The following is a 144,179-nucleotide window of genomic DNA, read 5'->3' as shown; positions in this document are numbered from 1 at the left end:
TATTGACTGTTTGGCTCCGAAGCGCCCTCTCCGATTGCATGGAGCCCGGACAGCCCCGTGGTTTTCCACGGATCTGAGGGCAATGAAACAATTGTTGAGACGGCTAGAGCGCCGGTGTCGGATAACTCATTCTGAATCTGACCGGACACAGGTTAGAGCTCAACGTTGAGCCTACCAAGTGGCGATATTGCATCTGCAGAAAACAGCAGCAGGAGACTTTTTCAGGTGGTTCACAATTTAGCGGAACCACCTGCGACATCGGGGCCCAGTACGGGCCACATGATCTCCGGCAATGATTTTGCAAAGTTTTTTGAAGATAAAATCGCTCAGATTCGGGAAGAAGTAGACTCCACCGTGGGAGCAGGGCCAGGGCGGGAGAGTGCTAGAGTCCTGTCTAGTCAAGTTGTGTGGGATCAATTCCAATCTGTTACCTCCGAGGATGTGGACAGGCTGCTTGGATGAGTGAAGAACCTGTCTCCTTGATCCTTGCCCATCCTGGCTTATAAAAGCTAGCCGGGAAGGGCTGGGCGATGGGCTTCGTGGGGTGGTGAATGCTTCCCTCCATGAGGGAGCCTTCCCAGACCTGCTGAAAGAGGCGGTTATTAAACCGCTTCTTAAAAAAACATCTTTAGATGCGGCCACAATGGCCAGTTATCGCCCAGTCTCAAATCTTCCATTCTTGGGCAAGGTGATTGAGCGAGTGGTTGCTGAACAACTCCAGGCACGCCTGGAAGAAGCGGACCATTTGAATCCCTTCCAGTTGGGATTCAGGGCTCATCATGGGACTGAAACTGCCTTGGTCGCACTGGTTGATGATCTCCGGCGGGCTAGGGACAAAGGTGAGAGCTGTTTCCTAGTTCTGCTGGATCTCTCAGCGGCGTTTGATACCATCGACCATACCATCCTTCTGGACCGTCTTGAGGGCTGGGAGCTGGGGGCACTGTCATACAGTGGTTCCGCTCCTTCCTCCTGGGCCGTGTTCAGAAAGTGGTGGGGGGGGGATGAGTGTTCAGACCCCTGGGCTCTTACTTGTGGGGTGCCTCAGGGTTCTGTCCTCTCCCCCATGCTTTTCAACATTTACATGCAGCCGCTGGGAGGGATCATCAGGAGGTTTGGGCTGGGTGTTCATCACTATGCGGATGATACCCAGCTCTACCTCTCTTTTAAATCAGAACCAGTGAAGGCGGTGAAGGTCCTGTGTGAGTGTCTGGAAGCGGTTGGAGGATGGATGGTGGCTAACAGATTGAGGTTGAATCCTGACAAGACAGAAGTACTGTTTTTGGGGGACAGGAGGCGGGCAGGTGTGGAAGACTCCCTGGTCCTGAATGAGGTAACTGTGCCCCTGAAGGACCAGGTGCGCAGCCTGGGAGTCATTTTGGACTCACAGCTGTCCATGGAGGCACAGGTCAAATCTGTATCCAGGGCAGCTGTTTACCAGCTCCATCTGGTACGTAGGCTGAGACCCTATCTGCCTGCAGACTCTTCTCGCCAGAGTGGTGCATGCTCTGGTTATCTCCCGCTTGGACTACTGCAATGCACTCTACGTGGGGCTACCTTTGAAGGTGACCCGGAAACTACAACTAATCCAGAATGCGGCAGCTAGACTGGTGACTGGGAGCGGCCGCCGAGACCATATAACACCGGTCTTGAAAGACCTACATTGGCTCCCAGTACGTTTCCGAGCACAATTCAAAGTGTTGGTGCTGACCTTTAAAGGCCTAAACGGCCTCGGTCCAGTATATCTGAAGGAGCGTCTCCACCCCCATCGTTCTACCCGGACACTGAGGTCCAGCTCCGAGGGCTTTCTGGCGGTTCCCTCACTGCGAGAGGCCAAGTTACAGGGAACCAGGCAGAGGACCTTCTTGGTAGTGGTGCCCTCCCTGTGGAACGCCCTCCCATCAGATGTCAAAGCGATAAACAACTACCTGACATTCAGAAGACATCTGAAGGCAGTCCTGTTCAGGGAAGTTTTTAATATGTGACATTTTAGTGTATTTTTCATCTTTGTTGGAAGCCGCCCAGAGTGGCTGGGGAAACCCAGCCAGATGGGCGGGGTATAAATAATAAATTATTATTATTATATTATTATAAATAAAGCTCATTGGATGGCATGTTATGGAAAAAATGTATTTCAAAAGAACAATTTGTAGGAACTCGCAAACATATTGAGTTTTTATTGGCTTTGGTTAAACAGTGAGGCAACAGAAGAAAAGAGGCTTTATGAATACTGGTGTATATATTAAACATGTTTAATATCTGTAACAAATAATCCCTCTCAAAGAGACTAAAAATCTCATCCGATCAAACTTTCAAAATGCATTTTTACATTGTTAACTGGACTTCCCCACATCTCCCTCACCCTGCGTTCTTTACAATAAACATGTCAGCAAATTATTACCTTATTTCGTGTCTTATTTGTATCTTATTTGTATCTTATTTGTATCTTATTTGGATCGCTTTTTCTTTTTCTTTTTTCTTTTTTCTGTAAATTGAAAATGTAATAAAAATTTTAATAAAAAAATAAAAAATAAAAATCTCATCCGATCAAAAAGGATCTTAAAGACTTGCATTAAAATTCAGTTTTAACAGATGTGGCTAGACCTCACTGTGGACAAAACCTTGAACATTTGATATAGTGTTGTTGTTTAGTCGTCTTAGTCGTGTTCGACTCTCCGTGACCCCATGAATCAGAGCATGCCTTGGAAACTCTCACTTTCTTCTCAAAGCTTCTCCTTTTTTTATGTCCATGGAGTTTTCTTGGCAAAATGCTGGAGTGGTTTGCCAGTTCCTTCTCCAGGTTTGATATAGTACATACCCACAATTTATGGTTCTAGACATGAAAGAGACATGAAAGCATGATGTATATTTTAGTCAGGCTATTGGTTCATCTAGCACACTGCTGGGAGATGATTTCTTCAGAAATCTTGGCTGTGTACACACCATATATTCAGGCAGTGCTTTTTTTCTTAAAAAATTATAAATGTTTAGGGGTACTGTTATTTTCCTACTGATATGGAAACATTGCCCCTCAATGAGGCCCAACTTAGATTCACAAAATGTTTAGGGGTATGCACTCCCCATGCCCCCTGGAAAAAACCACTGTATTCAGGGCACATTCAAAGCACATGGACTCCCCAGTGAATCCTGAGAGCTGAAGTTTACCCTTTACAGAGCTACAGTACCCAACATACCTCACAAACTACAGTTATTAGGGTTCTTTAGTCATGCACTTTACAAGTATGGTGTATACGTAGCTACTGTCTTGCAACATTTAATGGAAATGGCCTGCATCTGAATGTGGGGCTTTGAATACCAAATGAAGCCATATTTCATTAGGACTTGCCTTCCTTGTGATTGGCCAAGCATATAAGCAACAAAAGGCCACCACATATCTCCTAGAATCATAGGTGATCATCTGGAGCAACCCCCTACAATGCAGGAATATGCAGCCTGTCCCTTACGGGGATCGAACCTGCAACCTTGCCATTAGCAGCACCATGCTCTAACCAACTGAGCTATCCAGAATGGGATAGATACAGTCTATGGGAGTGTGTATTCTTTCCCTTTGAACTATTCCATTCTCTCGAGAAAGAGCTCCCTGCTAGCTTCTCACCCAGGAAAAGTGGTGTGGAACAATAGTCATTGGACAGAACAACAATACAGTGCTACTTTTATAAAAACAAACATTAACCTGGGTCTGAGGAAGCCCTGTTTCTTGCCAAGAGCTTCAGCCACACATTATAAAGCAGCAAATCCAGCTTTCCTGGCCACTGCACATTTGACAGGGTGCAGTAGCCAATTCTGGTTCTGGTTCATGAACCTCTTGTGTATATGACATCTGTGTTTCCAAGCACATTTATTCTTAATTTGTGCTTTGCATACTTAGGTGCACACCTAAAAAGTGTAATGTGTGCAGCAGCCATCAGTTGCCAAAGAATAACTTGCCAGTACAGCCCAGAGCTGCTTTACACATTAGTTTTTCCACATAGAAAATAAAAAAGCGAAATATGTGCTTTCCCACAAAATGTGAGGCTTTCCCACAACATGAGTTGTTTTCCAGGCAATGCCAACTGGGCAGCTGTGGGCAACAGCAGGGAACAAGGCAGGAAGCGAACAGGCCGTCCAGCATCATGCTGCCGAATGGGCCAAATCATTCGGTGTGGAGTTTGAAAGACATATTCTGTTGCTCCAACTTAAGCCGTGAAGAGAGGAAAGGCTTGGAAGATGGGGGAGAGAGACCAACTAACATTGCAATTCTGTCCCACCAGGCAAACCACTTCTGAACCATGGTTAGAAGGGACCACAGGTTCCTCATATTCCAGTTAACCAGTATCCCACAAAGTGCTTCCTTCCTTCACATATAATAATAATAATTTATTATTTATACCCTGCCCATCTGGCTGGGTTTCCCCAGCCACTCTGGGCGGCTTCCAACAAAACACTAAAATACAATAACCTATTAAACATTAAAAGCTTTCCTAAACAGGGCTGCCTTTAGATGTCTTCTAAAAGTTAGGTAGTTATTTTTCTCTTTGACATCTGGTGAGAGGGCGTTCCACAGGGTGGGTGCCACTACCGAGAAGGCCCTCTGCCTGGTTCCCTGTAACTTGGCCTCTCGCAGTGAGGGAACCGCCAGAAGGCCCTCGGAGCTGGACCTCAGTGTCCGGGCAGAATGATGGGGGAGGAGACGCTCCTTCAGATATACTGGACCGAGGCCGTTTAGGGCTTTAAAGGTCAGCACCAACACTTTGAATTGTGCTCGGAAACGTACTGGGAGCCAGTGTAGGTCTTTGAAGACCGGTGTTATATGGTCTCGGCGGCCGCTCCCAGTCACCAGTCTAGCTGCCGCATTCTGGATTAGTTGTAGTTTCCAGGTCACCCATTTCTTTTCCATCCCTGTTTATAAGTCCTCTTGAAAAACCTGATTCCTTACTTAGTAGTCTAGGATTTGTGGTCAGGATGAAGGCAGCCTCTCCCTCATTCTGCATTCAGTCCAACCCTCTTGCTCTCCATCACCCTCACTTTCGTACTCTTCCTCCTTTTCTACTTAATTGTCCTGTCATGTCTTTTTCCTGTTCACTGTGCATCACAGTGGCTAATGGCTAGTGGCAAAGCATTGTTTCTTATTAACGAAGCAACAGATTAATTACGGTACGCCAATTCAACAACTCTTTTGAAATCCTACACCAAATCTCTTGGTGTGTCAGTTGTGGCACAAAGTAGTAACACAGCACAGAAACGTGAGGTAAAGTATATTGAAATTTGTCATGGAGGAGTTCAGCTTTTTCTAGCCAGGAAAGGGTGGGAAAAATGGTTTCTCCATTCTTACACTTCAGTAACGCTGAACCAAGGATGGTTTTCAGCTCTAGTGAAACTCACATCTGTGAAAAGAAATTATTTGAGCTCTCACTTCGGTTGATTTGCTCAAAAACCTGATGAAGGCTCTGTGGGAGAAAACTCTACAAAGAAAGTAACATATTGTTATGCTTATCCCATGTTTTAGAGTGGTGAGAAGTTCCAGGAGTATGACGATTACTTAGCTTTGGTTTCCCTCAGAAGGAAATTACTGGAGCCTCACAGAGTTTTGTGACACAGGCGATTCTAAAGCCACGCTGGGGTTACATTCCAGGGATAGCACCTAAAGGGTGTTAAATGGTGGGTGGGATTGCCAAAGTCTTTTTTCACAGACACAAACCCTCTTTCCACTCCTCTTTTTCGGCCAACTGCGTAAAGCTGAATGCACACAAGTTAAAGGTGTGTAAGTTGCGAGTTACTAGTATTTGAGTTTACTTACCGTACATATACACAAATTATGCATAGGTGAAGGCACATTCCAACAGGGTAATCCACTGTACTACATCAGATCTTGGAGATAGATAGGTAGGTAGGGATAGATAGATAGATAGATAGATAGATAGATAGATAGATAGATAGATGATAGATAGATAGATAGATAGAGATAGATAGATAGATAGATAGATAGATAGATGATAGATAGATATAGATAGAGAAATAAATAAATAAATAAATGGGAGACAGATACCCTTGATGCTGTTAGCTGACAGTCTCTCCCCCCCCCATCAGCAAGTCCAATCTGTTTTGCTTTTAATCCCCAAACTATTGATTCTCTTCACATACAGACCTAGATTACACCACCTCCTGCCCATTTCAGACATTACAGAACAGTCTTATGTCAAGAAGCAATTAGCTTCCATGGATGGAGGCTGAAGATCCCTGGTTATTAAGACTCCTTTGTCAAGTCCAAGATGCTAAGCAGGTATCTATTTAGGGCAACTGTTTGCAGAGTTCAATTTATATTTAGATGAGTATATTCAAACAAACAGACTAGGAAAACTGATATTTGATGAACTGAATGGAAAATGAAACAAAACTGGTACAGGTCACTATATAACATTTGTAAAAATATGTAGAGTTGCTAGGGAACACTGTTCACTAAAGGGTACATGGCATTATGTACCTCCCCTCTCCACAGCATCTGATTCACCTGCCATTTTTCTCCATGATACTGTAACTGCTTCACTTCTCCTTCACCAGCTCTGGAATAACTGCTTTGCATTTTCACCAACTCATCCGCTGCCCCTGGTGGCGTATTCCATTGGTGTATCTGGTGTTGCACCAGTGTAGCAGTAGGGCTTCTGCCATATCCTAAAGCCCCGGGGTGGAAACCTGTGGTCTGCCGGATGATGCTGAACTACAACTCCCATCATCCCTACTGATTGACCATGCTGGCTGGATGCTGATGTGAGTTGGAGTCCAACATCCATCTGAATCTCCATCCCTACTAGATTTCTTCCCCTGATGTATCTCAACTCTAAGACTGTGCCTTAAGTTGGTGAATTTTATTAATGGTAATAACAAGTCACATTCCCAAATAAACAAACCTCCAAAGTTCCTCGGATTCTCTAATACGATTACGCAATCCAATTATACTTGTTTCATTAGTGGGAGCGATGACATTTGCTGCCACTTCCCCCCATATTATAAAGCTGTTAATAATTAATTATTTGTCTATTCCTACACAATTTGTATGACTCATATATAGCACTAAATGTTAACAAAAATAAAAGAGCAAGGGGGAAAAACCCATTATTGTTTAGTTAAAAAATGCCTGCCTTGTATGAAAAGGATTGTAATGGTTTCTTTTAAAAACAAATGAGAAAATGCTTGACCATATGTCAACATGTGATTTGAACTTCCACATATGAACCCTGTTGAAAGGAACTACAAATAGTCTAGAGCAGTGTTTCTCAAACTTGGGTCCCTAGCTGCTGTTGGACTATATCTCCCATCATCCCTAACTAGCAGGACCAGTAGTCAGGGATGATGGGAGTTGTAGTCTAACAACAGCTGGGGAACAGAGGGTCACGTAAGCTGCTCTATATGTTGGTCTGAATTAGTGCTGAAAGGAATACTTCTTTCCAAGTTTACAGGGGCAATTTCAAGACTTAATTTCCCCTTTGATAAGGATTTACATTCAGATGAGCTACTTGTGAACAAATAATATGAGTGTTAAGTTGTGAGTGAACATATCAGACGACACAGCGATTCTTCAAACAGCTTTCGTTTATTCACAGGCCAGAACAGAACTGAACTGAAGGGTTCAGCCAGCCTGCTTATATAGAGCTCCACTAGAACGCAACAGTAACCATTTTCTGTAACTATCCAATCACTGAACATCACTTTCAATCCCTTATTTGCATATGTGGAGCTGAGTGAAAAATCTACAGTATCCCCCTGCTGGCCCAGGGTGAGAACTTCAGTACATAACAATGAGGTACAACTGAAGTTTGCTCCGAATCATAATTTTAACCACTTTTTTTTTAAACCAACCCACTCCTAGAGTAGCTTATATTTATATCCTTTTATAAATCTGAAAGCTTGCTGTAATAGACAAGGAACTATATTATGACAAATTAGATGGATGGCCCATTTTGCACAATAGATTCATCCCCACCACCACTTTGGCAAGCACTAGTTCACAACTGTTGAAATCCTTGTGGGTTTCCCCTGCACGTTGCTATGTACTGCTCATTTCATAAGAGATGCTCTAGAGGTAAGCATTAATTTAGATGCGACATCATTCTGTCTCGCTGACTCTGAAAGGACCAGTCTTGCATTACATGCCTTTAATTTTAATGGCAACAAAACGCTGCACAGGAAAGCACTGCGGTTAAATAAAATACTCTGACGAATCATTTTCAAAGTGAAATTAATAAACAGAGGCCCATCAGGGAAAGATCAGAGACACTTGTCAAGAATAAATTATAAGGGGGTGTGGTCAGCAAGCTAGAAGATGGCTGCATGAATCCATAGCTCCCCCTCACAGTACCAGAAAGCATTATTTATGACAGTCTCAAAGTTAGCAATCTTTAAATGCACGTGGACTGTCATTCTGCCCTGCCAAATCCCCACACATGATCCAGTTCTGCGGGGACTTGGAAGCATTTTTCCGCCGTTTACGCCTGAAGGAGTATTTTCAACACACACAACAACAAGACAAAGCAGAACAAGCAACAACTTCACAACACAACACCTCTCAACCCACTGGAGAACAACGACCACCCTCCCAACAGAACACTGACCACCAACTACCACCGAAAAAGTGTTACACAAAAAGGGACTCCACATGGACCCCTCCTGATGGACGCAATACCACACTGGACTTGTACATTGACTGCTTCCGCCACAGAATCCAAACAGATGTGACCAGAAAACACCATCGCTTACAACAAAATCTAAACCATGCTGAAAGGAGAGCCATAGATAATCTCAGAAACAACCCAGACATTATAATTAAAGAAGCGGACAAAGGTGGAGCTGTCGTCATCATGAACAAAACTGACTACATTCAGGAGGCTCACAGACAACTTTCCAATACCGCCTTTTACATAAAATTGGACTCAGACCCCACACAAGAATACAAAAAAGAACTGAACAAGATTGTTAAGGAGCTACCCCCACACATCCAAGAACAGATCCTCACTAACACACCAACAGAACCTCGACCAGGAACTTTCTATCTTCTACCTAAAATACACAAACCAGGAAATCCAGGACGCCCCATCATTTCAGGTATTGGCACTATTACAGTGGGTGTCTCCGGTTATATGGACTCTGTTCTGAAACCATATGCCATCAGTGCTCCCAGCTATGTACGTGACACCACAGACTTTCTGAGGAAAATACAATCTTTAAATAATCTTCCCAACAATACTATACTAGCTACTATGGATGTGGAATCTCTGTATACCAACATCCCACACAACGATGGTTTACAAGCTATAAGGAACACCATTTCAGATAAAACCACAGCGGACCTTGCCACCAAACTCTGCCAATTTGTCCTTACCCACAACAACTTCAAATTCGGTGATGACCTGTTCCTTCAGATCAGCGGCACAGCAATGGGCACCCGCATGGCCCCACAGTATGCCAACATCTTCATGGCAGATTTAGAACAACATTTCCTAAACTCCTACCCACTCAAACCTCTCTTGTACCTGCGATACATTGACGATATTTTTATCATCTGGACACATGGTCAACAGACCCTGAACACCTTCCACCAGAAATTCAATGATTTTCACCCCACAATCAACCTAACAATGAATCAATCTATGCAAGAAATACATTTTTTGGACACTACTATAAAAATACAGGATGGGCACATAGACACCACCTTATACCATAAACCAACTGACCGACAAACATATCTACATGCCTCTAGCTACCATCCCAAACATACCAAACAGTCCATTGTATATAGCCAGGCACTACGTTACAGCCGCATCTGTTCCAATTCTACAGACAGAGACTCTCACCTAAGAGATCTACAGCAAACCTTTTTAGAACTAAAATACCCAACAGATGAAGTTAGACAACAGATCAACAGAGCCAGACTGATACCCAGAGAGAACTTGCTACAAGACAGACCCAAAAAAGAAAATAACAGAACACCTCTAGTCATCACATACAGCTCCCAAGTTAAAACAGTACAACGCATCATCAGAGATCTACAACCTCTCCTGGACAATGACAGTTCTCTTTCTCAAGCTCTGGGAGGAAGACCTTTCATTGCCTACAGACAGCCACCCAGTCTTAAACAACTCCTAACCCACAATAATACTACAACCAGACCTAACACGGACACTGGCACCAGAGCCTGCAATAAACCCAGATGCCAACTTTGCTGCCACATACACCCGGACAACACCATTACTGGCCCCAACAACATCACACATACCATCTCGGGACTATTTAATTGCTCATCGTCTAACATTGTGTATGCCATAAAATGCCAACAGTGTCCTTCAGCTCTCTATATTGGACAAACAGGCCAGACCTTACGCCAAAGAATAAACGGACATAAATTGGACATCAGGAATCACAAGACAGAGAAACCAGTAGGAGAACACTTCAATCTCCCAGGACATTCTATACAAGATCTCAAAGTAGCTGTTTTACTACAAAGGAATTTCAGAAATAGACTGGAAAGAGAAGCTGCTGAATTACAACTTATCACCAAACTTAAAACCATGGAGAAACCTGGTCTGAACAAAGACCTTGGATTCTTATCTCATTATACATGACAAAGCCATTTTTACCTTTTCACCCCTTGCTTTTTCCTGTAAGACCTATTGCAGTCGTTAAGAGTCGTCAACGGGCTCATCACAGCTATCTGCCAATCACCCATTCCCACCACCCTTCTGAGTAATACCCCTCCCCACCTTCTCACTATATAGAAGGGTCTGGAAACTTCTGTTTCAGTGTATCTGAAGAAGTGTGCATGCACACGAAAGCTCATACCAAGAACTGACTTAGTTGGTCTTTAAGGTGCTACTGGAAGGAATTTGTTTTGTTTTGACTATGGCAGACCAACACGGCTACCTATCTGTAACTTTAAATGCATTGTTATCAAAGGGGAAAGTTGGCTGCTGCTCCTCACCTTAAAATGAGCTATTTAACTTCAATTTTTTGCTCAAGGGACAGGGGAAATAGTGAGGCTTTTGTACTGTCAGCAAAAAATGCCTCATCCAACATGGTGCCAGGTTCTGCTACACAATCAGACAAATCGCTGGAGGGGAAAATGAATTTAAAGGAGGAGTTTGTGGTGCAACAAACACCCTTCAGTATTCTCTTATATCTGGGGTACCAGAGTCTGTTAATGCATATTAGAAAGTAATAAATAGTAGTATTAAGATAATAACTGGAGTATTGAAGGGAGGATTCTAGCCAGTGGAAAAAGGCAGGCTAAGCTTCCTTTCCAAGCCAGGGATAGTGGCCGTTAACATGACAAAAGGTGTTGATGGGCCCTTTGGAACACTATGGAGGTGGTGCAAGGGAGCTGAATGAGAAAGGAGGAATCTGCAAGGCCGTGCCATGAAGCTGTCTCCTCAGGGCGGCAGACAGTGGACACCTGGGAGGGGCGGCAAATCCAGCCTCTGAGGAGTGTGCCACTCACCACTGCCTTGGGTTGTTAGCCTCCTCCGTATACCTGCATGCCCACGTGCCTGTCGGACTTGCGTTCGACCGAGCTACTCCTCCAGTCGAGTCCTCCGACGTGATTAATGACCTGTGCCTTTGATGAGGCTCCAGGCACGTTCCCTCATTACGCAGAGTATACAGCAGCAGCAGAAGACGAGAAATATGAGCTACATGCTAAGAGTTTTATTTCTAACTACGCAGACAGAAAAGAAATAAAACATCCTCTCTCTGTGAGAGCAGAGAGCCAACTGTACAAAGAAACAGGAAACCAGTAATATCAACATCTATCTCCCGTCTCCTGTGAGACTTCCAACAGTCTGGAGACTCTGGAATGTAAACAGAGTCTTGTGACTCCAAGCACTGCACAGTGGCAACAAACAGAAACCTAACAGTGCCAACTTGCCCCTGCCTGCCTGCCACCCCTCCTACCTGCCTGCTACTTCCATTTGCTTCTCTCTGGCCTCCAAATACTCCCTGGGCCACCTCCAGGCATCTCAGTGGTGCCTGCAGCTGGGGAGGAGACAGGAGGCTGCAGAGGAGTTGGGGGGGATTTTCAGTTTTGCCTCCAGTGGCAAAACCCACTGCGCTCACTCCGCTGGAAAATCACCTCCTTCTCCTTTATGTCCATCGCATCAAAGAGCTTCCCATCAGCAGGTGGACGCAATTGTATGTCATGCATCCCAACATGATGATGCTTTTACTGAGAGCTGTTCCACATTGAAAATGTGTATTTCCTACAACCTACAGAGGCAATCCTTTTAAAGAGAGAAAGAGAAAAGGCAAGAAGAGGAAAAGGTGTCGGCGTTTTCTCCTTAAGCACACACTTTGCAAATGTCAGCCTTGTTTTGTATAGGGAAGCCACCTTCTGTTCTTGTCCTCATTTGCCTCCTTACAACGTGTGCCTCTTTTTATTGTGCACATTCGTTATTCTTTTTATTATGTGCTGGAGATTATTATGCTTTAATTGCCTTTGAGTGGCGCAGGGTTCTGCGATCTCTTTGATGGAAGATGCTATATAAATAAAATTGAATTAGATTGGATTAAGCTTCCTCTCAAGAACTGAGCCTCCCAGAAGTGTATGTTTTGAATTGCCTTCAGTCAAGTTGGGGGACGACGACCCAAAAACCGAAAACAAAAAATGGTTTGTCTGCAGAAGTGAAATTTCATGTCACAATTCCCCACGTAGTCTTTGGAATTCACTCTCTTTCTGTGTAAAATATAATAGTTTTGAGGAAGAGGCAGGTGTCATGTCTTTCTGACAATACTACCCCCACAATATTAACTGCATTCACCCTCCTTCCTAAGCAAAACTCATGTGATAAGTATGCGCAGAACAGCAAATCCATAACAGTGTTTAGTCTGGTACAACAGTTTCTCTATTTAATCCCTTAGGGCCTAGTGAATGAAAAACCCAGGCGGAAAAAAACTTATTTAACTCAACTCATTGCTTCCTTTATGTTTCTTTCATTTCTCCCCACTATAAACATTCACTTTCCTCCCAATGAAATTAATTCAGATGAAGGGCTCAAAGCATGGATTTCAGAAATTGGTAAATATTCTCCTATCAACTTTAATCAACATGGACGCATTAGGTCCTGTGTTGCAGCACCAGCACATGCTCTGCATGTATAAGGGCTCGAGCTGAGTCCCTGGCAGTGCATATCTGATTAAAGAATCTCATTTAGCCAGACCAGGAAAGAACTTTGGCTTTGGAGAACTTCTGCCCATCAAAGTGGACCACACTCGTTTAGATGAGCCAAGGGCCGGAGTCAGAAGGGATGTTAACACATCACACTGAATGTTGATGAATGCACATCCAGACTGTCGGAAGGACCTGTCTACGTGTCAGTGCAACCCATGCTGTTTGTTATTCTTATTATGAAGAGCAGGAGAAAACATTGCAAAACCAACAGAGGGTGTATCAGCTGAACCATCAGTTTTCTTCTTCACCCTCACAGTGGAGCATGCTCAGTAGCTCTATGGGAGTTTGGAGGAGGCCTAGATGTTTGTTTTAAGCTTCTTTTCCATTATTCTGATCTACCACCAGCAGAACCGGCCAACCAGTGATGCAGGGGGAGGCAGCTACCTTGGGCAGCACCCGAGAGAAGTGGCACCAAGGAGGAAGAGGAAGGTGTTGCCCCACTTCAACATGGTGGGGTCACCTTACCTGTTGTGTAAAGTCATGGTGGCAGCAGTGTCTCCTCCTCCTCCTCCTCCTCCTCCTCCTCCTCCTCCTCCTCTTCTTCTTTTTCTTCTTCTTCCTCGGTGAATAGGTTTGCTGCTCTTATATGCTATGTATGAGAGCAGCAAGCCTATCTACTGAGGACATGGGGAGCAGCAAGCCTGAGGCTCTGCACCCAATACGACAGAACCAGTCACGCTCCCCTAAATCCACCTCTGTATTTTCCATGTATTACCCTGGTTCTGAGTGTTCCTTTTGTGTGTTTGTTTGCTTCAGGAACCTTCATGTGCCAGGTTTATAAGAGATAAGTCCCAAGACTGGTGTGTGATTTCTTTGGTTTTGCCAGGAGGAAGAATAAAATTCTTAACTGTAAGATAATCTGTGCACTGTGGAAACGGTGGCTTGAATGGCTTTTGTGTAAAAGCCATGGAGGGAAAAGAGCCTTCAACCTTAAGCTAAGAAGATTGATTTGCCACTGGAGTGCCAATAAATCTGTTACAGTGGAGAGCTTCTGGAATAGAATGTGCAAAACAATAACACTTGCTCTTTTGTCCCCTTTAATTGGTTTGTTCAGCACGTTGAATTCAAAGTGTTCATTCTTTTAATAGCTTTTAGTTTATTTATCAGATGTAATTTAAATAGTTCCTTCCGTTTGGAGCCTGCAATGATTGCATATTCTAGGCCTTTCTCCCATCCAGTTCTTTCTCTCTTTTAACGTATATTTCAGTTAAGGTTTCAGGTTATATTTTAGTGATTGGGATTTAACTTATATATTTTTAACTGCTGTTATATCAGTATTGTCCCTGTTATACCCAATTGCAAATTCAAATGTATCCCTATCGTGTTTTATGACTTTCCTGATATTGTATGTGAGCTGGAACTGGTCTGTGACCGAAATAATGAATGCAGTTAAGGTTGTCATCTCCCCCCCCCCCCCTGCATGGGTTCCAGGGACATAGGGCAGACAGAAGCTGCATCCTCTAACCAAGAGTTGCATTTCTGCTTGCCCAGCTTTAAGGTGCAAGAACCTGTCCACTTAAAAATGGTCCTGCTTAATCTTCCTGTAAATCAACAACAAATCCCCACACACCAATTGCACTTTCATTTGTTAGCTGTGACTGAAAGAACAGAGAGATAGCCACAGATGTGGAATAACAGGGTTGCTGGATTTCGTTTCGTTTTTACCTAGGACAGCTCACAGTTACATATTCTAGGAATCTTCCACTTATTATCTATAGACTAGACAACAAAATAAATCAATAGCCAAACAATCACTCAAACAATGGTCCCAGACACACACCCAGATGTGGTGTGTCTATCTATCTCTATCTATCATCCATCTATCTATCTATCTATCTATCTATCTATCTATCTATCTATCTATCTATCTATCTATCTATCATCTATCTATCTATCTATCATCTATCTATCTATCTATCTATCTATCATCTATCTATCTATCTATCTATCTATCTATCTATCTATCATGTATCATCTATCTATCATCTCTGTCTATCTATCTATCATCTATCTATCTATCTATCTATCTATCTATATCTATCTATCTATCATCTATCTATCTATCTATCTATCATCTATCTATCTATCTATCTATCTATCTATCTATCTATCTATCTATCTATCTATCATCATCATCATCATCTATCTATCATCTATCTATCTATCATCTATCTATCTATCTATCTATCTATCTATCTATCTATCTATCTATCTATCATCTATCTATCTATCTAATCTACTGTATTTTTCGTCCCATAGGACGCTCCGTCCCATAGGACGCACCTAGTTTTTTTTTTTGGGGGGGGAAATAAAGGAATTCCCCCCCTTTCTTTCCCCCCCAAAACCAGGTCGGGGAAACCGAACCAGGTCGGGGAACAGCGGGATGGCGGTGCTGCGCCTCCTTGCTGTCCCCTGAGCTTGTGGGGCTGGCCAATGTCTGTCCGGCGCGCGGGGCGCTCTGCTTCAGGGCCCCCCTCGCGCCGGGCGGCAGGCTGCTATCCGCCGTGTGGGGAGCCCTGCGGGGAACTCCCGCAGGGCTCCAACACGCTGCGGATGTCTGCCCGGCGGGCGGGGCGCTCTGCTTCAGAGCGTGTCTCACGCCGGGCGGCAGGCTGCTATACGCAGCGTGGGGAACCCTGCAGGGACCTCCCACAGGGCTCCAATATGCTATGGATGTCTGCCCAGCGCGAGGGGCGCTCTGCTTCAGGGCGCCTCTCGCGCAGGGCGGCAGGCTGCTATCCGCAGTGTAGGGAGCCCTGCGGGAGCTCCTGCAGGGCTCCCTAGGTTGCAGATGTCTTCCCGAAGCATGGGGCACTCTGCCCTGGAGTGCAGGCAGCTCTGCACAACTCTCGGGAGCCCAGCGCGGCTTCTCGCCGGGCTCCCGAGGGTTGCGCAGAGCTTCCTGAAGCCTGGAGAACGAGAGGGGTCAGTGCGCACCGACTCCTCTCGCTCTCCAGGCTTCAGCGAAAGTCTGTATTTGCCCCATAGGACACACACACATTTCCCCTTCATTTTTGGAGGGGGAAAAGTGCATCCTATAGGGCAAAAAATATGGTATGTCACTACTGCCCGTCCGCTGGGAGTATTTCTAAGGGTGAAGCCAGTGGGGTGGGGTGTGTGATGCCCTATGAACTACGTCAAATCGGGCTATCCCCCAAGTGGTCCCCGTTGGAGTAGTGTGGTCCTAGCCCCCGTCTGGGTATCAGACAGAAGCTGGCATGGCAAGAAAGAGGTCAAAGGTCCCTGCAGGCTGGTCATCTATCCTTGCCCTGGGTGCGGTGTCAAGTGCCGCTACTGGTCAGTTGGCACCACGCCCTGGGGAACGCCCCCTAAATTCCTGCACCACTGGCCAATATGGCAGCAGGAGGACAATCCTGCCTTCAGTACGCTGGTTCACAGGGGAGGCCAGGGTCCTGCCTCCAGAGCCGCCTGCCCAAGGAGGGCAAATGGACATACAGTGGTACCTCTGGATGCGAATAGGATCCATTCTGGATGCGAATAGGATCCATTCTGGAGCCCCGTGTTCCCCGTGTTCCATTACTTCTGGGTCGCTGTGGAGCGCAACCCAAAAATGCTCAACCCGAAGCTACTTCAGCCTGAGGTATGACTATACACACCAACAAGGAGAACCCTTGCCAAACAAACAAATACTCCACACTGCAACAATATGTAGCTAAAATGGTCCAGTGTGAAGTTTGCAGAAGTGCATACATTCTTTGAGGGGTGAGGGACTATAAGGGTTCAGAACCTTTCTTCCTAAGTGGCCTGTGGGCACTGAGCATGCTCAGTGGGCATGGAATGCTGACTGAAGCGGTGTGTGTGTGTGTGCGTGCGTGTGATAGACAGCAAAGGAGGAAGAGTAATGGTGTGGCACATCAGAAATTCTGAGCAATAGCACTCCATGCTGCATGATTGCTCTGCAGTTCTCACTTAGAATCTCATATTTCCCCACCCAGAAGTTCTTCACCTGTGGTGCCAGTTATTATTTGCTGATCCTGCAGTGTTTCACTGTTGGTAAATAGTGACTCTGTAAGTGAACGGCTACAGTAAAGCTATTTTCTGCGCTATTTGGTTTAGCTGTGTAGGTAATGAATTACCCAGGAAATGCAACAGGCCCTGCGAGGTGAGGCTCTTGCATCGTGAACCTAAAGCATCAGTGCTGCAAATGTATGGCAGTTTTAAGCAGAATTTTTCTGCACCACTTTCATGGTTTTGTGGTTCAGTCTGAATGCTGTTGTAACATAATTTCCCCTCGATTTTAATTTATTTATGGTGTGCAGTAGTAGTGTTGGAGGATTATGAGGCAGATTATATTAAACTCTCATAGAGTCTTATGAGGTCGATTATATTAAAGTTCTAACAGAAAAAAAAGCAATTATCTTTCCACCTTAAAAAAATATCATTTTAATTAGATGGAATCAGTAAAGCAGACAGTAGTGATGAATTGTATTGAGTTCTAATCATTGTGGTTTTGTGTAGAAGAGGGAAAAAGATAGTGAAGAGAAGGAAACTTTTAAAGCACTGGGAGAGGGAGCCAAGAGGAGACTGTACCACCTTAAGTCTGTAAATAGAAGAATGACACGAAGCACTTCTTAGAAACTGCAAAATGTACCACCCAGAATAATTCTGCTGCACAGATATATGGCCCTAACACTGATTATTGTGATAATACAGTACTGTAACTGTTGCTGCACTGGTTTCCAAGAAAGTAAATAGGATTCAAAAAACCTGATTCTTTTGGTAGCGCAGGGGTGCTTTCAGATGACCGGTGCACTGAGCATTCATCTGGATTTGTTTACAAGAAGATTAAACAACCATCAGTTATCTAATGAGCCTTCATATTGATTTGTTTGTGGGGAGGTGACTGTTATGTACTGAAGTTCTCACCCTGGGCCAGCAGGGGGATACTGTAGATAGCTATGCAAATAAGGGATCGAAAGTGACGTTCAGTGATTGGATAGTTTTAGAAAATTGCTACAGTTACGTTGTACTGGAGCTCTATATAAGCAGGCTGACTCAACCCTTCAGTTCAGTTCTGTTCTGGCCTCTGAATAAACAAGAGCTGTTTGAAGAATCGCTGTGTCTTCTGATATGTTCACCCACAACTTAACAGTGACAGTTTACATCAAAGCAAGTGTCCTCCAACACTTCCCAGTGCATTTCCACAATACTTTCCTTATTGCAAAAAGTCTGATCTTTTAGGAAGTGAGTTTGTTGCACAAGACCTAAAGATCAACTTTAGTTGTGTCAACTGAATTTGCTGGTATGGTCAAACCTCAGTTCCCAAACTCCTCCGTTATCGTACGTTTTGGCTCCCAAACGCTGAAAACCCAGAAGTAACTGTCCTGATTTTTGGAAGCCGAATGTGCTATGCAGTTTCTGTTTTGAGTTTCCCTATTGTCTTGAGTCTTCCGCTTTCAGTTTTTGGTTGTCAAACATTTCGGAAGTTGAATGGTCTTCTGGTATGGATTACGTTCGACAACCGAGGTTTGACTGCATGTGATTGAATCTCACCCGAAAGTAGCAACTGTCTTGAAAGTGCCTCAGCTTAGTATTGGTAAGTCAAGCGAGCTCTGGGGTTGCTGATAGGTTTGCCAGCATTTTAAGTTGCACCACTTCTGTGCTTTTAACAGTAATTTGGCATGAAGAAATTAAGCAGATGGTTTTTAAAGAAACAAACTGGTGCAAGTATGTACCCCTGTTTAATTTCTGCGTGCCAGACTGATGCAAAACTAGAAAAAAAGATAAAGAATAATAGGAAAAAAGTGACATAGATTGTTTATTGTTTCTAAGAACACGGTGGGGGGTTGCTTCCTAAAAATGCAAGGCATAATCATGCTGAACTATTTGAGATGATACAAAACATCTCTTTTTAGCTGCAGCAAGGATCTGCTCTGCTGTACTCTGCCTCTGTAGGCTCTTCCTCTCCTTCTTAGGCTTTGCAGAAATACTTAGAATTCAGATGAACAACTGTTTAGATCTTGCCTTTTTGCTGAGTTTATAATCCTTCCAGTTTCATTAACTCTGGCAAATGAAATCCATGTAATTTAATACTTTCAGATAGATAGGGGGGAAAAAAACTTGTGAGGAGATGGTTGATAGAATAATATAGGACGGACACCAGCAATGCTATGGAAATTCTTGGAGGCTGAACTATTGCTTTCCATAGCATGAATAAGATGGAAATAACACGGAAATCTTCATAAACAGAAACCAAGAGAATGCTGGGAAAGAACCCTGACCTATAATTCGCCAAAGGGTTGACCCTTGCACATTATATTTTATTTTATTTCAGCTTCTATCTGCCACCTTTACACCAACAAAGGACCATCAGAGCAGCTTATGGCCCATAACTAAAATATTGTATGGCACAATGAAATAATAGGGCAAACAATTTTAAGTAAACAGTCAAGCCAGCCAACTATGTCAGATAATCTTCAGGCAGAAGCTCAGAAAACATAAAAACTGATTTTAAGAGGAGTGCTTTCACAGTTTTTCCAAAGGCTGAGAGAGGGGGAAACAGACAGGATTCCTGGGAGAGACCACTCCAGAGCCTAGATGCCACCACTGAAAAGACCCTGTCCCACATATTACCATTTTAGCATCCAACAGAGGAGGGCCACAGAACAGAGTGTTTCTGCGTGATCTAAACAGGCAGACAGGATCACACAGGAGCAAACAATCCTTTAAGGAAGGATAGGGGCTAAATGCAACCCTCCAGACCTCTCTGTCTGTCCCAGGCCATAATACCTTCTAAGTCACACCCCCACCTCCAAGGCCATGCCCATCACTGTTCCCCAGCCCTGCTTTAAGACAGTTGTTCTCATCTAAGAAATATGATCAGTCTTGCCCCACTTCGTTAAGCAGAGAGAAGTTCAAGGGTACATAAATTATCTGGATTTGGTTAGAAGGTCACTGAAGATGTAGTTGGGTTTTTTTTTGTAATATTTGAGTTTATTTACAAATATACAGGTGGAGCACAGGTGGAGGCGGAAAACTAAAACACCAACAGCAAATTCCAGCTCCCCATATTAGAGCTGCCCAATAGATCCTTTCCAGAACTCAGAAATATCTGAAGAAGTGTGCATGCACACGAAAGCTCATACCAAGAACTAACTTAGTTGGTCTTTAAGGTGCTACTGGAAGGAATTTTTTTATTTTGTTCAGAAATCTCTTGCTCACTCTTCTTGATTCTAGGTGCATTTTCTACAGATTATTTTCACATGGAGTTCTAAATTATATCATACTTTGCTTGGGGAAGCAGATGAAGAAGGGAATAGGAGTTTGGATTTGATATCCCGCTTTATCACTACCCGAAGGAGTCTCAAAGTGGCTAACAATCTCCTTTCCCTTCCTCCCCCACAACAAACACTCTGTGAGGTGAGTGGGGCTGAGAGACTTCAGAGAAGTGTGACTAGCCCAAGGTCACCCAGCAGCTGCATGTGGAGGAGTGGGGATGTGAACCCAGTTCACCAGATTACGAGTCTACTGCTCCTAACTACTACACCACACTGGAAGGGGAGAGGATCTTCTCCAATTAACTTTTCCTGTTCCAAACATTTCAGAGTCATCCTATACTAAGATACCACCTTGTTCCATGTCTCCCCCATTGAGGGTCAACACTCAAATATCCCAGACTCTTAACATTTCTTTGTTAGGTCCAAGACTCTGGGCAGGTATTGTTTGCTCATGGCAAAGCCACAAGCCTTAGGCCCATTTGTGGGAGTCTGATAGCAAAACCCACAGAAATATAAGCTATCGGAACATAGAAAAGGAGTGAATTAATTGGGGTCATTTGTGCTACATGAGTAGTATGTAGAAAAGGAACAGTTCAATGGAATGGGATTAGATTTGTTTTTAAGTGGCAGAAATAATGAGAGGCATTGCTTTGTGCAATGTAAATATATTAAGGCTAAATTATTCCAATAAAAACCACAGTCCCATTGCTTACAATGTATGCATGCAATTATTAAGCACTGTAAACCTGACTATAAGAGCTTTGCTTAGCCAAGCTGAGGGTACACAGAAATAAAGCCAAGCCAGTAAAACACCCAATTAAATCCAAGAAGCAGAGATGCAATATGTTTCAATATAATCTCCTTTCTCTGAGACCACCAACAAAGAATGATGACATAAACACTTTAGCAATGAATTTTAAATCCTAAACGGCATAATAACTTTTTGGTTTTTAAAAACTCATACATCTTATGCGACCAATAAAGTATGAATAAATATATCCTCTATTTCCATTCCACCACCATTGCATGACAGATCTTTTCATTTCTTCGTGGCTCAGGTTGGAGCTAGAAATTTGATTCAGTTCACATTTAAAGGTGAACCGACTGAACTTGCACTTTCTGAAACAATACGTGAATTGAAAGCCAGCCATGTTTAAATTCACACGTCTCTCAATTTTGCAAAGCAGTTATGCAACCAAGTGATATGTGCAGAAATGCATCTACTGGGGTAAAATGTGCACAGAAAGGCATTTGTCTGTGAAAATACATGCACAAATGCATTAGATTAGGGGAAGCTACTTTGCAAAAATGTTTATAATTGTAAAAACTGCATATGGCAACATGTCTATTAGGAGAAAATCACAGTAAACTGATGAATTTTTAGGACGCTGATTTTTTTTTTAAAATGAGAAACGGAAGTTGTCAGATTCACCCATTGCCAGTTAAGTAATTCTTGGCTAGGGAACTGCTGAGGTGAGGGCTTGTGGGACATGCTTTCTTCCCTTTCTTTGCCTCTACTGGGAAGATGACAATAGGAACAATGGAGAGAGCATGTCTGTTTCTATAGCCTTTTGTAGTTGTAGTTGAATATCTGGAAGGTACCACATTGGTTACCCCTGTTATAAGAGTTGCACAATGTTCAGTAAAGTTTGTGATTCACTCTGCTTGTGCAGTGTCAGTTTCCAAAGGAGAGCAAGTTCCTCTAACTGTAAGACTTGTAAAATTTTAGCAGGTGTAGTTTTGATCATCCTTAAGTGACTAGCCGCACACTGCAAAATAATGATAACATTAATTGGGGCAAGCAGTGGGTTAGTTTCTACTGGTAGATCTTCCAGTGATTTCCAGCAGATCAGCAAGAGTTTCTCATTCCAAATTGCTTAACTGTAACAAAATTTGTGGTTTTCTTTTTTAAAATTAGACTACTAAATGGAAGGGGGGAAAACCTGACAGGAAACCAGACTGAATTTGTGGATGAAAGGACTGCGAGCACTGAAAATAGATTCCTGAGCTGAACATTTGTTCAGAGGTACTGGGTTACTTGATTCCATGTGTACATGTGCCTACTGAGCCACTATCTATACTCGCTTCAGTTGGTGGATATTAGAGTTCGGGGGGGGGGGGGGGAAATGACCCAGAAACAAAGTAGACCCCAGGGCCTAAATGATGCTGTTGAACTTCCAGCCAGCCTTAGCTAACATGGCCAATGATCAAGGATGGTGGGAGTTGTGGTTCAGCAGCAACCTGAGGGCCACAGATTGTTGTCACCTCTGCCTACACCTGCAGTACAGAACAGGGCCTGGCAGCTAAATGTCTTTCCCCTACAAAGCAGCCCAGGCATTTTTCTTCCCTTGTGCTAGCAGTTCATTAAGTGCTCCCTTCAGAATTTCTCTGCGCCGTCTGAGTTGTTATGCTGAGCCTTGAGAGGCGAGCACTTTGCAGGCGCTGAGTCCCCTCTTCTTAGCTCTCCCAGCAGCACCTTGCAGATTGCAGAGCTGAACCTTAATTGAAAAGTAATCAACCATGACAGCCTGATGATTGCTTTAAAGACCCAAAAGCTGCGAGGCGCCAGGACATCTTCCAAGTTAGTGGTAGCTGACAGCATCGTGTCACTGACAACTCCTCGCAGAACTGGGTTTTATTTCTTTGTTGGACTTTGGGATACTTTTTCTTTTTTAAAATTGAAATACTTAGTTTGAATGTTAAAGATGTGCCATTTCTATCTGTGGACAGTGAAAGTCGAACTGAACTTGAACAAGAGTTCAGATTTGAGTTTGTTTTTGAATGGAAAAGGGTAAAGGGAAAAAGCAAAGGCTGAGGAATCGATGGCCTTTCAGGTGTTGGCTGGGGCTGGTGGCAGCTGTAGGGCCACAGACTCTCCACCCTGGGCTTATTATAAAGGGGAAACATCTTATTTAAGGGTTCCCAGATCAGAATAAATTCTGCAATGGCTAATGGCAACTTTTAGTGGTAGCTAAAAGCAGTGTGCCTGTAGCATGCAGGAGGTGCAGTTTCAAGGCACCATTAGAGAAGATTCAGAGCTATGAATTATATAATCTTTCACTTCAAGGGTGTCTGTAGCATCGAGGAGTGCAGTTGTAGGGTTAGTGCACTACATTGTAACCAAACCTCAGTTAAACTCACTTAATAAGCACTGAAGAACACGGGGTCTGAATAGGGACATTCTCTGCCAAAAAGAATTAGAGAGAGAATGCCGACCGCTAAGCAAATCCACCCAGCACATTTTAAAGAGAAAAACGACAGCATTTTTGTCAGATGTTGTTAATGGCTTTAATCTAAGCTTGCTTCAAAAAGGGAGTTAGAGACTGCACAGGGAGAAACCACGGGGCTTGTTTCTGCATCAAGGCTTTAAGAGGCACATGGCATGGAGCAGGAGAGGAAATGATTAGCACTGGTGGGATATTGGGTGTTAAGAGCACCTGGCTAACTGAGGCTAAAATGCAAAGCTTTTGCAAGAATGACAATCGTAATGGGAGGAATTTAGCATAGTCCTTACCATGTCCACACAAGAATTTCTGTTTGCCTGATGGGACAATCTGCCCTCTTCTCCCACTATGTGCTGTTCTGGGTGTTTGCCCCCCCACACCCGGAGCAAATTTGGTGTGGGGAGCAGGTTGCACTAGTACAGGGATCAGCAAACTTTTTCAGCAGGGGGCCGGTCCACTGTCCCTTAGACCTTGGGGGGGGGCAGACTATATTTTGAAAAAAATATATGAATGAATTCCTATGCCCCACAAATAACCCAGAGATGCATTTTAAATAAAAGCAGACATTCAACTCATGTAAAAACACCAGGCAGGCCCCACAAATAACCCAGAGATGCATTTTAAATAAAAGGACACATTCTACTCATGTAAAAACACGCTGATTCCCACACCATCTGCGGGCCGGATTTAGAAGGTGATTGGGCTGGATCCGGGGCCTTAGTTTGCCTACCTGGTAGATGCACTGGTAGATGTCCTTGCGTAGGCTTCTGGTGGTGGAACATGTTAGTTAAGTTTGGCCCAGGGTCTCAGTACACGCTGCATGGGTCCACCAAGCATCTAGATAGACATTCATTCTGTGGAACTGAGTTCCCGCTCCCTTTGTCTGGGATGTGGGTTGCTAATTTTTAAATGGCCAGTGGACCACTCCAAAACAAGCACAATGTCATGCACCTTCACACCTATGACACTTTTGCACATATGCTCAGTGCAGACTCAGACATGTTTTTCTTGGGGAGAATGATAACTCATCACTACAGCCTGTCCACTAAGCCAGGTCATATGGAGATCGCCTGCCATCTTTACTCTGTGTTTGATTCCCTGATCTACTTACCTGCTGGCACATTTGCTACGCTGAAGAAAGGCAGGTAGCTAGCTACAGTTTGCCCTGATCAGTACCCACCCACTTGGCTCTTCCTGTGACCGTTAATAAGTGCCCAGATGTCCCATGGAATGCGTAATAATTTTCATACGTGTTTGTGACAGTGCTAAATGTTTCCATCTCATCTGTTTCTAACAATATCTGCTTTCTTATTTTTTATGTGATCCCTGCCTCTTTTTTTGGTATCTTTTTAAAAGTAAAAGGTATTCAAAATAACAGATGGCTTCCCCCAAAATACTTGTATTCCACCCCCACCCACCCCTGTATTCACATGAGTTATATTAGGACTAGAGAACATATTTAGATACCATCTGGAGATATTAAAATCTATGGTACCTTCTGCACGTTGTCTTCATAATTATGGTTTAAACTGATGGTTAGTTCACTAACCAAGAGGATTCCTAGAAGAATCCTTTTAAGCAGATATTCTATATTTGGCATGTGAATCAATAATTCTGAATATAGCATGACTTACATCTAGGGTTAGCTTTGCAAAAAAGAAAGTTTTTTTATTTAAACCTCTTTGTAAATGACAGAGGGCCAAAGAAGAAAGCTGAAGTCAATTGTGTTTCCTATTTAAATGCCTTAGCTTGGAACATCTGAGATGGTTCCATCTCCAATAACTCTCTTTTCCTCTTAAAATTACTCCCGTACATATGCTAGACATGTTCCTTTGTTGCATAGTGATTTTAATTAACATTCAACAGAATAATGCTTTTCAATTAAAACGATGGGCCTCAAAAATCAGAACATCTGTGCTATCCCATTAAAAACACATTCTTCATAACCACACTTAATTATCCCAATTTGCTTTGTTCATAACCTTAGTATTTTTAGGGGTCATGCACAGTGCAGCCAGGTTTAACAAATGGCTGAAACTAGAAGACAAGGGCTAATGAACAGCATGCCAACAATTCAGATGCTGACTTCTCCAAGCTAGTTTGCTCAGGGCAGTTCAACAGACAAAATGCAGCAAAACTGTGCCTATTTAAACTTGAGGATGTTGACTGAACCTCTGTTTTTCCTAATTCTCCATGGATTCTGCTTTGATCAAGAAAGATCATGAGCTGCCATTGATATGAAGGGGATAGATAGATTCTGTGATATCAGCATGCATACAACTTCTATCTGCATTATGAATCTAGTGTAGCTTTACCACAGACTGCCTTAGGTGAATAAAGGCCTAGACATTTTGTCCTAGAAATGGGATAGTTCATGTAAATGATGCCATCTCCTAAACTGTGGGGGAAATGAAGTGATCAATTAAGGGGGAAGAACCAAACAAAACTCCAAAGCAAGATAATTTATTTACCCCAAGGCCACATCATATAAAACATAATGCTAATCCTTGCGTAGGTATGTTACCAGACACCTTCCTTGAAATCCATTCCTTCAATAGCTATTATACAAGGCACCCATGATATGAACCTTAATTTGAATTTCCTTAATCTTTTTCCTTCACAAGATGGCTACTGAGAGGCAATGGATTACTCCATGTTTGCTTTATGGCTCCATTAGCGCATCCTTGGAATCATCCTGTACCAGTAGCAGAAAGATCAGGATACAGAACTAGAGAGATTTATTAGGATGGTTTATTTATATTCTTGCTAATATAAGTCTCTCCAATCTCAAATACATGAAAATGCATAGAAATTAAATTTAACAATACTTTGTGTGGAGGAGTGGGGGGGGGGGTATGGACTATCCCAAAGAGTCTCATTTTCTTCTTTCAAGGTCATGGACATTTTAGATTACTTTTCCAGGGCCATGCAGTTCCCTAAAGCTCCGATTTGTCTTCCATTACAGCAGCTCACCTCCGCACATACTGTAACTAATCCCATCTCTTGTGCAATCTAGTCTGGGTTGCTCAGACTTGAGGTCTTTGAAGAATGGGAAAAGAGCAAGAAATGGAGAGCTTATTTCAGCTTTACTTAGGTCTGAATGCATAAGCTCTTTATTATAAACTTAGGAAAACAAGAAATTTGACTTACCTACCAATCCACCGTGAATTCCCTTAAGCAAACACTTGGGAAAGAGAGATGGTTACTCTAGTCTTAAGTCTACGCCTATAGTTGATCTCCAAAGATTACAGTTTTAAAACTGCATCTCATTAAACATGCCTACCCAAGGAATGCAATTGTCTAAAGAATTCATTTCTGCCTTTGTGAAGGCTGCACTATGCAAAGTGATCCCTATTAAAATAAATAGGAACCAATTGGCATAAACCCCAAATTTCCACCTTAATTGACAGGGCTGAAGTAGGGGAGCACAGCAAAGCCCTTTCTTTTTGGTATGCTAGATAGAGTCTATAAACAGAAAAAAAACAGCCTGAAAAACACTTTTCTCTGGCGCAGGATAATATTTAGTAAGAGCAAAAAGTGTTGAAATGATGGATGAAAACTTTTCAAAAGGACTTGACATGGAGAAGCTGATGAAGGAACACCCAGAATTATGCAGTGAAGTCCTCACGAATGAAAAACCAAAGGAAGCTCAGAACCCATTAGCATAATACCTTTTACGTGTTCCGAGAAGATATGTATTTTGGAGGGCTTCATTGATTGAAGAAATAAATGCATTCCTGGTGCTCTTGACTGCCTTGTTTATGCAGGTGATCGACGTCCTTAGAGCCAAGTGCTTTGCACCACCTTGGCATGAAAACAAGTTGCTTATATCTGATGAAGCATAAAGTATGTGCTTCATGTGCTTCTGTGAACTCTGATTTGCCAAAAGTTAGATTTTTCTCAACTCTCTAATGTCAGGAGAGAAATAAGTTAAGGAACCCAGAAAGTGGTAAAACTTTTGAAAGTGTTTTAACTGCTTTTGCGTGTTATGCTGGGAGATCTGTGCAACTGCCTTGTTTGTCTGCTCTGAATGGGGAAAGGTGCTGGAGTGTTTTAATTCTCTCCCTACATTTGGTGGTAGGGTGCAAGTTAAAATGATAGAATAAAAACATGTTTTAAAAAATTCCAAGCCACTGAGAACAGAAACCACGGAGCCCCCTCCCCTTATAAAATATAAAGCAATAAAACAGCACTCAAACCATCTATAAACCTTCCGTGATGCTTTGGCAAATTAGAAGGCTGGCACCAAAAGAAAATCAGAGTTGGTGCCAGAAGAGCTTCTCTTGGGAAGCTCTTCCATATTTGAGTCACAGCTGAGAAGGCCCCCTCTCTCTGGTCACTATGTATGTTTCTTTGAATACAGTGGAAGAAAGGTAGGCCATAACGGAAAAGACTGCACATTTGGTGCAAGGAGGCTGAAGGCACATGGATCCATGTGTGGTGGAACTGTAAAAAGATCAGACCGTTTTGGGAAATGATTTATAACGAGCTTAAGAATATGTTTAAATGCTCTTTCCCTAAAAAGCCTGAAGCCTCCCTGCTAGGAATTATGGATAAGCAAATTCCAAAAAAGTTCAGGAGAGTCTTTATGTACGCTACAGTTGCTGCCAGAATTTTAATTGCAAAAGGTTGGAAGGGAGAAGACACCCCATCCAAATCAGACTGGCAAAATAAATTAAGAGAGTACGCTGAACTGGAGAGACTATCAGCAAGGTTGCAAGACGTTACAGATGAAAATTTATCAGACAGTGGGACATATATAGAATTTATGTAAAAGAACATTGTCAAAATAGCAATCTGTTGGCAGGTTTCAGTTGAACTTCTGTGTGTAAATAGGATAATTTTACAAAATTTAAAGTAAGTTAAATAACATGGAGAAAATAAAGTTAAGTGCTTACAATCTGGGAACACAATGGGAAGAAAGGAGGTCATGTTAAATTTAATTACAAAATTATGTACGAAACAAGCATCAGTTAAGGAATGAATGATTGTTTATTTTTATCTTGTCTTTAACATCTATTGATTATTTCTGTTATAAAGTTTTCAACCAATAAAACATTCAAAAAAAAGAGAAAAAGAAAAGACTACACATTTGGAAAGGCCTTTGGTTGCACCTCAGTTGCTACATGCTGGACTACACAGATCTTAAGCCTGTTGAGTTCTGTTTGAATAATAAGCCCCAGGAAAGGTTTTGATTGGGATAAAAAAAGAAGCCAGGCTTTACCATAATTAATGCGAATCAGGTTCTCTCTTAATTGGGATTCTAAACCTGTTTGCTTCTTGCAGTTCCTTTAATCTGGGATTTTGAAAGATTCCAACTCTATTAGAAGTTATACTTTCCTCTAAGTTTAGTCTAAAACACTAGCCCATCCTCTCCTTCCAGTAATATAGGAATTGAAGCCAAGAGGTACAGATGCTGTCTATCAATTTCCCCCTAAGAAAGGAACCTCATGGAGTTGTTGCAAATTCAGGTTCTCAGATTGATCCTTCTTATTTTTCTTTTGAAGAAATAAGCTCAGTACATCTAGAGCAAAGCAAGCACTGAAGCTACATACATAACAATGAGTACTCCAGTTAACAATTGGACATTTATGAATATTTAAACAAAACTTGTAAGTAGCTAATTTTGTTTATGGTTCCTTTGGTAACTGGCTAATGGGAATTGAGAGCTTCTCTTATCGGCAAGTGGCATGTTTCACAGGCCTGCCTCTAGATGACTCCACAACTGGATGCTAGATATAAGAACTTCCAGTCCTTGGCAAACCTCACAAATGGCATGAATTAATCTTCAAGCTCCATTGTGCCTTTTGGTGCTCTTTACATATCATGAAAATTAATCAGGATACCTAAGTTTTCTCTGTGTCAAATGGAAAACAATCACAATGGTTCAACAACTTGGTTGGCAATGGAACAGATTTGCTAAGCAAAAGTGAACTCACTCAGCAAAGAGTACCCTGAAGAGTCCTCACACATGGGTCAAAGCTTTAAAATAGTCTGAGTCAAGTGCTGCCACCAGATTTCAAGGTGAAACTGGCTTTTTGGAGCACATTAAAGCTGTGAACCTGAATACCTTGAAGATTGTCTGCTCCTGTGCATCCTTCTATGTAGTCCATTCAACCCCTGATAGGGAATGTCTTCCACCTACCTTCCCTATGTCCTAGTGTCATATCCTCATTTCCTTAACCCCCCAATTTCCTGGTTCAGATGTCTCAGAAAGCTATAAGAAACCATGACATCTTTACTGAAACTGAACATGCAAGGTCAACAGGAGTGATGAGGGAGTATATGGGCACACAGCTTGTTCTTGCTCTGCTGGACCAAGTCCATGATCTCTGCACTGGGTCTGTATCTACAGGACCATACTAGTATGAAAAGCACTGTAGGGTCAGACTAAAAGCCTATCTAGTCCAGTAACCTGCTTTCTGCATTGGTCAACCAGATACCCAAGGGAAGCCCACAAGGAAGACACAAAGGCAGTAGCCTTTCCTGCTCTTATTTCTCAGTGATGCCTTGGACATAGCATACATCAATACCCTTATCCTGCATGAAATTTTCTACCTCATTTTAAAAGCCATTCCATTTTAAGGTTCGTAGCTATCATCACATTCTGAGTGGCAACTCTATACTTTAACTATGGACTGTGTGAAGAAGGACTTCCTTCTGAGCGTCCTGCATCTCCCATCACTTCGCTTCACCACATGACCCTGTCTACTGGCCAGTTCTCTGGGCACTTGAGGCTTGTAGGGAAAGCAGGTAGTGTGAAGGCTTATTCACACTTCCTCTTGTCCTTCTGCTTTCCCCCAGGGAAAACTGCTCTTTAGTGCTTGATTGGAGCAAACAGCAACTCGGGTTTCCCCCAGATTGCCATTTGTTCTGATCTGTTGCTGAAGAGCAGGTTTTCCCTTGGAAAGGAGCAGGGCAAGGGGAAAACAGCTTGGACCCATGTCTAGAAAACACAGGAAAACTGCTTGGACCCCATGCTTTCTAGGTATGGCACAAGTGGAAGTGTGGATGAGCCTACAGCACCTTGGACAGTTCCAAGACTCCTTGGTAAGGTCAAGAGAAGTTTTCTCTGCAGGTACCTAGAACCAGCTGAGACCATATGTCGTCTGCCCAGCCTGAAGTGTGCTGGGCTCTGCTTCCCTGGCTGGCTGGTTGAAGGGCCCCAGCCTTATGTTCGCTTTTGTGAGGCTGGAGAGATGAAGGTACTGCAGGCGCTCACCTTCTAAGTCCAAGGATGATGGCAGGGCTGTGCCTTACAGCCGAAAGGGCCCTGATAGCTCTTCCCCACCAAGGACGTAGTCTGAGCCACATTCTCATCTAAGTTCTCCACTGCACATTGCAAGGTCCCTGGGTCATGAAAGGTACAAAAAACAATTTCTCTTATAGGAGTACAGCTTCTTTTTATAGCATGAGCCAAGCCTCATGACCTTTATTTAGACCATGACAAATCCTGTAAAATTTATTAATGAGTTCCAGTTCTGCAGCTTCTTTTTACACCTGACACTTAAGAAAAAGAAAAGCATGCTTAAATTCACAGAGGTAATGTGAAAAAAGGCTGAAATGTTATGATTCTGATTTATATTTTGGAACGTATTACTACTTATTGAAATTTAATAAGGTAAACTTGCTATGAGATTCCATTAAAAAACAACAACCCTGTGGACCTCCATATTTTGTGGTGGTGCAGCATTTCATTCCAGTCCACACCACAGAGTATGGATCAGCACATAAGTGACCCTTACAGGTTCTTAATCTTGCATTTGGTAATGACAGGCACTGTAGAACTAGGCAATATAAGATGTGGCGCTGCTGCCTGATTCCAAAGAAGCAGAAGACCCCCTTTGCACTTTGTAATGTTTTAAATGGCTTGAGACACCAAGGGTTGCATTTATTTTTAAACCCTGCCACATCAGTTGCTTTTGTGTGTTTTAGCCACAGGCCACAATGAAATTCAAAATACAAAGTGTTGTGATCAATTTAAATGTGAGACCAATGTTAAAATAATGGATAATGAGAAACTGCAGCAACAAGACATCAAAATCCAATTTACAATCTGCAACAGGGGCATAATAAAAACTTTTGTGACATTTAGCTGATGCTATAGCAAAATTGGCTACTTCCTGTGTAATCACTTTATCACTATCTGTCAGGATGCAATCTAGTTTATGAACATTACGCCAATGGACTTGACTGATCAGTAACCAACATTGAAAATACCCCCTTAAAAAGAAGAGAAAAGAAAGGGGGGAAGTAGGGTAATAGTATATATAATGACAGATGTATTCTAGTTAGTACATCTTTTCTGCAAACACATTAGCAGAGTTTAAAAGGATGTTATGACAACACCCATCCAGAATAGCTGATGGCATCTTTCTGCACCCTAAGTAAATAATTTCTTTAAGAAAATTTAGGGATACTCAAAAGGTGCAATATTTCAAACCCCTGATTAAATTTAATCATAGCATTCCAGAATTATCACCAACAACAGAGTAGCTTGAAGGGCTCCTTCTCCCATATTCTCTTCTTAAATGCTTTATTTGGGACATCTGGTCTGACTCCACAGGATCTTCAATAAAAAACAATATATGTCATCAGGAATTGACCAGCCTGGCCTGATGGAACCGCAGCTGAAGGGGGCTTGACTGAATTCTTTGATAATATCCTTTATGTAAAAATTAAAGAAAGCAGGAATTCCTTCAGATAAGACACAGATTGATGTTTGTATATAATGGGTGGGATTCACCTAATGAACCACATCAGCAGTAACCCTGTGTGAGGGATTCTTCTTGTGTGACTGACTTCCTTCTCCTGCAACCCCCCCCCCCAATTGGCTGGGGGCAGTTGAGAGAGCCCCAAGAACAGCAAACAGAGGATGGGGGTTTGTTCCCATCTATCAGGCTGAAATGCTTCTGAAGATGGAACATTTAACATAAAGTGACCCCCTAACTATAATCGATATCAGCCCAATTATAATCAGTATTGGCCCAAATGCTAACTGAACTAATCAGTCTGTAAATATGGGTTTTGATGGGTGTCACTGTGCTAGACTTCCTCTTAGATGCAGCTCCTTAAAATAAGTATGCCAAGCAACTAGGCCAATAGATAAAGATAGGAACCACAGTGTTAATTCCTTAAGTGCTTCATAGGAAGCACCCAAGATTGCAGTAATATTTTTTCCCTCATGTAACAGTTATGCATTGTTAAAAAGTAAAATGATTTCTCTCCTTCCCATGAACTCAGCCTCCAGTGTAAATCATTTCTAGAGATTCGCAGGAGCAAATGTTACAGTTAGAATTCTTAGGTGCCTAAGGACAGACCATCGCTTTCCAAAGGTCTTTTGCATTCTACTTTCACCTAGTTCCTCTGCTTTATAATTGGTATATATGCCAATAGATTGTCTCCACAATGTGGTGAATAATTTGTCTTGAAAACATACCTACCATTCATTAAAAATCTTTGTTACTCGGATAGACTTGTAGGTGTTCTCTCTATGGGATTTCCTTTAAATGCATTTAACGTGGCTGAAAATCAGGCTGTTTGATTACCTTTTAAAATAATGAATCATTACAGTGCCATTAGAGAACCATACTTCCTATCTGTCATGGTCATGAGAAAGTTATAATGTCAGCTGTGAGAGTGGATAAGATCATTCTAACCAGTTCCAAAAAAATTAATGCAGTTTGCACTTCTAATTACTTTCCTCAAAATACTCCACTATTTTGAATCTAATTGCAGAAATTAATATCCATGGCTAATAGGCTTGAATAAAAATAGGGCATTAATCATCTTTGGTATAAGATCAGCAAAGGGAGTGGAAATATTCCAGAATTAATATTCCTCAACTGCTTATACAGTTAAATGGTGTGTGTGTGTGTGTGTGTGTGTGTGGTATGGTAAAGCTAAATGAATATCTAAATTAGGGATTTTCTTTTACCACAAGGACATGAAAATCTTGTTTATTTTCCCCATTCTAAGATGGGCAAATGTTTTCAATCCTGGGAAATCTTGTCTTTCTTATCTGTATTACTCAGTGCCTGTAAGCACAGTGCCTTTGGAAGTTGTGGGTTAGACTGGTGGTTGCATTCTACACAAATCTTGCACTGAAAGCAGAATTGCATCTGTCCAGGGCTCATTCCAGAACCCTTTTATGTACACACACAGCCAGCTCCTCTGCACACATGCTTTCATATGAATTTCAGCTGAGTGGATACCTTTCTACCTGAAAAGGTGTGTGGGTCTCCTCCAGGGAAGCTTTAACAGGCAGGAAAGCTGTATTGGAACTTCTGTGCCCATGAGAAACTACTAGATCAGGGCCACGTTTTTTGCTAACACATGCCAAGTGGTTTTTGAGAACACATCTCAAAAAGTCTCAGTCGATTAATGAAATATGATCAGTCACACAGATGAGGAGCCTTTGTCATGAATTGAGACATGATAGATGGCCAGTCACTTAAGAGGAAATTCACTTGTCATTTGTTTCCTTTCCTTTTTCTTTGGTAGTCCATTGTTGTAAATGGCTTGCTGTACAGGAACAGGTTTCAGTTCACCTTCAGCCGAATCTCTGACTCTTTTCCATAAGTGAAGCACACCTAGAGATTTTTCCAATCCTACGTGGGTGGCACTGTGGTCTAAACCACAGAGCCTAGGGCTTGCCGATCAGAAGGTTGGCGGTTCGAATCCCTGTGACAGGGTGAGCTCCCATTGCTGTGTCCCTGCTCCTGCCAACCTAGCAGTTTGAAAGCACGTCAGAGTGCAAGTAGATAAATAGGTACCGCTCCGGTGGGAAGGTAAACGGCGTTTCCGTGTGCTGCTCTGGTTTGCCAGAAGTGGCTTAGTCATGCTGACCACATGACCCGGAAGCTGTCTGTGGACAAATGCCGGCTCCCTCGGCTTATAGAGCGAGATGAGCACCACAACCCCAGAGTCGTTTGCGACTGGACTGGTCAAGGGTACTTTTACCTTTACTTTTTTATCTCTTTATATATTAGTTCCCACCTAGAATTTTTCTGGGAAGTTTTTCTGCAGAACCCCCTTTCAGATTTATTTATTGCATGGATATCCCTTCTTTATTCCAAGAAGTTCAAGGCAGCATATTCAGTATTTTCAATTTTATTCTCACAACAACCTTGTGAGATATGTTAGACTGTGAGATAGCAATTGTCACACCATGAACCTCATGGCAGTGGAAATTTGAACCCGGGTCTCTCCACTCACAGCCCAACACTCTAAACCTATGTTAACAGCACCACACTAAGACACAAATTTTGTCTGAATGGCTTCCATTAATTTGGATTGGGACCTACCTGATAAATTACTCAAGAAAACTTTTTTCACCTTCAACAAATGATACTCGTAAATAGTAAATATTAATATCCCACAATTTTACTGCCATTTCTTGTTACGTGCCAAAGCCCCATGACCCGCAGTTCCCTAGTGGATGATAAAGACACAGACCCGAGTATTCAGGTTTATGTGTTCAAATAGGCCACAATTTCATTGGTTGCACATGTGAGCAGTTGAGCTTAGGCATTGAGTGAAGCCAGGCTACATCTTGACTCATGCCCATTTTCAGGGAGTCCATCCTAGGGTGAGCCCTATGACTTACATTAATAGGGCACCCTGAGTGGTCCCTGTTGGGGTCATGGCATGGCCCTAGCCCACATCCCCAGATCTCTTCAACAGGATCCCTTTAATGAGGAGGGACAGGCTACAACTTCCCCTCCATCCAAAGGCTTACCTAGTGCCTAACCTCACAAAGTTGTGATGATTGCTACAAGGTAGGTGAAAACCAAATGGCTGGTGCCGTGGAAAAAGGGTGTAAGATGAAGGATCCGCGGCTGCGCTGTGGTTTAAGATTTCCACAGCCACACCTCCCACCAGTGCTGATTGGACAGCAGGGCCACTGCTGGGCAGGGCTCTGCCCAGCACCAGTGACATGGCCTGGACAATGATGAGGGGGGCGTCAATCTCTGCTCCCCGCCGGATCACTGCAGGGCCCCCAATGCCTGGCCGCAGCGCCACCCACCCGAATAGGTGAGCGGACTTAGTGTATTAATAGCCGTCTGTTGTATTCTTAGATGAATAAGAGGACACCATTAATGATGGATTCTAACTATTACTAATTCTTGAAGTGGAAAGCAGTCCCTAATAATCTGCAAGGAAAATGGATTAACATTTCCGTTCATACTTCATTAAACACTTGTTAGCATCGGAAATCAAATGGCTATTCCAGGCTCTATATTTAAGCAGTCAAGATTTGTCAAACATGCTTGATTGCCAGAGAGACCCTTTAGGAAACATATTTCATGCTGTCAAAGTCTACAGTACAGTTTTCCTCCTCGCTCTACCATCAGTGGCATCTGAGGAAGGAAGCTGGGATTCTTACTACTGTCACATCATTGCTCTCCTCTATCAAAGGGGCTGGAAATCTGAAACATCAGCAGTCTGTCCACAGGATTGTTATTGCCAGCTTGAAATAAAAATACAAATTAAGACAAGGGCACAGGCTTGCTGCACTTGAAGCTTGGCTGGAAATCAGATTATCCCTTTCCTACTCAGCTTTCACTTTTGCACCAATAAAATGAACAAATACAGAGTTACCATTTACTGTTTAAGCAAGCAATCTGTGAAGCAGATGGATGCTTAAGCACAGCTAACAGGGCACTTCTGTCTCGCTGACATAACTCCAACATGTCAAGTACTTTAGCAGAGGCATTTGAAGGGAAAATGTTGAACAACAATATGATCCCAACTAGAAATGTTGGCAGTGGAGACAACTACTTCATTGCATGTGCAGCTTGGTTTTAGCCACTTATATTATAGAAAGAGAGTCAACCTTATTGAAAGTTCTCCCCTCTTTCATTTGTACATGCCGTTTTCTCTCTCCTTTTAAAATTTTGAAAGAAAGGAAGTCCCCTTGGCAGTTTCACTTTGTTTGCTCTTCCATTGCCATAATGTTCTTCCATCGCGACTTTTCATAAGACTCTGGAAGGCTGAAGCATACCCTCCAACATTTATCCGATGAAAATAGTGATATCTCATTCCATAATGATAATTTTACAATTGATACCCCACACATCTTACTGGGTTGCCCCAGCCTCTCTGGGCAGCTTCCAACACGTATAAAAACACAATAAATCATTGAACATTTTAAAAAACTTCCCTATACAGGAATGCCTTCAGTTGGCTTGGGGTTGGATAACTCCATACCCACCAACATTTCTCCAATGAAAATAGGGACATCCTGAGGAAAAGTGGGACTTTCTGGGATCAAATCAGAAAGTGGGACAGCTTCTCTAAATCAGGGACGTCCCTGGAAAATAGGGACACTTGGGGGGTTTGCAAAAGGATGAGAAGTGTTGATCTACACTGTCCGTTTGCCACCAATGGTGCCAACTGAATGTCTTTGGGAAGCTAACAACCAGAGCAGGACTGCTTGATGTTTTGCTAAGCATATTATATGAGTCTTGCACCAACTGCCCTGGTTTCCAATACTGCAGACTTTGACAGCATGCAGAGTGTTTCCCAAAGGGTCTCTTTACGTGGACTGCTGGTGGCATGCTGTATGTATGAATATGTGGATGGTGACTACAGACACCACTGGCAGGGAGCCACTTCTCACTATATTCCCCCTGAGCACCCAGAGCAGGCTTCCTCAACCTTGGCCCTCCAGAAGTTTTGAGACTACAATTCCCATTGTCCCTGACCACTGCTCCTGCTAGCTAGGGATTGTGGGAGTTGTAGGCCAAAAACATCTGGAGGGCCGAGGTTGAGGAAGCCTGATCCAGAGGGTTGTCAAAATCATGCTGTCAGAGCTGCCTCTAGGTCCCAGCTCACAGAGGACCAACGCTAGGCTGTCTTAATGTACAAAAGTCCTTATTGAAGTTCAGTTTCCATTTCAAAGCCACAGCGTGCAGCCCTACGTCTTAAACACTAGATCGGCGAAGTCCCGTCTGAGTCTCCTCCCCTCTGACACCAGTTTAAGATCCTAGCCCTGCTCCACCTTTTCCGCTGCTCTCTCCTCCTCTGGGTCCTCCTGCCCGCTGGGGCATTGCCCTTTCTGGACTCTTCCGACGCTGAGTCGCTTAGCTCCTCCCCCTGCCTCCGGCGGGCTTTAGGACCCGGTTCCCAATCCTCATTCTCTGCTGTCCCGCGCTCCTGTACATTTGAACTTGCCTCTCGCACCAACCCAGTGACCTTTCTCCTAACCGTTACACTACTTCTGTCACTGCTTCCCTCTTCCGGGATACTGGCCGGATCTGACCTCCCCTCCGTTGTCTGACTCTCCGATGGAGGCGTGGTCAGCTCTGCCTCGTCTTCTCTCCCTGGTGGGGAATGCACTGCCCCCGATACTTGGGACTCTTCCCCCCCACTCTGCTCTGGTGGGGAAGCTGGTCCTGATTTCCAACTACTGCTCTGGGAGTCCCTGCTGCCCCCTTGCTCCTGGGGCGTTCCCCTTGGGAACCCCCTACCCCTGGCCACTGGCGCCCCCTTCTGTGAATCTTCCGATTCACTGGAGAGGCTCATGGAATCCCTCGGGCCACTGTCCCCTCCTACGCTCCCCTCGGATTCCTCCCCCTCGCTCTCCATTTCCTCCCCCTCCTGTGCCTCTGCTCCTGAGCCCCTGACACATGCTTACTCTGTAAACCTGCTTACTCAGTGCTAGTCGAGATGAGCCTGTGTCTGGAACATACTGGGCATCTCAATATACAATATAAATTAATTCCACAAGTTTAATGAGCTCACCCCCAGTACACAGTGTTACATCAGTTTTTAGCCAAGGTGGCACTTTCTGATGATATTGAACTACAACACCCATCATTCCCGGACCATTGGCAATGCTGGCTGGGGCTGATGAGAGTTGTAGTCCAGCATCATATGGAGGCTACTGTGTTGCTACCCAACTCTAGCTCAGAATTATCTATGCCCTTATAAACAACAAATGCTTCCAATGCCATTAAAGTGTATCCTGCTGCTTAAAACCAGAGTAATTGCTTGGTAAGGTGGCAGGGAGTAGGGTGAACAGAGCAGAGAAGGAGCCTGGCTTAGATAGCTGTTGCTTACAATGTTTATACAGGCTGTGCAAAGCAGTTTGAGGAAAGCACTTTCCCTTAGAAGGTGCTTTTAATTGCCCTCATCTATTTCGTACAGTCACTGTTGCTGGATTTAACTGTTCCCCCTCACATGGGTAAAGAAGGGAATGGTAGTAGGAGGTGACGGGCTTCAAGTAGAACTGAATGATCAATGATAATTAATTACCAAGCTTCTCAGCCATTATTGTAAGGTTTCAAAGATAACCTTCCCCCCTCCCTTTTTTTGGGATGCCTAATAGGATATTGTGCTTGGCAAGAGATTAGTTAGAGCAGAGTCAAATTTAATTGCCTTAATAAGCCACTTAGTCATTTGCCTCAGACAATGGGAAAGACAAGATCATAATTAAGGCCTCCATCCCTTAGTAACATAAATGGGCTCCATCTTAGCAAAGGAAAAGGTTGAAAGGAGCAGTCTATTGTAATATCATTGCATAAAAGGAATATGTTATTCATGTCTTAGACTGCTCTATTATTGATTTTTGATAGCTGACAGGAGAGGAGGAAGTGGGTGGATGGGTTGGGAGGTGAGGGAATAGAAATCTACTTTTGCTCTAGAAGTCAACCTCTCACTGCGGTGGGAAAAAAATCCAAAGTACAGTAGGTAATATGCCATCAAATGGCAATAGGATGACACACTTCCTCAGATAGTTGTAGTAATAACGGAAGAAGGTACTTATGTGTCTATTTGCAGTCTATGGATAGATCTCTACATATATAGATATGTAATAAGGATGTCATCACACAGCCTACACTGGAGGATTTGTAGTGCTGCATCACAATAATGGATTGCATGAAGGCAAGTTGCACAGCAGCGGTGGCCAGGCATGGGAGCTAGAAGGGAAGGACACTGAGAACAGAAAGAAGTGGGAGAGGTTTGAATAGATTGGGAAAGGAAGGTTGCTTGGGTGTTTTTGTGTTGTTGGTTTTTAATACAGTCATACCTCGGGTTGCATACGCTTTGAGTTGAGCGTGTTCGAGTTGCGCTCTGTAGCAACCTGGAAGTAACGGAGCACGTTACTTCTGGGTTTCACTGCTTGGGCATGTGCAGACGGTCAAAATGATGTCACACGCATGCGCAGAAGCGACGAAAAGCGACGTGTGTGTGCGTAGACGTGCCATCGCTAGTTATGTTTGCTTCTAAATGCGAATAGGGCTCTGGAATGGATCCTGTTCGTACCTAGAGGTACCACTGTATAGGTTTTAACAAGGAGAAATATCAGTAATGGGTACAAAACAGAAGTTAACACCAAAAAGCTTACACAACAGAGCCTCTCTCCTTCTTGCTGTTGTGTAAGCTTTTTGGTGTTACTGTAGCTTCTGTGTTGTACCCATTATTGCTATTTCTCCTTGTTAAAACCTATCTTTAAAACAACAACAACAGCAACCTTCCTTTCCCAATCTATTCAAACATCTCCCACTTCTTTCTGTTCTCAGTGTCCTTCCCTTCTAGCTCACTTCTAGCTCACTTTCCTCCTCGGTGTTCCTCTGTTCGCGCTACTAAAGCCTTTGCCATGGTTTAAAATTGCCATTTCCCTCTCAATGTTGCCCTCTACTTGCTCTACTCAAACATATTGCTGGAGACCCTGGTTTGAGAACCTTCCCCACATTTGAAACCCACCAGGCAAACTGCATGCATCTTCTGTGCACAAATAGGAGTATGTGGCATACCATTGTCCATGGCCAAGGGATCGTGCTTGGCTTAGGGAACTGCAACTTCTGCTGCTGGCTGACTATATGAAGTAAAGCTCACTTACTTCAACATTTGAATGGCACGAGACAGATACCCACCCCTTTTGCATGTCTTCAGACTGCTTATAGGTTTTCTTGCCATCAATTTGTATATAAATTTGGCTAAACAAAATAAAAACACATGTTTATTTTGTGGGGTAGTGAGAGCTTATCTGAATCATCTAAGGTCAGAAATTTCAAATCCAATCTATTACGGGCTATATTTATTTATAGGCTCACCAGGGGGAAATAATCCCGGCAATTAGAAAGGGAAGAAAGATGACAGATTTGCCTGCTTCCAGTAGTCAAACCTAATTTCCACTCTCACTCATTAAGCAAGCAAATCTCTTACACAAATAGATTATTAAGTGCTAGGTCCACATTAGAGGTAAGCATTTATTTTGGATTAGAGATTTACCAGTTCCAGCACACTAGATGGCTCTTTAGTTTCAGTGAAAGAGTCCTCTAAAAGGCAAGTTTTCCAAATCTACTCCATCCTCCTTGCTCCTCCAAGCAGAGTTTGATTTGAGTTCCATAGAAAAGGGTAAGGAAAACTCTCCCCAATTCCAAGCGTAGAATCAGCATTTGGAATAGAGAAGAAATGTGATCTTGCCTCTTCAATCCCAACCGGGTCAACCTGCTTCAGGTAACACCACTAGGATGGGTAGGGGAAGATGAAGGAAGGCAAGGATGAGGAGCCTCATGGCTGGGACCAAACGTGGTCCTCTCGGCCTCTCTGTTTGGCTGTCAGAACTCCCCAAGACAACACCCTTCCATCGCCACACACCATTTTCCTGTCCTCACTTTTGCTCCATGCTCTCCTTAAATGTCTATGAGGGGCTGGCAAGTGTGTTTGGACTGTGATCATTCCTCTTCCTTACTCTGATGGAGAGATGTGTGTGAATCTAGGAAACAATGAGTTTTGCCTGGGTGGAATGTATCCTACTGTAGAAACAGTAGCTTTACGCCTGTTGCTCCACCCACCTTTTCTGCTGGTGTCACCTGCCACTGACATGCAACCCTCACAAGGTTGCCCATGAAAGAAGGTGGTTCTCAGTCTGAAAAAAAGTGCTCCACTCATGAAAGGAGGAACGGGTGGTCACTGCTGCAGCAAGGGACAGGTGGGCATCTAGGGCTTTAATTTGAGCAGCAAAATGGCGTCTCCACCTCCACCTTCAGAGAACCTAGTTCTTGATGATCTGGAGTTGTGGTGGTAAGTGTTATAAGCATGCGTATTCCTGTCAGCCCTGAACTTCAACATAGGCAGTTTAAAAATGTGAATTTTCTGTTGTGATTATCTGGCTTGGCCAGGTGAGCAAGGTATATTCAATAGCGAGGGGATGGAAGGGGCAACTGAGCTGGATTGAGACTACAGCATGAGGAGGGGGCATTAAGCCTTTGACCCCACCAAGTTCCCACTCAGAACTGGCATCAATCAGAGTTCTCCTCCCATTGCAAATAGCAAGCATGGTTCCGAGCCTGATTGTGGTGGCAGCTGGGACAAAGGCTTAAAGCCCTTTTCAGTCCATGCTATTGTGCAAATGTGGCTCTTCTCACTAGGCTTTTTAGGTTGATGAGTTTTTAAAGAACACGTTGCATGCCTAGCTGAATCACATGTATCAGCTGAGAGCATTCTCACCTTGAATCTACTGTATCACTGCATCATGGGTGCAAAGATACTTTCAGGGCTTTGTCCCAGGTTGTGGAAAATACTCCTTCTGGAAACATGCCAAAGCTGGAGCTTCCTCCAGAAACACCAGAGGGCTTTCCTACTGACTATAACAATGCTACTATGAAGCCTTTATTGCAGGAGGCCAAGCACAGGCATGTGAGTTGTGGAGGTACAGCAGGAGGGGGCAGGAAGGGAGGGGTTGTGGGCTCACAAGGAGGATTTCATAATCAAGAGGATTTGAAGGAGCGTCTGCAATATTTCTGACTGGCTGGTATGAAACAGTACAGTGGTACCTCCAGTTACGAACTTAATTCGTTCCAGAGGTACGTTCTTATCCCGAAACCGTTCTTAACCTGAGGTGTGCTTTCGCTAATGGGGCCTCCCACTGCTGCTGCGCTGCCGGCGTGCAACTTTTGCTTGCATCTCGGGGCAAAGTTCGCTACTAGGAGACCTACTTCCAGGTTAGCGGCGCTCGTTACCCAAAGCGTTTGTAAGGAGGATGGTACTTAACCTGAGTTTCCACTGTATTTTGGAGAGGGGATTCTTTGGATTTGCATCATTTTTTGGGGACCTGGTAGAATTTTGCTTGTTGTATTAGAATAAGGTAAAGGTAAAGGACCCCTGGACAGTTAAATCCAGTCAAGGATGACTATGGGGTGTGGTGCTCAGTTCATGTGGCCAGCTTTCCAGTTCATTTGGCCAGCATGACTAAACCGCTTCTGGCACACCGGAACATTGTGATGGAAGCCAGAGCACACAGAAACACGGTTTACCTTCCTTCAACAGTGGTACCTATTGGTCTACTCACTGCTAGGTTGGCAGAAGCTGGGACTGAGCAACAGGAGCTCACTCCATCACACGGATTCAAACCGCTGACCTTCCGATCGGCAAGCCCAAGAGGCTCAGCCATTTAGACCACAGCGTCACCCATATCCCCTTATGTATTAGAGCATACTTGGCCAAGTATATAGTAGAACAGAAACGTATTTGAATAAAGAAATAGACATGAAATGAGTGTTTGCTGTACTTTGCAATGCTGTTTGACGGCTCCTTTTAGTAATCTGTAACATGATACTTAGGAGCTTTGCAAAGATGTGAAGTACAATAGAGAAAAGCCGTAAATGCATTGCAAATAGAGTTGGTTGTTATGGAGAGATTGTTTGTAAACAGCAGAGTCTGAGAATCTGATGACCTTTTCACAATAAACCTAAGAGCTACCAACATATAATCGATAGAAGGAGCTGTCAAACATCTATTGCATCCTGTCGGTCTCACCCTCTCACATATGTTGTTTTTTGAGTGGTGGTAGCAGATACCCTAAAGGCAATCACACAAACGTTGCTTGTCTGAACTAAGCATTTCTCAAATGAACATCAGACAGCAGCATACCTCTATGCACTGCCACCACCGCCCATCTCTTTAAAGGTGATATAAAGCCAGAATAAAATAACTGTAGACATTACATAAAATCTTGGTGTGACCCTGAAAGTCCTCCCCACAGAAAACAGGAAAATTGGGTATACGTAGCGTGATGCTTAAGTTCATGGGGAAAACCAACTGGAATCACTCCAGGGTTCAATTAACTATTAGGCTAAGGAACCCAAGGTGTTCAGATAGCTTCCTATTAGGAAAGTGTGTTCTCATCCCTTTCCCAGAATATGCTTCAATATAATGGTCATGAGTCCTTAATCCAGGCTGGATCAAAGTAGCTGAGAATGTTCTGCTGCCCAATACTTGAGTCAAAGGTAAAGTTCCCAGTGTGTGGATGTGTATATTTATCCCAACTCACTTAACTATTAACTAATGTCTTAAATTCTTTTTCTGTAGCATGAATTTCTCAAGTGTCTTAGTTCATGCTGCCACAAAATTTAGTACACGAGTCCTTTTTTATTCTAAGGAACCCTCTAGTCTGATATATTATTGTGGGTTTTATTCTGCAACATGTTCTTAACAGAGCAATAGTGCATTAGTGGTTGATTTATTCCGCTTTTTTATTGTTCTGCGATACATCCCTTGTTATGTACTGAAGTTCTCACCCTGGGCCAGCAGGGGGATACTGTAGATAGTTATGCAAATGAAGGATCGAAAGTGACGTTCAGTGATTGGATAGTTTTAGAAAGTTGCTACAGTTACGTTGTTCTAGAGCTCTATAGAAGCAGGCTGACTGAGCTCTTCAGTTCATTTCTGTTCCAGCTTACAAATAAAGAGCTGCTTTGGAAGAATTGCTGTGTCATCAGATATGTTCACTCACAACTTAACACCCCTGATGCCACCACATTATTGCTGTCCAGAGGTAACAAAAGCAGGACAACAATAAACCAGAATGTTTGTAGTATAAAAAGTTGCAGGATTTTAGGAGGATAAGCACTGACTGGAAACGAAGTAGAGTTACGACTCCAACACTTTTGCAGGCCCAAGGGATCTCATATACGTCCATATGCTGAAGATACGGCCCAAGACGACCTTGCTGTCTCTGCTTCCATAGGTAGGATGTGTTTTGTTTCAAGGATAGCACCGTTGCTGCTTTTCACATTTACCAGCGTTTAAGAACTTTGTACTGGCCACCTGACCCGGAAGCTGTACGCCGGCTCCCTCGGCCAATAAAGCGAGATGAGCACCGCAACCCCAGAGTCGGCCACGACTGGACCTAATGGTCAGGGGTCCCTCTACCTTTTACTGTTAGTGTTGGAAGTATAATATTCTGTGCATCCTGTGTTTCTTCTTGACAGGATGTGGCTTCTCTAATTTAAGCCAAGTGAGCTCCCAGCTTTAGCAAATCTATTACAAACTTCTGCTTTGTGTGCAAAAACCTACTGCTATTTGCGGGAACGCGTTTCTTGAGTGCAGAAAAATATTTGTAAGCCAATTTGGTCGAGAGCATACAAAGTTGGGCTTGATTCTAAATATCTGCTTTCGAATTCCAACTCTGTGTTGGACTCATTTCGTGACCTTGGGCACTGCTGGAGAACTGTGGCCAAGGATGAGGGGAAACTGGAAATTTGGCTCAAAGGAGGTTCTTTTAGAGAGAGAGAGAGAGAGAGAGATAATTTATTTTGTATTGGCCATAGTCCATAACAAATATAACTGTATAATATATGGATTCACACTGTAGATGAAAATGGCAGCAATGCAAAAATGAAAACAGCACCATTAATTAAATGTTGGCAAGAAACTGATGATCAGCACATATCTAATCTGCAGTTGAATTTTTGAGTTTCCAGGAAATTTTCATGGCTTCTGCCTTTCACTGGCACTAAACTGACCAATGAATTGGAACAGAGTATGTCTTGAATTAAGTTTCAGCTGAAAGCATCACCAAATACTTTGAAAATTCAAAAAGTGCATGTTCCATAGAGAGGCATATTGCTTAGTTAGATACTAACTAAAATATACAAGATGATCTCACAAATACACAACTTGGATTCAGGCATGCTCTCTATTTTGAATCTGTTTCAGAAAAGAAAAGAAGATGTTTTAAGGCTAACTTTTCAGAAACATTTTCAAGAACTTTAGAAATCAAAGTGGAGCATGACTGTGTTTTGAATTAACTATGAGTCCCTAACAGAAATTCCTAATTGAAATCCCTACTTCAGAAATGGGGAATCAATTATAAATGGATCTTGAATCCTATCAAGAGACATAAGAGAGACGTTAGAACATTTGGGCATTTGGGCCTTTTTAGTTTAGAAAAACGGTTAGGAGGATGATAGAGGTGTAGAAAATTATGCAGAATGTGTGTGGTGGTGGTGGTGGTGGGAAATGGGATAGAGAGAATTCCCACCTCCTTAAGACCCAGGATTGTCCAATGAAGCTGAATGCTGGAAGATTCAGGACAGGCAAATGGATGGACTTCTGCACTCAGCACATAGCTAGAATTCATTATCACAAGATAATGGCCATCATTTTGGACAGCTTTAAGACAGGAGCAGAGAGCAGGATAAGCTTCCTAGTCATGATAGCAACATTACCTCCAGGATCAGAGGCGTAGTGGAATGCTTTGATATGACCCAGCAGGGCTCCGCTTGTGTTTTTTCAATTTTCAGGTAAAGGAGTGGATAATTACTTGAATACTGTGTGTATAATTAGCTGATCAATTATCTATCTGATTGCATTTGACTTTAAAAGAAGTGGTAACTTTCAGCTAGCCACCTCTTCAGTTTCCTGTGTAGAAAACAAATTGGTCACTGTGTCTTTCTATGAAATAAAGCAGAAAACTAATCTATTTCATACCCTGCAAGTGACCCTGTTTTCTCACATGAGAGGAGGACGACAACCATTCTGGGTGCCTTGATCTTATGAGATTTCACGCTGAGGACTTGCACTCCAAAAAGAACGTTTTCAGAGCAACAATCTTGCACAGTGCCCCAAAACACATGTTTTAGGGCATTGTGTGAGCACAGCCTCCCAAAAGCCCCACTTTTGGACTCCATGATCTTGTGCAGGTCATGTGACTCGTGTGGGAGCATGGATGGGAATTTGCAAATTTCCGTTTTGGGACTCAAGATGTTGGAGGGTATGCTATTTACTTATCTGCATTTCTGTGCAAAAGAGGAGAGGGAAGGATCAGTAGTGAGTTTTGCTCCTTTCCCCTGTATTCTCCTTTTGGTGTTAAAAATTGGCTCCCGCCCAACCCCATGCTATAGCCACATGGGGGAATGCATGTTCAAGAAATAACTTAATGGGACTACCAGAGAGAAGCTTGCAACCATTTGGCTCCCTTGTCTTTTCTGCTCCCATGAGGCTAAGCCAGGCATCCCCAACCTTCGGCCCTCCAGATGTTTTGGACTACAAATCCCATCATCCCTGACCACTGGTCCTGTTAGCTAGGGATCATGGGAGTTGTAGGCCAAAACATCTGGAAGGCTGCAGGTTGGGGATGCCTGGGCTAAGTCAAGGTTCAACAATGTGCCATTTGAACCTGTGCTGAGGCTACAGCTCGTGGTTAGCAGGGAGCTGAGGAGAACCTTGGTCCAGATGACATGCTAAGTCAAAATCTTGGCTTAGCTCACTTTGGTGTGCAAGTAAAAGAGATTGGCAAGGAGCAAAATGGCTGCCAGCTTCTCTCTGGGAACTGGCACATTTGCATAGTCGCAGTTTGGCTTGCCATGACATGCGTGAATGGTTGCTTGCTCATGGAAGTTCCAAAATGGTATTAAGTGATAATTCAGGGAGTTGTGTTATTTTGGAACATGTAAGGAATCAATTTGAGTTGACTTTCTCACATAGAAAAATGAGCTGAAAATGGTTATGTTAATCAATCTTGAAGTGCTCTATTTTGGGTTAAATTAAAAGGAACATTTTCCTTAATTCATTTCCAGCTCTTCTTCATAGGACTGATTTTCACATTATCAATTAATTTTTAAAAAATAACAATTCATTTTTTAAATTGTTTTAGATCTTATTGTTTGAAAATGTTTTCAGATGTTTAAAACATGTTATTTATTTATCTATCATCCATATCTATCTATCTACCTATCTATCTATCATCTATCTATATTAAATTGTATTGTTTAACTGCTTGGTTTGCCACTGGAAAGGTGGATAGAATTTTTAATAATAATAATAATAATAATAATAATAATAATAATAATAATAATAAATAATAATAATAATCTGCTCTGTGTTTAGCATTTCCTCCCCACAATGAAACCCACAGGGTGGAATTCAATGTAGCAATAAGGTGCAAGGATTTTTGCTTATGCAACAGAATTTCTCCTTCTCTTCCCCCTGTGAATTCAAATCTGTGGTGTGGCTGCCCCTCTCACACTGCCCTAAATCCACATCTGCAGGGGGTCCCCAAACCCTCTGGAGTAGATTTGGGGCAGGTGTGGGGCCCACATGAGGAAAGGGAAATCTCATCGCACTGGTGGAAATTTTTGTGCTGATGGGATGTGGTAGTTGTGAGGGTTGGTTGGGTGTGTGTGTGCTGCATTCATTGATTTTGCTGTGGACACATTGACTTGGACCCCATCTACATGACATATATAGAACATATCATAGCACTTTAAATAGCTCTGGCTCAAGGAATCCTGGGAACTGTTCTGAGAGTTGTTAGGAGACCCCTATTCCCCTCACATAGCTACAATTCCCAGTGTGGTTTAACAACCAGTCCCTCTTCCCAGGGAACTCTAGGAACTGTAGCTCTGTGAGGGGTATAGCGGTCTCTTAAGAACTCTCAGCATCCCTAACAAACCACAGCTCCCAGGATTCTTTGGAGGAAGCCATGACTGTTTGGTATGATACTGCTTAAAGTGTCTAGTGCAAATAGGGCCTTGGATCCTGAGCAGATGAGGGAGAATTTGCTGATTCCTCCTTCACCCTACGGTGCCAGCTTCAGTCTCTTCCTCAGTATCCACCAACCCTCCTGAGGAGATTTGGGGGAGGGGACAGTAAACTGCAAGAGGAAGGTGGGATACTGCTCCCCTCCCTTTCCATCAAATGGATCATCCAATGAATCATTATAGTTTTCATGACAAAGGCCCACAGATTTGATTCAGAACCTCAGTAACGTGTGAAGCAGCTGATAAATAAGGGCCTCTTAATGAAGGAATGAGATTGGAAAATTCCTTTAGAAAATATTGTCCATGCACATCCTCAACTCTTACATTTTCTATGCTCCTTTCCTCCATTCCTTCTTGGGCATGATTGTTAATGGCCCACAACAAACACAGGGAAATGAGATATTTGCAAACCCTTGTGAAAATATTTATTTTCTTGAGGAAAGGACATATAAAAGGCAAGCAATAATTTTATGTATATTAAAGCTGAAATAATGACAGGTAAAACAGATAGCTCTATTGAAATAGGGAAGAAAAAACTTTTATGGTAGCTTTTGAGGACAGAATGATTATATTCTTTCCAAGAGTACCAATAGCAGTGGAAAAAGCCCATTTAGCACATTGTGTTTCAACATATTTATATCACATATCTTTCCCCTGCCTTCCATTTACCTGTTCATTCTCACATAGCTTTCATCTTCCCTTTGTTGAAGAGCTCATTTAGCTGTCTTTTTAGAGAAATAATGCTTTTTGCTTCAATAAGCCCGCTTTAGTTTGGTCCACATTTTTCTACCCTGTTAGAAAACATTTTGCTTTAGTGCTGCCATTTCTCCTGCTTTCTGTTTACGTTACAATAACTGTTGGGGTTTTTGTATTAATTGGACCCGAATGAAAATTCAGAGTGGAGGGGAGCGAATTGTAGGAAGTGCGGCATTTCCTCTGAGATTCATTGGGATGTCATAAAGTATGTTAACAGCTTAAACGATGAGTTTGAAATGAGTTTTTGAGATGACAGCTTCCCCTGCTACATTTTCCTACTTGAAATATAGAGATGTGGTCAGAAAATAGCCACACTGGACCATTTTTGCACGGTTGATAAAGTGAGATGTGAATAGGAGATTGTCAGGCTGCAGACTTCCTACAACTTTCTCAACAGATACACACTCTCCCATCTGGCTGCTTGGACCCCCATCGTTCTGCCTGGACACTGAGGTCCAGCGCCGAGGGCCTTCTGGCGGTTCCCTCACTGTGAGAAGCCAAGTTACAGGGAACCAGGCAGAGGGACTTCTTGATAGTGGCACCTGCCCTGTGGAACGCCCTCCCACCAGATGTCAAAGAGATAAACAACTACCAGACTTTTAGAAGACATCTGAAGGCAGCCCTGTTTAGGGAAGCGTTTAATGTTTAACAGGCCACTGTATTTTAATATTTTGTTGGAAGTTGCCCAGAGTGGCTGGGGAAACCCAGCCAGATGGGTGGGGTAGAAATAATAATAATAATAATAATAATAATAATAATAATAATAATACAGTTGCTAGTTCATCTGCTTTTCTATATATTTTTCTTAAGGCAGCCTGTAAACTAGGGCACAAAATCCTGGCTTCACAAATGTTAGATGTGACAGGATTTGGATGACGACAGGAGACATTCTAGCATTATTCTTATTCTTATTAAATTTAAATACTGCCCTTCCTTCAAAAAAATCTCAGGGCATACAAGATAAAAATACAGTCGTACCTTGGAAGTTGAACGGAATCCATTTCGGAAGTCCGTTCGACTTCCAAAACATTCAAAAACCAAAGCGCGGCTTCTGATTGGCAGCCACTTGGAAGCCACGGAAGCCCTGTCGGACGTTTGGGTTCCAAAAGAACACTAAAAAACCAGAACACTCATTTCTGGGTTTCGATTGTTCTGGAGCTGATTTGTTCAGGAGCCAAGGTGTTCGAGATCCAAGGTACAGGATAAAAGCACAAAACAAATAGTTATAACAAAAGCAAAACAAAACAATATGAAAACTGTGAGGGTATGTGGGATTTGAAGAAGGGTCTGACAATTGTTTTCTCTCCAGGTGAGAGAAGGGGAAGTGATTGAGAGAGGTGACTCAATTATGAGCTGGGAGGGAAAGCTGCTACAAGTGAAAGGTGCAGCCACCGTCCAATGCATGCAAGTGAATTGTGGTGAGTTTCTTCAGGAACAGTGATTTCCCCTCCCCCATTTTGTATTTTACCATTTTATTTTTATGCTGGGCATTACTCTCTCTCTTGTTAAATTAGGTGAGTGCCTTTGTATTGTTGGTGTCATAGGACTGTTTTAATTAATGTGGTAGAGATTTATTTTCCGTTTTTATTGACAAAATTATTTTTATTTGCTCTGAATATATATTTTGAATTGTTATGTTGGGGGATTATTGATTTCTTTTTGTTTTTATTTTTATTATGTATTATGAAGAGAAGTATACAAATTCAATAAATAGATAAATAATGATATGTTGTGAGCCACTTTGGGCATAATTGTGGGAAAGCGACATGCAAATAAACAGATGTTTATGAAAGTGGAGTTAGGTGAGATCTACACCTTTAAAAATCAGTAAGCACTTTGCTGCCATATTGGTAGATTCACTCTCTGTTTCCTAGGATATCAATCTCACAGTAAACAGCTTCACTAATTGCAATGAGACTTCAAGTCAGTGGGTTTGGGTGCAGGGTATTAGATTGTGATCCTACCCTCACTGAAGCTAGAAGGCACGTCGATCCATGTTTATCCGTTTTTGACAATTGGCAGTGGAATATTAAACTGGAGAGGTGCTGTTGGATTTTAGATATCCACAGCACTAATGTATAACAGTGCATGCCCTAGACTACTTCCTAAGCCATCGTTGTAATTAACAGGATGGTACAGTACAGTGGTTCACTAATGAGATACAATTAGAAAAGCCAATTCCTACTCTCCTTGATATTGTCCCTGCAGTGTGATGTGTAAACAGGAGATGCTAGCGTTGCACCACTCAGGGCCCATTGTGCCATATGTCAGGATATATTTTCAATACTTACATATGTAATACATACCTATTATGCAGCACCGTTGAGGAAGCAGCCTCATTATACTTGACAGACTGTGGCTTCCATACCAACTGGGGAGTCCTATCTTCTGGGCTTTCAAAAGGCCCAGATCACAGCATGCACTTAAGGATACAATAACTTTTCTGGATCTGACAAGCAGCCCATCATCGACACCAGCTCTGCCTTCAACACTGGCCAGCAAGAGAGACTCACAATCAGGGACTACTGGAGAAAGCCAGACCTACCATATGGTTCCATTCTTAGCTGTTATGGCTCTTAGCTTTTAGAGAGTTATCCTCCAGGGGCTTGATATATCCTTGTTAAAAGAACAAAACAAAAATGAATTGAGCCAGTAGACATTACAATATGCTGCAGTAATGAGGTTCCATATTTCAGCCCATGTCTAGCTAACCAGATCTCATCCCTTGTATACTTCAGTGTGTCCCCATGAAATCAATTCTACTTTTGTATCCAACATTTGCATTCAACGTCTACTTAGAGGTTTTCACATATAATAGTCAGAGCGTATCCATACCTGTTCTGAAAATGCAAACATCAAACAGGTATAAGGAATTCAGCTCAAAAAGGTATACTCCACCCCCATTTCCCTACCTCCAGGCCTATTCAGATAAAGCAAAAGTAGCAGACATGGTGCCCTTCACATGTTGTTGGACGACAACTCCCATCATTCCTGGCCATTGGCCAAGCTGGCTAGGGCTGATGGAAATTGTAGACCACAGCCCTGAGTAACCCTGGCAGAAGGGGATAGTGTTCCCTGGGCTCATGGACCCTAAGTTAGCCTAACCAGGCTAAGAAAGAGGACTCTGCCAGGCGACAGCTGGATCATTGGTGTTCAAGGCATGGCTGACTGCATCTTTCATCTTCTCTCTGTTTGCTATATAGGTTGACAGGCAACAGGGAGATGTCATCTGAATACTCATGCCAGTTGGCTCCATGAAACTTCTAGGGAAGTAGTCCTGAAATCTCTTGCCCCTCATATCTCCACCACCTCTTCCCTCCCTCTCCCTGAACCTTTCCCTCTCTCCCCATTAAGCTGATGGAGAAGAGGATGGGATTGAAGGGGAGGGTATGGCAGGATAAATAAATCTGAAGGGTGTGAATGGGCACCAGGTGACATTATAATTGAAGGTTCACTCCCCTAGATGCCAGCTGTAGTCCAGGGTGAGGGTGGGTGAAGGAGATAATAAGCAGGAAGAGATATGAGAACAGGAAGCAGTTGGAGGAACGAGAAGGGCATAGCAAATGACACTTTCATAGAAGCAATGGAAGCTGCCTTAATGTGAGATAGGCTATTGGTGCATCTAGCCAAGTATTGTCTATGTTGAGTGGCAGCAGATGTTTCCAGGGTTCAGAGAGAGTTCTTTTTGCAGTCCTACCTGAAGATGCTTGGAATTTTACCTGTGGTCTTCGCTCTGCCTCTGAGCTATGGGCCTTCCATCTATGTACTGCACCACGCCTCTGCCACACGTTGTGTGAATCCCTGCTTGTTGTCATTCATTGGTAGGGAACACATTATTGTGACCAGTTAAGGTAGTTGTTGGCTCTTTTTTTGCCTTTAAATGAGAAAACAATAATGCCACATTGGAATATATTTTACTGACCTTCGTAGGATCTGAGCAGAGGCATCTTGTTGGTGTTTTGTGTGTATGTGTTTTTTTAAAAAAGGAAAAGAGGAATTCCTATTGTTTTCAATCTAGTTTTCTTAACATTTTCATGCACTGCTTGTAATACACTATTTGTTATGAATAAGCCCTAGGCCTAGCTAGCCGGTTAGAGATTTCTGTATAATATCTGATTGCTCGGTGTTTTTGTGTGATTTATTAGCACTCTTGTTTACATTTCCATATGTTCTCCTGGCAGCAATTCATCAAACTGTAGAAGTCTTGGAAAGCAAAGTCCCCAAAGTCTCTATTACAGTCTCGGAGTGTTATACATCATTGCCCAATGTTAGATTTGAATAACAGACTAATAGTCCCCCCCCATTCACATGCTAAGACTTAGGACAAGACTATGCAAGAGTCAAAAATTGGGGAGAAGGCCCAATAAAGAATGTCATTATCATAGTCAAAAAGTTGACGCATGCAAAGAAAACATGAAGTACAGCCCTGCCAGCACACATCCACTTCAGACTGTAAGTGGGGAATGCCCAGAGTTGAATAAAATAAAATAAATCTCTGCACACAAGTTTTGGGGACAAGGCAAGGCTTGACTTTTCTTCTGGCATGCTATGCAAAGGATGTCTTTTTTTGAGATAGAGAATTAGTAGCAGTCAAACTGCTTGCCCTCTCTCCCCAACACACTACACAGCAGTTCTGAAGAGAAGAGCCTGCACAGCATGTCTAGGGCTGCCCATGTGATTTTGAACCATGGGAGCAGTAGTGTTTCCATGGGTTTTCTCTTCATAATCTCCTCCAGCCCATCACTTGACTGCTTTTGAAACAGGGCCGATAGAAGGGTGGTGCTTCAGAAGCAGCTTGGTGTTTAAGAAGGGGGCCCAATGGAAAGACAGCAAGTATGTGGTCACATACTGGAAGGGGCCCAGCTAAGCAGTGGAGCAACTGCTTTGCATGCTGAAGTTCTCAGGTTCAGTCCTCAGCATTCTCCAGGCACGGCTGGAGAAGACTCCCTATCTGAAGCCCTGGAGACATATTGCCAGTCACTGTTGAAAATATTGAGCTAGACCATGGGAAAGCAAACTAAGGCCCGGGGGGCTGGATCAGGCCCAATTGCCTTCTAAATCTGGCCCGCGGACAGTCCGTGAATCAGCGTGTTTTTACATGAGTAGAATGTGTCCTTTTATTTAAAATGCATATCTGGGTTATTTGTGGGGCATAGGAATTTGTTAACCCCCCCATATAGTCCAGCCCCCCACAAGGTCTGAGGGACAGTGGCCCAGCCCCCTGCTGAAAAAGTTTGCTGACCCCTGAGCTAGATGAACCAATAGTCTGACTCATTTGTAACACACCTTCCTCTATTCCAACTTGTTTCTGTAGGTCATTTACGATCTTCTCTTTACTTTTGTTCCTGAACTAATGGCCCACTGTCTTAATGGGCCTGAATGCTTCTTCCTTTCCTTGTGTCTAATTTGTTTTCTTGCCATCGGCTCAAGCATTTCTGTCCTTGCTCATTTATACAGGTTTCCCCTTCCTTCACGTTTTATTTATTTTCCAGATAGCTGCTCAGAGATGGTAATCGTGCTTCCCATCTCAAGACAATGAAGTGCCAAAGACATGCATGGCACTCTATGAAACTCTGACAACTGTACTCATTTTTTAACATAACGTAAAAATAATATAACCCCAAGGGCTTTTTAAGTGGCCAGAATAAATGAAGCACCATCACAGAAACAATAGCATCCAGGGACAGCCTCTCATCTAACTTGTAGACTAACAACAGGAACAACTAAAAATCCAAGGCTACTTTTCAAAACTTGTTTTACCTGAGACACTAACACAGACATGTGGCTGGAATGCAAAAACAGCTCAGTGACTGGAATGAGAAGACATTTGCATCTCTTTTCTTGTGGCTCTGCAGTCTGATCCTAACTTCTGTATTTTGCTAAAAAGAAATCAAGCTCCTCTTGTTGAAAACACCAGTGGCAAGTGCTTGCAAAGTCCCAACAGAGTCATAGCTGCATGCTCAGCCCCCTACTTGAGTATTCTATCCTCAAAGCATTCCAATTTTCCAGAGACAGTGTTGGAATTATGAATCCCATCCTGGCTTCTGATTTGATCCTGGAATGTCCCTGTTTCCCCTGCCAATGCTGCTGAGCTCAGAGAGGAGAATAGGCTGGCACATGTCCCAAGTGGTGGCAGCTGCAGCTGCTGCTGCTGTGAGGGAGCATCCAATTGCCTCTCCATGATTGTCGCTGCCAGTCTCCTCCCTTGGGCAGCCCATAACAGCTGCTGGAGAGCAGGTTAGGAAGAGGAGACTGTGGCTGCAGAGGCCCAGCCCCGGGTGATGCACCAGGTCTGAGGGTCAGACAGAGGGCAGGGCTGCCCTGAGCAGGAAGAAAGGAGGAGGGAAAAGGACTGCTAGGGGTCCTGATTGGGGAAAAAAATGCTTTGTGCAGCTGTGTCTAATCTTACCACTTTCTAAAATGTATTCATTGCTGTGTGTTTTCCTTTTTGTAAATCTACCGAATAATAAAATAAACTTGGGATTAAGGGGTTTCCCCAGGATGTTGGTGGGCTGGTGCTTTGTCCTGATGGTGTTGTAGTGCTGACACTCACTCTTCTTCTGATGATGATGATAATAATAATAATAATAATAATAATAATAATAATAATAATAATAAGAAGAAGATATTTATACCCTGCCCTCCCCAACCAAGACGAGGCTCAGGGCGGCTAACACCAGGTATAAAAACAATTGATTAAAATAGAACTTAAAAACAAGAATAAAATACAACATTAAAATGCAGCCTCATTTCAGCAGAAACTCAAATCAAAAACTTTTTGGGGATGAAAACGTCAAATCTTCACTAAGGCCAACTATCCAGACTGGTCCTACATGGGCCAGAAAAAAGCCTGGGAAGTCCCCAAATAGGAGTTCCAACACAGAAGGAGAAAGGAAAAAGGAAAGAGGGGAGGGGGATCAAGTTGATAGGAAATGCTCTGTGGGTGCACTGCTGGTGCGGCAGGTCTCACATGGTGGTGTGTGAAATGAGAAACAAGAGGGTGCCAAGGAATCATGGCTCGCAGCTAGTTTCTGCCTGCCACCTGGGGGGTCTTCCATTCAGCACTCCACTCCTTCATTACCATTTGGAAATTCAACTCTTGGGGGAGTTGCTTCTTGTGAAAAGCCTGCATACCTGATCAGCCATCAGAGATGTACATATCTCTTATGCTGCGTGGACATGCTGCCTGTCTGACGAGTGAGGAATTTTGTCGCAAATACATCAATGCAATCTTGTTTGGTAAGGCGAGTTGCCTGTTCCTTAGAGACTGAAGAGAACAAACTTTTAAAGATTAAGGCTACAGTAGCTTTTGCTGCGGGAACGGAAATCAATTGGTATTTTGCCATACCAGAATGGTTTGACATAATTATGGCATTATTAACGGGTGTGATAACATGAGAATTGTCAATTGTTGGGAGGGAATTGTCAATTGCTGTTATTTGTTAACTTTAGGGCATTCGTGCTGCAGAGAGATGGAGCCCACAATATCATCATGCTTTCAAACAGATGTTATAAAATAATGCTGGCCCCTGGTGCAATTCTATGCATGGCTACTCAGAAGTAAGCCCTACTGAATTCATCAGGATTTACTCCCAGGTAAATAAGTGTAGGAGTGCTATCACGCCTTCCTTCCTTCCTTGGATCAATTTTTCATTTCATAAAAATGAACTTACAATGCAATTCAATGAATTAACAGCACAGCAGACCTCTAAAGCCCTGCCAGTGTTTTGATGAAACAAAGCCATACATGTCTGTAGTTCCAATGCAGCAAGTGAAGCAATGCCAAATAGAATAAATAATATTTAAGATTTTTAAAACCCCTAATTTTAACCCTCCTGAATGAAATACAACTGCTGAAATGAAAATAAGTTTAGAGTTAAAAATTACGGAATTAAGCAAGATGTTAAAAGGCTGCTGCAGAAACTCCCCCTCCCCCATTAATATGCTTGTGTGAATTCTCCAAAGGCTGCCGATAATGACCATTTTGCTTATTTGGAGCTGACTTATGAGTCCCAAGGCATGTTATTTTAAAACTTTAATATAGGTTCCCTTGACAGCACATAATAGAGAGAGGCCTTCTGCATCAGTGCCCTGAAACAATTGGGAACTCCTTCCATACATCAAATACAAATGAAGTCTGTTGCAGATGCGATTTATACACACACTGTGAGGAATAGGAAAGCACACTTCTCCTGAGTCAGCAGAGTTCTGCTTCAGTGGTCAGACAAGAATTTTTTTGGGTGCTATCTGGTAATCTGTTCTAACTGAACTGTGAAGATAAGAGACAAATTAGTTAGCAGATGAGATTTTTCTTAACAACAATAGCCATTCATACCCCGTAACTCGATGGAATCAAATTAAGTCCATATGAGTGTGAGTCCACCTGCATACAAAGTAAGGTAGGAAGAACTTGCAGGGAAAAAAAGCTTTAAAGCTGAATAACATGGAACTGAAATACTTTTTCTTGGAAGTATATATCACAATTCTTACATGTTCACTATTATTATGCTTCCCCATGGAAGCATTTGTGGGACTAATGAAGACTGCCCTGGGAGATGGAAATGCCCTTACACTGGTTTCTGATTGCTGCCTGTGTGTGTGTGTGTGTGTGTGTGTGTCCATTTATCCTTTTGCGTAGCAATGTTGGCATGAGATGGCATGCACCTGATTGTATGATGGAGCAGGTCAAATGGCCCCTGTCCCTGGTATTCAGTGTGGCCCTGAATGCCACGTGGTGGTGGAAGGAAACAAAAGGATCAAGCTCTCATGGTTGTGAGTACTCAGAGGCACCTGGCTGGCTGCTGATGGAGACTGGGCTCAGTGGACCACAGGGTGATCCAACAAGGCAATCCTTGCCTTTTTAATACTTGAATAATTTCTTTATTTTTTTAAAAATGTGCACCTTGCTTTTCCTTTCAACAAAGGAGTTGCCCAAGGTGGCTTGCAAATATCAGAGCAAGCATAAAGCAGTAGTGATCTCACCATTAAAAGACAAAGCTAAAAAGAGCAGCAGAGAAAACCAGAATGACAGTAGATGGAGAATGGAAAATATCTTCGGAATTTTCTGTAAGTCGCTGGTATGATCATGTTTGGAAATTAGCCTTGATGGAAAAATTAACCCACAATGTCAGATTAGCTAAGGGTCAGGCTAAACCTGATGCACTTGCAAATGTATGGTTTCCATTTATCACATTTATCGTCTGTCGGTCCCAAATCACCAGGCTTACATGCAGATTTCTGGGTATTGGTTGGTTGGCATCTGCCTCAATACACGAATGTGGTTCCATTTCTGTTTCCATCTCTTGTTTCTGTCTTCCCTGTGTATGTACGAGTTTATTTCTTTTGTTGTTATCATTACTCTTTATTGTAGCCTTTAGATATCACAAAACTCAGCCTAATACATTTTTAAGAAAGGAAGATGAAGAAGCAAGAACACAAAAGGCCAGTCATAAGAATCAATATAGTAAAGGAACAACAAAATTACAATCTTATTTAAGAAGGAATGTTTTCAATCGCTAGTGGAATAGAAATAAAGAAGAAGATAAATTAGCTCTCTTGGGGTAGGAGTCCCAGAAACATACATGCAGTTTGCCATCCTTTTCTGTATTTCAGTTCAGGCCTTGGTTGTGTGTTGGGAATCTCTTCAGGGTTCCACACAGTGTTCTCGTGGAGCCCTATCTGCTGATGCTGGGGATTAATCTGGGATCATCTGAGCTACAACGATATACAATGGTACCTCGGTTTTTGAACGTCTCCATTGATGAACCGAAACCGTATGCCGTAAACTCGGAAGTAAATACTTTGGTTTTCAAACATGCCTTGGAAGTCGAATGGCTTCCACTGAGTGTATATGTCATTTTTCTCTATTTTGTTTATTAAATTTGCAGACCACCCTTTGCGCCTCAGTTTTTGAACGTTTTGGAACTTGAATGGTCTTCCGGAATGGATTACGTTCAAAAACCTAGGTACCACTGTTCCCAGCCAATGAATGGGCCTGTAGCTTGCTGGTGAAACCATTGTTTCTGGGCTTTCCACCATTCTACACCCTGCCCTACACTCTATGCTACAGCTGATCTTGCCTGGAACAAGGCCCTTCAGCAGGAGTCCAGCTAGGGGAGTGCTGCTGATGACATCAAGAAGCTTCTATAGTTAAAAAGAGGTGCTGGAACTCACCAAGAATGCCTCCCTTGTTCTCTTAGAATGGCAATGGCACCCACCTGAAAGGTGCTGGAACTGAGTTCTGGCAAGTTCCAGCTGAAAAAAGCCCTGAATAGGATCATTCATAAAAAATAATAAGATGTACTGAAAAGATGATGCAGTTTTAGGTGACGTCAGTACTGCCTGAAATCACAAAGGACCTACCAGAGATTCTCTAGTATATTTTCTGTCAGTATTGGTAGTGCTTTAGCCCATTTGATTTTCAGTGACTCAATAAATGAGTCACCCACCACTTCCTTTGCAAGTTAGTTATACTACAAGCAGAGAAAGAGTGTTCTCTTTGGGCAATATCACTTTTTCATTTAAATTTATTCCCCCATTCTCAAGCCTTACCCACATACTCTGTGAATGGCATTTGTTTCCTTTCACAGCAGGAGTGGAAATTATGGAATACTGACAGAGGACTCTTTTCCATTTTATGGAGTATGTGTTCCTGGGCAAGAGATAGATCACTGTAATGCGCTATATGTGGGGCTACCTTTGTGCCTGGTTCAGAAGCTGCAGCTATTGCAAATGCTAGGGTGCTTCTTGAGACATCTGTCTTTACACATATTATGCCAGTGTTGACAGATCTGCCTGGTGACCTTTTAGCTGCTGAACCAAGTTCAATATTTTGTTATTTTCATTTAAAGCTTCATTGTAAGGGGCTGGACTGAGGAGGAATGGTGGGGGCTGCTCCCCTTTCTCCTGAACCTTCCCAAGAACAGGAGGACAGTATAGATTTAGAATAGTGGTTTGCAGAAGGACATAGTTCAGAGGCTGCAGAGGGGAGAAGCTGGGAAATATTTGAAGAGGAACAGCAGGAAGAAGTTGTTCCAGGGGAGAGACAGCTGACAGACAGTGTTCTTGGAATGCATTCCTGCCCCCCCTCTCCCAGGACCAGGTGTGCATTAAGGGTAGAGCTCAGAGGAAGAAAGCTTAGATTAGCCAACGCAGGGGTGACATAGAATAGGGGAGACATAGGGGGGTGGGACTTGACTTGGAGCAATGCCATTATTTAGGGAAGACTGCATTCCTTCTGTTGCTCTGTGAATTATTGAATAAATTGCTTGGTAAGAACTGTGGGTTAAACCACAGAGCCTAGGACTTGCCAATCAGAAGGTCAGCAGTTTGAATCCCCGTGACGGGGTGAGCTTCTGTTGCTCGGTCCCTGCTCCTGCCAACCTAGCAGTTCAAAAGCATGAAGTGCAAGTAGATAAATAGGTACCGCTCCAGCGGGAAGGTAAATGGCGTTTCCGTGTGCTGCTCTGGTTCGCCAGAAGCGGCTTAGTCATGCTGGCCACATGACCCGGAAGCTGTACGCCGGCTCCCTCGGCCAATAAAGCGAGATGAATGCTGCAACCCCAGAGTCGGCCACGACTGGACCTAATGGTCAGGGGTCCCTTTACCTTTACCTTTAAGAACTTTTATCATTGCTCTGCTTCTTGGCTGCCACTATGGGAGGGACCTGATTCTCCGAAGCCTGACATCTCTACAGCTTGGGGCCAGGGCACATAGCACACAGCCTACTCTGGTATAGACCAAGCTGGTCTTTAATATCTTCTGAGGAGACCCTGCTGGTCCTTCCATGACCACTGGAATGCCATCTTGTGATGACACAAAAGTGGGTCTTCTCAACGATAGCACCCACCTTCTGGGATCCCTTCCTTTGGGTAATTTGTGATGTGGAGACAGTCATGGCCTTTAAACAGCTGTTAAAAACAGCTTTCTGGCTCTTTAAGTGTGTACACAGCCCAGTTTTATTTATATTGCTGTTTTGGTTTTTAACCTGTTTTTAGGAAATGTTACTGAATGCTGCTGTATTTTTATTGGAGTTTTTTTTAAATGTAAGCTTCTTAGAGATTTTTAAAAATGATATTAAGTGGTTTATCTGAAAGTAAATAAATAAATCTGAACACCCAGAACAGATTTCTAATGAATTTTGTACTTGAATAGTACAAAAAAGTTAAATGCAAGCTCAGAAGTTTTTTTTTTCCCTTTGGAAAATAGCAAGCTGCCTTCTACTGAGTCAGAGTATTGGTTTCTGTAGCTTACCATTGGATACATGGAGTAGCAGTGGCTCCCCAGGGTCTTCCTCAGCAACACTTGGCGGTGTCAGGAATTGAACCTGCTACCTTTCAGAGACACGGGTGGCACTGTGGTCTAAACCACTGAGCCTCTTGGGCTTGCCAATCAGAAGGTTGGCTGTTCGAATCCCCGTGACGGGGTGAGCTCCCATTGCTCTGTCCCAGCTCCTGCCAACCTAGCAGTTCAAAAGCACGCCAAAAAAGTGCAAGTAGATAAATAGGTACCGCTCCGGAGGGAAGGTAAACGGCATTTCCGTGTGCTGCTCTGGTTTCGCCAGAAGCGACTTAGTCATGCTGGCCACTTGACCTGGAAAAACTGCAGACAAATGTTGGCTCCCTTGGCCTGTAAAGCGAGATGAGCGCCACAACCCCAGAGTCGTCCATGACTGGACTTAACTGTCAAGGATCCTTGACCTTTACCTTTTTAAAACCTTTCATGCAAAGCAAAGACTTTGCCACTGAGCTGCAGCCATTCCATCACCTGCTGACCAAAAAACCCCATTGTATTGTCTCAAAAAGTGCAAATTTAGTAAGTTCACCTTCAAATGCAAATGGAATGGAGTCTCTCCCTTATCTGTATGTCCAGCTCCAAAAAAATAGCTTAGCTAGAAGAAAGCGATTTGTTTTCAGTTAACTCAAATAACTGCTAATCACCAAATAAGTTTTCCTTAGGTGCTTACACATCATATTTTTTTATGATTGTAATTTGTTCCACCAAAGGGCAATCTGCCTTTGTTAATTTGTGACATTCATTTAATTCCAATAGTTTGGAATGGTAGTTTCTGAAGCGCAATATTGAACTACATGCATCATCATTCACTCTTCTTTATGTGAGCACGAGTGGCTGTAAACATCTGGTTCAAACTGTACTGAAATGCTGTCATTTTGATTTGATTAAAACCTCAAAATTATTAGCTGAGGACAATGCAGCGTGCATAGGCTTGCATTTTCTGGATTGTTGGCCAAATCACTTCAGTTGCTATGAAAAATATACCGCTGAGAGATGGCGGGGGAAATATTGGAAAGAAGAGGGTTAATAGATTCAGAGGTTGCCTTGGTAGTCCTGGCAAAGTTGCTAAGTACCACCACTAATTTACCAGCAGTAAATTATCTGCTGATGGTTCTCAGTCTTGTTGTTGGCATTCATCTGACTCAAGAGACAATGGTGTGTGTATGTGTGTGTGTGGGGGGGGGGGATGAAGTCAAACTCCTGTGACCTCCCCAGGGTGAAATCCTTGGCAGTGTGTATAGAGGCCCTGGGTTCTCAAGATGACAAGATGCCCTGTCAGCCTTGCTGATGTGGTCCAAAGGAAAGCAGAGCAATATGTTTGGACCCAGCTTGGCTGCAGGAGTTGCCAGAAGATGTACAAGTCATCTTAGGGAATCTGCTCCAGATTTGTGTAGGGTTGACAACAGTGGTTCTCAATAGCTGGCTCATAATGACTAGGGAGATGAGTACCATTTAAGCAAAATGGCATGTCTTTGTGTTCCCCTTCCTCTGTTTAGTCAGGTGAAGGTGTCCAGGTATTTGTCAGAAGAGCAGATTACAGTTTGGAATGAGACAGAATGCTGTCTGATATGAGAAGAGCAGATTTTGGCTATCTGTTGGAGTGTTCAACCTATTTGGTCATCTTCACCTATGCTCAACCCATATATTTGTAAATAAATGTAGATATTACATAATGCCAATAAGTGGGCAGTGACCTCCTCCCAAAGGAAACCAAACATGACTTGCACTGTGCCCCTGGAACTTCTCAGCACTCAAAGAAATGGGATGCACACAACAATATTAAGCTTTGCTGCTGACTTTTTGGCCAAGAGAATTACAGTAATCTGGAACAGAATACTTTAAATTCCCTCCAGTTAGGCAATTTCTGTTAGATATGTCACAGCCCTCCCCTGCAAAGTACAGTTTTTTAAAGTACATAAAACTGTCCCAATCAATCAAGTTTTATTGAGAGAGGTCTGCTTACCCCCTTTTAGGGGTGCGGTGGTATTTAGGGATGGCCAGCACCTCCCTGCTGCTGCAGGACTGCTTGTCAGGGTCTATTCCTTGCCAAAGTGAGAACTTTGGCTCACGCTCCCAGCTTTAAATTCTGCTCCATGTCAGCCTGCTGAATTGGCCAATGGCAGGCTGGAGCAGAGGGCTGGGCTCTCCGGGGGGCAGGCCTGAGGGAACAACCAGGCTTCCCTTGTGTCCTCTCCCGGGGGATTTAAATCAGCTCGCGCCAGTCCCCATCATCCAGCTCTTCTCCATCAAGGAGAGAAGCACATTTTCCATCAAGAGAGAAGCATATTTCCCCATGAGGATTGTGTTTCTGAATATGATCCAAAAGCCACCTTCCTCCCCCCCCCCAATACCTTACATCCCAAATCCACAGCTTGTCCTTGTGGAAAACTTTGCTGGATCGGATCTCTGTGTGCACCTTGGCAGCCATCCATCTGAATGAACGTTTGGATCTATGCTTCCACTTTAAAGGACTTGCTCCAACAGATCCCACTATCTGCTGATGTGCATGAAGATCTGAGATCAGAACCATTGTGGAATAGTTCTGTCTGTAAAGCAAGAGACTGTTAATCTCAGGGTTGTGTGTGTGACAGCAGTGGGAATACAGTTAAAAGGAAAAATTTCAGGATAAAGTTTCAAAACAGGAAAAAGTGGCATTTATTGGCAATAACATAGTCAATGTCCAGAAACTCCCTGCTGGTGGGAGGGGACAGGGAGGCAATTTCCCCATTTCTTCCTCATCTTGATACATTTTATGATGCACAAGAGGATACCCTAATCTTCTGGATCAGATTGACTGGAGGCTGCAGGAGGAAGGAGGAATTGACAAAAATGGGCTTCCCAACCAGTTTCTTAAGCACAACTTGCTGAGTGTGTTCTGGATCCGACCCATAAACTCTACACTAACCCTTTTCAATCATTCCAGTTAAAATAGCCAATAGTTCAATAAGGCCATTTGTTTCTAAAATACAGCAGGTAGTTAAATCTCTAATTTGTTTTCTTCGCCATAAGCTTCTGCATTCCATGAATTAACTTGGCGTCAGCAAACATTTTAATGGTGTCATAATAAAGGAACAGGGTTATAACTATCCTTACTAATAGAAAATCATCCGCTGTATCATTTGCAAACCCAGAGCTGTTTGATAATGTGTTTATACCTAATTAAGATACAGTGGCTCGTGCACCAGAAACGTAACTATTCCAGCATACGCTGTAAGAGATAATGAGACTATTCCCTGTCAATTGTTTCAGTTAACTGCCACATTGTTAATGAATGCCATTGTGTGTACACGTTGGTCCCATATGTGTCTTGCCATTGTCCAATCATTTTTGACGTACCTCTTTGCAAGTACTGCTCTGGCAAGGTCAGTAATGAGGTGGTACATCATCCTAACTAGCCACAAATGACTAATTAACGGAAGGACTCCGATAATTCAATCACTGTCCACTTCATGCATCTAATGAAGAAGATTCTTCCCACACACAAGCTTATGCCCTAATAAGCCAGCTAGGGTCACCTAGATGAGACGTTCTTCCTGTTGTTTGGCCTGCTGTGGTGGCAGTTTGGGCTGTGTAGCACAGCACAGGGATTGGATATAGCTCAGTGGTAGACAATATGTTTGCTTGCAGGAAAAAAAATTCACATTCAACCCCCAGGATTTCCGGGGAGGCTTGAGAGGATCCCTATCTGAAATCCCAGAGGACTGTGACCATTCAGTGTGCACAACACTGAGCTGGAGGTACCAATGGTCTGAGTCTTGGATAATACAGCTTCCTATGTTCCTAAACAAGGAGCCTGTGTGGCTGAGTAGGGGAGCTAGACTGGGCTTTTGGGGAGGAGGCTTCTAATCCTTTGTCCTGGATCTACTGTTCATAAATGGGAGGAAAACTCCTGCTAGCTATTTGTTCAAACACCAACCATTTAAGCCAAAACAATATGAATAAGGACAGGTCTAGTTTGCCCTTAAGGGACGTGGGTGGCACTGAAGGGACGCGGGTGGCGCTGTGGGTTAAACCACAGAGCCTAGGACTTGCCGATCAGAAGGTTGGCGGTTTGAATCCCCGTGACGGGGTGAGCTCCCATTGCTCGGTCCCTGCTCCTGCCAACCTAGCAGTTCGAAAGCACGTCAAAGTGCAAGTAGATAAATAGGTACTGCTCCAGCGGGAAGGTAAACGGCGTTTCCGAGCACTGCTCTGGTTCGCCAGAAGCGGCTTAGGTATGCTGGCCACATGACCCAGAAGCTGTACGCTGTTTCCCTCAGCCAATAAAGCGAGATCAGCACCACAACCCCAGAGTCGGCCACGACTGGACCTAATGGTCAGGGGTCCCTTTACCTTTTTTAGTTTGCCCTTAGACAGCAGGGATGTGAAACCTATGGCCCACTAGCCTTGTTGGTCTACAACTCCCATCATTGAGCTGGACTCCAGCAACATTTGGAAGGCCAGACATTCCCCATCCCTGCTCTAATGTGATGTGGCACCTCTTAAACTGGGGCACCTCTTAATCTACGAGGCAGGCAGCCACATGCAGTTGGTGGGATCTGTGTGCTGTTCAGAGGCACTAGAGTAGGCGACGGCAGGAATGTATTTTTAAAATAATTTTATTTATAAATTTTTGACAAATAAACAATTTAATGACATTTCAAATTTAGCAACCCATCATTCCACTCACCACTTCCCCTCCCTCCCTCCATTCTTCCCTCAAAATCTCAATTTATGCTGCATATTATAGTTACTCTATACCTTTTCAAGGAAAAGACAGCAGGAATGCCTTATCCAAGGGCACCATTTATTCTTCTGTGCAACCCCTGGTGAACTGAAGCTTCCCAACAACTGGCATCTGTCTAACCAACCTCTGGGTTGTGAAGGTGTGGGAGGTAATGGGGTAACTTTATGGAATCCTCCTTGAACTCTTTGGGGGAAGACATGGGGCAAATGCGATTGAACCATCTTGCCAGTAGGCTGCGATAGCCTTTTGGGCTGTTTTCTTTTGACAACATCCTTCTTTGTCTCTACCAATTCTCTTCTACTATCTCTGAGGAAACAATGGGGATGCCTAGGTTTTTTTGCATGACTTTCTGACCCTAGGGGAAATTAAATGTCTGTGGGTTGCATCCAATACAGGGTAGGCACATTGAAATAATGAATTTAAGTTAGTAATAGCCATTAATTTCAGTGGGCCTACTCTGAGCATGACATGGAGAGCCAGTGTAGTGTAGTGGTTCAACTGTTGGACTAGGACCTGAGGACCAGGGTTCCAATTCCCACTTATTCATAAGGCTCAGTGGGTGACTTTGGGACAGTCACTACATCTCAGTCTAATCTACCTCACAGGATTGTTGTAGGGATTAAATAAGGAGGAGGACAATTGTGCCTCGAACTCCTTGTAGAGAAAGGTGGGATATAAATGCTGTAAATCAATCAATAGTTGGATAACAACCAGTGTCTACTTTATTTGGCTTAGACATGTCTTGGATATAGATTTTTTCTGAGTGCTTTTAATACTCAACAAATGCTTATTTTCCATTCCATTGTTGAAACCTCAGTGACATGAAAGGAAGATGAATCTTTTTCACTGAGTGCCTCAGAAACAGCAACCCCGGGGTGCGCATCAAACTGTTTTTACATCAATACCAGCCTTTTTCTTCAAGCATTTTATTCAGACTCTTATTGAGTTTGTTTTTGCTTAACCTATAGGGGCTTGCTGAGTACACAAATAATTTAACTGTACCAGCCCACAAATGCAGTCATCTCCCCTAGTATGTCTGCTAAGTGAGAAGGAACATATGGAGCCTGAGAAGTTTTAAGACACAACAAATGTTATTAATTAATATTCTTTGAAGTATTCCAAGGTGTTTCTGTCTTCCCAACAAAGAAGATTTTGCCCCTGTTTGGATTAAGCAGGCATCTTTGTTTTAGATATCTTACATATATAAAACTCTCAAACTCTAGCTTGGCTTGCCAACAAACAAAGGAGAAGTGAAAAAGTGGGGTCTTCTAAGGACAGTTTCAAGATGTTTAACTAGACACCCAAATGATTTATAACAGTGATTAGCAGATCACACTGCTGTAGGCCAAGCAAGCTTATCCTAGCAAGTGAGATCTCTCAGCATTGTCACCCAGGAGGGACTTGCCTGTATTTCCATGCCAGGAGATGCTTTATTGATTACAGGAGGTTTTTGGGTGTCTTTTTTTAATATAAAAAATGTACATCTCAGCTTGTAAAGAGTGATGGGTTGAATGTGTATTTGGAATTACATGTATTACATAGTCACGTATCATTTTAATCTTAACCAGCTTTACAGCTGTTGTGAAATAAGTCTACTCATCATAAAATAAGAATTGGCTAGAGTTTTCTATTGAGTGTACACCTAAGCAACAAACCACAGGTAAAACTGGCTGTCTGGTAGGATTTCCTGATATTTGATATGAAAGTCTCCTTTAGGAGAGAGGGTGGGATGCCAAATTTAATTAAATAATAATGATTATTATCCTTATTGAAAAGCAGCTGAAGGAAGCTCTAAACTGGATCTAAGCCGAGGGAAGCTGAGTGTTTAATAGTTTCTCCCTCATCACATACAGAAAACTGCTGTTAGTCTCACATTGCAGTGGGTAATACCAATAATAATAATAATAATAATAATAATAATAATAATAATAATACAGGTATATTTTGTGTTTTCCTGTTCCATTTGTGAATCGATGAAAGGTTAAATATGCAAAAGTGCTAGGAATGTGTCCTCCAAATTTTGTTCAGTACAGTTGCCATGATTGAAACAGACAGACAACTTAATTTGCTTTTCTTCAAAAACATAAATATAACTACATTGTAAGGTTTATCTGATTAAACCATCAGCCTGCCTCTGGTCTGCTAATAAGAGTTAAATAATAAAAAAGGTGCTTTATAAACGAGAGTGGCCTTCCTGATGTTGTTGGACTCCAAGGCCCATTAACCTTAATCAGCACAGCCAATGGTCAGGGTGGAAGAACTGCATTGAAAATTCAGAGAGGTGTGAATTTTGTGTATTGTTTTGGAAAGTAAGAATTAGTTATATTGACCATTAACTGCAAACTGAATTGAATTCTCCCATCCTTACTGGAAACTGCAGTTAAGGGTGCTGGGAACTATAGCTCTGTGAGGGATAAACTACAGTTATGTGCTTTAAAGGTATGATGTGTCTCACATTTGGTAGGTATACTAGCCATTGTGAAAAGAATGCAAGTAAAAACTATTCATTTGCATTAACCAGATGAAGCTGTCTATTACTTTAGCTGTATGAAACTGAGATACCAGATTAGTATGGGATGCAAGCTGTGGAAGAGTCTGGGATTACTTTCTCAGAAGTTGAACTAAGGGGTTATGTTTCACAGCTAAAACAAAAACAGATCACTTGCGTGCTCTTCAGCTGCTCCTTTGAAGCAATGAGAATTTGGTCAACAGAACAGATTCATTGCTCATTTGCAGCCCAGTGGGCTGCCATATCCAACAGAGAGTGTATTTCTGCTGCAGTCCTTCTTCTGGATGACAGATACAAGAAAGGGAGAAAAAGTACCTCTTCTAATGAGTTGATTGAGGTAGCCTGGACTGACATATCAGGGCCAAGCGAAGACATGAAGTTGCACACCTCCCCCCTCCCCCCAATGGTTTGTTTCTTTTTCTAACGAAAAGTTCAAGACATAATCTTTACACAAAGGATAGGGAGTAAACCACTTTGCTGAGAACAAACTCTAACACACTTTAAGCCAGAAATTTTTGCAACTGGTCTGGTCTCTAGAGCTCCCCAATTTTGTGTAAAACCTGGACTGGATCTTCTCCAGACTCTAGTAAAGTGGAGCAGATAAAAAACAGATCAGATTCCCTAACATTACAAGATGCAACCTCAGTGCCTGTGAGCATGAGTGCATTAATGGTGGTGGTGAAGAGGGCTGCTTAACCCTGACTCAAAATCTCTTTCCCAGCTTCTCTCCAATTCACAAGGGCAAAGATATATCCATCCATCAGCACATCTTTTCCCCTGCTTGGAGAAAAGTACTGTGTGTGTGTGTGTGCATGCGTGCATGAGAGAGACAGAGACAGAGCAAGCAGACAGCCCTGGAATACTTATGTCCAGAAGGGTATTTCTAGGAAGTCCTATTTCTATAAACCTATAATAAAGGTCAGAGGAAACAAATGTCTTCTAACATTTCTTGGAAAAAAGAATGCATTGTGATGGGAAACTTATTATCAAATGGAGTTTCTGAATTAACCAGTTTGATTAATTTTAATTATTTGCCTTCAGGGACTTTTATTTCACTAGGAACGATAATGAGCAATTAGCGTCTGATGAGATGAGTGTGTGGCTTCCTCAGCATTTTGCATTTAGCAGTGCTTTCGCTTCCATTCCTTCCCCCCATTCTAAAATTGCAGGCCCAGCGGATTCAAAGACATTTGATCATAGCTCCAAAGAATGGGAGATTTGGGAGAAACTCAAAACTTTTCTGTAAAATGTTGCCAGGCCCAAGAGGGCCATAATGGTCACTATTAATATTCAGCATCCTCTGGGCCTTCCTGAATCTTTAATCTCACTCCACTGTAAATTGGTCTGGGCAATGCTGGAAAGCATTTTTTAAATACCCCCCTGACTTTCACACAGCCAGAAAAACTAGTCATACGGTCAGATTTCTCATACAATATAGAATGTAATGCATCCTTAAGTCACCAATAACTATTGAAATATTGCAGAGCAAAGCGGGAGATGATGTGTGGCACTGCAACTCGCTTGCAGCCTAAACAAACGCAGCTGAAGAAAGGAAAGATCTAAAATGTGTGGGCTGAAATAGAAGAAAAGAGACCCTTGGATTCCTGACAGATAAAAGAACACACATAGCTGTGTATGGGAAACTGAAGTTTTAGTGGGAAAACCCTGTGTAAGTGGATGGTGAAGGAGATGCAGAATCAATGGCTCTCCAGATATTGTTGGATTCAGCTCCCATCAACCCCAGCCAACATGGCCAATGGTCAGGAATGATAGGAGTTGTAGTCCAGTAATACCTGGAGGGCTACAGGTTTACCCACCCCTACTGTATGATGAAAGTTGAGACAAAGCTATCATGGGCATTGGCAGCCATGTTTGCAGGAGGAGGGGTCAAAATAAAACACTGAAAGAGGGAACAAAGCCAAGATCTGTCAGCATGAGAGAGTTTGGTTTGGACAGACCTTGGGCTTTTCCAGCTGAGCTGAGGCTTGGCCAGGCCAACAGGGCAGCTGAGTCAGAAATATGAACAGTGTAATTTCCACAACCCAGCTCAGCTGGGGCTCTGTCAGCTCAGCCAGAGTAATTTCAGCCAGCACAATTTATATTGGTGTAAATCCCCTCAAAGGGGCATGGCGTAAGCAGGAGTTGAGGACATGGAGAGACATAACCTCTTTCAAACCTTGTTCATCTTAAGTAACGTGTCTTAGGCCCAGGCCCACATGCACATGCCAGCTCAGCCAGCAGTTGCCCCTCCCAAAAGCTCATGAACAGAGTTCTGAATAGGGTTTACAACGGTGTACATTATACCAGCATAAGTTACACTGGCTTCCTTTAGCTGGGGTTGCTCTGCTAAGAGTATGAGCTGTGTGCTCTGAGTAACCTTTCTCTCTTAATTCTGCAAAGCAGTACCGAAACAGGCCGACGTTTTGTACATATATTTCCTGATATGAAAGCTTGTTTCCCTTTCCACCAAAGGAAGGCATAGAAAGGCTATTAGGGAGGTGGGAGGTGGGAGGGAGGAGGGAGGAGGGAGGGAGGCATCCATTGCCAGCATGTATTCCAGGCAGAGAGGAGCAATTTCTCAGGGCTGAATAGATTTTGCTGAGATTCAGTACAACATGATGGATGTGCATCAAAACTTTTGTCAATGTGCGTACGCGGAGATGCTGGGGAAATTGTGTGAGAATTGGAGAAAGTGAGCGGCAGGAGCAGCTCACAGTGGGCCACCAGCAACGGCTGTTAATGAAGGGAACTCATGTTGGCACAACTCTGTCTATCACAACTGTAGCTGTAGAAGAAACTTTGGAAGAAAACACGGAATTGAAAATACTTTTTTTGTTTTTTGGGGGGGAACTTCAAAAATGTTTTCTCTCTGGCTTCTAAGACAGAAATCTGAAGACAAAAATAAATGGCTGACATTGTTTTGCGGCATAGACACACCTCCATCAAAACTAAATCTGGAGGATGACCTCAGATTGATACATAGACTACTGAACCCACAAAGAACCTATCAATTTCAGGCCCGCCATGTGTCCCAATTTTCCAGGAACAGTCCCGGGTTTACAGAAGCCATCCAGGTTTCTGATTTGACCCCAGAATGTCCCCGTTTTCCTTAGGCTGTTCCTATTTTCATCAGATAAATGTTGGAGGGTATGCAATTTCATGCAGCAGTTAACATGGAAAACCAGCTAGATCCTACATGTTTACTCAAAGGTCTCATTAACCTCATTGCATTTCACACTGCAATATTATGCATCTTCAATCAGAAGTAAATCCTATTGAATTCAATGGGGCTTATGCCTAAGTAACTGTGCATAGGATTTAAGCCTTATTCTCTAGTAAGCATGCTTAGGATTACGATCACTTGCAGCCAATATTTCAAAAATATGTTTTTCTGTTGATAGTTTTTTTAAAAAACAAAAAAGTACAGCCATAAATGGAAATTAGTATTTTTTTAGTTCAAATATGAGATGTGGTTGCTATATTTTGAATATCCTCTCAGCTATTCCTATTGGTCGGATATCATTAACCACCACTGACCTATTACAATCCAGGAAGTATACATCGGTATTACTTTCTCTGATAGATAAGGTTGTACATGAGATCTGCAATAAGCTCGTGATAATACTATTGGTACCAGTGTCTATGTGGATCAGGATTTATATCTCTTTGTCACATACCCATACTATATTCAATAATACGGAAATATGTATCTTCCTGAGACTGACATAGAAGCTAGCACAAGCCTATCAGAAAAGGCTTACAGGAGGCTGAAGTGAGATTTTCCATTAAGCACACAAGATCCTATTGTTTGTGTGTAAAACTTGGGTATCAAAGGGAACTCAAATCAAGAGATGGCTTACTAGAAATATACAGATGTAGAATTGTGCCACATGTTACGAATGCTTTGCGAGGTGAAAACTGGAGAAGTCATGTACTTTAAATGTGCTATGGAAGTGTTTTAAAGGCATGGTGTAGAACCAATAGAACCAATGTGAATTTTCTAGCATCCATTTACCACCGACCTGTTGCCTTCAGAGAATAATTACCCATTTTAATCCACACATCTCTGCTTTCCAAATTCTTCAGTGAATCTCGTTTTCATCAACTGCCTGCTAAGATTGCCACAAAACCTTGAGTGGGTTGAGCAGCTGGCAGTGACAGTGTTTAGTGATGAACTTCATAATAATATGAACGGTCAGGAATACGTATGTGTTCATTTATGTGTCAGACTCTGGCACATGCAGCCCCCAGAAGAGCACCCTGCTAATTTGGAAAGTTGAAATTGTCAGTGGGGGAAAACAACAACACATTTGAATATGCCAAATTGTAAAAAGTGTGGCACCTTGCATATTAACTATCTGGGAAGCTGAGGAGGTCTGATAGGGAAAAAAATCTGGCGTTTTCATTCAGTTTTCCCAATCAGTTGAAGAAGAGAAGGAATCTCAGCTTCCTCCAAACACAACTTGACACACTGTAAAAAATCATCACATGCAGTTTCAGTCCTTTGGGTCATTGAACCATTGATTATTCTACAGCAATTCATTAAGCAACAACACCACATTCTTAAACCCCTTGCATTCTTTGCTTTCATTTTTTCCCCCTCAGTGGGGGGAAAAACTTTTAAAATTAGTTTGCTTTCCATGGCTGATTCCATGGAATATTGATTAGCAAAACTTAAACCTCAAACCTAAACATTTCTCCCGCGTCTCTATTTGAAATGCTTTCTTAAGCTCCTTAAAGCATAGGCTTAATATAATGGGTTGAGGCAGCTTTCCGCCGGGCCAGTAGCAATCGTCTGTTGATGCAGCAAACGTTAGTATTGTAGTATTGTAAATCCAGCAAATGGGAGAACGTTAACAACTTTCAGCTCAGGGCTTTTCCAGATGACTTGTTTATTGAACATTCATCTTGATTTGTTTGCAGGGAGGCTAGATGACGTTGGCTATTTAACGAGTGTTTGCTCGGATGTGCTTGCTGGGAGGTTAGATAATGTTGCATCAAAAAAAGGTGGTGTCCCACACTTTCCAGTGCGTTTCCACCTCATTTTTCTTATCACAAAAAGCCCATTTGTGTTGTACAAGGCTTTCCAGTCAACTATAATTGTGCCACCTGAATTTGCCGGTATGAGACTGAATCCCACCTGAAAATAAGCAGCTGTCTGGAAGCACCCTCATTGTTTGGGATCCATACTAGCTCTTCCATAAACATATAGACCCCTTCCATTTGAAGAAGGGCTGGAGATCCAGTAGAAGCTGGTGCTCATGGAAGGGAGACAGGAGGCAGCTTTTGCTGATTCCCACTTTCTCCTGCAGTGACCCCCTGTTACCTCCCAGGCCGTTCCAAGGGTTTCACAACCTTACAAAGCAGATTGTCAGGCAGCTGGAGGGGAAAGGTGGAACCAGCAAGTATCACATTTCCTCCCTTCCATTAGTGAGAGGTTGCATAGAATCTCACTCATAGAATCTCTGGAGTACAACCTGTTATACTGGGGTGGGGAATCTCACAAATACGCCCCTCCAATCTTCTTTATCTTGAGCCTCTCTGCAAGCCACACTCATCACCGGCTGTGCTCTGTGCCTTCCTTTAATTTCCCCCCATGTCTTGGATGTGATCTTGAACTGTAATAATGCCTCCTGCCTGCCTGAGTGTGCATACAAACTTAGGCAAGCTAGGCATAAAACTTTATTGTCTCTCCCCAACAAGAACAGATCAGGAATGGGAAACTCCCGACTCCACCTGGATCCAACTATGCTAGTTAATGACTAAACAAGTCAGGAGAGGGTCTGTAACTCAGTGGAAAACCACAGGCTTTCCATGGAAAAGGTCCTCTGTTTACTCCCTAGCACCCTCTAAGTAGGAATGGGAAAATACTCTTGTCAGGAACCCTGGAGAGCACTGCTAGTCAGTGCTGACCATGGACCAGTGTTGACAATGGACCAGTATTCCTAAGCTATATAGCGATGCCATCCACACAACAGAGTGAGACTATTGGTGCGAAGGGGTTAAAAACCTTGCAAGAATGCCCAATGCTCCTTGATTATGTATAATAAGAACAAACATGTCCATGCAGCAATCATCAAAAGAACAGTCTTATCTGATCCAAATTCCACCCCCACCCCGTGTTGGTGGCAACTCTTAACATTAATCTAAGAAAATTCACGGCACATCAAAAACAATTGGTGTGCGATGTGAATGTAAAATTCAAGGGAGTACCTTTCATCTTGTTTGCTGCATGTACTGATGCTCTTTGTTTTTCAGCTAAGGAGCTGTGAGTAGTTAAATTATACATACAAAAGAGAAACGGCACAAATCCCACCTCAGCCTCATTATTCTCCTCTCATTCTAGAGGCTATGAACCCTGTACAAAGTTATTTTGGTTCAATGGCTGCTCCCACTCCCTACCTCATGTACTAGGAGAGAATACCAACACCACTCAGTTCCTGATCATTTCACTTTTCCTTGGCACTCAGATAAGTTTTCCCCCTCCAAGTTTTCCTTGTCTCATTCTTTTGCTTATGGCATCTGTAGACTAGCAAAACAATATTTAATATCTACAGTCCTTAGCTTCCTGCTTCTCTCCTCACCTGCCTCCCTGAACTTTGAATTTGACTTCAATTACAAAGACCATCTATTTTATATACCAAGTAGGAAGCAGAGACTGCAGAAGTGCTACAGTTAGGAAGGGGCCTCCTCATAAACATCTTGGGAGTATGGAACATGTGGGAATAACCCATCTCCTACAATTTATGTTTAAATATACTAACAGTCACTGCTACTTCAAAGTCACTGATACATGAGATTTTTTTTAAAAAATAGAAACATAATGAGCAACAAATGTAAAAACATTTTGATCCTTGAAGGTATGTAATCAGAAACTGCATTATTGTCGCATTATTGTATTAGCCACTCTGCTTCCATCTTGGATGTAAGATCTTTGCTACTTAAAGAGGAAGGTGAGCGATTTCGTTAAGTGAATAGCAAGAAATCGAGGAGGGGGGGGGCACTTGAAAGACTCAACAGGATTTTCAAAGCCTGCTTATGCAGCACGAGTCAGAAGGAAGAGCTGGAGAGAATGTACTGCGGGAGGCGGAATCGCCTTACTTTCCACAGTGGCAAGAATGAAAGGAGCAAAGCAGAGATGACACAGGAGTAAAAGCAACAACCAAACAAAGCAAAGACAACATTTAATGCTTGCTTGCTTGCTTGTTTGTTTGCCATGAATTTGAAGAGATGGAAATAGGACCTAGAAACATAATGGATGTTCACAGAAAAGCAGTGTGGCATTGTAGTTACAGCAGGAGTAGCCAGGAGCAGTGGCATGGCATGGGACTGGGACTAGTGAGCAGATCCCACTCCTGCCCCCACCCCTTGTTACAAGTTCATCCAGCACCTGAGGGAAACATTTGAATAGGGCTCATGTAACTGGCACATTTGGGCACATATCTGCATATGATGTGTGGTAAAAAAATTTGTTTACCACATGGTAGTTTGATTATCTGTGTGCTATTACAAAGAGGTCATAAGAACTGTTACTAGCAACTGGCACATTGTTTTTGACAGTGGAGCTTGAACATAGCCATCATAGCTAGTAGCCTTGTCATCCATGAGAGGTCAAAGGAAGATTTTCAAGCTTTGGGCTTCAAGGAGGTGTGTTCATTTGTGCTATTTTCCATTGATTAAGTTATTGTTCTCTGGTTTTTTGGTGGAGGCCGGCAAGAAAAAGAGCACCCCACACCCAAATATGTAGTGAATAATATATCCACTGGATGGTCCTGGTTTTTATCAGTAATCTTCAGCCTCTTTTTCTGTAGCAAACGTTCATTTCCAAGACCACTTGCAGAAAAGTAATAGCACGCATGGAACAAAACCTCAGCAAACCTGGGTATAATTGACAATATATATGGGGCTGGCACTCATTCTTAGCCCCTCTCAGCACTGGAGTAGAGAGCAATCATGCCCATGGCCTCCAATTCCGTCACTTGGGTCGCTCTGAATTCACTTTCTAAACTTTATTTCACCTGCAAAAGGAACAGGAAATATTGCATGTATAACGGCAGCGTTGGGCTGTAATTGATTTTTGTGCCAGACAGACTCTTGAGTGCAGTAGTTATATGACTAGCAACAAGAAAAAGGACAAGGGCAGAAATATAAAAGCATGCAAGCCATAACCATTAAAAAGAAATCAATTTCCCATTGACTGCATAAGGATATGGCTTTGCCCCAAGCCCCTTGTTTTTCAACATTTGTAGCACCAGAGGTGGAGAAGTTAGTTAGTCCCCCAAGGTCAAGTGCTTTTTCTTTCTTTTCTGAATTAATCCGGCCTCATTGCCACCCGGAGGTCTGTGACTGTGGATTCGAATCGACATTTGACTGATGGACCTGCACTGAGAGAGAGTGCCTCTCCGCACAGCCACAAAGGGAGGCCAAAGCGCATGGAAGTATAACTCATCTCTGTAAAGGGATCATGGGAATGCATTCTCTTGCTCAGCTCATAGCATCCTTCTTCAGCATGAGGGTCCCATTTGCTTCTGGGAAATCTTCTCTGGTGGGCAGAGCCAAAGGCCAAAGTGAGCAGAGCGATCAGTGTGAATTTGTCTTTGTACAGTAAGCTTGTTTCTTCACACTTGCAGGTGAGATGAGAGGTGTGATGCAGCAGCAAAAAAAGCTAACACTATCCTAGGCTGCATTAACAGAAGTATAGTGTCCAGATCAAGGAAAGGAACAGTACTACTCTATTTAGCCTTGGTCAGACCACACCTGGAATACTGTGTCCAATTCTGGGCACCACAATTTAAGAAGGTTGTTGACAAGTGCAGAGGAGGGCAACCAAGATGATCAAGGGTCTGGAAACTAAGCCTAATGAGGAATGATTGAAGGAGCTCGGTATGTTTAGCCTGAAAAAGAGGAGACTGAGAGTTGATATGATAGCCGTCTTCTAATAGCTAGCCTGGAAAAGAGAAGACTGACAGGTGATGTGATAGTCTTCTTCTAATGTCACACGGAAGAGGGAACAGTCTTGTTTTCTTCTGCTCTAGAAGGTAGGATTCAAGCCACTGGCTTCAAGTTAGAAGAAAGGAGATTCCGACTAAACATACAGAAAAAAATTCTGGCAATAAGAGCTGTTGTCTCTCAGGCTGTTGTGGGTTCTCCTTCCTTGGAGGTTTTTAAGCAGAGGTTAGATAGCTATCTTTCATGGATGCTTTAGCTAAGATTCCTGCATTGCAGGAAGAAGGAGGAGGAGGAGGAGGAGGAGGAGGAGAAGAAGAAAAAGAAGAATAGTAGTAGTAGTAGTTTGGTTTTGATATCCCGCTTTATCACTACCCGAAGGAGTCTCAAAGCGGCTAACATTCTCCTTTCCCTTCCTCCCCCACCACAAACACACTGTGAGGTGAGTGGTGCTGAGAGACTTCAAGACGTGGACGGAAGTGAAAAAGGATTTAGAAATATGGTCAAATTTGAAGTTATCATTGCTAGGCCGAATTGCTGCGATAAAGATGAATGTATTGCCAAGGATGTTGTTTTTGTTTCAAACACTGCAAATTGTGGACAAAATGGATTGTTTCAAGAAGTGGCAGAGAGATATTTCTAGATTTGTCTGGCAGGGCAAGAAGCCTCGAATAAAATTGAAGATACTAACTGATGCTAAAGAAAGAGGTGGATTTGCCCTGCCAGACCTTAAGCTTTATTATGAATCAGCTGCATTTTGTTGGCTGAAAGAATGGCTGCTTCTTGAAAACACGGACATTTTGGACTTAGAAGGTTTTAATAATGTCTTTGGATGGCATGCATACTTGTGGTATGATAAGGTCAAAGCACATAAAGCGTTTAAAAACCATATTGTCAGGAAAGCACTGTTTAATGTCTGGATAAGATATAAGGACTTGCTTGAAAATAAAACTCCAAGGTGGTTGTCACCAATGGAAGCAAAGGCTCAGAAAAAGCTCAATATGGAGGCCAATTGGCCAAAATATTGGGAAATTTTGGAACAAGAAGGAGACAGATTAAAACTGCAGAGTTTTGAAAAACTAAAAAACAAAGTGTGAGATTGGCTTCATTATTATCAAATAATGGAGGCTTATAATTTGGATAAGAAAATTGGTTTTCAGGTGGAAAAATCAAAATTGGAAATAGAACTGTTCCTTCTTGAGGAAGAAGGAGAGACAGACAAATTATAGGAAAATAATTAAATTTTATTTAAATTAAGACATCATGGCGTTAAAAATCTGGAATTGGAATATCAATGGGATGAATGAAAAAAAGAAGAGGAATAAAATCGAACAGTTCTTAAAAAAGAAAAACTTAGATATCATCTGCTTACAAGAGACACACGTAGCCAGAAGACATAAAAAAATATTAATCAACAAAAGATTGGTAAATGAATTTGTATCTTCAGATAAGGAGAAAAAAAGAGGAGTGGTTATATATATTAGAAACCAAATTGAAGCTCAACAAATTTTCAAGGATGAAGAGGGAAGGATAATAGCGGTTCGAATCAACTGGCAAGGAGAAAATCTGATAATAGTCGGGATCTACGCACCGAATGGAAATAAGACTGAATTCTACAAAGTTTTAGAAGGAAAACTATTTGAATATATAGACCAGAAAATCATCTTAATGGGTGACTTGAATGGAGTGATCTCATTAGAAATGGACAGACTTAGGGAAGGAACAAGTAAAGAAGGGAAATTACAAAAATCTTTTTTTTAATGATAAAAAGTTGCAATTTGATAGACATTTGGCGCTTCAAGCACCCATTAGACAAACAATTTACGTATTATTCCGAACCGAATCAGTCAATGTCAAGGATAGATCAGATTTGGATCTCGAGTGAACTGACACCAAGAACCCAACAGATAGAAATCCAACCGAAAGTAATTTCTGATCACAACCCAATAGAATTTGAATTAAGAAGCCTCGAAGAAAGAACTTTCAGATGGAGAATGAAAGATTATCTCTTAGACGACCAGAAAATAGTTGAAAAAGCGCAAAAGAAGCTAACAGAATATTTTGTAGACAATTGTAACAAAGGTACAAAGGCTAAAGTTGTGTGGGATGCCAGCAAGGCAGTAATGAGAGGATTCTTCATTCAGCAAAATTCAATCAAAAATAAAAACAGAGAAAAAGGTAAAAAAGAAATTTTGAAGCAAATAATGGATAATGAACAAAAATTAATTAAGAAACCAAATAATTTGAAGATAAAAGAAAAGATCAAAGCTTTACAAGCACAGTTTGCTATCATAATAAATAGAGAAGTAGAATGGAATATAAAGAAACTGAGACAAAGAAATTTTGAATTTGCGAATAAATCAGGAAAATGGCTTGCATGGCAAATAAAAAAAAGGAAGGAACAGAACACAATAAATAAGATTACAGTAGAAGGAGAAGAGGTAACCAATCCGAAGGAAATTAGAAAGGGGTTCTTGGATTATTATAGAAGACTATACAAAAATAGAGAAAGAAATAACTTGAGGAAAATAGAGAGATATCTGAAAGATAAAAAGGTGCAAAAGATCCCGACTGGAAAAAAAGAGCAACTGAATACCCCAATTGAAATAGAGGAGATAAAAGAGGCGATTAAAGAATTAAAAAGGGGAAAAGCTCCAGGGCCGGATGGATTCACCGCTTGCTATTATAAAGAAATGGAACCTACTTTGATAATGCCATTGAAGGAAGTGATGAACAACATCTTAAGAGAAGGAGAAATTCCGGAAACATGGAAGGAGGCATATATTACATTTATTCCAAAACAGGATTCAGATTTAACCCAAGTCAAAAATTATAGGCCGATCTCACTCCTAAATTCAGATTACAAGATATTCGCTGCGATTCTTGCAAAGAGGATGAAAAAGATTCTATTAGAAATTATACATAAAGACCAGGCGGGCTTCCTTCCAAGCAGACAGATGAAAGACAATATAAGAAATATAATTAATATGATGGAATATCTGTCTGTTAGGATTGATAAACAAGCCACAATGATGTTTGTCGATGCCGAAAAGGCATTTGATAATATAACATGGGATTTTATGTTGAGAAATTTAGAATATATGGAGATTGGCAAAGAGTTTCTTAACGGAATAAAAGCAATTTACACAGAACAAAAAGCCAAACTGATTATAAATAATGTAGTCACAGAAGAAATAAGGATACAAAAAGGAACAAGACAGGGTTGCCCACTCTCACCGTTACTTTTTATAACGGTATTAGAAGTTCTTTTGAATTCGATTAGACAAAATAAGGAAATAAAGGGTGTGACAATTGGTCAGAACGAATATAAGATCAAAGCGTTCGCAGATGACTTGGTAATAATGATTGAAGAACCAATAAGTACGGTAAAAGAAGTTTTGGAGGAAATGGAACAGTTTAGAAGTGTGGCAGGTTTTAAATTAAACAAGAAAAAAACAAAAATGATTGTGAAGAATATGGATCAAGATCAAATAGAAGTAATGCAACAACAAACACAAATAGAGGTGGTTAAAAAGGTGAAATACCTGGGAATATGGATAACTCCCAAAAATATAGATTTATATAAAAATAACTATGAACCAGCTTGGAAGGAAATAAAAAAGGACCTGGAGGTGTGGGGGAAATTCAAATTGTCATTTTGGGGAAGGATCTCTACAATTAAAATGAATGTGCTTCCAAAGATATTATTTTTATTCCAGACTATCCCTATAATTAAGGGGAGTAAGATTTTTAAAGAGTGGCAAAGAGCGATTTCAAGATACATCTGGCAGGGCAAAAAGCCGAGAATTCAATTTAAATTGCTAACAGATATGAAAGAAAGAGGAGGCTTTGCCCTGCCAGATTTGAAACTGTATTATGAGGCATCATGTCTTTGCTGGATGAAAGAGTGGATTAAACTAGAGAATAATGAATTGTTGGATTTAGAGGGGTTCGACAATAGATTTGGATGGCATGCCTATTTATGGCATGAGAAAAAGAGAGTCCATAAAGGCTTTGAGAACCACTTACTTTATCAAACCTTTATTAGGCATTATGGAAATAAAACCTTAAAAGAGAAAATAACATATAAAAGCCTTAAAATATATATAAAAAGGCAGCAGTTTGCTAAATGCATATATATATATACATATAGAGTCAGTGGTTTTCCTTGTTAACCTGCTCCTTGGAGGACTGCTACCAAAAACTCGGCTACCCCCGCCGTTACCCTTTGGTCAACGTCGGATAGGTAGAATCCCACACATTCACCTTGCTGCGGTTCCAGACCACCCAAAAGAGGGGACAGCACGCGTTGACGGAGCGTACTGTACAATGGGCAATGAAGGAGAATATGCTCTACAGTGTCCGGGACATTCATAGAGCATCTGCAGAGTCTCTTGTTTCTAGGAATGTTTTGATATCTTCCCCTGACAAATGCTGAGGGAAAAACATTCAAACGGGCCAGCATAAAAGCCCTACGTTGGGCTGGGATTATTAGTTTAGTGACGTAATTGGCTCTGCTATCTAAGATATTTAATTCATAGAATATGGGGGAGCAAATTTTGTTTACAGCTGCCATAATATTTTGTCTCTCGACATCCTTTAGTCTAGTTAGGATATTATGGGAAATATATTGCTCATTAGAATTGTACAGGGGCTCCAGCTCGATGCCTAAAGATTCAATCTTTTTTTCGAGGTGCTGATACCATCTTGATTTATAGGAGTCTTTGAGCAAATCAGCGAGCAGACTTGATGGAGGGCAGCGAAAGTGGCAGCGTAACCAATACTTTATTGAGGTGGACCATGCCCAATATTCCATTGTGTGTATGCCTATTTCTGCACACATTGTTTCATATTTGATCGTAGCTGGGAGTCCAAGAATACGTCTTTGAGAACCACATCTTCCGGGGTCCTTTAATTGAGGTATGGGACAGGTATAAAAACCTATTAGAACCTAGAACACCACGTTGGTTATCACCTCTAGAAGTCATGAGTGTAAAGAGAACTAATATGAGAAGTAAATGGATAACATATGGTCAATTGTTATTTAAAGAAGGAGGAAAGTGGAAAATAAAACCGTATGAGCAGGTAAAAGAACATGTATATGATTGGCTGCACTACTTCCAAACAAATGAGATGTTTAAGAAAGATGGTAAAGAACGAGGTTTTGCGGATAAGGAATCGAAATTTCAAAGTGAGGTTATAGATAATGATGGTAAAAATTTATCTAAAATGTATAAACTGTTGTTAGACTGGAATTTGGAAGATGAAGAAGTTAAGTCGGTGATGATTAGCTGGGCCAGGGATGTGGGTCATAATATACAATTTGAGGACTGGGAGAAACTATGGAAGGAGGGTCTAAAATTCACTGCTTGTATGACATTAAAAGAAAATATGATGAAGATGTTCTATAGATGGTATATGACACCAGTAAAACTGGCAAAAATGTACAAGACATGCAATAGGTGTTGGAAATGTAGGGATAAAGAGGGTACTTTCTATCACATGTGGTGGGAATGTAAGAAAATGAAAGACTTCTGGGAGAAAATATACAATGAGTTAAAGAAGATTTTAAAATACACATTTATAAAGAAGCCAGAAGTCTTTTTGTTGGGAATAGTAGGAAATGAGATAAAAAGGAAAGACTGCAAATTCTTTCGATATGCAATCACAGCCGCAAGAGTGTTACTGGCCCAGAGATGGAAACAGCAAGAAATACCGACCGTGGAAGAGTGGAGAATGAAATTGTTAGATTACGCAGAGCTAGATAAATTGACAGGGAAGATTAGATACTTAAGAGACCAAAAGTTCATCGAGGACTGGGGGAAATTTGTGGAATATCTGGAATGTTTGGGTGAAGGACAGATGACGCTTAAGGGATTTAAAGAAGCACTGTAAAAAAGTAAGAAGTATTGTCTAAAGGGAATAGAAAAAAAGAGATAAATAATGTCAATATAAATTTGAGAAATGTGTAATTAAAATTATGACTATGGATGATTTACGGAACAGCTGAGGGAAGTCCAAAAGAGAAATAAGTTATGAAAACGATGTGAAATTAATGTACTTTGTTTTGTTTTGTTTGCTGATGTTGATTAATAAAAATTATATGAAAAAAAAAGGAAATAGAACTGTTAGACCCTAAAACTAAGAATTTGTCAAGAATGTATAACTTGCTGTTGAAATGGAATACTCAGGATGAAACAGTGAAATCTGCTGTGATTAAATGGGCACAAGATGTTGGACATAACATTATGATGGCTGACTGGGAACAGTTATGGACCACAGGTATGAAGTTTACGGCATGTAATGCCTTAAGAGAGAATATAATGAAAATGATCTACAGGTGGTACATGACGCCAGTCAAGCTTGCAAAAATTTATCTTTTGCCCGATAATAAATGTTGGAAGTGTAAAGAGATTGAAGGTACATTCTTTCACCTTTGGTGGACATGCCCAAGGATTAAGACTTTCTGGGAGATGATTTATAATGAAATGAAAAAGGTATTTAAATATACCTTTCAGAAGAAACCAGAGGCCTTTCTCCTGGGCATGGTCGGCCAATTGGTGTCAAAGAAGGATAGAACTTTCTTTATGTATGCCACAACAGCAGCAAGAATACTTATTGCAAAGTACTGGAAGACACAAGATTTACCCACCCGGGAAGAATGGCAGATGAAGGTGATGGACTATATGGAACTGGCGGAAATGACTGGCAGAATCCGAGACCAAGGAGAAGGGTTGGTGGAAGAAGATTGGAAGAAATTTAAAGTTTATCTACAGAAACACTGTAAAATTAAGGAATGTTAGAAGGATGTTGGAATGAAGTAATGTGGTTTTAGCAGAAATGATATAAAGGATTAAGTAAAAATGGATTGTTAATTGGTGAAAGAACAGAACGTAAAATCATAGTATATTAAGATAAATCATTAGGATAGAAATAAAGATGGAAAGGATTTGCTGAAATATCTAATTGAATTAGAATACAAAAAAGGGAGGTGTGAGGAGGTCAAGGAAATAAGCAAAGGAAAGAAAGTTATGTAAAGGATTGATTTGTTTTTTGTTTTTTTAATTATCTGCATGTTTTTTTCTGTCTTTTCCCCCCTTGGTTTTTGTATTGCTTTGTATTTTTTTTCTGTTTAAATATGTTCTTTATTTTTTCTTTTTGTAACCTTTAAAATTTCAATAAAAATCTATTGGAAAAAAAAAGAGATTTCAAGACGTGTGACTAGCCCAAGGTCACCCAGCAGCTGCATGTGGAGGAGCAGGGATGCGAACCCAGTTCCCCAGATTACAAATCTACCGCTCTTAACCACTACACCACACTGGCACATTGGATTAGATGGCCTTTGGGTCCCTTCCAACTCCACGATTCTATGCTTCTATGACAAGAGATTATCTATCTTCCCTCCAGTAATCATGAAGCATTATCAGAGTTCATAGAGTGCACGGACACTTCCCAGCTGGGGAAAACCATGCAAGGGGGCTGCAAATCTGGGCTAGGATGTGACCCAGGAGGATGTGGTCTGAGGATCCAGATAGAGAAGCCTGGAAGGCCACACCTGCCCCCCAGGCCTGTGGTTCTCCATACAAACTCCCCTCCAGGCCATACTGTCCCTGCCCCTTGCTGCCGCCTGTCCACCTGCCCTGTCTGGGTGAGCAAGTTGAGAGAGCTGAAATAGAAGCAACCTCAACACACCTTGCGTTCTCTCTCTGCTGGTCACCTGGATGGGGCCCAGAGAACAAGGGGAGCAAAGGTGTAGCAAAAAACAACAACAGCCCACTCAAGGTGGTGGAGGTGGAGGAGGGCAGTTCACAGAATCTATTGCCCAAGGGACCCTCAGTACCTGGAACCAGCACTGATGCTCACTGTGGAATCAGTCCCTGGCCCAAGACATTTTGCTGCCTGAGGCAAATGGCAAGATGGCCTTCTCCCTCCATCCCTCATAGAGAATACAACTGGACTGATAGCTGAAACTTTCATCAATTTCCTCCATCATTCCTGAGGGCAGCAAGGTAGCAGAGCAGGCTTCCATAGGATAAGGGTAAGGAACTTCAGGCCTCTGGGCCAGATGTGTCCCTTCAGGCCTCTCCACCTAGCCCTTGAAACTTACCTCAGACCACACCCCTCATTGGCCCTGCTTTGCTTCCTGAATGCTTTTTCCTTGCTGGATTGTGTGAAGTCTGATAATGTCTCTTGGCTGTCTGAATGGAGGCTACAGAGAGTGTGTATGTGCAGAAATTAGTCCTAAGATACAAAACACGACATTTACATCTGCTTTTGTCTCCAGCCCCACCCACCACTAGCATGTGGCCCTCAGAAGGTCACCCAGAAATTAATGAGGCCTTATGCTGGAACAGCTTCTGCACCCTTGCCTTAGGAGATGTGGGGGGAATGGAAGAAGAGGCTGCTGCTATTGCCTCTGGCATCTGTCACCTGAGTCAGTTGCCTCAATGTGTCTAATAGTAGGGCCAGCCCATAATCCTTAGAAACTCAGTTTGATTTCTTTCTGAGTAGGCATGATTAGGATTCTGCTGTGAGTTTTGTTTCTCATCTACAATATGGATGTGACATGAGGTGGAGCATTATTCATCTTCCGCCCCAATTAGTAAATACATGTATAAATGGCATTCTGGGGGAGGGGAAAAATGTGTATTCTAGATTGAGAAGCAAAGCACTTATTAAATGCGTCAGAATCAACAGGGCCATACCTGGATGCTTCATTACAGAGAAATGAAAGGAACAAGACTCAAAATTCCCCAGTTTGCAATAAACCCTTGTAAGTAAACTATGCACTGCAGGGTGCTAATTTCATTTGCTCAAGGCATACAGCACAGCAGGAAGGCAACAGTTCATGAAAAAAAGAAAATAAGTTAATTGGCATAAAATACAAACCACACTGGGAAATGAAGCCCCGACTAATACAATATTGCTCGTGTTGAATACAGAACACTATTTATCTATGTCCTCCCCCCTTCCTCTCTTTGGGGAAGTTTGAGCACTTCATCCATGCAACTCTATAATTTTATTCTAAAGGTTTGATGGGGTCCTTGTCAAAGAGCCTTCTACAGGCCCCTCGGTAAGGCCACAGGGTTACATTGTGACCGTGGCTACAAGCCACCATTTTAAATATAGCAGAATTACTGATTTAACATTGCTCCAGGGCATCACAGACAATTTTATGGGAGCTTCCAGCAGATCAGGGATCAGCCTGCCAGTCTCTGAGTTCCTGCCATCTGCCCAAGAGCACTGGATACGCTTGGCCTGTATATATACTCAGATACATTTTTCAGAATGATCTTTAAACTTTTATTAGTCAACTGGAATTTTCAGTATCTTTGTCTACTGAACTTTGAAGAACCTCTAATAAATGACTGAGAGATCCTAGAATTCCTTGGGACACAGTTTGAAAGCCTCTAGCTCAGCATAATAATGCAGAGGGCTAGAATTTTAAATGGGAAATAAGGAACTTTTGTTCTGCATGCAAAATTGGACATACATATTTTAAATTTCCCCATACTTGGAGTGTGATCAGTAGCAACACTTTCCTGTCATGTTGATGAGACAAGAGCTACCATTTTACCAACGAGAAGCATGTGGAAGAGTACAGTCATACTTTGCAGGCTATATCAGCTCTTCAGCTTACTCGGTACAATTATTAACCTTGACACCAGTAGGGTTATCCTGGAATTGCATCCCCTAACCTATTGTTTTAAGGCTCAGATGAACGTCAGCAAATGTTCTCCAAAGCAGATGGTAGCACACGTAGTGGGACATAAAGCATACACTGAAATGACACAACCGTGAGTCATTTACTCTGATATTTATATACTGCAAAATGAATAATATTCTGCAAATGTAAGCAGAAGCATCAAGCGGACTTTCCCCATGCAACACGGGGAAGGTTGGGAAGGGACAGAGTGTATGTGTAGGGGTAGATGCAGAAGGATGTTGGGGTGGGCATTGCATTCATACCTCTACCACTTTCCACACTTTCAGCATTTGTTTATACAGGCAAATGCCCCAACACCCCCACCCCGAAATAGGTGGGGAGGCAGAACTTTTTTGAACGTCTCCCCTCTTTTGTCAACATAGATCATTACATTCTCCAGCTTCTGTCATCCCCAGCCAACGTGGCCAAAAGTCATAGTCAGGAAGGATGATGGGATCTGGATTCCAAGAACAGCTCAGGGGCCACAAGTGAAGGAAGATTACAAGACTGGTTAAGAAAGAGAGAGGGAGGGAGGCATAAGGGAAGGTTTCCTGGTGGCAGACTGCACAAAACCATCATATTATTATTATTATTATTATTATTATTATTATTATTATTATTATTATAAGACTACAACTCTGACAGCAAATACAGATATATTACTGGTGCTGTTTCTCTGAGGTCTGAAGAGACTGTTATACAGATTTTCAAATGCAGGGACGAATCCTCCTTAATCATTTTTGTTACCCCCCCCCAAATATGGCATATTCTTATTCCCATCTGCCTCAGAGAGATTTCATTTTATTTGCATCGATTTAAAAAATCATTGAGAAATGTTCTACAAGAAATCCTTGACTGTTTCATGGTTCCTTGTCAGCGAGTCAGAGAATTCTGTCAGTTGTATTAACGAAGTGAAGAAAAGCACAACAGGTTACACATCCCGAATCCTGTTTAAAATAATTGCCTCACTCACCGTTTAGATGTAGCGGACTGGTTAAGGTCACGAGCAAGGACAGATTCAATCAGCGTAAGCCTGCATCAAAGTATGTGCAACCGAGCAGTGGCCAATTAGTCATTCGTGGTGAATAAGCGCACTCTAAAAATCTCTGCCTCTTTGCCACTTTTTAAAAGACAAAACAACTCAACAACCAGAGAAGCTAAAAAAAAAAAATCCCAAGAACACTTCAGAACCAATCTAATTCAGAGCACCAATTAATAGTGAAATAAGTACACTGATCCAACTTATAAAACAGTTACCCACAAAGCCTAATTGGTGATGATCTTTTAACTATGTGTGTAGAGTAATAATCAAAATGGATCATTCTTGGGGGGGTGGGCATTCCGTGAGGGTATCAATTTGCAGCAGGTGTTACCTTGTGTTAACAATTGGCTTTTTAATCCAGAACTTCTAAAGGTTAATTGGTCTCTGCAGCCTAATGATTAATCCAACCCATCCCTTTCTTAAACAACTGGAACAGCACTATGCAGTTAAGAGCGTTTCTTTAGAATGAGGTGGTGTGGGGGTTTTTTTTTTTGTGACCTATAGAAATTCCTGCAAATGCCCCAGAGATGAAAATCAGCAGAGTGTGAGATCATTACCATCATAATGGCCACGAAGCCACAGGGTTGAATACAGTGAGCATTACTTTGCAGATCGACCAGCTTGCAGAAAGGGAATGAAACAGAGAGGTGGACAAACCTGGGACTAAAACCACACCACCGGTGTACTAAATATATTTTGAGAATCATCAAAGAAAGCCTTCCACCAGTGTGGAAGAGAGAATAGAAACCCTAACCTGCAGGACTAGCATCTTTCAAAAGCCTGTGTCAAGAGAGTGAATGCACATAGCCTGGGAACTGGCAGGGACAGGGCTGAGCAAAGATCTCAGCCTCTGCACATTAACTGACTGGCACCACTGTCTGAATGATGCTCCCCTTGCCCCTGCTTTATGCACATCAGTAATGGGGCCAATGTCAATCCGATGGCACTGCCAGGAAGCTAAGGTGTGCAACTTGAGAGCACTGCTTGGCACTGCAGCTGCTCAGTTGAATGCCCTTAATTGTGGCCTTCTTGCCACAGTGCATGTGAGCCCCGTCAGGCCCCCAGTGTTTGCCTAATAATGCCACGTTCCGTTAGCAAGCCTCTGTCTGCCTGGCTAGTAGCGGGTCCTGGCCTACGTAGTAAGGCTGCTGCAAGTCCTAGTTCAAGATGCCACCTGACGCCTTGCACTTCATCATCAGTGAATCAGATGGGAGTGCCTTCATTGTGTAAGGATTGCAAGTCAAACATGGGGCTGCGATGAATAAGGGAGCTGTCCAAATCCTGTTGGCTGGTTGCTGGACTAAGTGATCTGCAGTGGCTTCCTTTTAAGCACTAAATCAGGTTCTGCTACTTAATATGAACCCTAAACAATTATAGGCCATGTTACTTGAAAGACTGTTTCTTCCTTCACTGCCTGGTTAGGACATTAAGATCAATAAATGAAACCTGGTTAATTTTGCCATGGACTGATGAGTATCAGCTTGTGGCAACATGGACGCGGCATTTTTCACTGGTGGTACCTGTGTTGTGGAATGCTACAAGAACACAGCATATCACTGGCTCTTAGAGACCTATCTGTTTAGACAACCATTTACCCAAACTCCTGAGCTGAACCTCTTGCTTTTAATGATTTTAACTCTTTTACTTGTTGTGCTGTTTAAACCAGCTTGCTTTATTGTACATGTCAATTGTGAACGTCAGAAGGTTTTGATTAAATAGTTTTATTGTGTATTTTTAATTATGTGTGTTTTGTAGCTGGTTTTATACTTGTAAACTGCTTAGGCTATTAATCAGGAAAGGAAGGAAGGAAGGAAGGAAGGAAGGAAGGAAGGAAGGAAGGAAGGAGAAAGAAAGAAATTTCCTCCACCTGAGTGTTAGATAAAACAAAGAGGAACAGCCCTGCCTTCCAGCTAAATAGGACTCAGGTTTCACATCGTGCAGACATTCATAATTTGCTCACCATCTATGACAAAGCTGGGAAAGGAGCATGCTGCTATCATCCCCCATGCTGAATGAGCTACTAACTTCCTTTTTCAGTAACTTCTGCTCTGCGACATAAATATATTGCACATAAAATGTGACAAACAGTATACTTCAATGCATGTCCCCCCATCACCCTTTGAGTTTCCAACGATGCACAATAGATGCACTTAAGGAGACAAAAGATCATTGCAATGTCCTGCCACATTTCCCACAAAAATGATAAATGGTGCATAAACATTGATGAGACACTAACCGTCTCCATAAAATACATAGCACCGCCACCTCACCCATCCATCCCCAAACAGAAGGTGACATCGTATGCTGGCAATTCATCTAGGCAAAAATTTGATGAGAAAATTAATTTAAATTGGCTCAGTTGTGCAGTGTTCGTTTTGCAGCTTCTCTGCGTCTGATTTATTTTTAATAAGGGAAATCGAGATTTTATGTTCCTTAATTAATGTGTTAATGGGTTTAATCAACTTACAGCTCTGCTGGGCTATTTAAGATCCCCGTGCTTCATTTCAGAACAAAATATTAATGAAGTTATGTTTCCTGAAGGAATGCAGAATTTATCCATGAAATATATTGATATTAATGCAATCAATAAATGATATATTAATTTACTTTCCTTCCACCTTGCAAGCAATGTAAATAATGGTCATATTTCTTAAATGAAAGGATACTATTCTGACTTACTGTTTTAAGTTTGCTCCATAACATGTTTAAAAGGAAAAAAACCAAAATACCAATGGACACATATGTTATACTTCACCTCTTTTTATGCTTCCTCCAGTATTTTACTTATTTATAGCGGTTTTATTTAAAAATTTAATGACCCCCCATTTCCATGAACTCAAATCACATTTCCTTACTAGCTGAAGGCGTGCAATAGAGAACAAATTAGGTATCCTTGAGCTCCTTTGGAATCAATAAACTACAACCTCTTATTCAAGAAATTACTGATTTAGCTCAATCAAATGTGAAATTCATCCCTTCTCAGTTTCTGCTGGGCCACTGTTGCCTTCCAGCGAGGGCAGAAACCACAACTGGCGGAATCCCTCTTTACAGAATTATTGAAGGGATGTACACCAGTCTTGTCTGAACATTGACTATTGTACAATCTTGTGTGTTCTTCGCTTCCTGGCTCACAAACTTCACTGCCCCCACCCCAAACCTCCCTTGCTAATTCACTTATTTCCTGTGAAATTTGTGCACCCCTCACCTTTCTATGGCTTATACGAGGGGAAGGTAAACGGCGTTTCTGTGCATTCTGGCACTTATCATGGTGTCTTGTTGTGCCAGAAGCTGTTCAGTCCTGCTGGCCACATAACCCAGAAAGTTGTCTGTGGCCAAACGCTGGTTACCCTCGGCCTGAAAGCAAGATGAGCGACTTTGACTGGACTGAACCATCCAAGGACCCTTTTCCTTTTACTTATTTGAGCTTCCTGCATTGCAGGGGGTGGGTTAGTCTAGATGACTCTTTGGGTCCCTTCCAACTCTACAGTTCTATGGTTCCATGGTATATGTAATCAGTGAAGAATTACTACTTCAGCTGGAGATGCCTTTGCATTTTCTACCACAGCTACTTGTCAGCTGAATCGGCAAATTGGTTTTTGAATGGAGACGTGTCTTGCTGTTTGGCAGCAGTGGAAACTTAAAAACACCCCTCCAGCTGTGCACATATTTATCCATGCACACAGAGATTGCAGGCTTGCTTCTGGTCTGTGAAACAACCAGAACAGGCTACAATTACACAGAAGCCGATGAGATTTAGGATGAACACTTGACTTACCAAGTGGTGCACTGAAAGCCAGCCAGTGATGAAGTCTCTGCAGCAGGCTAGCAACATCGAGACTGCAGTTCAGTGTCACAACATGTGCTTTGCATGTAGAAAGTCCCTGGTTTCATCCCTGGCATCTCTAGATAGGGTTGGAAAAGACAATGTCCGGCATTCTGGAGAGCTGTTGCCAGCCAGTATGTAGACTAGCTTCCCCCAGGTTGGTGACTTTCAGATTGTGTTGGGCTCAGACTCCCATCAGCCCCACCCAGCATGGTCAATGGCCACAGTGATGGGAACCAGAGTCCGGTGGCATCTGAAAGGCATCAAGCTGGGAAAGGCTACTATAAACAGTTGTAAGCTAGATGGGCTGGCCAGTCATCTGACTCAATAGCAAGCAGTTTCCGATGTAGCTAAACTCTATGTTCCTTAAAAAGTACCCTGGAGCTTTGGAGTCATTTCATTTAGAATTGATGTTTTCCTTCAAGTCTGAAGGATATATGCTACACATAGCAGCCTTAATCACATACAATCTCCCACTTCTCCAGGAAGCTCATGGTTGTGAGTCAAGGACCCGCCACCCATTAGAGATAAATAAGACACAGGGACACATGTATTTTAGGTTAATGGGCTAAAGAAGGCCACAACTTTATTGGTTACAGCGTGTGAGTTGTATTGACTTAGGCATTGGATCAAACAATGTATAAATGACTCCAACCTAGTCAGCGGGAAGTCATCCGAAGGTTAACAACCAGTGGGAGGAGCTTGTTGGTGCAAATACAACTGGAAGCTTCCCCTAATGTCACCGGGGGCCATACCATGGCCCTAGCCACCAGCAGGGCATCGGACAGGATCCACGACCGCCAGATTCCTTTAACGGAATACCCAACAAGGGGAGGGGTAGGTGAAGGCCACCACCTGCCCTCCATCACACGACACATATTCCAATGCCTAACCGTCACCCGAGCCAAAAAGGGCTCGCCCCCAAATACCCTCACAGCTGCAACCAATCCCTAATGCTTTTGATGATGTCGGCCAACCACACATCATTTCCGAGATCCGATAAATGAACGCCATTGTTTCGAAACAGAGACGTCTCACTGAACCTGATGCCAGCGTGCTTGATCACTTGGCCATTAATATAACACAATTTGCGGGCCACCACATGATTCAAGAGTTTCCTGGGTTTGTCGATGGCCACAGGGCAATGACTGCCATGCCAAACTCTCCTCTTCAGAAGGCTAAGAAACAGTCACTCTCCTCAGGTTATGCAGTGGAAATTTGAATCCTGGTCTCTCAGGTCCGAGTTTTGCACTCTAAGCACGATGCCGTGCAGCCTCTCCTTTTGTGACTCCAGCAAATCTCAAAACTTTCTGTTTGCAAATAATAAAATCAAGAACCAGTAAAATTTTGGTAGACTTGTCACATGCCTCCTACGCATACTCCCCCCCCTCTGTGTGTGTTTGTGAGAGAGAGTAACATTCTCCAAGCTTTGATGGTTCCCCTGTCCAAAATGTAAGAGAGATCTCTTTTATCAATAACAATTAACTTCAATAAAGAGACAGCAATTAAGGTCTATTAACTAGCAATTTTGCTAACAAAAGAAATGGCTGGCCAGTCACCATTACAATATTCTAAGCTAATAACTAAATAAATAACATTGACTTTTGAGTTGACAAAAAACGCAGATTAACACTTCTGTGTCCGTTCATCTCTCTCTCTCTCTCTCTCTCTCTCTCTCTCTCTCTCCCGACCCGATCTTTTGTACAGTCTGCACCATTGCATACTCTTTTATTTTGCTAAATAAATGCTATTAATGGTGTGTCCTAGGCCATTAATTGTAATGCAAAACACAGAATTGCCATTTAAATGCGCATTGCATGTTATAAACACAGAGGGTTATACTTTATATTGCTAAAAGCTTTCTTTAATGTCATTATGCATTTGAGCCACAGTGCAACAGCTTAAATTTGCCATATGCTATTTAACAGTACAGTCTCTCACACTTCTATTCACTAGTGCTTGTTCCCAGATAAGTGGGAATAGGATAGCAACCATATTTATTTACTTTGGAGCAAACATCTAATTTTATTTCTGTATATAGTTAATCATAAAGGTGTCCAAGTATACATACAGAAGGATGCAATGCAAAGGCAGTCAATTAATAAAGTACAAGAAACACACCCTAGTGCAGAGGCTGCCAATTTGGTGCCAGGGATGGGGCTGGTTTACAAACCAGAGAAACTATTGCACACACCAGCTGTGTGCTACAACTCTGCCTTTCCCAGCTGCAACTCCTCTGAATTTATTCTGGAGCCTCAGTTAAGAACCAACAAAAAAACTTTCTATTGGCTAAGAGGGATTTGAAGCCTAATTTTAAGTTGCGAGGGTGAGGGGGGTAGAGCACCAAGGATAGCAGAAATGGGCATATGAGGGCATGTATACTCACAAGTGGCACATTGATGACCCAAGCTCTAAAGTATTCCCACTGAAATCAATAGAATCAATTGATTCTATTGAAGATAGCAACTGCATTTTAAAGCGACAGTGTAAAAGTACTTGGGTTTTTCTTTTTAAAATGCTTACTGTTTTTTTTAGCATGTTTTGCATCAGGGTTGCATAATGCTTAGCTGCACCCTTCCTCAATGTTGGGTCCTTAATCTTTAACATCCCATGAGCATTAGTGCTATTGCCTAAGCTACCGTATTTTTTGCTCCATATGACATACTTTTTTCCTCCTAAAAAGTAAGGGGAAATGTCTGTGCGTCTGGAGCCAAATTGCCCAGGGGCAAAAAGTAGATGCTCTTTTTTTTTTAGAAAGAGGGAAGGGGGTGTTGAAACAAAGCCGCTGAGCAGCTGATCGGCAAGGGATCGGGAGGGACATAAGGGACTCTATAGAGATAAAGGAGGCTGCCTGGGAGGGGGGAGGTAAAAGCACATGGATCCTCACCCCAAATTCGCCATCAGATCACATAGCATGGCCATGGCTACAGCCTGCACCCAAAAAACCAAGCACCCACTGTTTCGTGGGGCCGCAATGGCGCAAAAAGGTGGTTACAAAGCATGGATCCGCATGGATCCTCAGGATTTTTGCATTGGGCTACCCAAATTCACCATCAGATCACATAGCATGTCCATGGCTACAGCATGAACCACAAAAATCATACACCCACTGTTTCATTCAGAATATTTTCCCCCTTGTTTTCCTCCTCTAAAAACTTTGTTGTTGTTTAGTTGTTTAGTCGTGTCCGACTCTTCGTGACCCCATGGACCAGAGCACGCCAGGCACTCCTGTCTTCCCTCTAAAAACTAGGTGCGTCTTATGGAGCGAAAAATACGGTAGTTACCCTCTGCCTACCTAAAGCATTTTATGTCCCATGCTCATCCTTTCCATGCAAAGTGCATCTGAACATCTGTACCACATCCTGATTATGGATCTCTGTTCCTGGAATCTGCAACAGCTGTCATTGGCAGCCTCTTGGCCGATTTTGTCTTGTCACCCTTTAATGGGGGTGGCTACTCCTCCTTGATGTGCTGAGTCTCTAGCTTATTTCCCCTTGCACTGGAGCAGGGATGGAGCAGTGGTGGCCTTCCTGTTGTGGTTGAACTACAGCTCCCAGTATCCCAAACCACTGACCATGCTAGTTTGGGCTGATGGGAGGCAGACTCCAAGAATATTGTTGGTGCTGCAAATAATGTTGAGTAGAAGAGTAGAGGGTGAGGATAGCCATGAATTTGCACTGTATTTTGTTAAGGAAGAGCTGCTCAAAGGCTGGCTGGGTTGTGACGTGGAAACTCTGCCTGCAAAACCCCATTAACCTCTGTCCTTCCCATTCAAAGGCATGACTCAATTCATGTCATAGCAAATCACAGCAGAAACACAATGGTATTGTGCAGTTGTTGATTATTTATATATACACCTATTTTCTGGCTCCAAACATTCATTTTTAAAATATGTGCTTCAGGATAACCTCATTAAAACTGCAACTGTCTTGTCTTACAAAGGGTCCTATGGGATGGAAGACAACACAGAAAGTATATCAAGCTATTCCCCAAATCCGAAAGTTCAGAAAGTGTTGATGGTGGTGAATACCTAACAGTTGAAGGGAAGAATCACTTCCCTGGCCTTTTCACAATGCATTATTGAACCAGCCTCTTTGATTTGCAAATAGGAAAGGAGAAGGTTGCAGGTACATGAAGCACGTTGGCCTGCTGATGGCCCAAGAAAACTCCCCAACAACCTCACAGTGGACTCGAGTCAATTTGCTCAGTTTGTGTTCGCAGCAAGTATTTTCTAAAGGTGTTATTATTTGTCTGTAAAACTTTCTCTTGTTAGAACATGGGGTACCATATTTTCCATGGATAATGGCAGGCTGGGGGGGTGGACAAAGCATATTTTCAGGTGATGTTACATCAGGGTGTTTTTGCAGCGGAGATGCTACCATTTAGAACATAAGGGAAAAATAAATCTGCCGAGCCATTCTTGGAATAGAACAGAGACTTACGTGAGTTAAGAGAACGAGAAATATATATGAGAAGCTTTCTCAGTAAATCTGAAAAAGGTCACCTGCAAACCCATGTTGCAACATGACTGTCCTATGCATATTTACTAGGGTGCAAATGCCACTGGATTAGTGGTTTATGGTACTTCAAAGGAAAACAGCCACAGAATCATAAGGCTATATAGCAATAAAACAGACTTAAAAAGCAGGCGATATAACCAAATTATCAAAATAGAAATATTAATAAAACTAACAGGTTTTTTTTTTTTAAAAAAAACAAATGTACAGTGGTAACTCGGGTTACAAATGCTTTGGGTTACAAATGATTTAGGTTACAGACTCCACTAACCTGGAAGTAGTACCTCAGGTTATGAACTTTACTTCAGGATGAGAACAGAAATCGCGCAGCAACAGCAGGACGCCCCATTAGCTAAAGTTGTACCTCAGGTTAAGAACAATTTCAGGTTAAGAATGGACCTCTGGAACAAATTAAGTTCTTAACCCAAGGTACCACTGTACATAATAAAATCACATGCCTGGACAGCCTTGCCTGAACAAGAAAGCATTAGGAAAGTATCAAAACAGGACAATGAAGGCACCTGCCCAATCTTAGACTTAGTTACAACTCAGTCCAATGTAAGTCTAACTGGAAGGTTCCTCATGAGGAAATGTGCCTCTTGAGTTTCTCCACTCCAGACTTTTCTGGCCAATCACCATTAGCTCAGGCCCCAAATCCTGCTTGCGGGTTTCCCACAGGCAGCTGACTGGCTTCTGTGAGGACAGGATACTGGATTAGATGGGCCATTGACAGGGCCAGATTTAGGTTTGATGAGGCCCTATGCTACTGAAGGTAATGGGGCCCTTTATATGCCCAGCTGTCCTTTGTCAACAACAAATTGTCACTGTTTTTTGTGTTGAATATATGCTATATGGTAATTTATGGACCTAATAGGTATCTAAAGCCATTTGCACATAACAAAATATGTATTTTATCAAAGTAATTGTTGAACTGAAATACAATTAAGAAGTATATTAATAGTGAAATCATTATTAATTTTTTTGGAGGGCCCCCAAGAGAGTGGGGCCCTAAGCTATAGATTATTTAGCTTATATGTAAATCCGGCACTGGCCATTGGTCTGATCCAGAAGGCTTTTCTTATGTTCTTACACAGCTAGGATTTTTTTTGGTGTGGTCTGCACATGTATCCCAGTCATTGCAACTTAGTCTGGTCATTAGAAACACATTGCCATGTGATAAATTATTTGCATTTCAGCACCAGGACCTGCTTGGCAATGGGGACTGTCGGGCACCCAATGTACAGGCATGTAGTTGTGACATCTTGTTCCAGATTGTGATATAGCGGCAGATGGGTGAAGCCTTCTGCTATCAGTCGCTCAGCTGTCTGCTGAACGGCACTAAGGCATGAACTTGTTCTACCCGTATGTCTATGGATGAAACCCAAAACATTAGCTCCTGGTGGAAGATTAAATTTACTCTATAGCAAAATAATAATAATAATAATAATAATAATAATGATGATGATGATGATGAAGGACATCATCAGGAACAAGTATCACTTGCGAGGATTGAGTCAGCTGCTCTTTCTTTCCATCTTCAACCAAATAGGCTTCCTAAATACAGCTTGCACAGACCTGCTAGTGACTTAGCGGATGCTGTAATTGGAGTTCCTGATTTTAAACAAGATTAGCTGGTATAATTGTTAAGCTGGAGGTTCTTAAACAGTGCACAGTACCTCTACTGTATTTATTTCAAGCTCTTGGTTCCTCAAAATTTATGGAGCTCATCAGTATTCTTTAGGGATGGGCGGAGCAGGAGAAAGGCCATGCCGTGTGCAGCGCACCTCTCTGCACATTGACTGCTTAATTGCCTGCAGTTGTCGTTAGCCAGCCGAACAGAATGACCTTATAAGTAATTGAAACATTAGTGCCTGACAGAAAATCAATGTTATTCTAATAAGAAACAAAAGTGGTGCATTGTGTAGTATAAGCAAATGAAGTGAATTTAGCTTACGTGACTGTCTTCTGAAGACTTATTCCATTGATCAGCAGTTTACTGGATCATTTTGCTGTAATAATGGAATGGTTTTACAATGGACTGGGCCTCTCTCCTCCTCCCCCCAAAAGGAAACGAATAAATAGTAGTAGCATCGAATGGTTTTTCTCTCACGGAGCACTATGGAGAGATAAGTGCTGTTGCTGAAATTTTAGCTTGAGAGCTGTCAATTGCCCACCTTAATTAAAAAGGGTAATAGGCCTTATTGATCTCCTCTAATGCACTGTATTAGATAAACCTTTTCGTTCTCATCCATAGGTGCTTTGCGTCTAAGGTTTTCAGTTTTTGCTAAGCTGAGTGGCATCGCTTCTACAGGGGCACACTTTGGTAATATGGCACCCCTTGCTATTTCTTATTTCCACGCCATCCTCCCTGTTGCCTTCCATTCTGCTCCCCCTTGGTTTTGTGCCCTGTGTGGGGGAACCACCCCCTGCCATAAATCCAACAATGGCTTCTAGATCAGCAGATTATAAAGTGTTGTTTAAGTTTCATAGGAACATTTGCAGTGGAGACTAGTCCATTAGGGCAAGTAGGGCACTGCCCCACTATGCTCAGACTGTCCTCAGCCAGACTGTCCTCAGCACAACTCTGGGGTTGCGCACTCATCTCTCTCTATAGGCCGAGGGAACCAGACAGCTTCTGGGTCATGTGGCCAGCATGACTAAGCCGCTTCTGGTGAACCAGAGCAGCGCACAGAAATGCTGCTTACCTTCCCGCCAGAGTGGTACCTATTTATCTACTTGCACTTGACATGCTTTTGAACTGCTAGGTTGGCAGGAGCTGGGACCAAGCAATGGGAGCTCACCCCGTCACAGGGATTCGAACCCCTGACCGTCTGATTGGCAAGCCCTAGGCTCTGTGCCCCCTCAAAATGGCATAGGGTGGCAACAAAAGCAGAGACTGGCTCTTCCTATTGTTAGCTGCGATTCTGCTATTCATGTTCTCTGGCCCCATCTACAGTTGGCCTTCCTTCTTCCATGGACCTGCCTTCCAGTCCTAATGAACTGGAAAGATGCATTTGTAACTGCCACAGATCAGAGTATGATTTCAGCACTTTTTACTGTGTGTGGAGCTAGCGGCTACTCTGAAGTAAGTCCCACTGTCCTCAATGATCATTATATGTTTAGCTTCTAGTTAAACATGTAATGATCAAAAATTCCTGAGGCTCACCATTCACAAAACGGTGGTGCAGAGACAGAGCCAGTCACAGTATGAGGTAAATTGTATTTAATAAAAATGAGGAAGGGACTGGAATGGATTGGGAAGAGCGAAAAAGAATTGAGAGAAAACAAACAGGTAGATAGAAATGTTGGGTTAAGGATGCTGAGACAGGGGAAGAACCAGAGTTGTTCATTTCCTTTTAAAGCAAAGCAAAGCAAAGCAAAGCAAAGCAAAGCAAAGCAAAGCAAAGCAAAGCAAAACATGAAGTGAGCTGTTTGGAAAGACAAGTTCAAAAATTTAAGTCATGCAAAAGTTGTATTATGTTAAGTGATGTAAAAAAAGAAGATGTACAATCTCTGTGAGCATGAATCAGGATAATTGCTCATTATTGTGTAACTTCTGCACAAACAAATCAGAATAGCTGCTTAATACTCCAAGCATGTTGGAAGTGACCCAGAGTGGCTGGGGCAACCCAGTCAGATGGGCAGGTACAAATTATTACTAATTTTCCTGGGCATTATCTAGCAAAGTGCTTCCCCTAGGACAAGGGTGTCTGGTTTTGGATTGGAACTTTCCCTCCCTTTCCTCTCCCTGTGTGCTCCTGTGCCCCTTGCAGATCTGTTCCAGAGCACTGACGGAACTCTCAGAACAGATTTAGGGAACACACAGAGAGGCAGGGGGAAAGGAGATGGAGAGGAATTTCCATTGCACAGGATTCATCCCAGAGATGAGAGGCAGACCACGGAGAAGCACATAGGCCATACCCATCCAGAATAGCAACATGATCGTCTATCTACATCTGGGGAAATTCTGCAGCTGTTTCACTATGTTAAAAAAAGTTGGATTTTCTCAGAGACGGTTAGGAAAAGGCTGAACACGGAAAAGGTGGGAGGACCATGTTTTGATAACACCACAGAGGTGCTCCATAAATAGTGAGTGAACAAAGCACTGCTATTTCACAGTCAGTGCCCAGTGTGGAGGCAGCCAAGAAATTATATAGTGAGAACAGTTGATTTGCCAGAAAAGATTGATGATAGGGGAACATAATGCTGTAGTCTGGGAATTGTCCAGTGTAGTTCTGCAAGAAACAGGAAAAAATATGGATGGAGGTGGATCTGATAAAGACTATGATATGATGCATCCAATCTGTACTTAGCAAAAATCAGATCATCTAGCTCCTAATATCCTATCCCGCAAAACAACATTTTTGTTCCCTGCAGTTGCTTCTGCTTAATTCTGCCGTAAACTTTGCAATGCAAGTCTCTCTTTTCTTCTGCACATGTTCCAGTCCCCTGGGGAAATGTCTCTTCACAGTCCTTGTTACATGTACATTTCATTTCTCTGCAGTATTGGAACAAACAATGTATTTCCAGAATAAAAACAAATAGAACCAAGAAAACAAGCAGCGTGTAAAGTCCACTGCAAACAAACATAGTCTTAATGCATTCTGCATGGCAGCAGACTGTATTTCGGTCCCCTTCAAAGATGGTAAGGAGGAGGAGGGAGGGTCAGCTAAGGTTGCTGGAAGAGGAAACAACACACAAACTTTTTAAAAGTCAGCAGCCACAGGATGGGTAAAGACACATTTTACCCACCGTGAGCATTTTGATCAACAGCATGCATGCACAATTATTTGGGATTATATGAGTTACGAGCAAATTTTAATAATAATCTGAAGGCTGTTAGAATTCCTGCTCCGTGATTGCAGCCATAGGATTGTTTCCTATCACATTACGGTATATGTTTTGACTCCACAAAGTGGGAAGTGACGGAGACAGGATGTTTGTGTTACTGTGTTCCATGAAGTGGGACTATTGTCCTTTGTTCTTTCTTTTTGCTGTCTGATGCTCGAGAGAGAGAGGGAGCCATGTTGCAGTGCTCCGTCCGTGTGTGTTTATATGTAAATAAAGTAGATTAGCCAAAATGCTGAGTTGCTGAGGTCTGTTACACAAGCTGCGAAGACTCTGCAAATTCCTAAGTGTGCCAGTGTCTGTTGGCATCAGTCGCTGTGATGTTCGGGCTGAAGAAAGCTTTTGAAGCTCCCAAACGAACAACCAGGAGGGAGAGAACATGCCAGTTGGGCATGTGTCTCTACCAGGGTCCTATTTGAGTGTAGGACGAGCTCCTGACAAAGGCAACAATGATTGCAAAGATGTCCCTAAAATGGGGAAAATTCACAAGCAAACAAATTGGTCAGCCAACAAGCTGTTTAAAATATCTAGCCTTCCCACCCACACTAAATAATGAGCCTAGCAATGGGGAGTTTGGATTGAGCCGAGGTGTCCCTCCATGAACTGAACTGGCCTTCTGCCAGACAACACTGAGTGAACAATAAAAGCGTTGCTCAATTCATGCTGACTTCCCCCTACTCCAAACCAAACATGCACGAGACCCACTATTGGTATAGTAAAAACACCCCCTTCTGAAGCTGGTATTTTTCCCGGAGGAAGACTTCTATCAGTGCCAACAGCAATACATTTATGTAGTAAAGCATATAGTAGAATAATAATCTTCAAATATCAAACTGTGTGAGGTTAATGATTTAATGTATCCTTCCTTTAATCATATCAGTAATACAAATGCAGAGATAAGAGTTACTCTCCAATATTTAATGAGTTTTGCCATTGAATTGCCTTCATGACTGCCCCTCAACTAAACACTCTGACATTGCTGAGATATTAGTATTTGTCAACACTTCAAAAGCTCATCAATAATCCCTCTAATGAGATTTGTTTTGGAACTCAGATAATATATTTATCCTAGTGTTTATTTTTACCTACCCGTCCGTCATCATTACTTCTGCTTTAAGTCATTCTGAAGACTGGGTTTTAATATATGCACAGTGTTAAGAAAAGTAGCTTAACTACGCTGCTAGAACATGATGTGACTCTTTAGGGTAAGTAGCTCATTTAGGGAATTATGTTACAACAAATTAGGTTATAGTCACGTTATCGGCGGAACTCACTATATGGTTGTCTGCAAATAAAGGATTCTAATTTAAAAATCTGAGCTGAGGACACAACTAGAATCCATATGGGAGATCCTGGCTTTGGATTTCCTGAGGGGGTTTTCCCCTCAACATTTTAAAGATCAAACAGTAACAGGGCACAATATCAGGAACATGTTCATATCAGGAACATGGTGGCTGTGGAGTGTTTTCAAAATCCCTTTCTCCCTGTTCTGTTTTCTCAATTAAAATGCTGTCCAAAGCTATTCCTCCCAGATCACATCTAGTTTGGCCCAGAGAGCTGATTGATATGCTAGTATTTATTTATTTCTTCCTCACATTTATCTCCTTCCATCATGGAGCCCAAGGTAGTGTCCATAGGGTTCCCAGGGAGTCTCGCACTGACCAGGTCCAGACCTGCTTAGCTTCTGTTAGGCAGAGGCCAAATGTGCCTTCACACCATATACAGGGACCAGATCATTACTTTCACCATAGGGATCAGCATGACAGGGTGAGTTGTCTTCCCAGTCCACTCCTCAACCCCACCCCAATATCTTGAAGCAGAACATGGCTCTTAATGTAATTCCCTCCCTCGATCCATTACAATCATGACTGCCGGTAGGAAAACTCACAAGATTCACAACATGTTGAGGCATTCACAGGTTAAAAAGCAAAGCACATCTCTGCATACTCGTTGCAGCATCACGTTGCTGGTGTGATAATAGTACAGGACTAGCCACACATCATTCAGCTTTCGTAGTTCTGTCTTTGCTATCTGGAGGTGCACTCTCGCACTATAGCAACATTTATAGCATGGAAAGTTATAGGATTTCAGCAGGAACCACGGGACTTAGGTGGATTGGAAACATCAACCCCAACACTTTTGCAGGTGCAAACAGTATTGAAAGCAGTATAACTATATGACTGCCCCTATACTATCATGGGCACAAATAATCATGTATGCACAATAAAAAGGATGTTTGGAGGGGCCCAGAGTGCTAAAGCTAATTGCTAATTGGTAGGTTGAGCATATATGTGGCAAGTATTGTAGCCTTTTTAGACTTTACCGATTGGTTGGGTGAGCGTTGCTCCCAGAGAGGAAGGAAGGAGTCAAAAGACGCCGAGGTTGGTTCAGAGAAATAGTCCTTTATTTCTGCTCTCCAGAGCAGCAGAAAGGCACTTGCGTGGTCAGTTCACAGCAAGCCCAAAGAAAGAGAAATTTCACACATTATATATATCCTCCAGGCACCCTCTCCCCCCTTCCCCAGGAATCCAGCCTCATACGTTCATACACGTAAGTTGACATCCATGACCATAAACAGATGTTCCTGTTTTCTTAATCTTGGGGTTAAGAGAGTCACTCAGCTATAGAAGTTTCCCTTGACGCCATCTCTATCTCCAGACGTGAGGACTGACAGACCCTGTCTTGCAGAGTCTGTGCGTCAGTGTGTCAGGATATCTACAACCTACAAGATAAGATAAGCCCCAGCTCTGCCGTCCCGTCTCCACTTCGGAACTGACAAGGCCATCCATTAAGCGTCACGGACTGATAAAGGAGAGGGCTTTGTTTATACAGCTGGGTTCCTGTTATACATTGGCTCAAGTGCTCAAGTTAATGCTTTTTAGCTAGTGGACCCTTGGAGAAGGAAAAATGGGGATTTTGGGGCCTGTTTATGACTGACTGCACAGTCAGGTTTTAGATTTGGGAACCCCATTCCTTCATTATGTCTTTGCAATCTTACATAGTTGGCAGAATAAAAACCTCTTCAACTAAAGCAGATGATGAAACAAAAACACACAGCAAAGAATGCGGCAAGAAGCTTGTGTTCGATTACCAAGAAACTGAAAACAAATCAAAAGTGTATTTTTGTTGCTGCTGCATTACCTTTTGAAACTCTTTTGTTTCCCTGTTCATGTAGCTAAAGGTGATTTTGTGGATTGCTGCTATATTAGTTTTTGGGAAGCAGCAGCTTTTAAAGGCAAAAAAGGGAGATGGGGGGGGGGAAGAAGGGGGAGTCAAAGAAGCCTGTAAGAAGCACTAAGGACAGTCAAAGCAGAGCCATTAAAACAGAGGGGCAGGTAGCTGCATTGTGTATCTGAAAAGCTAATGGGACACGAAAACCCATCCTTTTTATCCAAGTGATTCCAAAACTGCTGAACTTGCTTAGTATAAGCATATTAGATGCAAATTCACCCACTGGAAACTCTTGCCTCTCATCCTCCAAAAGCCATCTGTCTAATTAACAGAGAAGCAAGCATGGCAAAACCTCCTGCCGTTCTGCATTAAGCTGTCGGGCTGGCTGGGTGATAAGCATAGCATTCTCATCAGGTGCTTTGCCACCATGATGAAGCACTTGAAAACGGGACAGGAAATTCCTCACAGTACCATTCTGCTTGCCTCACGTCCTTGAGTGGGGAGAAGCTCCATGGGTCTAGAGCTTACCCTGGTTTGGTTTTCTTTGGAAGGAGGCCATTTGGGGCATGTGGTGCTTCTGTGATATTGGAACGTTTTAACAAATACATTGCTCCCCTTACTGGTGCTTCAAGTGACAAAGCCGTTTTACTCACGGTCCACAGTCTCCTGTGGTAAATCTGAGGCTTTGGGAGGCAAAGAGCAGTTGGGGGGGGGGGGTTCAGTAGGACACCGGTGCAGGACCATGACCTGAATTAGGAGCACGTCCTGAATCAGGGCACCACGTTGGATTTTTCAAAATATAACTGGCCAGGTTAATGACATTAAAAATGAGTGAATAGTATAAGCCCCTCGTCTTCAGGAAGTTAATATTGTTACAAAAGTTGGGTGCCATCCCTACTGTCTGTCCAGCGATAGCAAAAGTCCATGGGGTTCCAGGCACTCACCATGAGTCTGTGTAGAACTGAGAACTGAGACATGGCAGAGACTGTCAGAGCATCAAGAAATATGGTTTATTCACATATTGACACTTTCTGTCTGCATAGAGAGAGTCCAGGTCTTACAGCATGGTCATTTCAAGAGGGGCTTGTTCCCCACAGCAGTGCAGCCAGTCTTCAGCCAGCCTGCCCAAGATGGATTCCATTCTCTCTTTTTCTTCCCAGAACACCTTGCTCAAAAACTCTGTTTTCCTGTCCCTTCAAACAATGTCCCATCACCTTGGCAACACCTGTCTCCGATGGCCCATCAACCCCTTTTGTCATATATATGTATATATGTGTAATATATACAGAAATAAATAATAAAACAATAGGCTTTGTTCATAACATTTGATGAATGTGCATATTCCCAAATATGTCACATGAACTGAGCTAATTAGTCTCATTTCACAAAGCCCCTGCCCCCAAGCAGACCCTCTGACTTGTTCTTCATCTTCTGTTCTGTACTGTAAATCTACTTTTAGGGGCAATGAAATGTCATCCAAGGTCATATAGCTCTTATATGAACATTTCTGAAGACTTCACTCCCGGGGATCCTGGGGAATTTTTTGGACTGCATTAAAACAACAAGAGCACTGACTGAGAAACAAAATATGTTTTTTTCATTTCTGAATGACACCAAGCGTGTAACTGAGCTTGCATCTCTAGTTGATAATCTTGGTTGCTTGTTGTGCTAGAAGTACAAAATATGCAAAACACTGGGGGAATCAAACCAGTACTAGAATTGAATGGAATCACTGAATGCATTTCCCTCATTAATCAAACATGCTTACTGATCCCTTAAGTCCGTATGAGCTGCAGAGAAGCATTTAAAACAACAACAACAACAACAACAACAACAACAACAACAACAACAACGTGATTTTTAGCATAGTATAAAAGGGATTTATTCCACTGCAGGTGAACTCTATTTAAGGAATTCAACAAAGGGTACTGGGAAGGGTTGGTGTGCTTAATCCTTTCCCCCACCCTTCTGAGCCCCACCTGCATCCTCAAAGTTTTTTCCAGACTTGGCTCTGACACTGGGTTGGCTTCCAGGTGGGTGTTTATTATGAGATCACTGCTCCTCATGCAAGCAAGTTTTTGTTGGTGTTTCTTCCCCCAGTAGCATCCCCTTGATGCCATTAGCATCAAAATGCCAGCTTGTAATTCAACCCCCATTTAATCTATATTTATCCTTTCTGGGGCACACCTGATAAGTTTTTTAAAAACCTAACATGGCTGCCAAAGGCCCATTTGTGATACCTCCATTACCTATTTGGAAACAACACTCAAGGTACACCACGTACATCAGTCACGTGGAAAAGGTGCCAGGCTGAGGGGTTGCAGGAGATAAGTGGTTGGGCAAAGGCTCGGCACTTCTAGCCATGCTCCACATCTCCTGCAAAAGGCCCCTTCCTGAGTTTTTTATGCTTAATTACAGGTCTGCTGCAAACACACAACACTAAGCCTCATATTTGCTTCTGAATATCTAGCAGAGGTGGATTTATGGGAGCACAACCAGATTGGGCACACTGGTCATGGAAACTCAGGGACGCTGCAAGGGGTGCTGCAACTATGATGTAGAATGGAAGGTAAGAGGCAGGGAGTGGGTGTTGAATTTGGTGTTTGAAATTTGAGACCCCTAAGTCCGCCGCTGTATCTGGTTCCTCTCTGAGGAGACTGGTTAAGGAGATGGGATGGAAGGATTTTCATTCAGGGCAGGGAGCTGGGTAAGATGATTCAAGGTCCTTGTTCCAGAAGCCTTTCTCAATGTATACATTTTTCTATTGCAAAATTACTATTTTGCTGCATGATCCTGTCCAGCCAGTTGGCTCATGAAGGAAGCAGTCCTATGAGCCTTGCCACTATCAGAGGTAGTAATGGTGAGGATATTGAAAAGGATATTCTCCGTCATGGTTGTCTGCCTTGGGAGATGGGTCTGGTCTTCAGATGCCAGCCCAAGACGTTTTACTTCAAGGAAGCTATGGTTTGTCCTATGGTTGCAGGTCGTGGAAAAGGTGGAGAGACCTTAACCACGATCTTGACTTTGGATGACGTTCTTGGCCAGCCCTTGGCTGCCATCCTCCTCTGACCTAAGACAGCCTGGGAAGGAGAAACAGGGTTTGAGCTCCTTGCCAGGAGTCAGCAAGTCAGTCACAGTAAGCCATATGCCTTCCATGACATGTGACCCAGGTCATTATTGAATGCACACACTACTTAGTGTTAGGGCCTAGGGACTAAGCAGGGAATCTGCTGGTGTACTTTCAACAATGCTGAGACTGCTGTAACAATGCTTTGTTATGCTTATTTTGTAGTGGGTTTAGCAGTTGCATTTCTGTCTTGTACCTTCTTTCCATTGCGTGTTTGTGTTGTGATTGCCTTCTGGGTCTCAGGGTGAACCCTGAGGAAACAAAAAAATTCCTTCCAGTAGCACCTTAAAGACCAACTAAGTCAGTTCTTGGTATGAGCTTTCGTGTGCATGCACACTTCTTCAGACTTCACCTTCACCTTCACCTTCACCTTCACCTTCACCTTCACACTTCACCTGAGGAAACAGGTGGATAAATGAGGTAGTCAGTCAGCAAGTGGCACTTAGCAGCGAGTGGCTCCCGCGAGACGCAGGGAGAGCCACGGCAAAACATGGCAAATCTAAAAGAAGGATGTGGAATGTAGATTCTCTGTGCCTCTTGACAATTTAAACACCTTTCTCTCCCCCCCTCCTGTTGTGCAAACAAATGTTCTACCGTGATTAAAATCTGGTAGGTAGGTTTGCTGGGGAGCTCATAAAATCACTTTGGGGACTGAATCTAACACCCACCGGTCTCCAATTTACTATCTCTGGCATGGTACTGAGAATTTGGTTCCTTGCGATGCTTGCAATTTCATTATACTCCTTCCCTAACAACAGGTACTGTACCAATTTTAAAACAAAAAAGTAAACATTTCTCCCCTCCCCCCTGCTTCCAGAGGCTTTTGTACAATGAGAAATGAGCTCTTTCACAGTGTAATCTCTGGTGTCTTGCAGTCAGTTTATCAATAATGTATAGCTATTCTCAGCGCATTCACATTTTGAAATCAATTGAGATGGTTATTGATGCCATGTCGGAAAATGTCTCTTTTGGAAATAAGATATCGGTGGTTTTAGTCCGTAGTGAAAAGGCCAGATGATCATCCCCGCTTCCCTTTCCACTGTCTGATTTTGACAACAAGTGACCCTAAATAATAATCACAACTGTATAAAATGGATTAGAACCATTACATTTATCTGATTGTGAAATGGCTCAGGTAAAACAAATAATTCAAGTTGATGGCTTCTCCTGAAGCCTATCGGCTGAATGAAATAAAGATATGAAAACCATATTCTGTTAAGGGGGGGGGGGGCTTATCACACAATGGTACATAACCTATCATTTAAAAAATTCCTTCCCATTTCATCGGCTGATTTATATTCTCAGTCCCCAAACAGTTGGCCAAAGCAGCCAATGTTCCAGGCATGCTTTGTAATGAATTATAAACACATTCAGATACAAATACAGTTAAAAAGTTGCTTGCCCCTTTTGCATATCTAATAGGGCCGCATAGGCTTATGAAAAGTGAAATTCATGCTGAGACTCCCAAGTCCTTTACAACAATCATGTTTTGAAATCTGGGTAGAAGCCACACATTTCCCCAAACTGCATTGCATTTATAAGCAACGAATAAATACAACAGTATGTGGGGGTGTTTTTTTTAAAGGACATCTGGAGAACCGAAATAATCTTATATGGAATGGTACAAATATAACACTTCTTCAGGACTGTGCAGTTTAGCATATTGTTACAATGATGCCCTTAAAACTACGTTGCTTAGTAATAAACCCCAGGAAGTAAGACATTGAACAGTTGCAGCTTAGTAATGTCTAGGAGATGTTGTCCATAAATAATAATCAGGATGGTAGGTTTCAAAGCGTAATTGCACTTCCATGGATCCTGAAATCCAACCTGAAGGAACTGCAAGATTCTCTTGCAGACATAGGCCACACCCACACCATACACTGAACATGACTTCCCCCAAAGAATCCTGGGAATGGTAGTTTGCTAAGGATGCTGGGAACTGGAGTTCTGTGAGGGGTAAACTGCAGTCTGCAGGATTCTTTGGGGGAAGCAATATGGTTTAACTATAGGGAGTGGATGTGATCTGTGATGCTCTCTAGAACACTATATTTCAAATGTGTTTTGGACTGTACCACTTCAGCTTGTAGAGAACTGAATACAGTGGTACCTCAAGTTACAGACACTTCAGGTTACAGATGCTTCAGGTTACAGACTCCGCTAACCCAGAAATAGTCCCTTGGGTTAAGAACTTTGCTTCAGGATGAGAACAGAACTCGTGCTGCAGCGGTGCAGCGGCAGTGGGAGGCCCCATTATCTAAAGTGGTGCTTCAGGTTAAGAACAATTTCAGGTTAAGAACGGACCTCCAGAACGCACGGTACCTCCCGAGGTACCACTGTATTTGAATGCGCTTCCATATAAAAAGCTCTCTGCACACAGGGCATCAGTTCTAGTTCTCTCTCTCTCCTGGATATGCTAATTTTCTGTGCGTAGGAGCTTCATGGGGACCAATCACTGATCTTTACTCTGATGTGGCAAAATCCAATAATTTCTTACACACTGTTTCCAAAGCATGCAAATAATGAACCCTCCAAGGGACTGTGTGCCACTTGTGTGGCATGCAAGGAAACCAGAATGCAGATAAATGTTTTGGTTATATTCCTGGAAGTGGCATGGGAGTAGCTTTGAAAGAAGCAGTGATCTTGTTGCTGCCCAGGTGGTTCATCCTCCTATGCTAACAGAAGGGGCTTGGGCTCCTTCCCACAATGCCATTTCCAGTAATGAAGTCTGCTGCCTTTCTCCTGCTCCACATAACCACACAATTAGCAGCTGGACTGGTTGTAACCGGCTTTCCCTCATAAATCTCAGGTGCAGTACGACAGTGCCAGAGGTTGTAGTTAACTCCTCTCTCGGCAGGCATTTTCAGAAGCAGAAATGCAAGTCAAATGGCAACGTCTGTCCTGCCAGCCATTTTGTCTTTTATGCAGGCCTGGCACAGATTTGTCTATAATATGTTTACAGATTATCAGCTGTTAAAGTGTGTAAAAGGAAGAATTAAATGCTTTCTCTGTGAAAAATTCAAAGGAAGGTCTGAGTACCCACAGGGATGGTAAACCTGACAAGGATTAACTACTTCAGACAGCTTGTATGATTCTCAGCTCCTATACATAAAAATAATCTCTACATAGATTATGTAGAAGGGATGATCAAGGGGCAAATGGTCCTGCACTGAGGTAACATGGCTTCCCTCACCCCTGCAATGGCCCTCAGGTATGACTTGTATGAGGGAGCAAGCTTACCTGATCAGTTTACAAGCCACCTGTAGCTCTGCTCCCCAGACAACAACACACAAGATGCAGATACCTTCACAACAGGGTTCTTTACATAGCTGTCAACTTTTCCCTTTCCTTGCGAGGAATCCTATTCAGAATAAGGGAATTTCCCTTAAAAAAAGGGAAACATTGACAGCTATGGTTCTTTATAGTTACTGCACAGAAGAAAACTGGCATAGCACACTCCCTCAGCTCCAAGGCCTTTACTGGGGTAGAGCATGTGATCCCTTCAGGTGTTATTGGACCAGGACTCCCATTGTCCTTGTCCATTGCCTGTGCTAGCTGGGGTGATAAATGCTGGAGTCCAACAACACCTGGAGAGGTCAAAATTGACTACCCCGACATACACCTAAAGAGCATGAGGTACCATATCCAGGCCTCCAGGAGGAAAGAGAAACTATTAGTTTTCAGGCTGTCTTAACATGAAATTTGCAATCTCAGGAAATCTGCAGGGATATAGCCTTTGTGTATGGGACCTGGAACTCTGATCATACAGGATTCCAGGTCCTGAACAACTTATGCATGTTAAGTGCTATGTGTATAGACTTTCCCCAGTAGATGTCCATGCCTAATGTGTACCCACACATGCAGTCAGAAGTATCTTCAGGGCAAGCCCCATGGCCACGAGAATGGGGCCAGGTATATGGTCCTGCTGCTCCTTGACTGAATGAACACCCTCTCGCAAAAATAATGCATAGAGGGGGCTCAGATTTGTTATTTAGTACACTCATATCCCACCTTTCTGTCATCAAAGACTCAAGGCAGCATACATGGCATCCCCTTCAACATTCATCCAATGAAAATAGGGACACCCTGGGCTTCCCAAATGGTTTCCCAACCAGGTACAAACAAAACCCAAGCCTGTTTAACTTCAGCAAGGTGGCTGTATCATGCAGTCTCAGTTCTAGCTTAGCCTTATCTCTGACGCTCTGTTGTTCCTTGTGCAGGGATATATCTCTTTCCACACAAAGTAACGTACAGTTACATGAGCTCCCAGCTGAAGTGCTACAGGCCAGACCCAGGTTACTGCAGTTGCATAAGCACCAGGCATTTCAAGCATGTGACCCTGCAAGAATCCTGGGAACTGTAATTTGCCCCTTAAAAAGCGACAATCCTCTGGATTCTTTGGGGGGAAGTTATGAGCTATGATGTGTACACCACCTGCGTCAGGCTTATGTCCATCTCTCTGTCTTTTGTAGCAAACCACATTTCCTCTAAAATTACTCTCCCCTCTTTCTCTTTCACAGCTGAGTTTCTGGAGACTATTTTCCTGCCTTTATCCTTCTGCTGCTTTTAAAAACAACAAAACAGGGAAAGATAAGTTCAGCTTCTAGCCTGGAACATACAGATAAGGAGTTAGCACTGTCTCAAAAGTGACTTGGGGAGGGGCAGCCAGGTTTGTACAGGTCATATAGGATTTCTCTTCCTCTCCATTACAGGATAAGTGCTTTTCTTGCTAAGGCTGATACTGTATTTACTCGAGTCTAATGTGCCATCGAACGTAATGTGCACCTCAATTTTCAGAACCTTGAAACCCAAAAAAGTATTGGCTGGTGAATGTAAATTTGCCATCAAATCTAATGTGCACCTTAATTTTCGCAACGTAAAATGACTTGATAATCTTATCAAGTGGCTGTGCTGTCTGTGGTGTTGTTCAATGGATAATGGTGGTTGTGCTTTCTGTGGTGTTGTTCAATGGATAATGGTGGTTGTGCTTTCTGTGGTGTTGTCCAATGGATCTATTTGCACACACATACCCAACCTTCCAAAGGTAAAAGGTAAAAAAACCTTCCACTCACCTGAATGCATGCAGTAAGACTTACTTCCCGTGGTGAGGCAGGCAAATCTTCTCTCTCTCCCCCCACCCTCGCCCTGCATTTTGCCCAGGCTTCAATTAACATGCACAGAGTTGACGACTGATACTTGTTCTTTGCAAGCTAAAAGCTTGTGGCTATATTGGCAGTGCTGCCTGTCCCATTCATAGAGCCTAGATTATAAAATGAGTTGCCAAGAAGGATTCGATGCTTGCTTGAAATTTACAGAATGCTACTCTCACAGTCATGAAAGAAAATCATTAAATTATGCTGCGGTTGGAGGATTCTCAAATGGAGAATAGTGTGGTTTGTTTGCTTTCAAGCCTTGTGCAAAACTTCTAACCATCCGAGAATGAGAATATATAACTGTTGACATTTGGGCACCACTACAGGCACTAACTTTCTGGCACTCACTGAGTCCATGTTCACACTCGTAACAATATGATGCTGGAAACAGAACGGTTCTTTCAAAGCCTTTGTCTGAAAGGCAGCATAACCCTGATGCATAATCTTCCTTTGAAGATTATCATATAAATGAAATTGCAGAAAAACAAACATATCCCTTTCTGTCTCTTGCATGAAATTAATGACCAAGAAGGTAGCCAGAGATCAAGATATATTTACAAGTACCACTGCCTATTCCCTTAGTTTCCTTAGGGACTTGAGTAAGGATGGGAAACCTGTGGTCCTCCAGTTGTTGTTGGTCTCCAACTCCTGTCAGACCCAGCCAGCATGATGGTCAGTGGTCTAGGATGAGGGGAACTGGAGTCTAACAACATCAGGAAGGCCACAGGTTCACCATCCTCATTAGGGAATGCAAATATACTATAGATTCCAGGGTGGTACCCCCTTCATGTGCAAATCATAGGAACCATGCAATTCAAGGGCTGCCTCCTGATGTTGTCATAAGGCATTGAGTGCAGACATCCAAGACGGCTTCCATTGGCAGTTGGACCTCTGTGTGATCAAGTTTTCATCAGTTGCGCAAGCTCTGTTTCACTATTGGTTTTGCACATGCACAAACCGAAGCCACAACAAATGAAGACTCTCCAGATGTTGTTGGTTTCTACCTGTCCTCAGCCCCAGACAGTATAGTCAGGGATTGTGGGAGTTGGAGCCCAACAACATCTGGGGGCCCACGGTTCCCCATCCCTGCACTAGGCTGTGAGTCACAAATTCTACAGCAGCTGCTGGGTTTGAACAGTATCTCCCCATACTCCATCCTAAGGCAATTATGTGGATTGCTTCATTTCCAGTGTAAGCGAATCTACTTTCAAGTACTTTCATGAAATCCACTTAAAGCATGGTGGGCTGTGGTGGTTTTTTTTAAAGGTCCATATAGTTATAAGCAAAACTATTCAAGCACCTTTAAGAGGAATAATACTTATGCTGACAGGTACTTAACTAAATTCCATTGTCCTGAACTAGGTCCAGGCACTGGTGGTCTCCGATGGGGATGTATATTTCCATGCACGTGGAAAGATGCACCTGGATATTCAGTGGGGTTTGGATAAGCATTGTAAGGCAGATGGAGAAGTGCATCTGGGTGCACATCAACATAGGCAACACATGTACTACACTACTTCCACAGGTGGATTTTCTTTGCTGGATTGGAGCATGGGAGTCACCTACTTCCACAATGTCTTCCACGTAACTAAAACAAGCAGCTGCTTGAATAGCCATTTGCCATCTTCTTGTTCTTATTTTGCTTCTATACAGGATCAACATTTGTAGTCTTCAGCCCTCTCTTATACCTTCCTTTGTATTTTAATGAGCTATGAAAAAGCTCTCAAAGGGCACCTGATTTCCCTTGGTGCTTGTTTTCCATTTTCAAACTTCTCTGATGAGCACAGGCTTCAGAGAAGCCACTCTTATTAACTAATTCACAATGACTTTTGCGGGGAGGGGTGGGGGTGGGGCTTTGCACTTGTTAAGTGTCAAGGTATAAGGTTACTTTTCGTTGCGAACTCAGGTGCCTCCTTTGTGCAGCAACCAGGCAGCTCATTTGTATCTTGTTAAGCTTAATTGCCAACCCAAGGAAAGAGCAGCCCTTTAGTTCAGGGATGATGCTCGTAAACTGGAGAAGAGAGAGAGAGAATCAGAGAGAGAGGAGAAGGGAAAGGAAAGGATGAACATGATGCTTAAGGGCCACATCGTTTGACCACTTCATTTCAGGGGCTGCTGGCTTCAAGCCCTGCTTCTTGGACAAGGATTGGATTGGATTGGATTGATCTTTATTACGGCCATTGGCCCGTCACACGACAGTTTCATACCAACATAATATACTTAAACCTCCAAATTTAAAATCGCTACTTGGACAAGGATTGCTACTCAGAAGTAAGCCCCATTGATGTCTACTCAGAAGTAAGCCCCATTGAGTTCATTGGGACTTACATGTACATGTAGAGGACCATCCTTTTCACACTTAACTTCAGCTCGATGAGGCTTATTTTAGTGGGCATGTATAAGACATGTACAGTGGTACCTCGGGTTAAGTACTTAATTCGTTCCGGAGGTCCGTTCTTAACCTGAAACTGTTCTTAACTTGAAGCACCACTTTAGCTAATGGGGCCTCCTACTGCTGCCACACCGCCGGAGCACGATTTCTGTTATCATCCTGAAGCAAAGCTCTTAACCCGAGGTACTATTTCTGGGTTAGCGGAGTCTGTAACCTGAAGCGTATGTAACCTGAAGCATATGTAACCCGAGGTACCACTGTATAAGTCCATATAAAATATCCTCCATGTAGCTGTCACAGATGTTTCCAGTTCAGATTACTTCCAGATGAAGGTGCATGACAAGCTACACCTGCTTAAATAGTAGCTTCTGAATAGCTACGAAAAGCACAGGAGTCCTGTTCTCTTTTGCATCTGGCTATCCTCTGTATCACTTCCCCTCCAGCTCTTGGAAGGGATGGAATTAGTATGTGCACCAGTATGTTCAAACTGAAGCTTGTATTGTGCAGTGCTCTAGCTAGGAGGCACCTTGCCAGAAGCACAAGCTGTAGGTCTCTTGTTTTGTGGCTCTTCACCTATGAAACAAAGTCTGTGGCATGAAATGAAAATACATGAGTCCTAAAGTTCTTGAGGGGAGAAGCAGTATAGCAGTTTCATCTGTGTTCATCTGATCAAAGCACTATATAAATGCTACGTATTATTTCCAGCAGTCACTTAGTAGTGGTAACAAATACAAAATATTTAGGATTCCCAGCAATTATTAGTTATAAATGAATGATCAAACTGTGGCAAACCCCATTAAATCTGCACTTAAATAATATGTTTTCTCTGTTTGAAAAACAAGAAAGAGAGAGAGAGAGTATACACATGTTTGAGAGTCAAACCAAGAGCTGTAAGAGACAAACAACAATTGCTTAAGTAAAACAGATTGAATAACAAGTGGGGGAAATGTTATGACAGGAGACTACTGCATATAGGAATTCCAAAGCTCAACAAGTGGAAAAAGAATGACAAGAGGGGAAGAAAAAAACACACAATTCATTAATTTACTGTGACTTAAAATCAGGCTCATAGAAAAGGGGTGGGGAATCTTTTTCAACCTGAGGGCAACATTCCCTTCATGGCAAACATTCGGGGGCCACAAACCAGTGTTGGGCAGCACAACTAATGTAAATATTACCTTTGTACAGTAGGCTAGTTTCTTCACACACTCGCACCCAACTATCTCCAGTATCCAGAGAAGCAAGGGACATTATTAGAATTCAGACTAAAAGAACAAACACACCCATGGCTGTGGAGCTTGCCAGACATGGGCACCACCACTGCTGGAACAGGACTGGTATTAGGGGCATATAGGGCTGTGTGGAAAGAAGAGAAGCGAAGTTGGATGCTTGATCCATCTGCTGTCTAAAGTGGAACGGTTTGGAGTCTCATGTTTCAAAGCTGATTGGATAATTCTTGGATTTGGGAAATCCAAATTTACAGAGGGAAACCAGCAGAATTTTAGGGGGATGACATGTGAATGACACTTTTTAAATGGGAATTCAAACAGCTTCAAATACACATTAAACTCAGTTGTGTACAAGTCCTAATCTTCCCCTCTGTACCTATCACTCTGAAAGTTGGCTGATTTCATTGTCCCAGTAAATGCAGGCATGCCTGCCAGTTGCATCTGATTGTGACAAAAAAAAAAAAAAAAGGTTAGAGATACTTTCTTTAAAAAACAGAAACAAAAAATGATAAAAGTTACCTGCATGAACACACCAGATGGATTTGCCTGCAATTTGGCAGGAATAATCCATTTGGAGGCGCTTCTTTGCCTGCAAATTTTATCTGCTTCTGTGAAAAGGAAAAATGGTATAGCAATTTTTAGTTTTCACATTATAATCAATTGGGCAAAGGTGGGGAAACAGAACTTTTGATTAAACAGATTTGATCTGGTTCCAAATAATATGTTGAATCAGAAAGTCGCAGAGCAAATCTAAAATAGATTGAGTTGCTTTCCAACACTACCTATGCGAAGTGAATTGGAGGACTGGAGACAGCCAATTCTCATAACTAGTACAACGGTAACTGCAGTTAAGTATTTTCAGTGTTTTCATGGGGCTTTCTTGTATATTGGGGCAGTAATTGAATAGTCATGAATGACAAGTCATTGTGTACCAATTAATTTCTGGGAAGCCTCTTGTTGTTGACATGGGCAAAACAAACATTACAACCACGCAACATTCTACAAGATGCCAGTTGCATTTAGAGAAAAGTTTCTTTTTGACAGCCCTTCAGGCCTCCCCCCCCTTTTTTGCATTTGCCTTCTGACTTATTTAAGGAATGAGGCTTAATTCACATGGATGCTCATAGACAGCTTGCTCTCCTGCCACACAAGTGTTTGCTAAGGATGCTGGCAGCCTGGCAATTCAAGGGTACAAGGATCATTAATCCCCACAAGACAGCAGAGACACAAGCAATTAAATGAGCCACACAAGGACGTGACTTTGTGTTGTGCAACTGGGACCACGGTGGAGCTGCTTTGTGAATGAAATGAGACAGATTTATATTTAAAAGTCTCTGCAAAGCTGGTTGTGAGTATCAAGCATTGCATTCATATCAGGGAGTATAAATCGAACTTCAGGAGGCAACTTCGTAAAGTTCCAAACAAAATAAATAAACACACTGCTTATTTTATAAATCTGTGTACCAGTGGCTGCTCTTTGTACACATATCAGTTTGATGTACCAATCAACAAAACATCTTCATTAGGTAAAGGTAAGGTAAAGGTAAAGGACCCCTAGACGGTTAAGTCCAGTCAAACATGACTCTGGGGTTGCGGCGCTCATCTCACTTTCAGGCTGAGGGAGCCGGCGTTTGTCCACAGACAGCTTTCCAGGTCATGTGGCCAGCATGACTAAACCGCTTCTGGCGCAACAGAATACGGTGGTGGAAACCAGAGTGCACGGAAACACCATTTACTTTCCCTCCACAGTGATACCTATTTATCTACTTGCACTGGTGTGTTTTCAAACTGCTAGGTTGACAGGAACTGGGACCAAGCAATGGGAGCTCACTCCATCACAGGATTTGAACCTCTGACCTTCTGATCGGCAAGCCCAAGAGGCTCAGTGGTTTAAATCACAGCACCACTCATGTCTCAATATCTTTGTTAGCCACATATTGAACAGCTAATTCTCAGGTCCAGAGATATGCTGCAAATATGCTTGATTTTGTGCATGCCACTTGCAAACAAGAAGAATGGAAAGTCTATCCCATCTCAAGTTTGTGCATCTTTTTTAAAAAAGGAAAAAATCCCTTTTTTAAAAACCACCAATTTCCTATATTTTCAACATATTTAAATTACTTTGGTCTCCTCCGTAGCATTTCCACCCTAAAGATTTCTTGCACACTGCAAACCTTGAGGTACCCCCCCAAACATTCTGATTCCTCCTTCTTTTGCATGGTCAGTGCCTTTTTGCCTACACTCTCCCTGTGAAGACTGCAGATGGAGGGAATGATAGTAAAGGTAAAGGTACCCCTGCCCGTACGGGCCAGTCTTGACAGACTCTGGGGTTGGTGCGCCCATCTCACTCTATAGGCCGGGGGCCAGCGCTGTCCGGAGACACTTCCGGGTCACGTGGCCAGCGTGACGAAGCTGCTCTGGCGAGCCAGAGCCACACACGGAAACGCCGTTTACCTTCCCGCTAGTAAGCGGTCCCTATTTATCTACTTGCACTTAAGGGTGCTTTCGAACTGCTAGGTTGGCAGGCGCTGGGACCAAACGATGGGAGCGCACCCCGCCTCAGGGATTTGAACTGCCAACCTTTCGATCGGCAAGCCCTAGGCGCTAAGGCTTTTACCCACAGCGCCACCTGCGTCCCAAGGTGGAACGCAAGGAGGGAATGATACAAGGTGAAAAAAGATAGAACAGTGGAAAGTTCATGGTGGTGGTAGCACCAGGTGGCAGAAGCAAGTTGGATCTGCTGGCTCTTCCCCTTTGAGCAGGCAAGAAATTTCAGGTGTTAAGGATGACCACTGCACCCTTCTGCTTTTCACACAGAGCTCTTGAATGCTGAGAAGGCATGATCATGGACAGTGGGGATGCATAAAGATTAGCACAGGGATGATGGGGGACAGCACTGACTAGAACTGACTGCCAGTCTGGGTTCATCTTAAGCGGCCATGAAGGTTCACCCAGCAGTTTTGTCAAATTTCAGGCAACTGGTCACCTCTTGCAAAAACTGTACCTGCATTTCTTCCCTCGGTATTGAAGGAGTTTGTCATGTAAACTTGCCCAAGAAATCCAGCCTTCATCACTTACCTGAAAACAAGCCTCACTTACCTGAAAACAAGCCTCACTTTCCCCCCAAATTCCGACCATGAAAAGTTAAAGTGTGGCTTATATTCGCGACCTTATTGTATGCAGCCAGGAACGTGGGGCAAACAGCACCAGAAGCATGGCAAAGTGGCGTCTACCCCACATGTAGTTCCCCGTCCTCTCCCCCAAGGCTGGAAAGGGAGAGAGTGAGGAAGGAAGGAAGGGGAAAGGCTGCCAGCAACGCAGCATGGCTCCCCGCCCCCCCCTAGTAGGCAGCCAGGAGCAGCAAGGAATGGAGCAGCTTATATTCCGGTATTTTTTTTCTTTTTTTCTCTCCCCCCTCCAATTTTAAAGGTGCAGTTTATATTCGGGTGAGGCTTATATTTGGGTCAACACGGTACATTTAATATTCCAGGATATCTCCAAGAAGTACCACCACACACCTCCAGCTGAGGGCACAATTATTTCCTTACAGTTGGGGAGCTTCACAAAAATGCTCCTGGCACTGATCTTCTGTGCTGATACACAATAATTGAAATGTTCTGGATCTGAGATTAGTTTTCTGACACTTATTATATGTTAGCTGTAGGTGACAGTGATGTCTTAAGGCATGTTGGATTCCTCTTCCTTTATGCTAATGAGACAACTTTTTGTTTGTTTGTTTGCTAGCCAAGTAACGATCAGGTTTTGGTTTCTCAGCATGTTCTTTTTACGTTCCAATTTTTATCCATCAAGTGAATACGTTTTGAAAGTTTCTTCAGCATCGGAAGGTTCTGAGAAGTGCTTAGCAGCAAGACAGCTAGGCTCTTTCTCCCCAAGAGTCCTCAGACATAAATTAAAATGCAAAGGGAAGTGTATCTACAAAGAAATACAGGAGGTGCTTAAAATGCATGAAATAGATAAGCACTGCAGCTTGTGAAACCTAAGAAAACAATTATTGGAGACTGGCTGTCAGGTGCATCTTATTGCCTTAAGTAAAATTGCTTTCTCCTGCTCTTACTTTTCAGCTGGCGTTCTTGAGATGCCTTCATGACACCCCCCTTTCCAAACATACTTCAGTTTTCCCTTGCCAAATGCCTCATACCTAGTCTTACTAATTAGCTTTACGGAAACTTTTGCTGGCAACGAAAACCCCGAACGTTGTGAATAAGATATTGTTCGTGCAGGACAAATTGTTTTTGCCCTATGGCAAGAAGCATGCCTTCATGAGCTGTCAGGTCGTTTGCATACCCGGTAGGGAGAATTTTGTTTTGCTTTGTTTTGGGCATTATAAATTCAGATTACTCCCACCAAAACATAACTCCTGCTTGAAGCAGAATAAATGATGGAGAAAGGGGCCAGAGGGCAAGAGCTGGCAGGCACTCACTCCAGAAAACATTGCCGGTGGAGAGGTTTGAGCAGGGCTTCACAACTATGCGTCATTCTAACTCAGAGAATAAAACGGAGTGTAACTAGGATTGTACCCAACGGCAAGGCAGGTGGAAGTTCAACTACTGCAGGATTCTTCCACACAGAGAGGTGCAGTGACTGGAAAAAAATTTGTTCTTAATTTGTTCTGTAACTCTATGCTACTTTTAAAAAATACATTTTATTCTTTGTAGTATGAACCTGTCAGCCAACAAAATTGATGTTAAACACCTTTTTGTATGTACATTTTCTTACCCCTTTTTAATTCCTTAAGCCCCTCTCCCTCTTTCACTCAAGATACCCTTTTCATTCTTCCCAATTAAAATGATGATTTTTACACAGACACCCATCATTTCAGGGCCGGCCCAGCCAAGAGGCAAAGTGACGTGCTTGCCTCAGGTGGCAGGATCTACCAGGGCAGCAATCTTTCTTTCTCTCCTTGTTCCTGATGTAGATTTTCTCTTTCCCCTTCTTCTGTGGCAGGGGAGAAGGGCTGCTATTTGGGGGTCTGCCTCAGGTGCCACGATGTCTTGGGTGGGCCAGCCTTGAACCGTTTCCACCACCACATATGCCACTAAGAGATAAATGGGCAGATAAACAATATGGATAAAGAAGAGACAAAATGGTGGTGTTGGGGTGTGTATGTGAAGAAAGATGGACATAGAGAGGGAGGCAACAAGTAAATAAAATGAGTTCATATTTGTAAATACTCTAAAAGGAAAAGGACAGGTAAAATTATCAAATCCTTTACAAGTGTCTAATAAGACAATCACTATCATTTTACCCCCTTCCATGGTTTGTGACATTTTATATTCCTCAGAAGGGAACTGATTTTCTTTTTCAAATAAATCCTACCTGATATGTACATATATATATTTGGGGGTCATAATGACAAATCTCTGTGGTAATATGTTTGCAGACAATTTTGCATAGATTGAGCCCACTATTTTCCCATTTTTATCTGGTTGTGTTTTGTTTTTTAAAAAATAACAACTGCAGTTGGGGTTTCCTTCTATGTAAATGGAATCCACCCTCTTGTCATAATGACATTGGTCATGTGAAATGGGTGGTTTGCCTATTTTTAGGCAGATGCATCCTGCATTTCCTCAATTGGGATGAGACTATTATCACCTGATATTACTTTGTCTAAATATTTATGTGTCCTGAGTTAGTTGTTGCTGTTGAATATAGCGGCTGGCAGGGTCCTTATTACATAACGGTTGCACTTGGTCTGAACTAGGATCACACAAGATTGTACTTTGGTGATAGGAATGACAGTAACGGGGGCATTTTGCATAAAGTGAATACTTTATATGAAAAATATGCTGAGAACTGCAAGAGAAAACAAAAAGAAATGGAAGGTAGATCTCTGGTGATCTCCTTGTTCTTCCAAAGAGGCTTATCAAAGCCTAAATGTAGTTGTCTTGAACTACATTACAACGTATTTTACATGCTCTTAAAATGCATTGCCACGTACATTTTTAAAATAATAGGTTTCTCTTACGTTGTACATTTTATTGAAGATTGGGTTTACAATGCTTTATTGCAGATGGTAATGGAAGGGTTTTTCCAGATAGTAAGCTTCTTCAGGTCTCTTAGGAAAAGTGGGGTAATCCCCCCTCCCAATAATAATCTGTTCTACCTTAAAAGTCTTCTCTCTTTCCTGCCATGCCAGTCCTGGAAGCTAGTGCTGTCGGAAGGAAGCAAAGAGATAGGCAGGCACCCATCCATCTTGGCCGCCTGTGATTATCCATCTTTATACTCTTTTTAGAGCAAGCGACTGTTCCGGTGAATGATGCCATGTTGCTGCAGGTTGAGGGGCTTGAAACAGCCAGGCACATTCCCCTTCCAAGCCCGTCAAACAGTTCATCACTGTTGCACCAGCATAACAAAGTGTTTTTTACCTCCTTAAAAAAAAATCCCGTTCTCTTTTTGTAGCTTCTCTTTGGCCAAATTCAATTTTCCATAGAGACTATTTACATTCTGTTTTCCCCATACTTTATTCACTTGATTTCGGTGTATTTTTGAGGAGCTGCAGCAGCTCCACATTTGCATTTAGAAAAGAAACCACGAATGCACAGGAAATGCACATTCATGAACAGTTTCCCCCCCTCTTGCTTCACCCAAGAATCAATGTTGACACACAAAAAACTCCACACACACAAAAAAGCATTTTCAGAGACCAAGTCGCAGTTCCAGTCATAGTGCCACCCTTTATGTGCAGTGACTATAGCTATGCGTTGCTGGCGGACCAGAGGGCCCATTTAGATTAGAGAATTTTGGGGTAAATACCACCCTGCAATGCGGTTGGTTTGATAGATTCTCAACAGTTGTCCAAGCCTGTGCATCTCAGCTGTTGGGGATGGCGGACGATCTGTGAGGGGTCACAGCTGGAAAAGGAGCAAATGGCCATTATAGCTGCTAAGACAAGGAGAAATTCTGCTTTATGAAATCTTGTTGAAATGCTATATTTTAAATGGTTAATCAAGATGATGTTATTCTCCTGAAGAAGTGCTGTAAGATGTTTTGCACACAAAAGGTCCCATGAACAGAACTCTCACTGGCAGACAGAAGTAGATAACAATTTTTGATGATGATGATGATGATAATTTATTTATACCCCTGCCCATCTGGCTGGGTTTCCCCAGCCACTCTGGGGGGCTTCCAGCAAAATATTAAAACACAATAGTGTGTCAAACATTAAAAGCTTCCCTAAACAGGGCTCCTCTTTGTCTCAATAGCCTGCTCCAGAAGGTTGGAAAACTCTGCTCCAGAAGGTTGGAAAACTCTGTAAAACAGCCAAGGAAGTGGTGTCTGGGGTTGCATGGGGGAATCAGAAAACCTTATCTTTCTCTTCCTTCTATACCAGCAGCAACCTCCACTGAATTTACCGTATTTTTCGCTCTATTAGACGCACCGGACCATAAGATGCACCTAGGGGAGGAAAACAAGAAACAAGTAAGCAACGCAAAGCTTCCTGGGTGAAGAGGGAGCGCTCCTCCCTCTTTGCTCAGGAGGCTTTGCGGGGCAATCCCTGAAGCCAGGAGAGCAAGCGGGATAGGTGTGCACTGATCCCTCTTGCCCTCCTAGCTTCAGTGAAAACAAGCCTCCTGGCTTTCCCCCCACCTCCCACAAGAGTCGCACAATCTTTAAAGGGAGCGTGGCTCTTGGGGGCTTAGGTGGGGGAAGAGACAGAGCTACACACACTGTCCCTTCCCCCACATCCCACGAAAGCCAGGGATAGGCACACCAAGCCTCCGCAGGGGAGCAGGATGAAGGCTCTCCACTGCCCTGCGGAGGCTTCGCGCAACTAAGGCAGAAGCTAGAAGAGCGAGAGGGAGCTCTGTGCAGTGCTCCCTCTTGCTGTTCTGGCTTCTGGGATAGCCTCGCAGCCTGCATTCGCTCCATAAGACGCACACACATTTCCCCTTACTTTTTAGGAGGGGAAAAGTGCGTCTTATAGAGCGCAAAATACGGTAAGTCCATTCTTTGAGTGGAAGGGCCCAAGCCAAAGACTGCTGGACAGCAGGTTAGGAAAGAGATGCAAGGGAAATAAATCAAACCTTTCAGATCACATATGCCATGATGTGACGGTAGCTGACAAACCAGCAAACACCACTTGGAAACGAAAGCCCTTTGGGTTAAGGTCTGAGTTTATGAAATCCAAACTGCACCATTTCTTCAAATTTCCCTGTGAGAGTAATTTCAAGGATCAGGGCAAATATTTCACACAGCCTATAAATTTAAAGTTAAGTTGAAAGAAAGTGTGCGATTTTTTTCTCCAACTGTAGCTGCTGTCCAAACCTGAAAGCTATCCAGAACGGTGAAATGGATGAATCCAGGAAAACAAGTTGAGAAATAAGGACCAGCTGCTTATTATTTAGTTGAAAAGCATCATCCAACAGCATTGAAACCAGATACAGGAGATCATGAAACTTCATAAAAATGGCTCACAATAATAAAGGTTTAAAAAACCAAAATATAACAAGACTCTGTGATGCTATTAGGGAAAACAGCATCGGAAAACTGAGTTACAGCTACTCAGAAGCAATCCCCACTCAGTTCAGTGAGATTTACTCCCAAGTAAGTGTGTATAGGATTGCAGCCTAAAAGGTTTCTTCATGGCCAAAATTTCCATTTTTTTTGTACCACTGAACTGTGAACTATTTCTCTCAATATAGTTGACTCTGCGGTCTTGCGGCTCCACTGTAGCAAAGCAAACCCTCTCTCCCTTCAGTTCTCAGCCATGGATAGACTTTTCACTGTTTTAAAAACACACCTTTTATTTGCCTTACAAAGAAAGCTCTTGTCTTCAAATATGTGTGTATATATGTTAAATATAGAACGTGCGCCTATGTAGATCTCACCCAGGGAGAGAAAAGCAACGAAGCATTGTTTTCATTATCTAGAACTTAATAAATGCTCGTGCCAAGTTAGTATTATAAATAGCTTGTTGCAATTGGAAATTGATGTAAATTTTTCCATGCTGTGCACGCAGCAACTGCTGGTTATGGGTTAAAAAATCGGGCAGAATGAGATGCCAGGCATTGCTTACCATGGCTTCTGGTCAGGTAGCTGAGCATCAGTTATACAACAATTGGGCCAATGGCAAGAGACAAGTAATTAATCATTTAGCTCTAACAGAGGAATGCCTGGCAGCAGAGAATCAGTAGGCTGCAGGCCAGTAATCTATGTGAGATTAGAGATCAAATACTAAGCAGCAAACTTCCAAGAGAAGCCCATAGTACTCGAGATCAATTTTAGAATGCAAAATGTGTTCTGCTCTACTGAGAACTGTTACTATCTATTAAAACATGACATTGTGGGGGTAACCCTATTTGTTTTTATTCCTGGCTTGGTGTTGATGTGGTTGGATGCAGGATAAACTGTAAGAGAATCTACCTATCTTCCAACCTATGAATGAAAGAGTCTTGTGCACCTTAAAGAGTAACACCTTTATTTTTATTTTTAATGTATTCATTCATTTTTAAATTATTAGTTTATAATATTATTCGTACATTCACTTTAATTAATCATTAATAATAAATGTATTATTATTAAAAGTGCCACAAGACACTGTTGGTTTTGCTGCAACAGACGGACATGGCTACCCCTCCAGAAAATACACGTCTATCATTGTTATTTTAAGAAATCCAATAAAATAATGATGATAATAACAGTGAATAGTTTTCACTTCCTCCACTGATTTGTAGTCTGATTGGTTCATAAAATGAAAAGAGAGTAAATCACGTGGGGGATGGACGTGAAACAGCAAACCTGGTTTTTGTTTCTGTTTTTAAAAAAACCAAATATGGTTTTTTAGGTCACTGGTGCATCGATTCCCTCACTCCATGATGTGGGCTTGAACCAACCAAGTTATTTTCACACTTGTTGTCTTTTTGCAACACTTGTCCCTCTGAGTCTAAATCAGTGGTAATTAAATTACAGGTACTTTCAGAAAAGAAAATAACCCACACAAGTGTGTGTTTTGAAGCATACTGCAATATACCACACTTGTTAGTCTCCCCAACCAGACAGGATTTTTAAGCTTTAAAGATTTGGCAGACAGTGAGAACTCCTTGATACGGATAAGTAACTGTCCAATAAAGAATATGGGGCTAGACAAATGTTATAGTCAGTATATCGAAGAAGCATTAAAACAGACAAACTAAATGGAACTTCTAAGCATAAGGCTTAAAAAAGTGCTTTTTCAACAAAATAAAAAAGTAAAGCTGCTGGACTTACACAAAATACTTTACAAACTTTGAAAATATCACCAAGAAAAGTTTGTTCTTTATCTGTCAGCAAAAGTTGGCAGCTGAGCTACGGGAGAAGGAATCTGACGCTAAGGTGAAAAAGAGGACATCTCTTGCACCTCTAATTGTGTGGAAGAGGGGTTTGTCAGGCAGAGTAAACCTGGTTAATTTCCTTAGGGTAAGGGAAAGGACCTAGAAAAAAGCTAGAGGCTTAGTCAAGTGGACAGCTATCCGAGGAAGAAACAGTTCTAATAGAAACAGCTCTGTTGTTGGGAACTGTAGCTAAACTTTTCGTCTAAACCTGAAACAGCATTTCTGACATAAAAGAAGCACTGTGCCCCTTAATAGTGAAACTAGCAAGCTTTATCCCTCACTGAGTGTTCATTAATAAAATACAATTTTGGTTTCTATCATGCCTCGGCTTTAATTTATACCTAGTTCAGAGAAGAAGTTGTCTCAGGAAGCCCAATACAGCGGTACCTCAGGTTACAGAAGCTTGAGGTTACAGATGCCGCTAACCCAGAAATAGTACCTTGGGCTAAGAACTTTGCTTCAGGATGAGAACAGAAACTGCACGGCGGCAGCAGGAGGCCCCATTAGCTAAAGTGGTACCTCAGGTTAAGAACAGTTTCAGGTTAAGAACGGACCTCCAGAACAAATTAAGTTCTTAACCTCAGGTACCACTGTATCAAGAGTCCTTGCTGAGTATTTGTATTATTCTCCATCACATATAGAGAACCCCCAAATTCTCAGATATAAACGGGGTGACCAAGGATCAACCACCCCAGCTTATATTCTAATGTCAATAGCAAGTGTGCAGGAGTGAGATCCAAATAAAAACCAGGTAAAACAACAACCACCACCTACACTCTCCCTGAAGTGCGAGGGTTCTGATGAAGGTCAGGCTTCCTGTACACCCTTGTTAGAATTCCTTTTAGAATCTGTTCACACAATCTCTAATGATCAGCAATTGCTAATTGCGTAGATCACATCTCATCTAGTCTGGCTTTTTCAGTGGGATGCCTGCCAGCTAGCATCTGCATGGTAGTTAAGCATACTCAGAAGTGACAGAATAGTATTGACTGCTCTCGCAGAAAACAACTTTACTAGTTTAGCTAGACATTAGGCATCTTTAATGGGCTTTTGGGAGACTGTTTACAAAAAAAAAGAAAAATAGCTGAAGACAGCGGATGAGTAACATTTGGATCCAGGCATGAGGGTCTGTTCTGCAGTGAGACCAACAAGTTATTAACAGCCCCTTAAACCAGAGGTGGGGAAACTGTGGTCTCTCCAAATGCTGTGAGACTCCCAACTCCCATCAGTTCCAGCCAGTATAGCAAAGGGTTAGGGAGCTGTAGTCCAGCAATTTGGATAGCTCAGTTGGTTAGAGCTCGATGTTGATAGCGGCAAGGTTGCAGGTTCGATTCTCATATGGGACAGCTGCATATTCATTCCTGCATTGCAGGGGGCTGGACTAGATGATCCTCAGGCTCCCTTCCAACTCTGCAATTCTATGGTTTTATATGAAGAAAGTAAGAAGTGTAACTTCTGGAGGGCCATAGGTTCCCCATTCCTGTTAAAAACAAAAAACATGATTTTGTCCCAAGTATAGTTTTATTTATTTATTTATTTATTTATTTATTTATTTATTTAAATATTTATATACCATTATTCAGTTTAAACAACAGCAATAATACCAGCGTGGTTTACAACACTAAACATACAATAAAAACCACACACACACACACACACACACACACAGAAAATCAGTTCACGATTATGGAAATATGTATTCTTAATTGCCTGCATGGAACAGATACATTTTCAAGCAGGATGTTTGAAACAGTTGAAACAGAAGGCACCTGCTGAATCTCTACTGGCAGAGTATTCCACAAGACTGGGCTGGTGATACTGAAAGTTTTATTCCTTGTTATGATGATAGGAAGGTCTTCAAACACTTCTTAAGGCAAGCACTCCCCACTCCCCCCACTTCAAATGCAAAGATGTAGATCTCAGAGTATATTGTATTACGGTTTTGAAAAACAAAACAAAACAAAAGCCATTCCTTGTAAAATTTGATATTGGTGGAGAAAAGGATTTTTATTGCTCCATCAGATAAAGAAAGCAATCCCAATGAGCTAATTTGCTGCTTTCATTTAGTGTGGCTGAAGAGAATTAGTGCTGATAAGTCTAATGGAACAAGCATTACTTCTAGACAAGTGCTAGTGAGAGCAGGAATGAGGGTGTGCATTGGGTATAGATCATGGGTAGGCAAACTAAGGCCCGGGGGCCGGATCCGGCCCAATCGCCTTCTAAATCCGGCCGGGAATCAGCGTGTTTTTACATGAGTAGAATGTGTTCTTTTATTGAAAATGCATCTCTGGGTTATTTGTGGGGCATAGGAATTTGTTCTCCCCCCCCCCAAAAAAAATAGTCCGCCCCCCCACAAGGTCTGATGGACAGTGGACCAGCCCCCTGCTGAAAAAGTTTGCTGACCCCTGGTATAGATAATACAATTTAGTGATCAAAAGCAGGTAGTTGTGCTGGTCATTAGGAAACATACAGAGAGCATAACATTGTGCTTATTAGGACAAACCAAGGTTCATAATGGAGTTTACAGATTTTCAGACACATCCTGTGGATTATTACTTCAGTGGTAAGGTAAAAGGGAAAGGGAAAGGACCCCTGGGTGGTTAAGTCCAGTCAAACACGACTATGAGGTGCAGCGCTCATCTCTCTTTTCAAACCGTGTGTATGGATAGATTCATGCGCAGCTGGAGTGGTGTTTTTAAGTTTCCACTGCTGCTAAACAGCAAGACACGTCTTCCTTTAAAAACCAATTTGCCAATTCGGCTGACAAGTAGCTGTGGTAGAAAATGCAAAGGCATCTCCAGTTGAAGCAGCAATTCTTCACTGGGTACATATACCATGGAAACATAGAACTGTAGAGTTGGACAAGGAGAGTCCTCTTGTTCAACCCCCTGCAATGCAGGAATCTCAGATAGGTAAAAGGTAAAGGATGGTTCAGTCCAGTCAACGGTTCTCATCTCACTTTCCAGGCCGAGGGAAATGGTGTTTGTCCACAGACAGCTTTCTGGGTCATGTGGCCAGCATGACTAAACGCTTCTGGCACAACAGGACACCAGGACGGAAGCCAGAGTGCACAGAAACGCAGTGTTTACCTTCCCGCTGCAGCGGTACCTGTTTATCTACTTGCACTGGTGTGCTTTCAGACTGCTAGGTTGGCAGCCGCTGGGACAGAGCAACGGGAGCTCACTCTGTTGTGTGGATTCCAACCACCGACCTTCTGATCAGCAAGCCCAAGAGGCTCAGTGGTTTAGGCCACAGTGCCACCCGCTTCCTCCAACTTCAGTGGTACTTGCTACCAAGCAATTGAAAACAGAATCGCAGCCTTTGAGTCACAGGGTGCAGTGAGACGTCCAGCCCTTTCCCCATTCTCCTTTTTGCCCCATCCCACTTCAGCAAACCTGTTTCCCACCCACCCCAATATTTTCCTTGGTTTTCTCCACCCTACCTGCATATTTCTTGATAAAATTAATCTAGCTCAGGGGTGGGGAAAACTTCTTTTCCAGAGGCAGGCCAGATCTGCATCTGCCCTGTGCTTTATGGGCCACATTTGATTGGTGGTTGTGGCAGCCCACCTATCAGTCACCTAACACCACAATGACACCAGGTGATGAGCCTCTTTAAAGGTGAACTCCCAGCACACCTTGAAATAAGGTTTGCTCCAGGATCAGGAAGGGGTTTGCACTTAACTCCCTGCTGAAACAGTTGTTTCCCTGTGTCATGACATTTAGTTCACAGCAGCACCTGTTTGTAGCCACACAAACTGCAGCATGATGATATTCTTATACTTTTATTATATATACAGATATCTGAGAAGCATCCGTTTGCATGTAAATGGAAAGCAATACTTCCCACTGTCTTTCAGTGTGAAAAAAAACAAAATGCTGAAATAATGAGTACAAAAAATTGCCTCTGCATGCTTTATGTGTCAAATATTTCAACTTATATCAACTTACAGAAGTGTGTTGCCTTTAGAAAAATACTTCTGCAAGAGAAAGAATATTTAGAAAGTGACAAGTTTGTGCATCCTTCCAAGAGGAGAAAAACAGTGTACCTTTAAATGTGACACAGTTAAACACCGAGATTGTGAGTACGTAGTTTGGAAAACCAACCTGACACCTCATGAATAAAATGAATACTCTACCAGGCTTACATGAAGCTGCTCAATCCTTTGATTTATTTCTCTTGAATGCATAAATTTCTCCCATCTAATTGGCCAGAATGATAGCATCAGTGTTACAAGAAAAATGAAAATTCCTAATAACATGGGATGAACCCATGTTTTCCAGTTTACAGTTTTTGGCCCTAAAGTACTTACTTCAGGAAAACCTTCTGAAAACTCCTTACTCCTACCTTTTGCTGATAATTCAGTAGCTAGTTTTTACACCTCTGCTACTCATCTCCAGGTGATTCTATTCCTCTCATTCAGGGATAACTGTGTGATGATGGTATGCAATTAATCAGATTTGGCTATTTGCCCATTTATAATGAGGGCAATACTTCAGGTCTCTGACAGTTCTAGCCTAAATTGACTGAAATATATGTTAGTCATTTAATAAACCCATAGTCTAAGCTATGGCCTCTGAAATGAGAGGTTAATTCAACAACTCATGAACTTTGGCAGTCTTGAACAGTATGACAATGATTCAATATTTGAATATAATCACTGTTAATTGATTATATCATTGTTGAAAATGTTTTTGTGGGGGCTTTTTGCCAACCGCCAAGTGGCAGCCAAGTGGACATTCCACAAAATGATATATTTCCTTGGCAGGCCATTAGCATTCCAAATAGGAGAACTAACCCAACATTAAACTTGAAAAAGAAAAGTCAATTTTGTAGCTCAGATTATATTTTTGATCTGACATTATCTGGGAGGAAATTTGGATGGCAACGAGCAATCGCCCTTTTTTCCTTACTAAATAATACAGAAGTGTCTCGGCCACTTCCAATCCACAGTCTATGCATGCTGAAAAAGAATATGGAACCATCACTGCAACCATGGTCATCCTGTCTGGTCCTTGGCACTTACTGACCATTCTGAGAAAGAAATCATTTGCTGCTTCTGCTGTTGAAAACAGCCACTGTGAGAGTAAATGACAAAAACAGCTTGCCTGCCGAGACAGGTGCAGCTGACTCTTTCTAAATCAGACCACTGGTCCATCTAGCCAAATACCAGCAGCATCTCAGTCAGGAATCATGTGGCCAGTGTAATGATGGAAAATTGCACATAGCCCAGTGATACAGTACATGCTTTGTATGCAAAAAGACCTGTGGCTCAGTCCATGGTATTTCCAGGCAGGACTGAGAAAGAGTCCGGTCTGAAACCCTGGAGAGCTATTGTCAATCACTGCAGACAATACTGCGCAAGATTGAGCACTGGTCTGCCTTGGTATAAGGCAGCTTCCTATGTCACCATGCTATAAAGCCAATCATATGTTGCTATGTGCTGAATCACGAAGCCTCACTCTTAGATGGCTTTATGGCTTTGTGACAAGAGCATCTACCTATGTGATGTGTGATGACATCATGAAGCCAATTCAGAGCTGCTGCAATCTAAGTTAGTATAAGGAAGGGGCAAACATGTAGGTGATTACTTCCACCCATGTATGCAGCTCTACCCCATGTCATAATATGCTATTTGTTTTTCCTATGGAATGTTTGCAGATATAGCTTCATATAGTGTACTCCCTACAGGCTACAATAAAGGAAAGCTGGTTCCAATGGGCATTTATGTTGCTTTTTCCCCAGAAATGGCAGTCCTCCCCCTCTCAGCCTGCCATACACACACATTTAGAAACAAAAGAGAGTTTTAAAAGCACTTTGTGCTTTGACATGGGGCCTGCTATTGAAAGAATAAAGGGGGGGGGATCCACTGTGCTAGCCCACCTCATGAGCCTAAACAGCTCTTTCGTTCTCAGCTTATGATTCGACGTGTGCTTTTATTTGGAAAGGTCTGGGCATGCTGCCAAGTCCATATGGCTCTGTGAATAATGGCTCCGTGACTTTGTGAAGGTAAGATGTGTAGGATATGGATCAGGATTAACATTATCTTGCTGTGTTTAATATGAGGAGGACATAATCCAAAAGGCTTGGCAGAGCTACAACGGAGTCGACACAGAAAGCCATTGGTACTGACTATGCTAACTTGCATAGCTCTCCAGGGTTTCAGGTAAAAATCTTTCCCCAACTGTCCCTGGAGATGAAGGGGAGTAAACTGGGGACCTTCAACATGGAAACATGTCCTCTGAGTTACTGGCTCTTCTATGTATCACCCCTCTAGGGAGGAGGTACTTTTATCTATTTAAGTAGAAAGGTACATCCATGTGCTTTGACATCTGCTGTAGGCAACAATAGGTTTCTGCCAAGGTACAAGGACGTTCTCTTTGGAGCTCTAATTTGCAGCCGTCCGTTCTTCATTTGAAAAGTGTTAACCCTCTGGTACAAACTCTACGGGCTGACTGTGTTTGTAGGCTCTTTCCATTTCTGATGACCCCTGTGGATCTGACTGCATGAAGGGTGAGGTCTAAAGGGGTTTGGGTTAGGGGCCCCTACAGTACAGGCAGTCGGCCAGCACTAACATAATGTCCCTCTAATGGTTCTCAACAGAATGAACTGCTTTACTGAGCAAATTGGAAAACTGGGGAGAACACCTTTCTCTGCAGAGCAAATAGCAATATTAGAACCTGTGACATTAATGTAATTTCCTATAAAGCAAAGAGCTAATTTATTGTGGAAAGTAAGAAAGGTCTTTCTCTTTCCTTTGATTTAATGGATTTAGGATCAAAAGGAGAAACTATTATATTTTGTAGTTGTTGTAATTGAAACACTCAAGGATTAGAATAAAAGGTGTTGTTTCATACTTCTAACTTCCCCAAGCAGTTGGGCATTCTGGGATCTCTTACTGGTTCAGAGTTTGTTTGTTTTTTGTAGGTACAGGCGAGAATTTCTGTAATGTCTGTTTGCAAATATGCAAGCTGAACGTGGAGGATCAGGCACGCAACCAGGCAGGTCTATAAAGTACTGCTAGTTCCCTTCCTCCTGAAAAGAATGCGGCATAACCTTGGTGTTCCCATCCAAAGATCCTTTTTGCCAGCTACCTTGGCAGGGGGTTGGACTCGATGGCCCTTGTGGTCTCTTCCAACTCTATGATTCTATGATTCTAAAACACAAGATAGGAAGAGGCCATAGGTAAGTGGTGGCATGCTTGAAAAGATCTCCAGGTTCATGGTGCTCCCTTCCATTTTTCCAGCTTCCTTCTAAAACAGAGGTTGGGTCGAGACCATAGCTCAGCAGGGCAATGCATGCCAAGACTCCGAGGTTCAAACCTAGATTCATATCCAGATAGGACCATGTGAGGCCCATGCCTGAAACCTTGGAGAGATGCTGCTAGTTGATGCAGTAGACAATACTAGGCTGAATGGACCAATGGTCTGATTAGGTATGAGACAACTTGATGTGGATTGTTTCCTCCCCTACATACATTCTAACTGCCTGCTGTTAATCTCAGAGCTGGGTGGCGCATGCTAGTTTTGTTGTTGTTTAGCCGTTTAGTTGTGTTCAACTCTTCGTGACCCCATGGACCAGAACACGCCAGGCACTCTTGTCTTCCACTGCCTCCCGCAGTTTGGTCAAACTCATGTTTGTAGCTTCGAGAACACTGTCCAACCATCTCGTCCTCTGTCGTCCCCTTCTCCTTGTGCCCTCCATCTTTCCCAACATCAGGGTCTTTTCCAGGGAGTCTTCTCTTCTCATGAAGTGGCCAAAGTATTGGAGCCTCAGCTGCACGATCTGTCCTTCCAGTGAGCACTCAGGGCTGATTTCCTTCAGAATGGATCGGTTTGATCTTCTTGCAGTCCATGGGACTCTCAAGAGTCTCCTCCAGCACCATAATTTAAAAGCATCAATTCTTTGGTGATCAGCCTTCTTTATGGTCCAGCTCTCACTTCCATACATCACTATGGGAAAACCACAGCTTTAACTATACGGACCTTTTTTGTCAAGGTGATGTCTCTGCTTTTAAAGATGCGGTCTAGGTTTGTCATTGCTTTTCTCCCAAGGAGCAGTCATCTTTTAATTTCATGACTGCTGTCACCATCTGCACTGATCATGGAGCCCAAGAAAGCATGCTAGTAGCCACTACCTATGAAACCAACATTCACTTAAACAAATATCTGCCAATCTTCAATGCTTATCAAGAAATCAGCTGCAATAATCTTATAGTGCAGCTTCCTGGAATGGAGAGAATGTGGCATAATAAGAAAACTGCATGGGCACCTTACATAACAAACCAGCACATGTTTCTTGGTGGTTGCTGTTTTGTAGTGTTGCTACTGGTTGCAAAGAGGCTGAAACACGCTTCCAAATCTGACTGCATCACAATATACACAGAAGGAACGGCATACGGGCAAACAAGTTCCATTGAGCTGGGAATACGAAGTACTCTTACCACCAGCAAGTCTTTAGTCCTGCTAGTTTTCAAACAAAGCATTAGTATTAATTATAAGAATTAGAAAACTTGTCAGAGACTAAGAGGAAAATAATTTCCAAGTAAATTATAGCCAAGAGAATAATTTGAATAAGGTACTAACTATTAACTGAAAAGTTTGCAAATATTATGGTGCCTACATGCCCTAAAAGGGTATTGTTAAATGTTTAAAATTAATCTTGCTCTCTCTTTGGCTTTTTTAATTCATTTTGAATTAAATAAACCAGCTTGAAGTATGCCCCCTTCCTGGAATGCAATCAGGCTAGTATTTTTATAATATGACTACCTGCAGTGTAATATATGACAGTACAAAAAAACATTATGAAAACTGGAGCCCAGAGCCATTTGACTCCTGGGTTCAGAAAACACTTTCCCCTTTCTTTCTCAAAATGAGAGGAATGCTTGTCCATATGTGCATGCCCATACATGCACAGATTTTGTGCTGCTTTAGAAAATAAACATCTCACATAGCCACAGCAGGGAAAACTGTCCTTTGCCACATTATTTGCTTTTAACCCTTTGAAGCTTATACACCAGAAATGTGTATTTCTCTTCTCTCCCTCTCTTCTATCTTCCATACATGGGAGGCATTGCAGGAAGTGAAACATTGACATTGGATGATGGGCAACTGGCAGATGCAGGGACTGAGTTTCATCCAATATTTTTGAAGAAAGTGTTGGCCTTTTGTTATTTGGCCCACTTACAAGTTTTATTATTTGTAGTAATTGAGTGGTCAATAGTGCATGATTGGAGATGTTGTCATAATATTAAGTGTGTGCAACACTGTGGTTCTGACACAGATTTGCTGCTTCACCCTGAGGCTATCCAATTCACTTCTGAATACATTCATGTTTGGTTTGTTCTCCCCACCGACCCTTTTCACTATTGGGAAATTTTAAAAATGACTAACATTTCCCCCTTTTGACAAATGTGGATGAAATTTGCAGGCATGCTAGTTTCTCCAGGGTGGATAAAGTCTGGAAAATTGCAGACAAACTGGTCTTGGGATGTTTGTGCTTGGCCATATGTCTATATGCCATATGTCCTCTTTTCTCAGGACACGTTCCCTTTTTCATGATAAGAGTCTCCATAGAGATCCATAGTTAAAAGAAGAAGTCAGCAAATATGTCCTCTTTTTTGCTCTTCAAAATATGGCAACCCTAGATGAACACCTTTAACATTTGATTGATTGGGAGGATGTTGTATTTATAATTCTTACTCAAAGTAGACCTATTGAAATAATTGAACAAGACTAATTTAGGTTTATCAATTTGGATATGTCTACTCTGAGTAAAAATTAGTTTAATACCATCCAATCCCCAATTTTAAGAGAAGTGCTTGTAATTTTCAGTCATATCAGGTTGGATAAAGCATGTCAAATTAGAAGGGACTTTAGTTCTGGACACCTTTAATTATCTATAACTTTTCTACTTCTAAGCAGAAAGATCACCTTGTCATGAACAAGATTTTTCCAGAGAGAAGATGCCACACAAACTCCTGTTCTTATTATGACTGTGTTTGGAACCTTTAGTAAAGATTTTCAGTCATTCCAAAGGGAAAGTGGTGGTTAAGCTAGAAGCACCACTCTTTGGTTACCCTCCTCCCGGAAAACATTTGAAGTATCTTTTATGGCAGCATTCTGACATATATCCCTTCATAGATTTGATTGTGTCAACAAAATCCTGCAAGAAAAGAGAGAAAACCCAAACAAACCAAGTCTTGATGTTATGTCAAGGAAAATGTTGCTTTCTTCCCTCATCCTCTTTGTCCATGACATGTGCAACAACTTTGAAGAGTTTGGAGAAGAAGCAAAGAAAACGAGTTGTCAAGTGGAACCCACACATTTAGATAAAAGATCCTCGCTGTGTAGAGACACAAATCAGTTTCCCCAGATGGAAAAAATAAGTGACTGCCTGCTTTCTGGAGGAGACAAATCCAGGTTGGAAACATTCTACATTATCTTAGACAAACTTCAAGTGCTTACACAAAAGTTGTGGATTTATTTGGGTTCCTAGCCAATATCGAAGCCAATATCTGGAAGGACAGATTGTGAAGCTGAGGCTCCAATACTTTGGCCACCTCATGAGAAGAGAAGACTCCCTGGAAAAGACCCTGATGTTGGGAAAGATGGAGGGCACAAGGAGAAGGGAACGACAGAGGATGAGATGGTTGGATGGTGTTCTTGAAGCTACCAGCCTGAGTTTGATCAAACTGCGGTTGGCAGTGGAGGACAGAAGTGCCTGGCGTGCTCTGGTCCATGGGGTCACGAAGAGTCGGACACGACTAAAGGACTAAACAACAACAACAGCCAATATCGAACCATTCTTCCCAAAATCGTGGTACACTGAAAAGTGATGCAGAGTGAGAGCATAATGTATGAAACATGAAAAGAGGATCCCAAGGACTGAAGGGGTGCTGCTAAATACTGCAAGCATATTCAGCAGTTCTTTGGTTTTCAAATTTTAGGAACAAAATCTTAACATACTGCTTCTGGTGTGAAATACAGATATTTTTGGACAGGATTATATGTATATATTTACTATTTCTTTCTACAGCTGTGGGGGAGGGCATCGTACAAAGTGCATTGAGGGGAGGCAGACTCACATGAATATTTCCCCCCTGGCCTTCTCAGTCTTTAAAAGGCCCTGCGTGCAGCTAAGTGCTGGGGAGGTAATTGGTTGCCATTCCCAATGGCTCATTGCATTCAATTCATTCAGAGAATTTGTCTGTTATTATACCAAAAGGAACATAAGAAGAGCCTTGCTGGAGCAAGCCGAAGGCCAATCTCGTCTCATTTCTCACAGTGGTTAACCAGATGCCTATGGGAAGCCTGCATGCAAAACCTGAACCCAACAGCACTCAACAATCACAGCTACCTGGTTTGGTAGATGAATTTGACTGTACTGCAAATTAAACACAATTTCCTTGAGAACTTCTCTTCAGCTGAGTATGTTAAATTCTGTACACATGTAGGCAGTGTTCAGTGGACCAATGGCCCAAGCCAGCTTACTTGCAGGTGAATGCACCAAAGTTTTTAAAGGTCAAGTCCTTATTCTTGCTGAAACATTTGTAGATTGCTATGAACTATGTGACTGGACTACCCAACCATGGAGTATTTTCCTATCTGGATTAATCACATCTCTTGCTTTTTGCAAATATTTTATGTAATGATCAAACTCTTCCAGTTTCAGGAGCTCTAATTCCAGAGAGGCCCCAGAAGCTAATTTAGTTCACATTGCTTTTTAAAAAATGGGTGTAGTAGACCCGGTTTGAGTCACACAACTCAAATTGATTAATGTTTTTGTTGCATATATGACAACAATCCTAAGGTTTGAGAGTCAGTAGCACAGATGTTGTACAGATGTGGTGATCTGTTGTGGAACAATCCTTTGGATAAGATAACAGTGGCTACTCAGACCTTGTTGCTGGTTGTGAAGGTGCCCCCATAACAGGTTGAGCTTCAGGACCCCAAGAATGAGGGACCACCACTGGTCAGATCAGTTTTTTTCTTAAATGTTTGTCAAGACATTTCATGAGCACTGAGCTGATTCTGACTCGAGCTGAGGAGGCTGTGCGCTCACCATCCTCTCCCTTCCCAAACAAAGCATCTGACCGCCATTCTAGAAGGTCACATGAGTTCAGTTTGGTACATGCACATGACGTTTACCTCATACAGCCAGAACAAGCCAGGATCCTCATTAGCACCAACTGCTTCAGTGCTAGCTGAATAACAACTGCCGGCCTATGAATTTGTTATTTTCCTGTCAGATGTCAGGCATATCAAATGCAAGAAACTTGATTTTCAGCAGCAGGAAGGAAAGTGCTAACAAGTCATCCCAAAGAGAAATACCGTGGTGCTGGAGTTAAAAAAAAAAGGGCACTTAAAACAAGATTTGTAGGGGAACAATGTGGTATTCTACTGAGATACAGGGCCTAGCTTGAAGAGAAACATGTATAGACAAGGAGGAAAAAATGGAGTGGGTGGCGGAAATGCACAGCCCGAATCCCAAACCTCAGAAAAAGGATAAAAAGAAGCCCTGGCAATGAATCACCAACTTAGAGGATTGGCTGTTTTTGTAAACAAGGCAGTCAACTCTAGGGACACTGAGACATCATTCCAACAATATCAATAACTACCTCTAATTTACTTGAATCCACCAGACACCCATCCAGCCCAACTGAAAGAATGAAAGTGATGAGGCTTTACAGAGGAGGGCCTGGCTTACCATGAGGCAAACAGAGACTCTTGCCTCTGGTGGCAGATTGGGAAGGGCAGCAGAATGAGGACACCACCCTCTGCCTCCTACCTGTGCCTCCCTGCATCACTGAAATGAGTGTGCCTTCTTGCCAGCTGCAAATTTCAGCCCCTCCTGCCAGTAGACACACCTGGTCTAGCTAGAGCCGTCAAGGAATTGTAGAGTTAGAAGTGACCCTGAGGATCATCTGGTCCAACTCCCTGCAATGCAAGAATATGCAGCTGTCCCATATGTAGATTGAGCTCACAACCTTGACGTTATCAGCACCACGGTCTAACCAACCGAGCTATTCATTAAACAAAACACAGATGCTCAAGTTTGTTTATTATAATGATAGCCCACCTTTTACCCAAGGAGCTCAGGGTGGCATACACTCTGGCCACTCACTTCATTTTATCTTCACAACAACCGTGTGAGGCTGAGCGACTGTGACTGGCCCAAGGTGACCCAGTGAACCTCAAGGCTGAGTGGGGGTTCAAACCCCGGTCTCCCATATCCTAGGCCCAGCATGCTAGCACTCTAGCCACGATGCCTCACTGGTCATGTATCCTACTTTAAAAGGACAGGACCCTATCTGAAGCACTGTCAGAGGACATTCCTCCATTCAAGAGTGATCTGGCTCAAGTCTGGTTTAAAGGTGACAAGAAGAAAAGCATAAGAATGGAGAGCAGGAACCTCCGGGCCCATCAATAGTTAGTTACCTGGACAGCAGACTAGCCATTCTTCCCCACTGTGGTGAGATGTACAGTCGTACCTTGAAAGTCAAATGGAATCCATTCTGTAAGTCTGTTTGACTTCCAAAACATTCGGAAACCAAAGTTCAGCTTCTGATTGGCTGGAGGAAGCTCCTGCAGCCAATCAGAAGCTGCAGAAGCCCCGTTGGACGTTCAGGTTTCAAAGAATGTTCATAAACCGGAACACTCACTTCTGGATTTGCGGCGTTCGGGAGCCGAAACATCCGAGTACCAAGGTGTTCAGGATCCAAGGTACGACTGTATTAAGATTTAGCGTGTTCTCCCTCATGGCGAGTGCGTGTTGCGGTGGGGTCCGCCAGGCCACCCCTCTGTTGCCAGGCAGGATTACTAAGGAAGCCGGTGGCAACAATTGGGGGGCTGGGTTGCTTGGGTAAATTCTATGTTGCAATTGGGTGGGAGGGATCAGTGGTTTTAAATCCTGTGCACACTGCTTGGTGCTTTCTCTTTCGCTGCGTGCAATGGATCACCCGCCCTAATTTTATGGGTTTTGTGTTGACCTTGCTATGCCTGTCATGGGGTCGTCACCTTTGGAGCAGGGGCCTGGTAGGAATTTTGTCCATCTGGCTGATTGGCTGGGCCATTTGATTTTTGCCTACTGCATAGCAAATCGTCACAACTTGTAAGGTTGCGGTTAGGCATTGGTTATAAATTGGTGGAGGAGGGGTTAGGATAGGCTGGGCCTGCCCCTCCATGGTTGCTTTGGAAAGGGAATTCCGTTAAAGGAATCCAGGGGCTTGCCAATTTTTTGTTCGAATCCCTGGAATGGGGCTAGGGCTGGCAAGCCCTGGGGAGCATGCGGGGAGAGGTGAGGGCCTGTGGCTCAGCTCCATTTCTCCCAAATATTGTTTTCCCTTACTGACTTTCATTGGTGTCTGGAAGTCAGTTCTGCTCCCAGACGGTGGCGGGGGGGGGGGGGGAGATAGTCTTAACCAATGCCTAAGCAACCACTCACATTTGTGCATTTCAATAAAGTTGTGGCCAAAATTATGCCAAAAACCTTAAACAAAAATTATGCATGTATTGCGAGTTATTTGAGGGGTGGCTTGGGGACCTCAACACGCAAAAAAATAACCTCACATTCTTGCAAATCAAGCTTCTGGCTTGGGTATTTTGAATATGAAAATCTCACATCCTGCAGGAGCTGTATCTTATGTTTATTAGCTCAGGAAAAATAATAAAGCAGAAGTAAAGGGGCCTTCCAACACAACATGATATTCCAGAAAATATTACTTTGTAAGAGGTGGGATGCATAAACGTGCAGCAGGCACATAGAAAAATCCTCAGCCTTGTTTTTGTACAAAACACCTTTTCTGGGTTTGGTGTCAATACCATATAAGTCTGGGGTTGCCATCAGTGGCGTAGCGTGGGTTGTCAGCACCCGGGGCAAGGCAAGTAATTTGCGCCCCCTAACCCGTGGATTTGCGCCCCCTAACCCTAACCCCCAGATGTTGCACCCGGCGCGGCCGGCCCGCCCTGCACCCCCCATGCTACGCCACTGGTTGCCATCACCCCATGAACTGATCTTGTTTTATTTATTTGTTAAATTTATATCCTGCCCAAGGACCACATTGTAGTTTACAATATAAAAAACAAAATATGCATCACATAATAACAAAACAAAAGAACAACACTCCCCCAACATATTTAAAATGCCATAGATTTTTTTATGGGGAGAAGAGGAATATTTTCACTGGGAAAAGCATGTTCCACAAGCAGGGAGCTACCACTGAAAAGGCCTGTTGTGTTGTCAGCCTTTCATGGAGGGGGCATAAGAAGAAAGGCCTCAGATGATGATCACAGGGTCCAGGTTGGTTCACATGGGGAGAGGTGGTCCTTGAGGTACTGCAGTCCTGAGGCATTTAAGGCTTTATAGGCTGTTTAACTGGGCTCTGAAACTAACTGGCAGCCAGTGCAGTCTGGCCAGGATTGGTGTTATATGCTCAAACCATCTTGCCTCAGTGAGCAACCCGGCCTCAGCAGAAGACATTTGTGAACCATCTTCAGATATAACGTGTCGCAGTAATGCTTTGCATGCCTTGCTTCCATGACAGGATGGGTCAGCACAACTGAGAGAAACAGCAAATCGTGCAACACCCCTGCCCAAAAGAAAAGAGAAGCAATGTTGTCATCGTCCCCCCATTGTCTGCCAAGCAGTGAAAAGATTCCAGGGAGTCCCAGTCATTCACCTAGGTTTTGTGGTTTATTTGGAAATGAGGCACAACACATACTATAGTGTAATTATGAAATATGGCTTACTTACACGCAAGCATTCACATCTCACAAGGGGCTTGCTCCCCATGGCAACATAGAAATGGATTCAATGGCACCCCAAATGCTATCTCCATGTCTCCCTCCCAGCTTGTCTCAGGCGGCCCACCAAGAGTTCTACTGGCCCCCTTTCTCCTGTGCTTTGAATCCTCTCGCAAAAGGCCCTATTTTTTCTTGCTGCCTAAGTCATTGCTCATGGTAACCCTGAAAACTCCTGGTTTTCACAGACTCAAAGATCTTCCTGGCCATCAGCACCCTTATTCTTCTTAACATCTCTCAGGGAAATGCCAGAAAAAAACAGCTTCAATTGCATGTTTACACTACTAAGCTGTCCAAGTGAAGACTCCAAGTATCTAGTCATTTCTAACCTAACTCTGGGAATTATGGGGAGAATCAGGTACCCAGGAATTTTAGGGGGATCTGCTGGGATCCAGACTAATTATTTCATTCACTTTTTATGTGAAATAACTTTTTACTTTGTCATTTTAATGCACATAATATTTATTTAGGAGTGTTGCTAGTCACTATGTTAATGACTCACAGCTTTAAAATGGTCTTTGGTGCGTGCAAGGATAAATCTGAATTTGCCTGCATATAGAGGTTGTGTAGCTATCTTGAATGCAAAACCCTCATTGAGCCAGAGGTGGAGGATTCCAAAGCAAGCCCAGAGTCCAAAGTACTGTGTTATTCATTTTGTGTCCAAGACCTTTGGACCTCTCTTCTCCAACAATCAGTCTCTTGCTTCCCCATGCTCCATGGCAAAGTGTTTCTGAAAATGAGAAACTAATTGGTGATACAGATTGGGGTTTTGCTGCTCAGAGGAGGTGGGAAGTAAAGGGGAAAAAATGCTTTGGGCATGTTTGAGCCTTGTGATCAGATACAGCAGTGGTTTGCATTCCAGTCAAAGCTATCCTTTGCTTCTGAACGTATACTGAAATGACTCTTGCCTTTTCTTTATCTGCTTTGGTGAACTCACCTTGATCCTTCCTGCTCACCTGGGACCATAACAGGCAGAAAGAGCTGGATCTCTTTACCCCCCCCCCAGCTGATGCTATTTACATTTTATTTTAGAAACTATGCGTGTTCATTCCAGTCACATGATTAACCTAGTTTGGCCCATAATGAATAGTTAGTACTTTGTTTAATATCCTGATTTTTCAAAGGCCAATTCTCCCGGTAAACTTTTAAAAATATACAGGAAAAACTGTCAACAAGATTGCAAAGGAAAATGAATAATCTTTCTGGAATGTGCCCATCTACGAAGCCATGAGCGCAAGGGGACAGGCAAACTAAATGTTGTGTTTTAATAACTCTAAAGGGCTGCTTCAATTCCAGAAGAGACTAAGGCTTATCACAGTAAAGACCAAACAGTCCTTGCTTAAAGGCAGTTCACGTACAAAAAG

This window comes from Podarcis erhardii (genome assembly GCF_964252035.2).
Source record: "Podarcis erhardii genome assembly, chromosome: 3".
NCBI lineage: Eukaryota > Metazoa > Chordata > Lepidosauria > Squamata > Lacertidae > Podarcis > Podarcis erhardii.
This window is presented reverse-complemented; position numbering follows the sequence as displayed.